The sequence below is a fragment of the Desmodus rotundus genome, chromosome 3 (genome assembly GCF_022682495.2).
Source record: "Desmodus rotundus isolate HL8 chromosome 3, HLdesRot8A.1, whole genome shotgun sequence".
In the NCBI taxonomy this organism is placed as follows: domain Eukaryota; kingdom Metazoa; phylum Chordata; class Mammalia; order Chiroptera; family Phyllostomidae; genus Desmodus; species Desmodus rotundus.
The window spans coordinates 23,144,184-23,248,863 of record NC_071389.1 but is presented as its reverse complement, the minus strand read 5'-3'; the positions used below and the strand labels follow the sequence as shown (position 1 = coordinate 23,248,863).

The following is a 104,680-nucleotide window of genomic DNA, read 5'->3' as shown; positions in this document are numbered from 1 at the left end:
CAGGGAACCGAAAGCTGACAGACAAGGTTGGGATGGCCACAATAATGATGACAGTGAACTTACTGAGCACCTCCTTGACGTCGAGTGTTTTCCACACGTGTTCTTAGTTGTTCTCCCCACGTTACAGATGTGGAAACTGAGGTCCAGAGAGGTCAAGTAACTTGTCCGAGGTTACCCAGCAATAAGGGTAAAACCTCATGGAAATTCAAGTGGCCTTAATCATTACCCTTTACTGTGCTGCGCCCAGGCCTGGCTCAGCCCGGCGGCCCGTGGGACGGCTGCTCACACCTGCTGCTGCCACTGCTGCAAGCGCAAACTCTCCCCACAAAGCCGCATTACGGAAATCCAGAAGGGCAGACCACGGGTCGCCCAAGGAGGGACGCCCCCTCTGCAGCCTGGTACAGAGGAGACCCCATGAAGAGGCTGGGCCATCATGCCAAGCAGGCCCAGCGCAAGGGTGGCAACACAGGGGCAGACACTGGGTGCCACCCCTGGTGAACCCACAGCACATCACTGAGCTGACGTGATGACACCAGAGGGGGGGCCGAGAGGGCGGGCTCTGCAGGCCACCAGACCCAGACCCCCCACTCTGCTCTGCTTTCCACCCGCGGTGCGCCCGCAAGCCAGTCACTTCAGGTCTCTGAGACGGCTTCCTTACTCGTAAATTGGAAGTGGCCATAGTGCCTTTCTATAAGGTTAGCTGGGGCCAGAGCAAGTGATATAACAGATGCAAAGAGTTCCTAACCGTGGCTGGCAGGTGGACAATGCCCTCACTGTGATAGCAACTTTGAGGTCACGGTCACTGGTCACTGGTTAACATTTCAGGAAAAATAAAGAAGCCACCGGGAGCCAACAACGGTTCACTGTAAAAAGTTACGCCCACCTGACCTGCACATCGAGCAGCGTTTCTGAGAGAAGGAGCTAAAGGGCACTCAAGATATTTCAGGTACACATTCAATGCTCTCCTGAGAGGGCCGCATGGACGCCTGCAAAGTGCGGGCTGGGTGACACCCCGTCACGTGGTGACTGAGGTCGTGCTGGGGGTTCAGGAAGCACCTTCGGGCCACGTCGTTGGAGAGGGTCATCGCAAATACATCTGAAGATGACAAGGTGTCATAAAGCTGGAAGGGCCAACAGAAGAATGTCAAATGACCCCTAATCTCCAAAACAGTGCATTCGGGCCAAGAAGACGAAGCATAACAAGAGAGGGTAAAAGATCTTTTCTCTGAAAGCTGATAGGAAAAGAATTCCACTGTGTGCTGTTTAGCAGTAAATAAAATGGTGGGTGGGAAGAAGAAAGTATGTGTTGTATGTGTAGCCTTATATATCTTTCTATTTTAAAGATTTTATTTATTTATTTTAGAGAGAGAGGAAGGGTGGGAGAAAGAGAGGGAGAGAAGCATCAATGTGTGGTTGCCTCTCAAACTCCCCCTACTGAGGGCCTAGCCCACAACCCAGGCATGTGCCCTGACTTGGAATTGAACCAGCGACCCTTTGGTTCACAGGCCAGCACTCAATCCACTGAGCCACACCAGCCAGGGATCCTTATACACCCTAAAATATCCTTTAAAATCCTTTAAAACATCCATAAAAGATCTTAAAATCTTAAAATATCTCTGGAACAAGACATAAGAAATTAATAATTTTTTCTTAGTCTGTGGGGAGGAAAAGTAACAATAGAGGACAGGGTGTAGGAGGGAAATTTTTCCCTGAATAATACCCTTTCATAATTTTTAATTTTGAACCCTGTGAATGTATTGCCTATTCAAAAATTAAATTAAAGTATGTTAACACTGGTTATGTCTGGTTGCTGGGGTGATGGGTGGTTTTACTTTCTTCTTCATATTTTCCTATACTGTCTGAGTTTTTTAATGGCCATGTATTACATTTTTAAATCAAGAAAAATAATAGAGCCATTAACATTCTCTTTAGAAGTCTGCCTCACTTGGATAGGCTGAGGACCTAGCTGGGCCATAATTCATGTGACAAAAGAGATATTGGGGGCTTACAGTTCAAGAGAAACTATTTAGAAATGGGAGCAGGCTTGCCGTGTGGCCACAGAGGGCAGAAGGAGGAGGTGCGGGCAGAACGACATGCTGATACTCGAGGCAGCAGCCAGAAAGAACTTTCTATCAAGGTTGCTCCAAGAGGAAATGAGCTCCCCATCACTGGAGGTATGCAAACGAAACCTGAAATGTTTTCCAGGGGGTTACAGAGAAAATTCCTGCTCAGCAAAGGAGTTGGATAGTCTAGGGGCTACGAGGTCAAGGTCATCTCCTTGGGGACAGATGGAGGTGCAGTCTTCTGAGTCGATCAGTTCTAGGCAGGAAGCCCAGGTCAGAGGTTTGGGACTCGCTCACGGTCCTGGCTGCCCGGACCTACCATTCACTACAGGCACAGCATCACTCGTAGTGGAGCAAATGTAAAACAACAATATGTAACAGTAAGTGATCATAAAAACACCTGGTGCTTCTTGGACACTTGCTGTGGGCCAGGCGCCACCCTGAGCTCTTCCATAGGTTAACTGATTGGTTTTCAGAACAACTCGATGAGGGAGGCGCACTTATTACCCCCACTTCACCGGTGAGGAAAGCGAAGCAGGGCTGGGCCACAGAGAACCCAGTGTCATGGGCTGCACCGTGTCCCCCAACATTTGTATGTTGGAGTCCTAACCCCCACCCAGTACTTAAGAATGAGGCTATATTTGGAGACAGAGTCTTTAAACAGGTGCACAGAATAAAATGAAGTCATACGGGCGGGCCACAGTCCAACATGACCGGTGTCCTTACAACAAGAGGGGACTAGGACACAGATATAAACAGAGGGAAGACCAGGTGAGGACGCAGGGAGAAGACGGCCAGCTGCAAGCCAAGGAGAGAGGCCTCGGAAGGAACCAGCCCTGCCGACACCTGGATCTCAGACCTGCAGCCTCCAGAGCTGTGAGAAAATAAGTTTGTGATGAAGGCCAGCAGCCCTAGCAGATGAATATGCTGGTTACTGGTAAAGGGGGATCAGGGGGCTACATGTTGCTTGGCCTCTGTCAGCTGTAGGGGTGCTCGTGGGCAGTTGTGAGTGAGGCTGTGGATGGAAAAGGGCCAGTGCCAGAACATGTGTGAGTGTGTGCATCCATCTTTGTGGGGTACCTAGGTGAGCATGCACTGACTCGGGGCGCAAGTGTGAGTGCACGTGTGAAACCACAGGTGTGGCCATGTGGGTGAGTGTGCATGTACGCCCCGCTGGGTAGAACTGTTTGAACGCAGGTGTGTGTTCCTTCAGCCCAGCCTGGAAACGGATCCGGAGAGAAACACTGTGCTGTGCACACAGTCATGGGTGTGCATCCCAGCACCCTCCGCTCCCGAGGGCCCAGGCCATTTGGTCGGTGAAACACTTCTGCACGGCCCTTGGTGCCCACCCTGTGGGGTAGTCAGGGCCGCACTCACTCTCCCGGCACACGGCGAGCACTCGCTGAGCGTTGCTATGGTCTGTACCGTCGTTTGTCTCACACACTTACAGGTGAGGAAACAGGGCAGACAGCCCGCTCCACGTCATCACGATAAGGACACTGTGGACATAGAAACCAAACCCGCAGAACCCAGTTCCAAGCCACGTGTTTTCTTCTCACATTCTGCTCTTGCATGCACAGACGTCAACATGCACAGGTGTCACGCACACACACCCATGCACAGGTGCCCACCACACATGCACATACCACATGGGTGGGCATAGCATGTACACACCCACACACAGGTGCCCATTGCACGTGCACACCCACACACATGTGCCCACCACACATGCACACCCACGCACGTGTTCCCATCGCATACACATGCATGCATATGTGTCCATCACGACACACACGTGCGTGCATGTGGGTGTCCATTACACACAGGCATGCAGATAACCGAATGTGATATAATAATAACTAACATTCTGCTCCACAACAGACTAGGACCCTGTCTGCGAAGTCCCCTTTCATACTCCCAGAAACCCTGTAAACTGCCCCCCTCGTCTCACAGACAAGGAAACCAAGGCAGAGAGGGCTAACTGACTCACCCGAGGTCTCCCCGCTGTTAAGCAGAAGAACCAAACCCTGCACTTTTGACCCCTCTGCACCACGCCTCCCTGCAACACCTCCCCCTTTCATTCGCTCTGTCAAGGTATGTAACTATTCATCAAACAACGGCCTGATATTAAATGCAATTCGCAGCGACCTAGGCATGGGCAGACCCTTTCCAGCTTGGCTCCCTCCCTTGTTCTCTTCCAGGAGAGGAGTGGCTTTAAATGATCACACACCTACCTAGTGGCTTCCTTTCGTTCTTTTTTTCTCCCGACTGAACTGGTCGGAATACACACCTCTGTTACTCCTAGAGGCTTCCGGACTGAGGTCTGGCCGTGGCCACCTGTGCACAGGCGTCCGGGTGAAAGGTGAGAAGGCCCGTTTCCCTCGTGTCTGGTACACAGCCTCGAACTCGGGAATGTGGAAGTTTGGCTGAGGGCCCCGAGGAGGGCGACTCACAGCCTATTTAGAAGATTTCAAGCTGGGCTAAGAGTCTCCAGGACGAAGAACAAGAGTCACACCCACAAATGGTCTCTCCTGTGGAGGCCAGGGTGTCAAATTGGATGGAATGAAATTGGTAGGAGATATGGAAGTTACTGTCCCTTTAAGGCTTATAAAACCTCTGCGAATACCTTTCTCTCTGAGTCAAGCCAGACCCAAGACTTCGGTTTATCCTGTGGAACAGGCCACCTGTTGGTAAAACCTCCAGAACATTCTGACAGCCAACCAATCTCCATCTTAATCTTTTCCATGCCGTTCACAATCGTGAAAGCTACAGCTGTGGGGGGATGGATGTTAGTATCAAAAAACAATTCTGAAACAAATATTTATTGAGCAGCTACTATGTGCCAGGAGCTGAGGATGTCACAGTGAAGAAACCATGGCCCCCAGCCTCATAGGATTCCTGGTCCTGCGGGCTCTGAACAGGGGGTACCCCACTGCCCAGGGGGCAGGCTCTGACCTGCTTAGGGGCAGAGGTGGGCTCTGTGCCAGGCCACAGGCCTCCTAGGACTTGATGTGGGAGAGGCAGGGCAGGTGGCAAGAGCTTTCCCTGTGAGTGTGGCCTCAACACACAGCCTGGAATCCCTTGTGCAGATAGAGATGCAGGAACATTCCCAGAAAGGGCAAGAGACACCCCAAATATGCCCCCAACAGAGGACGAGAGGAACAGCTTAAGGGAAAAGGAAGTCACCCTGTCGTGCCCCCTCCTTCCCTGCCCCTGCTCCTTCAGCATCGCTCCCTCTTCTTCTGTCTCCCTCTTGCTCGCTCTCTCCCTCTCTCTCACACGCACACACACAACCCCTGCCTCTAATGACAGGTGGCCACCCCCAAAATAAATAGGTGAGACAGAGAAACCAAAGGGTCCCCCACACAGCTCTCAGACCCCTAGATGGCCCTGAGCCTCATTGCCAACCAAGAGACAGACGACCTCACCAGAGAGGGGTCCGGCCCCGGTGGTGCCCACCAGGGGCCAGGAACCGGGCAGTGCCTCCCACAGCCTGTGTCAGTTGTCCTCACCACGCCCTCGAGGCAAGCGCACTGCAGCCTGTGCTCCTGTCTGGGGTGAGCTTTAAGAGGCATCCCCTGGGCCCATGGATTGGAGGTGCTGCCCAAGGAGGCACATGGCCTAGTGAGCAGAAGGCGAAGGCATGGGCGGGGCGGGGGGGCGGCGGGGTGAGATCTCCTCCAGCCCTTCGGCTGGAGCCTGAGGCAGCACGCTGGCTCTGTGGAAGCTGTTACTCTCGCCACTCTTTCCCTGAGGGATGACGTGGAAGGGGAACCTCACCAGGTCACAGCCAGTGAATCACAGCAGATGTGGGATTTCACGCACACTTGAGTCTTCAGCTTCTGAAAGTGTCCGCATGTACCACCAGGTACGCATTCACACCTTGTGAGCTGTAGCGTGCCTGGGGCGTGCCTGAGGACCCTGACGCTCCCTTGAGGTGTCTCCCAGCCTCAGAGAAACATCTCACCCTCCGGGCGAAGGAGCCCAGACAGGGAGACCCTCCCTGTCTGCAGGGAGCCCAGTCTGAGAGCATGACAGGGGGGACCGGACACAGCCCTCTCCTGGGGTTCTCGGTTCTGAGAAGAGCTTCTGAGAAGAGCGACCAGACAAACATGAGGGGAAGGAGCCCTGGCAGGTCAGTGCTGCCCTTCACCCCTCCGAGAGGCCGTGGAAAGGGAGTTCCCGATCCTGCCCACCTGTGGGCCTGGACGAGCAGCGTCTGCCCCAGGGCCTCGCAGAGGGAGAGCTAGGCGGGCAGGCAGGAGTGGGGCACAGGCTGTCACTCAGCCGCCGCGGCTCCCCAGGGAACATTTTACAACTTCACCTATTCTGCATCGCCTGCTTGACGGAGCATCCAAAGCAATTCCAGGACTATATTTCATTGTCACATTTATTTGCAAGGGGTGTCAGTCAGGCCTCGGAAGTCTGCTGCCCCGCCACTCCTTGCCCTTTGTCACACACACACACACACACACACACACACACACACACACACAGGTGCAGCTTGCTGAAACCTGCATTCAGGGGCACCTTGAGACACACGGAGGACATTCAGAAACACACAACCACTCACGTGTCGTGGGCACGTGAACTCGGGGTCCACGAATCAGGGCCGCCGTGTTGCACAACCCCAGGGAGCACCATTCATATTGCTGTTATTCCCGTGTACGGCCATTCCGTGCACACGGCAAGCCACACAGAAGCACACCCTCAGTCACACACAAAGACACCCAGAGAGCCACAGTCCTCAGGCCGAGGACTTCCAGAGCCCCTAAGATCACCAGATATGGGGGGAGGGAGAGCGGGGAGCTTTCTGGAGCCCCCTTCTCCTTAGTCTATGAGTTTCTCAAGCTGAGAAGATCCCGCTACACCAACCCCCACAACACACACACACACACACAGCAGGAACCCCTTCAGCCAGAAGAGCTGAAGCCCAGCCATCGGCAGTAATTAGCGTGCTATTTGGGAAAGGGTTTAATTAGCTCTCCATTGGGGCTCAAGGGGAGCCAGGACCCAGGGCAAGCTCACTGAGCCTGGGTCTTTCTCTCCTTGGTCACGTGGCCTTTTCAGTGTTGGGGCAGAGTCTCCAGTGAGGAGTTCACATGTTGGGGCCCCTAGACATGTACTGACAGCTATTTGACACATTCAGATGTATGCACGTGTGCGCACAGACACATATGGAAGCATCCCCACAAACATGTGGTCCCAGACTTTAGAAGAGATGGATGGATAGATAATAGGTGGATGGGAAGATAGCTACTGGATGGATAAATAATAGACGGATGATGGATGGATGGATGGATGGGTAGACAGCTGAAGAGATAATAAATGGATGGGTGGACGTGGAGATAATCATTGGATAAACAGAACACAGATGGATGGTGGAGAGAGAGGCGTGAGTAGGTAGGTGAATGGTAGACAGATGGGCAGATGAACACATACAGTCACACAGAGTCGCGTACACAAGGAACCCACACAGCTATGCACTCCACACCACGTATACGTGGGCATACATCGCCACCACTTACACACTCACGTGCACCTTCTCTCCCACCCCACCCTTCTCCCCTTTCTTTTCCCAAGAACGGAGGATTGAGAGCTCAGTGGTTGAGAAGTGAGCTCTGGAGTTGAGTACACAGATTTGAACACTCCTGCCAGTTTCTAGCTACGTGGACTGGGGCAAGTTCCGTAAGCTGTGCGTGCCCACGTTTCCTCATCCGCAGGGTGGAGACGATGATACCCAACAAACGGGGCTGGTGTGGGAAACAAAAAAGACGAGCCCTTAGAACACATGGAAAGTGCTTGGGAGAGTGCCGGGTGTGCAGTGAAGGCTCAGTGCCCCCGACCGTTGTTGCTGAGGCGGGTATTTCTCTACAGGGAACAACCTGGAGGTCTCGGAAATATCCAGGACAGGCCCACGTCCCAAGGAAGGAAGGTGAGGGCCTCTGGCTCCTCCTCTGCTCCAGCCCCTTAACAGGCACACCCTGGAGAGACCAGGTCCTAGGCAGAGGCCCAGGGGCGTGAGGGAGGCCCCTGGGGACCCCATGGGGCAGAGAAGCCACGTGCGCACAGTTGGGCTAAGCCAGGCCCCAAGCAATCAGCCAGGAAGAACCAGCCTCCAGGGCTCCCCAAGCCCCTGGTCCCAAACAATGATATATATTTTCAATTTCCTCAAAAATTATAAATTTTTTCCAGACATTCACCTTGTGCTTTTTGACCAGGATAAACTGAAAAATAACAGAATCCAGATGGGAAAGAGAGAGTCGTTTGTTCTGCATAGACTACAATGTTGGCACAAGCCCCACTCCAACTCATGGGGTGGGGGGAGTTGCTGGGAGCGAGTGGCCAGGCCTGAGCAGGATGGGGAACTCACAGCCCCTGCTGGCCTCCTCACAGCCTGGTGGCGGGAAAAGAGCTGGAGTTTGGAGCTGGGACACTCGGGTCTTGTCTCGTTGTGTGACCTTAATTAACTCTCCTCTGATGCAGACTCACTTTCCTCACCTGCAAAATGGGGGTAATAATTCCTCAGTTGTCTGCCCAAAGAGACGGTGGGAGATTTAAGTGAGCAGTTTGAGGGAGGGCTTTGTGAGATGTGAGCCCCGCCCACAGAGGCAGCATCTGTACCCTGAAAGGCCCTGGCTTCCCGCACCCTCGCTCCGGGCTCTGGGCCTCAGGGGTGAGCCTAACAAGTGGGCCTCCTCATGTCCTCTGCAATCTACCCCATCCAGTCTCCCTGACTCTGGCATACCCTAGCCTGAGACCCTCAAACTCTATTGGATGGCTTTCCGTAGTGTCGGCACCTTGTCTGTCTAGCCTAGAAACACTGCCAAAATGGTCCCTTTCATTCTGAAAGATCATCAAAAAAGGCAATTCATCTGTGTTAGTGCCCATGTCTTTGGGAAGTCCTTCCCAGCATCTAACTCCAATCTACTAAGCAATGAACTCGCTTACTCTTATTGTGGTCCCAGGAGAATCAAAGCCTGGTTCACCGAGGTCTGTCCTTTTCTACCAAAAAAAAAATCTTTCTTCTCCAATGCTCCTTTCATGAAGACAGGGCTGACTAATGAATAAAAAAAAGACAACAAGCCCTGGCTGGTGTGGCTCAGTAGATTGAGCACAGGCCTGCAAACCAAAGGGTCACTGGTTCAATTCCTAGTCAGGGCACATGCCTGGATCGCAGGCTAGGTCCCCAGTAGAGGGTACATGAGAAGCAACCACACATTGATGTTTCTCTCCCTCTCTTTCTCCCTCCCTTCCCTCTGTCTAAAACTAAATAAATACAATCTAAAAGAAAAAAGAAAAAGAATTGGTGCAAGACTCGCCACTTCTAAAAATTTTTCATTAAAAAAAAGACATCAAAGTTTGGAGTTCAAGTACTAGCTCCACCACTTATGCCTGTGTGACCTTGGACAAGTTTCCTAACTTCTCTGAGCCCCAATCTCCATAGGGCTCCATAGGGCTCAGAATCATACCTTGCCTGCCTCCAAGGCTGCTGGAAGGACTGAGTAAACTGAGATGATCCCTGCAGATTTGAAGGGTGCTGGCTCCCTGGTTCAGGGAGCTGGCCCGCCTCTTATATGCACCCTCCCAGCTCCAGCCTCCCTGCCAAGGGCGAGACTTTATCTCCCCAGAGCAGAAGGCAAGTGATTCGAAGGGGAGGAGAGGAGCTGCTCACTCTCTGCCCGGAGTAATTGGTGGTAATCCCACAGCAGAGTCTATCGCCTCACTCCCAGCTGTGGCAAAGCTGTGGCCTCATCATCCGTCATTAACGGGGCTCATCTCTCGGCTCAACTGTAGAACATGATTTTAATAACCCTGGCAGGAGGGGATCATTTTTCTTTTGTCACTTAACTCCGAGTCTGTTGGAGAGAGACAGAGACGCAAAAAGAGAGAAAGACAAGCTGACAGAGTGGAAGGGAGAACAAGGGATGGAGAGCTAGGAAGGAGAGACAATCTAGGTAACTGAGAACAGGAAATGCGGTTGGAAAGAGGGAGAGGGCGGAGCAGGATGGAACAGAGTCTTTTCTGCCCTGTGGTTCCCACTGTGGCTCCCCCATCGTGGCCCCCACCCCTTGCACTGGTCAGGATAAGACACCCCCCCGCCCCGCACCAGGCAGGCCCAGGCTGTTCTCTGGGCCGTCCCTCCTGCTCAGCTTAGGGCCTTGTGTCAAAGTGCTCCAGGACTGGGGTAGAGGAGGACAGACGAAAGGAGGGTCCAGGATGTGGGGCCCTTTGCCTAAGAGCAGTCGTTTCTCCAGGACACGGCTACAGTCCAGTGCTGAGGGTAATAACACAGGTATGAGTCAGTCAGATGCCAGGCTGCAGGCCCGACTCTGCCACATGCTAAATGAGCGGCCCCTGCTGGCCTTTCTGGCCTCGGTGTTCTCATCTGTACAGCGGGTACCTACGTCACATCGGTGTGTGATGAATACATGAGCTGATGTGTGTGCCACATGTAATGCAACGCATGGCAGATAGAAGAAGTGGAAAATGAAACACCCAGGCCCCAGAAAATAGCTGGGGGAAGCAGAGAGGGCTCCTAGGATGGCAAGGAGCTGGGGCAAGGGGCATGCCACGAATTTATGTTCAGACTTCCCAAGGCCTGGCTCTGCCAGCCCTAGGAAACATCCTACCCCACCAGAAACCACCAGCAGTGCAATAAAAAAAGCCACAATGGAGCCTTGATAGGGTTCCTGGGACCCTCGGCGGTGGCAGCCCCCAGCAAGGGCAGAGCCACAGTGCACAGCCCTATCTGCGGTGGGCAAAGCTGGGGACATGGCGCCACCTGCTGGCCATTTGGGGAAACATACGGGAGATCTGCTGAAGAGAGGAGGCGGGAAGAGTGGCGGTGTTTCTCAGCCCCCAGAAGGACCAGCTTTGGGGGCCTGGCCCAGGAAAGAAGCAGACTGGGTTCCTGGGTCCTTCTCCCTGCCTCAGAGCCCACTCATACATCCTCGGAAGACACAGGGGAAGGTGGTCATCAGGATGATGGGCAGCTCCATCTTCTAAACCATGTTTCCTTCCAAGCCCCAGGGTCTGCTCCTCCCCCTGAAAAGAAAATCTTCAACTCAAGTCTGCAAGACTTTGCTGTGGGCTGGGGGAGAAGAGGAGATCCACTTCCTGACCTGGGGGAGCCACAGTCTGGTTGGGATGAGGGGCTGAAAGCAGACCCAGCAGTGCAGGGGGTGGGGGTCAGCTGCGAGCCAGCCAGAGATGCACACGCAGTGGTCTGCCCACGAGAAAGAGCCTGAGCTCTGGGGGAGCACAGCTGCAGCCGGGGGTTCTGGGAGTAAGAGGAACCCAATTGTGACCGCCACTAACTGAGTAAGACTCAGTTTTTCCACGGGTCAGGCCCGTGGAGGAGGTTTTTCCCAGCTGTGTCCAGTGACGGTAAATCTCGTTCCCTCTCTGGGCCTCTTGTGTTTCCCCATCTGTGAAATGGGCCTTGGAAGAGGGACCCAGGTCTGTGTCCTGGGCCCAGCCTTGCAGCCAACAGTGCCCCCTCTGATTTTTGCTTTCTCATGTCCAGGAGGAAGCCCTACTGCTCTGAGACCTGCTAGTAATTCCTCTTTCCCAGGAATGGCCCCAAGCTCGGCGGTGAGCTCAGAACCTGAGCAGGAAGAGGGGGCACCGATAGGTCAGAGTTAGAGCAGGGGCAGGAGGAGCTGACCAGCACGTCCTCCAGCCAGGAAGCAAAAGCGCTGGGCTCTGGGCTCTGTGACCAAGGAGCACAGGTCAGGGTGTCCAGGACCCTGGAGAGTTTTTAGGATCAACCTGAAAGACAAGCTTGCGGCCAGCTGAGGCCTTTGTCCTCGGGCTCAGACTCGAGGGGAGGCCTTGCCCTTCGCAGAGCACCAAGAACACCCGGCAGCAGGGCTCCTCTGGGCACCCTACCTGCCCCCGACTGCAGGGTCCTGGCAGCCTGGGCGAGGGCAGGAGGCAGTCTCCACAGCCCCCAGAGAGCCAGCTCACTTGTTGCCTCTCCCGGAAGCCTCCTCTGAACCGGTGTGGACAGTAATGCAGGGACTTGCCCTCATTAAGCCCCCATAATACTTGGCCACCCACATAACACCTGGGATTATCATTATTTCCTCCTCCCGTTGAAGAGAAAATGTGTCTTGTGTCTTGTGCCCCTGGTCCTATCTAATCGGTATCCAAGTTCTCTTTTTTATTTTTACATTTTTACTTATTTATTTTTAAAGAGAGGGGAAGGGAAGGAGGAAGAGAGAAAGAGAAACATCGATGTGTGGTTGCCTCTTGCACACCCCCTAACTGGGGATCTGACCTACAACCCAGGCATGTGCCCTGACTGGGAATCAAACCAACAACTCTTTGGTTCTCAAGCCGGCACTCAATCCACTGAGCCACACCAGCCAGGGCTGAATCCTCTTGATTGTCCCTCTTTGAAATATTTCAAGTACATGCTTTTCTTTTACCCACTCCCCCACCCCCGGCCCACCCAGCCTGGCCTCCTGTAATAGCCTCTGCCTGGTGTCCCTTGCCTTGTCCACACGCCTACAGCAAGTGGCAGCTCTAACGCATGTGCCCCTCTCCAACCACAAAGGACAGCTCCAGGAGCTGCTGTACCCCTGGAGCCAGGCCAACCTGGAGGACACAGGAGTAGCAGGGTGATCATCCCCTTACCTGGGAGTGCAGCACCCAACAAGGAACCCCAGACGCGGTGCTGAGGTCAGTTCTAAGGTCTCAGGCATTGGCAGGACACCCCAGCGGCCCCAGAGCAACGCACTGCCACCAAACCACAGCCAGGAGTCGGGTAGGGTCCCAGTCCCAGGACCCAGCCCCGGACCCACTTTCCCCACCCACTTCTCCTCCAGCTCCTCCCTGTGTCAGTCCCACACCTGTTGGCCCTCAGAGCCCTTCCTGGCTCCTTGCACCCGGGGGCTGGCCCCTGTAGGCTGGGAGTCCCAGACCCCTGGGACAGTAAGAGGCATTGGCAGGAGACTAGAGAGTGGGCAGAAGGTTCATTCCTAAACCTGTTTTGATGTGTTTGAAAGCCCAGAAGTTACTGGGCTCAGAATTGACCCCGGTCTCAGGCTGCCCATCACATGAGTGGACCCATCACTGTTCCGTGTTTTGAGACCTCACCCACCTGCCATTCTAGCTCTCACCTGAGTAGAATCCCTTCATTTGTCACATCCCTACTTCTTAGCTATTTGACCTCACTAGAGGACACCCCCTGTGGTCCTCCCTCACACGCATAACCCTAAGAGTATCAGTAGCCACTTGGCAGGGTGGTTATAGGGGAGATTCCCTGGGATCCCAGACTTGGGCTATTAGCACACCTGAGCCAGGTGAGAAGCTGGATTCCTCTGTTACCTGGACCCACAGAAACTACCGTAAACATGCAATCTTGCCTCGACCCCTTTTCCTGTCCGTTAGCACCCCCAGCAGAGACCAGGCACAGCTCTCCCACCCGCCCCCGCAGCCCCTGCAGGCTGGCAGACTGGGGCAGAGGGCAGAGCCGGCCCTCTTCATGCCCCGTTGGTGGCAGGGAATCAACTGGATAGGATCAGTGCAGGGAAAGGTAGAGACGGCTCAAAACCTCAACTAGAACCAGGGGAGCCGAGCAGTTTGCGACCTGGGGCTCCATGTGAGATGTGCCGTGCCATCGGCCCACCCAGGAGCCTGTTTCGTGGGAAGCCATGAAAAGTGAACTACAAGCTCTCCCTGGCAATGCAGTGCCCTTGAAAGGGGGACCTCATTTCTGCCTGATAGAGAGGGTGTTGCCAGATTAATTCAGAGTCGGCCCAATGGGGGGACCCCAGCACGGAGACCCACCCTCCGACGCATTCCTCCTACTTTCCCTTCTGATGCTGAGACCGTGGGGGGAAGTTGAGCTGACTTTCTTTTTTCCCCTTTAAATCTCAGTCTGCCGCTTACCTTTAACTTTGTTTGTGGTGTCACTTGTCTTATAGGAGATCCTTATTCTTACCAGATCAAACCTGCCAGTGTTTTTCTTTATAGCTGCTGAGTCGTGTGCCTTACTTGGAAAGGCTTTTGCCACCCCAAGGAGATGTTTTTTAAGACTTGTCACTCCAGGTGCAAAGGAGGCACTTGAACACCATTTGAGGAAGACAGGTGACATAGTATAAGATACATATGTACTGCAGGGGGGCTGCCCCGGGGACCTGAGGGGAGGTCTCGGGGGCCCGCAGCCATGATGCTGTAGTGATTGTAGCAAAGTATATGTGTACTTCTTTTCAAAAAGCGTTTTCTCATGGAAAATTCCAAAAAGAAGGGTAGCAGAGGGCTCTGAGCCCTTATGCCTGCTCCCACATTTCTCTGGGCGTTTGCTGGAGCTGAAGACCCCCCTCTGCTACAATCACACCCTTCCCCACGCCTTCCCCCCAGCCACCTTCATGCCCTTTCTGCGGCGTGGCGGTTCATACTGGCCCTCCTGCTGCGACCCTGGTCCACTCTGACACCCAGCCCTCTTTCTTCTCCCCTTGTGTCTGGCGCTGGAGTGCCCAATCTCCCACCCATCACGGACCTCTGTGATTGCTTTGTTCCCCACATGTCACCTGTCGGAAAATCTGCCTCTGGAGCACCAGGGTCGGGCCCAGAGGGACTCCTGACCTTGTGCTGGGTCCCTCAAAGCCCCGGCGGAGCTGCTGCGCTGGTGCTGGTTTTCCTGGACCCCATCTAGCCCTCAGACCATGAAGAGCTTTGCAGCAAGGGAGAGCCACTGACGGTTTGAGGCGTGCCAGTAGACACCCGCTGTCCCTGTGCCGCTGGGACATTGGCAACACCTTAGGACTGGGGTCTGTCAAAACAGGGGCAGAGGCCCGACCCTCTCCAACAGCCCTCAAGTCTCCCTCCCAAGTGCCAATAATCCTTCCAAATAAGCCAGTTCCTGGGGTTCCCCACCCTTCATCGCAGCACTCAGCCACGTTTGCAGGGAACTACTGTGGTCCACACACATAGGGGAGGGCAGGCTGTGATGGGGCCACACCCCACACTGCCCTGGAAACAAGTCAGCCGTGACAGTGCCCACAGCTTCCCCGTTGCCCCGCCCCCGGGCCTGGCCCAGACCACTCCCAGACCAGCTCTGTCCTTTCTCACCTCCAAAGTCACCTCCACCAGAAGTCTCCCTCGAGAAAGGCAGCTCTGCCCAGCTCTGCACCTCACCTAAGGCTGTTTCTCAGTCCTGATCCTCCCAGCTTCTCTTCAGGATTCTGTGCACTTACTTTGCAACTAACTGTAGTAACTGAGCCCATCCGGTCCCATGTCCCCTGGTTCATTAATGGAAGGGCTGGGGCTCCACGGGACATCTGCCCAGCCGAAGCCAAGGGCTTCATCCGCCAGATGGGATGACGTGACCACTGTCCTGCTCCTCCAAGTTCTCTCCTCCCTTGCTCCGCATACCATCGGGTGCCCCCTACCTCCCCGGCTGCTCCCCCTCTGTCTTTTTCACTTCTTCTCTTCCCTTCTCTGATTAAGCGTCTCACCAAGGATCATGGATTCACCATCCACTCTTCTCTCTCTCAAAGATTTCATCCACTTTCTCCCCTTCAGCCCCCACCTCTGGGCAAAGCATCCCCAAAGCCCGCCTCCAGCCCTTTTCTCTCCCTGACCTTGGGTCCTTCCCAAGGTCAGCTCTTCCAGACCCTGCGATTGTTAGTAGTAACCAACTCCAGCTTGAGCTCAGTCCTTCCCTGGGGCTCAGACCCATCTGAGGGTACCTGAGTGGGGACGGCAGGCAGGCAGCCACCATGAGAGACTTGCCCGGAGCAGGAGAATCTGTGCTGCCAGAGAGAGGAGCCCTGGGAGGGCCGTGCTGAGGCCGCCAGTCCCCGGGTCCACCCTGGGGACCCCCAGCAGAGCTGAGAGGGGCTGCAAGGGTTACTATCAGAGCGACTTGCACTGGGACTTCTACAACACAACACACTGGGACGGAAACAGTCCAGCTTCAGTGCCCGTGCGACAAAACGCATCGCAGACCGGAAGGAAGGCCCAGACTCCCCGCTTCTCCGGGTAACTCGGTACTACTTTGAGGCCCTGAAGTCTGCAGGAACCCTGATGCCACTCTGGCTCTTGGGAGTGTCCAGAGGAAGTAACAATGGCGCGATGGACCCAGGGGCCACGTGGCCCTGGCAGCTGTGATGTGGTGAGGTGGCCTCAGGCAACCTCACAGACAGTGGACGTCAGGGGGGCTGGAGCCAGAGAGCAGAGTGGGTGCCGCGAGGTAACCCAAGCTGGTTGGCTCTTTATCATAAACACCATGCAAAACTCCCTGGAGGCTTCCAGAAATAACTGGACGAGACCTGCGTGCTTCTGGAAATCCTGGTGAACAGATGGGGATAGAGGCCAGCCAAGGACAGGTCGTGACTGTCAGTGTGACCTCATTGGCACTTTCCCAGACTGCTGGGGCCTTGGTGCCCAGCCACTGCCAACATCACAATTCCCTTAGAACCTCATCCTGCCTTCAAACGGGCTCCGTCGTGGGGTCCAGCCACCCAGGCTCAGGCTCAGGGCATCTTCAAAACAGTATGCCTGCATTGGACACTTACTCTGTGCAGACCCTGTGCAAAGTGGTTTACAGGGATTTCGTTCCTTAGCCCTCATAATGACCTTTTAAAGTAGATACAGTGAAGACCCCTATTTACAGCTGAGGAAACTCAGAAAAGTTAGGTTATTTGCACAAGAGCCCTGGGCAAGTGATAGTCGGAGCTAGGACTTGCAGAGAGGCAGTCTGACCCCCAAGCCCCTGCTCTCCCCAAGCATTCTACGTGGCTCAATTGACTATTAATTCTTCTCTTGTTCCCCCTATGTCCTCTTGCTGCCGCCGCTGCTGCTACTGTCATAATTTTAAAACCCCTGTGTGCTTCATCTTTTTCCCAAAAGGACAGGAGAAGGCTTTACAACAGGAAAGATGAATTCATTCAACAGATTCATACTGCTTAAGATAAAAATAGCCATTTTTAAAAGTTGCCATAGTTGCTATGATTGGCCCTAAAATTTGGCATGGAGCTTCCTGGCAGCCAGAGCAGAAAAATGAAATACTAAATTCCGACACTCTTACTATCAGAAAGGAGGAAGCAGGTAATTTCCTCCACAGGGACACATATTTCCAGGAACTAATTTTGAAATAGGTTTCTCATACAGGGCCTTATGTCCCAGACATGGTGCGACGTAATAAAAAAGCAATCTTCTGCATGATTTGATGGTAAGAGCAGATAAAGGACTTTCAGAAAAAAGGGGTGGGGCACCATGCAGTCTTGGACACAACAGCCTCAGGGGGCCACCCCGCATGTGGATTGCCTGTATAGGTCAGAGCTTAGGAAAGCTGGAATTTTCCCCACTAGTCTCAGCTTTTACTGGGTTTTCTGACAGGTCCCAAAGTGCTGTACAGTGGGGGTAGGGTGGGGCAGAGCCCCAGGCTATGGAAACTAGAGATGCCCCAAGAAGAGTCGTTCTGTTCTAAAAGTTGAGATCACATACACCTTCATTTATCAGATATTTATTGTCTCTTTTTGTGCCAAGTTTTGCCCTAAGTGGAGTGGAAACCAATGAAACAAATAATGCAGGGTCCCTAACCTCAAGGAATTCAATCATGAAAAGAAAAAAACAGCTTACCTTTTTTGAGCACCTACTATGTGTCAACCACTAGCAGGGGCTTTGCATGTAGCATCCCTTAGGGTTTCTAATACATCTATGCAATAAGTACCATTATCGCTAACCACAGCACAGGACTAGGGAGAAACTGAACCCCACAATGGCACACACTCAACAAGAAGGCCAGAGGCCCATCAGCCTCTGTGTGCCAATGGACTTACCTGGTTGGAGAAGCTTTCGTGTCCAGAGTCCTGGTGGGAACCCCACATCAACAACGTCAAATGACGTCCTTGTATATTAAAAAGCTCCTAATCAACAAATAATTTCAGACGAGAGAAATTTCAAGATGGGAAAAGGGACCTCTGTTCAATTCAACAAATGCCTGTGGAGCGATTTCTCCATGCCAGGGCTTGTGCCAGGGAACGTGGACGCCCACACAGTGAGACCCCACCCCTGACCTCAAAAAGGCCCCACTCTGTGGAAAAGAAAATTCGTAAGTGGTAACTTTCAACATGATTTGATGACTGCAGAGTGAGATAAGCCCAGGGGACTTCGGAAGACAGAGGAATCTTCCCTGGAGGCCAGAGGAGTTCTCCAATCTGGAGGAGGCTCAGAGATTTCCTGGAGAAGGTGGCACAAAAAAAAATGAGTCCAATAAGATGAATAAGATTTATCCAGGTGAGCCCTGACCAGGGTGGCCCAGTTGGTTGGGCATCATCCCACAAAGCAAAATCTCACCAGTTCGAGTCCCAGTCAGGGCACATGCCTAGGCTGTAGGTTTATTCTCCATTCAAAGTGTATACGAGAGGCAACCGATGGATGTGTCTCTCACATCAATGTTTCTCTCCCTCTCTTTCTCCCTCCCTTCCCCTCTCTCTATAAATAAATAAAATCTTTTTAAAAAAAGGTTTATCCAGGTGAGAAAAATGGGGTTGGAGGAGACAGTTGAAAAGGAATTTCAGGCAGCAGAAAGAGCGTGGGCAAAGGCAAGGAAATAAACAAATAGCATGGAATGAGACTCGGCAGAGAGAGAGTAGGAGCCGCAGAGCAGTTAGAAATTACTGGAGCACACAGTTTGAGGCTGGGAACCAGCGGAAGGAGACTAGAAAGACTAGCAAGAGCCAGACCTTGAGGAGCATGGTGAGTAATTCCCATTACTCACCATGAGAGTAATGGGAATTGCTGGAAGGTTTTAACCAGGGCAGTGACTTGATCATATCTATGCTTTGGGAACATCTGTCTGGCATCAGTGTGGAGGACGGTTTAGTAGTTTGGAGACAGGAAGAACACACAAGTCACAGAGAGAGCACAGGGCCGTTGCAAGGAAAGGGGGAATTCTCCTCTAGCAACATCGTCGTTATTGGGCCCTCACACTACAAATCAACCAGATCCTTGAAAGAAACTACCTTTTAAAGCATCAATAGGCACAAAGAAATCAATGGACGGTTGCAAGTCCACCAGCACCATCAACAGACAGAAAAAAACTAAGAGTTGACATGTGAATGAGAAGGGAGCTGTGAGAAAACAAGGGAGTATTGTCTGCGAGCAAATTCTACTGTCAGGAGACCGAGGATGAGCTAGAAGCAAGGCAAGGGCTGTCCCCTTAGCATTCACCCAGCACCCTCAACAGAGGCTAAAGTGATCCCAGGTTACTGGTGTCCTCTCTGGAGGACAGGATCCCCAAACTAGGCATTCAGGATTCCCAAAGGATACACATATAAACCCACATTTTTTAAATCACATATACAAAGAAGCAAGAGTGAGCAGAAACCAACAGTAGATTTAGAACCCTAAGAATGTCAGAAATTAAGATTGCTATAGTATATAAAATAACTAATTGAATTTCTTTTAAAGATAAAATTATAAGAGTGATCAAGTAACATGAAACAATTAAAAAAGAAAAACTGAGGCCCTGGCTGGTATGGCTCAGTGGATTGAGCACCAGCCTGTGAACCACAGGGTCACCAGTTCAAATCCTAGTCACGGCACATGCCTGGGTTGTAGGCCAGGTCCCTGGTGGGGGGCGCTTGAGGGGAACCACACACTGATGTTTCTCTCCCTCTCTTTCTCCCTCCCTTCCCCTCTGTCTAAAAATAAGTAAATAAAATCTTTTTTTAAAAGTTGGATTTGGAATAGGACAAAATAGAACTTTCAGAAATGAAAATGAGAACTGTTGAACTGAAACTGAACAAATGGGTTAAACCGCATAGTAGACACAAAGAGACACAGAGTGAGTTAGAACACAGAGGCGGAGAAGGTACACAGACTGCTGCACAGAGAGAAGCACGTGGAAAATCTGGGAGCGAAGCGAAAAGCTATTATGGGCGGAATGAAAGTCTCAGAAAGAGAATAGAGAGGGAATAGAAAAGAGGCAATCTCTGAAGAGATAATGGCTGAGAATTTTCCAGAACTGATGAAAGGCATGACTCTGCAGATACTGGGGACATAATATGTACATATATCTGACAAGATAAATAAAAAGAAATCCACAGCTGTTACAGTGTGATGAAACTGAGCTAACACCAAAGACAAAGATCTTCAAAGTAGCTGAATAAAAAAGACAAAGAAAAGATAATTGGACATCAACATGTCTCTCGAAAGCATCTATGAAAGCCAGAATACAGAGATTACCTTCAAAGGCCTAAGAGAAAATAACTCTCAACCTAGAACTGTGAACTTAGAAAAACTATCTTTCAAGGTTGAAGGTAAAATGAAGATTTTTATGCAGAAGAACAAAAAGAGTTTGCCTTTGTGAGATAATAAAATATACAAGTCTGACAGCTAGGGAGGACGTTAGGGGGTGGAGGGATTGAGCAAAAAGGAAAAAGGACTCATGGACATGGACAACAGTGTGGTGATTGCTGGGGGTCGGAGGGTATAAGGGGACTAAATGGTAATGGGAAAATATACAATAAAGATTAAATTTTAAAACATAGAATATGTGTGTGTGCCATAAATTCCTAAATAATAAAAGCACCAGGAGCACCCTTTGGTCCAGAGAGGGACTCTGGGTGAGCTCCTGGACACAGGCTGGTCACCAGAAAAACCATGACTAGAAGCTGGGGATTTTCAGCCAAGTCTCCATTTTCCTGAGAAGGAAACAGGCTGAAAATTGAGTCAATGATCGATCGTGCCTCCATGGAATCCCAAAAGTCCAGTATTCGGAGAGCTTCCAGGTCTGCGACACATCCATGTAGCAGAGGGTGACATGCCCCAATCCCATGGGGACAGAAGCCCCTGCACTCGAGACTGCCCCAGACCTAACCCTATGTACCTCTTCATCAGGCTGTTCATCTGCATCAGTTACCACGTCCTTTCACAGACTCGTAAAGGTTAAGTGTGGGTTTTCCTGAGTTCTGTGAGCTGCTCTAGCAAATTAATCAAACCCAAGGAGAGGGGTCATAGGAACCTCCAATTTGTAGCCAAGTCGGACAGAAGTTGTGGGTTAACCTGGGCACCTATTACCTGTGATTGGCATCTGAAGTGGCGGGGGCAGACCTGTAGAACTGAGGCCATAAGTTGTGGGATCTGACACTATGTCCAAATAGATAGTGTCAGAATTGAATTAAATTGTAGCTGGTGTTGTGGAGAATTGCTACGTGGGGAAACCTGTACACACTTGGTCACCGGAAGTGTCAGAGTGAAGCATTTTGTGTGAGTAGGAAAGAAAGACACAGGAGTAGGACAGACTTGGGTTTTTCCTTACGTAGGAGGGAAAACTGGGTAGTTTTTCCTGCAGCCACCAACAAGTCTTCACTAAAGAAACGGCTGAAGGATGTGCTGTAAGAAAAAATGAAATGGGATATGCCAGAATGAAGGTCTGGTACGCAAGAAAGAATGGGGAGCTCAGGAACTGGTAAACAAGTAGATAAATCTTCACGAACATTGCATGATGTAATTACAACATGTCAGAACAGAAAGAACTAAAGTACTGCACAAAAATAGTATGCAAATCTGTAGAAGATCAAATTTAAAGCCTTCAAAGGTTGGTGAATAATTTGGGAAGGGGTTTTAACATACTTATAGCCTTAGACTTTGTTAGGTATGCAGGATAGAATTTGAAAAGCAGCCACTAGAAATATAAAAGTAAAGTACATAAATTCCTAACAATAAAAGGATAGGAGAGGAATGAATAAGAAAAAAAACAGACTCAATAAATCCAAAGTGGGGAGAAGCAAGAAAGGAAGGGGAGAAGGCATAGGGGGGGAAATACGTAAGAAAATAAAATAAAAGTCAAAAATATCAATTATCACAATAAACTTAAAAGAACTAAATGTGCCACTTAAAAGACAGTGTCAAATCAGGTTTTTTAAGTCCAGCTCTTTACTTAAGTGGCAAATCTAAAACATAAGGAGATGGGTGGAAAGACCATGCAAACACTAATAGAACGCTGGGCAGCTACACTAAAATCAAAAGGGAAAAAGACAAAAAGCATGATTCGGTATAAGAAAGGTCAATACGTAAAGATCAAAAGTTCACTTTTACTAGAAGACACAATAATTTTAAATCTGCATGTACCTAATAAAATAGCTTTAAAAAATTAGAAAGCACAAATTGATAGAACTGCATGTGAAAACAGAAAAACCAGCACTCATGGGAATGGATCTGAATACTCACCTCCCCATGAGGTCAAGTAGACAGAAATTAGCCAAAGAGGGTTTAAACAAGATAACAAGCTAGGTTTAATGGAAGTTTACGGAACTCTGCATCCAACTACAGAGACCAAACTTCTCAAGCATACATTTTATTAAATTATTTTAACTAGCCGTGGACCAGTTAAGCAAGTCTTAATTACCAAGAATCATTGTCACGAAAATTGTGTTCTCTAACTACAGTGCATTTAAATTAGAACTTGGTAAGAGACAGATACATTTTAAATTCCCATACTTTTAGAAATTTCAAAGTTTTCTTCTGAGTGATTTGTAAGTCAAAGCAGCAATCATAATAGAAATGTAAAAGTACTTAGAACAGAATAATGAAGACAGTGCCTGTCAAAACTAAGGGACAGAGCCAAAGTAGTACTTTCAGTAAAATATAGAGCCTTGAAAGTTTCTGTTAGAAAAGATTTTTAAAAACCAAAAAGCTAATGAACCAAGCACCCAACTTAAGGAGTTATAAAAAGAACCATAGAATATACCCAATGAAAACCCCAAAAAGTAATAATAAAGCTAAGAAGAGAAATTCATTAAATCGAAACAGACAGTAAAAAAAAAAGTCAACACAGCCAAAAATTGGTTTCTCAAGAAGACTAATAAAAAGATAAATCTAGTAAGATTGACCAAGAGAACAAAAAGACAAGTCATCAAAATGTTGCATTAAGAGAGTTTTAAAGGAGCATATTTATGGGTCCAGAAAAGATTAGAAAGACAGGAAGTGAACACTACGGCCAACTCTGCGTTAACGCGACAGGTCGTTCCAACTTACGCAAACCCTTACAGAGGACAGAAACGGCCACGCGCTCCGCAGCCTGCCCCGCAAGGACCTAAAACCTGATTCCAATACCTTACAAAGAGAGTATGAGAAAGGAAAACTATACGCCAATTTTACTCAAGAGCATAGATGCAAAAAATCCTAAACAAAGTAGTACTAGCCTGAGGCCAGTAGTGCATAAAAATAATCATATACTATGACCAAGTTGGGTTTATCCTAGAATTGTAAGGATGTTTTAATATTATGAATCTATAAATGTTATTCATTACATTAAAAAAGTTATTGAGAAAAAACACATTATCTTCTCAATAAATGCAGAAGAATTTGATACGATGTAACACTTGATTTTTTTTAACTGTTGGCAAACTAGAAATAGAAGGAAAATTTCTTAAATAGTAAAGGTTATCTACCCAAAACCTTTAGAAAACTTTATTCTTAATGGGAAACTTTAGTATTTCCTTCAAAATAACGAATAAGACGAAGACCCTTACCACCACTGCTCCTCTTCGGAGCCACAGCAGCAGTCCCAGCCAACGCGTAAGACAAGAAAATGAAATAAAACGCGTTAAGCTTAGAAGGCAAGAAATGTGCATCATTCACAGATTATATGCTTATTTACACAGAAATCCCTAAAATCTACAAATAAAGTGGTAGAACAAGAGATTTAACAAAGTTGCTAGATTTTTAAAACAATATATAAGAGGGAAGGAGAAAGATATAAAGGAAAACGAAATTATATTTAGGAGATTAATTTTAATATATATATATCCTTTAAACTTGCAACAAAAGTATAAGGTAACCAGGACTAAAACACTTTGTTGAATAGGAAAACTCAGTAATTAAAGATGTCAATTCCTTCTATAAAATCAATACAACTCGAATCAAAATCACAATAGGATTTTTGTGCATCTAGACAAGCTAATTCTAAAATTTATTAGAAGAGCAAAAGCCCAAGAATAGAAACTGCTGGCAAATGATAATAATAATATTAATAATAATAAAGTGAGAGGACTTGCTCTACGAAATACCAAGACTTGCAAAGGTAAAGTAATTGAGACAGGGCGGCATTGACACAGGGGTAGTCAAATGGACCAGTGACGAAAAAGGAAAGCCTCAAAACAAACCACAAATATATATGGAAATTTTACATATGACACAGACAGAAGCGGCATTGCAGACCCCTGGGGAAAGGAAGAGTTACTCAATAAGTGAGACATTGCATATTCACTTAGAAAAAACTGAAATAGGATCCTTTCCCCAAATCATAAATGATATCAGTCCCAGATGGATAAAAGCCTTAAATATGAAAGGCAAATCTTTTAAACTCATGGATGAAAATATGAGAGAATATCTTTAAGACCTCAAAACAGGAAAGTCTTTCTTCAACAAGATAAAAGGCATCAAGCATAAAAGAAAATATTCATAAATTCAATTACATTAAGACTAAACTTTTCTCCATAAAGGCTTCACAAAGAGAATGAAAAGACAGACCACCAACTGGGGGAAGTTATTTGCAACATACACCACTGACAGTCAGCTGAAAACATGAGGTAAAGACCTGAACAGCCATTTCTCAGAAGTAGAACATGAAAGACCAATCAACGTACGAAAAGAAGATCGAACTCATTAATAATCGGTAAAATGCAAATTAGGACAACATGAGCTACAATTTTACACCATGTTGGCAAAAATGAAGTCGGACACACTTAGAGGTGGTGAGGATCTGGATCAAGAGGAATGTTTACACTTAGCTGGTGGGATGTAAATTAGCGCAAGCATTTTGGAAAACAAGACGCTGCCGCTTATAAGGCTGAACACTCACAAAATCATGCTTGCCTAGCATTTTTTCTAAAGAAACTCATGAATTTATGCATCGAGAAAGATGTACAAGATCCCTCGCCACGTGGCTCAGTTGGTTGGAGCATCGTTCCTGCAACGAAAAAGTTGCCGGTTCGATTTCCAGTCAGGGCACACAGGGAGGTTGCAGGTTCAATCCCACTGGGAGACTGAGGAGTATTAACCATGTGGGGAAGCCAGTGCACATTACATGAACAAAGGGTAGTGCGGGACATACATTTAGAAAACTAAAGGTAAATTTTCTTTGTTCCCTTTCCCTCTCCCTCTCTCTATCTTTGCCCTTTCCTCTTTCCCTAATATTAATAAGCATATCCTCAGATTTAAAAAAGAAAGAAAAATGTACAAGAATGTTCCTAGTAACAAAAAAAGTGGAACTCTCTCAGCATCCATTAATAAGAAATGAATAAAACTAATTTTTGGTATAACTCCATAATGAAAGATACAAAGAAAAAAATGAATAAGTTTCAATCACCCGTGGCAACATGGCAGAAATATAATGTTGAACAGAAAAGAAAAGTTGCAAGACTGCATTCAGCACAATAGCATTTTAATGAAGTTGAAGAACAAGCAAAGCAAACAATATACTGTTTACAGAAACATACATATGCAATAACTATGTTTTTAAATAGAAAGGAAATAATAAATGTAAAACTCAAACTGAGGGCTGAGCAGACGGGGCGGTAGAGTTCACGAGGGGGTGAAAAGATGCGGGTGATGTTTTAGATCGGTGCTTTCCAGTATGGTGACCATTAGCCACATGTGGCTACTTGGGTTGATATTTAAATTAATTAAATTTAAATCAAATTTAAAATTCAGTTCCTCATTCACCCTAGCCAAATTTCATGTGCTGAATAGCCACATGTGGCCAGTGAGTACTCTACTAGACAACACAGATTTACAGTACATTTTCTTTTTTTATTCATTGTTGGTCAATTACAGTTGTCCCCATTTTTCCCCTATTACTCTCCCTTGTCCTACCCACCCCCCACCTCCCACATTCAACCCTACTCCCCCCGCCCATTGGCTTTGTCCATGGATCCTTTATACAGATTCCTTGATGACCCTTCCCCTTCTTTCCCCCGTTATCCTCCTCCTCCCTCCCCTCTGGTCACTGTCAGTTTGGTCTTTATTTCCAGGTCTCTGGTTCTGTTTTGCTTGCTTGCTTGTTTTGTTCATTAGGTTCCACTTATAGGAGAGATCATATGGTATTTATCTTTCACCGCCTGGCTTACTTCACTTAGCATAATGCTCTCCAGTTCCATCCACACTGTTGCAAAGGGTAGGAGTTCCTTCTTTCTTTCTACTGCGAAGTATTTCATTGTGTAAATGTACCACAGTTTTTGGATCCACTCATTTGTTGATGGGCATTTAGGCTGTTTCCAGCACTTGGCTATTGTAAATTGTGCTGCTATGAACAGTGGGGTGCATAGGCTCTTTTGAATTGGTTTTTCATGATTCTTACAGTATAACCCCAGCAATAGAATTGTTGGGTCAAAAGGCAGTTCCATTTTTAGTTTTTTGAAGAAATTCCATACTGTTTTCCACAGTGGCTGCACCAGTCTGCATTCCCACCAACAGTGGACTAGGGTTCCCTTTTCTCCACATCCTCGCCAGCACTTGTTTGTTGATTTGTTTATGATGGCCATTCTGACCAGTGTGAGGTGGTATCTCATTGTAGTTTTAATTTGCATCCCTCTGATGGCTAGTGATGTTGAGCATCCTTTTATATGTCTATGGGCCCTCTGTATGTCCTCCTTGGAGATGTGTCTGTTCAGGTTCTTTACCCATTTTTTAATTGGATTGTTTGTCTTCCTGGTGTGGAATCATGTGAGTTCTTTATATGTTTTAGAGATCAAACCCTTATCCAAGGTATCATTGGCAAATATATTTTTCCTATACACTTGGTTCCTTTTTCATTTTGCCAATGTTTTCTTTAGCAGTACAGAAGCTTTTTAATTTAATGTAGTCTCATTTGTTTATTCTTTCCTTTATATCCCTTATTTTAGGGAACATATTAGTGAAAATATTGCTGCGTGGAATATCTGAAATTTTCCTGCCTCTGTTCTCCTGTAGGACTTTTATGGTGTCACAACTTATATTTAAGTCTTTTATCCATCTTGAGTTTATTTTTGTTTATGGTATAAGTTTGTGGTTGAGTTTCATTTTTTTGCATGCAGCTGTCCACATCTCCCAACACCACTTGTTGAAGAGGCTATTTTTACTCCATTTTATGTTTTTGCCCCCTTTGTCAAACATTAATTGACCATAGAGACCTGGGGTTATTTCTGGGCTCTCTATTCTGTTCCATTGATCTGTATCTGTTCTCATGCCAGCACCATACTGTTTTGATTATAATGGCCTTGTAATATAGTTTGATATCAGATATTGTGAAACCTCCTACTTTGTTCCTTCTCAAAATTGCTGATACTATTTGGGGTCATTTATGGTTCCATATCAATTTTTGAAATATTTGTTCTATATCTGTGAAATATGTCATTGGTATTTTAACAGGACTTGCGTTGAATCTATAGATTGCTTTGGGGAGTATGGACATTTTGATGATGTTAATTCTTTCAATCTATGAACACGGTGTTTGCTTACATTTATTTGTGTCTTCATTTCTTTCTTCAGTGTTCTGTAGTTGTCTGAGTACAGGTTTTTTACCTCCTTGGTTAGGTTTATCCTAGGTACTTTATTTTTCCTGTTGCTATAGCAAATGGATTTTTTTCCCCTAATTTCTGTTTCTGATATTTCATTGTTAGTGTACAAAAATGCTGTCGATTTCTGAATATTGACTTTGTATCCCACTCTTTTGACAAATTCACTTATTAGCTTAAGTAGTTTTTTGGTGGAGTCTGTAGGGTTTTCTATGTACACTATCAGGTCATCTGCAAACAATGACAGTTTTACTTCCTTCTTCCCAATTTGGATGCCTTTTATTTCTTTTTCTTGTCTGATGGCTGTGACTAGAAATTCCAATACTGTGTTGAATAGAACTGGTGAAAGTGGACATCCTTGTCTTGTTCCTGATCTTAGTGGGAAAGCTTTTACTTTTTGTCCGTTGAGTATAATGTTGGCTGTAGGTCTCTCATACATGGCCTTTATTATATTGAGGTATGCTCCCTCTACTTCTACTCTGCTGAGTGTTTTTATCATAAATGGGTGCTGTACTTACCAAATGCTTTTCAGCATCTATTGATATGATCATGTGATTTTTGTCTTTCCTTTAGTTTATGTGATGTATTACGTTTGTTGATTTGTGAATATTGAACCATCCTTACATCCCTGGGATGAATCCCACTGCTTCATGGTGTATGATCTTTCCAATGTATTGCTAGATGCAATTTGCCAATATTTTGTTGAGGATTTTAGTATCTATGTTCATCAGCAATATTGCCCTGTAGTTTTCTTTCTTTGTTGTGTTTATCTGCTTTTGGAATTAGGATGATGCTGGTCTCATAAAAAGAGTTTGGGAGTCTTCCCTCTTCCTAAATTTTTTGGAATAGTTTGAGAAGGATAAGGGTTAGCTCTTCCTTAAATATTTTGTAAAATTCTCCTGTGAAAATGTTCGGTCCAGGGCTTTTGTGTGCCTGGAGTTTTTTGATTACTGCTTCAATTTCACCAGCTGTTACTGGTCTGTTCAGGCTTTTTGCTTCTTCTTGATTCAGTTTTGGAAGATTATATATTTCTAGAAATCTGTCTATTTCACACAGGTTTTCAAATTTCATGGTTTACGGTTCATAGTAATTTCTTACAATCCTTTGTATTTCTCTAGTATCAGTTGTGATTTCCCCTCTTTCATTTCTGATTTTATTTATTTGGGTCCTCTCTTTTTTTCTTGATGAGTCTGGTTAAAGGCTCATCATGGTTTTGTTTATCTTTTCAAAGAATCAGTTCCTGGATTTATTGATCCTTTGAATTGTTCTTGTAGTCTCTAAGTCATTTAATTCTGCTCTGATCCTGATTATTTCCTTCCTTCTACTCACTCTAGGCTTTGTTTATTTTTCTTCCTCCAGTTCTTGTAAATGTAGGGTTAAGTTGTTTATTTGAAATATGTCTTTTTTAGGTAGGCCTGTATTGCTATGAACTTCCCTCTCAGGACTGCCTTTGCTGTATCCCATAGGTTATGGGTGTTAATTTTCATTTGTTTCCAGAAACTTTTTGATTTCTTCCTCGTTATTAACTTATTCATTGTTTAACAGCATGCTATTCAGTCTCCATGAATTTGAATGTTTTGAGTTTTTTCCTTGAGGTTGGTTTCTAGTTTCAAGCCTTTGTGGTGCAAGTAAATGTTTGATTTCAATTTTCTTGAATTTGTTGAGCCTTGTTTTGTGTCCTATCATGTGGTCTATCTTTGAAAATGTTCCATGTGCATTTGAAAAGAATGTGTATTTTGCTTCTTTGGGATGAAAGGGTCTGAATATATCAGTTAAGCCCATCTGACCTAGAGTGTCAGTTAGTGCCACAATATCCGTGTTGATATTTTGTTTGGAAGATCTATCCATTGTTGACAATAGAGTGTTAAAATCCCCTACTATAAGTATGTTGCTGTCTATATCTTTCTTGAAGTCCTCCAAGATTTCCCTTATATATTTGGGTGCCCATGTGTTGGGTGCATATATGTTTACAATGTTTATGTCTTCTTGATGGAGTCTTCCCTTGAGGATTATGAAGTGTCCTTCTGTGTCTCTTTTAATGGCCTTTCTTTTGAAGTCTATTTTGTCTGATATAAGTATTGCTACCCTTGCTTTTTATTCCTGTCCATTTGCTTGGAATATTTTTTCCAACCCTTAACTTTCAGTCTGTGTAGGTCTTTTGTTCTGAGGTGGGTCTCTTGTAGGCAGCATATGTACAAATCACATTTTCTTATCCAGCCAGCTACCCTATGTCCTTTGATTGGAGCACTTAATCCATTTACATTTAAGGTTATTATGCATAGGTACTTATTCATTGCCATGTTTCCCCTTTGTACCTGTGTTCCTCTCTCTCTCACTCTTTTTCTTCATCTTCTTAAAGCAGTCCATTTAGCATCTCTTGCAGAGCTGGTTTGGAGGAGGTGTATTCTTTTAGCCTTCTTTCAACTGGGAAACTCCTTATTTCATTGTCCATTTTAAATGAGAGCCTTGATGGGTAGAGTAGTCTTGGTTGCAGGCCTTTGGTTTTCATTACCTGGAGTATTCCTTGCCAATCCCTTTTGGCTTGGAGCGTTTCCATTGAGAAGTCAGCTGCTGGCTTTATCAGGGCTCCCCTGTATTTTACTTCCTGTTTCTCTCTTGCTGCCTTCAAGATTCTCTCTGAGTCTTTAAATTTTGCCATTTTAAGTATTGCAGTGAGCCTCTTTGGATTCATCTTGATTGGGACCCTCTTTGCTTCCTGGACTTTGTGACTTTTTCTCTCATCAAATTAGGGAAGTTTTCCATCATTACTTTTTCAAACAGGTTTTCTATCCTGTGTTCTTCTTCTCCTTCTGGTATCCCTATTATATGGATATTATTACGTTTCATGTTGTCCTGCATTTCCCTTAACACCTTTTCATTCTTTCTGAGTCTTTTTTCCTTTTCTTGCTCTTTCTGGGAATTTTTTTCTACCTCGTCCTCCAACTTGCTGATTTGACCTCTGCTTCATCCAGCTTGCTTTTGATTCCTTCTAGTGTGTTCTTTAATTCAGAAATTGTATTCTTCATTTCCTCCTGGCTCTTACTGATAGTTTCTATGTCCTTTTTCATGCTGATATAGTTCACAGTAAGTTCCTTGCAGCTTCCCTGCAGTTTTTTGCAATTCTCACTGAGCTTATTGAGCTTCCTTATAACCATTGTTTTGAACTTAATATCTGATAGTTTACTTGCTTCAATTTCATTTAGCAGTCTTTCTGGGGATTCCTCCTTTCCTTTCAATTGGGGGTTGTTTCTTTATCTCTCCATTTTAAAGGAGACTCTTCTTGTTTGCCTCTGCTTCTTAAATTGATCTGCTTTGACTCTCTGTCTTTGTGGTGTGAACTTCTATGGTAGGAGACCTGTGTGACTTAGTGGTACAGTCTCCTTGATCTTCTGAACTTGATGCTCTTGGGATGCCCTTTATACCATTTATGTTGGTTCTCTGGATGTAATTGGGTTTTGATTGTTGTTGGGTCATTCTTTGGTGGGTCCTTCACTCCAGCTGGTTGACTGAGGGTCACTCCACCCACCACGTCTTGTATGCTGTTGTGCAGGTGCTTCCAGAACAAAACTACAAAGCCCAGAAAACAAGCCCACACCCGCAAAAATAATTCCCACCTGCTATTCCACTATCAACAGCAAATGAACTAGTGTTAATAGGGTGTAAAGATATTAAGACTATTATAAGAAAGGAGAGCCAATAGGAAATGACATACTGAAAGAAAAATGATTTTAAGAGGATAGAAGGAGGAGCACTAATAAGAGTAGGGAATCAGAGCAATATGAAGAGAGAAAGTAAAATTTACATTATAAATAAAAAAAGAAAGAAGAAGGTGGAGTGGAGTAAGAGAAGGGAAGCTTATAGTATTAGTTTTAAACAGAAATTTTAAAAAATAAAACAAAATAAAGTGAGAGAGAGAAATAAAAAGGGAAAAAAGTAAATAAATAATGAAACCAAAATAGGGAGCAAATTGGAGAAAAAGATCCACCACAACACTATCAACAACCAACGAGCTAAAATTAATACAGGTGGGATGGGAATAAGGGGGGAAAAGAAAGAAAAGCTTAAGAGATGTCTAGAGGAAAGGGAAGTGATTTTGAGATGATAGAAGAGGTAATACTAAGAGTGAGGAATGAAAACTAGGCTAAGACAGGGAAAAGTTAAAATTTGAGTTGAAAAGAAAAAGAAAAAAGGAAAGAAAGAGGGCAGGATAAAAGATAAAAAAAGAGAAAAAAGCTAAATCAGGGAAAAATTAAAATTTGAGATGAAAAAAAGAGTAGGAGAGGAGAACAGTAAAATTTTAGATTTGAAATACTAAAATAGTGAAGATCTAGAGATAAAATTGAAAAAACGCAACAACTACCCTATCCACAACCAGTGAGCAAAGATTGCTAAAGGTGGAGAGAGAACGCAGGTATTTTAAGAGGGGGAAAGGAATGTGAGATGACCATTGACAAGAAAATTGGTTTTGACAGGGTGAAAGGGGGAGAAATAGTAAGAGTGCAGAATGGAAACAAGTTGTAGTGAGAGAGAAAACAAAATTTAAAATGAAAATAATAACATGAAAGAAGAAGGTAAAACGGGATAAGGGAAGGGAGGACAAAATATGTGAATTGAAATAAACCATAATGTAAAATCTAGGGACTTAATATGCACAAACTTGAAGGACAAGAATGGGTGTTAAAACACTATGCAAGAAAGAAAATATCGCAAATCACAGGGAAGACCATGGTGGATTTTGTCTTGGTAGCAACTAGCATTTACCACTATTGTTTCTTTCTGGATCCACCTTGGTGATCAGATGGTGACCCTGTCTGGCTTTAGACAGCTTGTTCAAGACTTCCAGGGACCTACCGTCTGTGGCTGACTCCTTCAGTTAATCTAGCCACCCTGCTGCACTCAGCAGTCAGGGTTAAGCACCACAGGGCTGGGCAGAATCCCTCCTGGGGATGAGGCTATTGTTTCCTCTCAGTCTGATGCCAATGGGAGGGGAGTGGTCTGCCTGAGCAAGAAGACCACTGCAGTATGGGGGATGACTCAGCACCAGGATCCCTGCGGCCACTCTCTCAATTCTCTCCCCAAAGCCTCCATCCCTAGTCTTTCCTCAAGCATCTCTAGTCCACTATGCCCCACCCCTTTGCCAGAGCCCAGGGTAAGTAGCTGCGAATGAAAATTTATGCATTGGCCCTTTAAACGGCTCTTTGCATCTCCAGCTGTCCATTCCTGGCAGAGAGAAACTCTGCCACTTTTCACAGCTGGATGTTATCTGTGTACTTTGGGGGCTCTGGTGCTCTAGGCTGGGGATCCCAGCTTAGGATTTCATCCCCACACTTCTAAGGGGGATCCAATCAGCCACTTAAATATCCCTCCAGCACTTCAGCTGCCACCCATGGGCGCCCAGCCAGCCCTCTCACATCTCCACTGTGTTCCCTACCAGTCATGTGCTGAAGCTGAGTCCTGTCTGTCTTTGGTCATAAGGTTTCTTATATAAGGTTTCTCTCTCACTATTGTTCAGTTGTTTGTTCCAGGTGATTTCTCCACAATTTAGTTGTAATTCCATATTGGTCCTGGGAGGATGTTAGTGTAACTTCCACTCATTCCTCCACCATCTTGGACCTCTTTACAGGGCATTTTCATACCACACGAACTTCTATTGGACTTCGCTCTGTTCTAAAACAGAGGCTGGCAAACTTTTTGATAAATTGCCAGAGAGTAAACTCTTTGGCTTTGTGGAACATAAGGTCTCTGTCATGACCATTCCATTCTGTTGCTGTACCTTAAAAGCAGCCACAGATAAGATGTAGATGAATGGATGTGACTCTGTTCCAATATATTCTTATTTACCAAACAGTCAGTGGGCCAGATTCAGCCTATAAGCCATAGTTTGTTGACCACTGTTCTGAAACTCAAGTTGGGTGATTGGTTAACAGATAACATTTCATTATTATGCTATATATATTATTATATGTATTTTTTATATATATATATATATATATATATATATAAATGTATGTATATGTACACACATAAGCATACACATGCACATATTAGTCTGCTAGGGCTGCCATAACACATTATCATGGATTGGGTGGCTTGAACAACAGAAATTCATTTTCTCATAGTTCTGGAGGCTGAGTCTAGGTTCAAGGTGTCGGCAGGATTGGTTTCTTCTGAGGCCTCTCTCCTTGGCTTGCAGACGGCCACCTTCTCCCTGTTTCCTCGCACGGTGTATCCCTGGTGTCTCTTCCTCTCTTTATAAGAACACCGGTCATATTGGATTAGGGCCATTAAATGGTTTCAAATTAACTTAATCACCTCTTTAAAGATCTTATCTCCAAATAGAGTCACATTCTGCTCTATTTGTTGAGTTGGGACTTCAACGTATGCAGTTGGGAGGGACACCATTTAGCCCATAACAGATAGATAGGTAGGTGGTAGGTAGATTTTATATATATATATAAAAGCAAATTTGGTAAAATGTTAAGGATGTGGATGAAGTATAGACAGAAGTTTTCTGAACTATTCTTGTAACTTTTCTATAAACCAGACCTCAAAATTAAGAGCTTAAAAACACATACATATATATATATAGGTACACATACTTATGTAAGGGCTAAAAATTACAATTACAATTTTCTAACGACATACTTCCATAAAAAGTTTACCTTTTAAAATCCGTTAAGTCAAAGGGAATAGGAGGTTGACACTGGCAAATGCAGCATCCAGCTGAGTAAGAGGAGGAATGTGGTCATCAGGAGCTTGTGGATGATCTGGAGAGAAACATGCCTGTGGAGTGATGTGAGGGAAGCCAGATTAGCTGGGGTGGTAACACAGTGGAAATGGCAAAGGCTGACAATTACTTACAGTAATGTGGCTGGGACTGGGAGGGAAAAGAGGGTAGTACCAAAAAGGAAATTACGTTGAAGGAATGGAAAGAACTGGATCATGGCGAAATGCTGCTGGCGGAACCATGAAGCAGGTGACCCGGAAGCAACATGGCATAGACTGAGTGGTTATGCATACAGAGTGGGTGTCAAGCTGCCAGGGCTCAGAACCAGACCTTGGCTCTGCTGCTTTGCAACTCTCTTGGTTTTCCCATCGTTGATATGGGGTAATGGTGACAACAGACCCTACCCCATAGCAGCCGTGAACATTAAGCTAATGAATGCAAAGTACTTAAAGCAGTGCCTACCACCCAGGAAGCACTCAGTAGAGGAAGTTATGATAGTTATCATTAGTACAAAAGCAGAGGAAGAAATGATGGTAAAGATTGCTAAGGAAACAGGAGGCGATGGTGAGGTTCATGTTGTTGCTATGGTATCGGTAGCCGAAGTGGAGAAACCCCTGGAGATGACTGGACAACCGGAGTGTGGGTGCCTTACCCATGTAGCTGGTAAGGCCCCCAGATGGTGTCAGGATGGTAGTGGAGAGGAGGACTATGGGGCAGGCATCCAAGTCAAGAAAATGAGACCAAGTGACTAGAGGCTAGTTGAAGAGAGTGACGGGGAAATAGAGGATGATAACAGCTTTGCAGGCAATTCGTCTGAGGACACAGGAGCCATGTCTGGAGGCAGGCCTGGAATGGATTAAGAGGAAATCCAACCACGCCCTTGGCTCTTGTTTACCTGAAAATTGGAAGAAGGGGCTATCTCCAGTCATAAGGGCTGTTGAAAAATGGTGTGGTATCCTTAGGGATGAGGCAACAGAGGTGCTGTGAAGAGATTGAGGGTATGAAAAGTTTGCTTGTCAAAGACTATAACAACCTGGCTTTTTATTCACATGCTGTCCTCGTACCCAAGTGCAGGGTCTGGCTGATAGTAGGTGCTCAAAATTATTTGCTGGGTTAATGAGTCGGTGGGTGGATGGATGAGTGCGTGGGTGGCAGGTGGATGAATGAATGGGTGTGATGAACAGATAGATGGGTGCGTGGATGATGGATGACTAGGTGGCTAGACGAGTGAGTGGGTAGATAGATGGATGGGTGGATGAATGGGTGAGTGAGATGATGAATGGAAAGAAGAGTGAGAAAGTGGGCCATGAGGGTGAGTGAATAAATAAATGAATAAATTTGATAAACTGGACATTCCAGGAAATATAGGAGAACAGCCTGGGAAGTCAGAGAGGTGATAGAGATAATATATCAGGCCCGCCCCAGAAGTCCAAATCACTCATAAAACAGCTATATCCACAAGGAGACTGCAAAAGCCACCATCCCTCTGCTCCCTGGTGCCCCTGAGCCCAAAGGCTTCTCTGTGGGCAGAAGCCCCCCATCTGTGGTTCCTGGGCCTAGACTGGAGGGCAGAGGACATGGGACTAAGGGAGCACTGGCTACCTCTGGGGACCCCCTTCCCTTTCAGGATCCAGGCCAGGCACCTCAGGAAGCAAGGGAGAATGCAAACCCCAGTCATCACAGAAGTTATAGGCCTGCTTTCACCTCTCTCTTGCTTTAAACAGGTCATTTGACTTCCGGCCACTTTTCCTTGCACGATTTTTAGGGAAAATTGCCCCTATCTTCTCCCTCCCACCTGCCCACCTCAGTGCTGTGGGGACCTGAACCAGCTGCCTGGATCCAGCTCCCTCACCAAAGGAAGCCCATGAGCAGGGCAGCGGCTGGCCTGGCCTGGGGACTTGCACTTTATCGGCTGCCCCCAACCCATCTGCCGCAGGGTTGCAGAGGAGAGAGGCTTCCTCTAAGCCAAGATAAGCATCTGAGCTTTATCTCACCTCAGCCTCTGATCCCACCCCGGGGGACCATACCCCCTCCCCAGCCACACCAGGGCAGGTCAGGCCCTGAGGGTAGAGATAAGGTCCCCTTGGCTAGCTGACCACAAGCGTGGGGTGGGAGGTCTTCCCTTTCACCCAGAGAAGCTAGAACTCTGCTTCCTTCCCTAGAGGTAAAGGCCCCAAGAGAGCATCTGGGCAACCATCCCAGCCTTTTGGCAGCTTGGGGCCTGCCTTTCACCCTTCAGCACTCAGCATTGATTACATCCTAATTGATTCATCTCTCATCAGGGGGCACCAATCAAAGAAAGAAAACCCTGCCGGTGTGTGCACCAGGGAAGCAGGAGAGTGCAGTGCTGCCTGCCACTGGCTGGAAGAAACTCCTCCAGACCTCCAGACAGGTAACCTGATGGCCACTGGGGACCCCTCAAGCCGGAAGGCCCAAGTCCAACACCCCAATTGTTCAGCACCCTTTCACAGATATCTCTTCCATGCCAGGCCCCATCTCAGGTACTTGGACCACAGATCCAGTCCCTGCCTTCACAGAAAACCTGGGAGCACCAAAGCGAGCCGCACCCAACCCACCCTGGGAAATCCAGGGGAGCTTCACAGTGGAGGTGACATGCAGCTGGCTTTTAAAGGGTGAAAGGGATTTTCTCAGACACAGAAATAAGGAGAAGGGCACTCCAAGCCGCGGGAACAGTGTGGGACAAGCCTAGAGCCATATGAAGAAAGAGCACATACGTGATGGGACAGTGATGGTACATGGAATGGCTGGAACGAAGGGGAAGATGAGGTTGGGAAAGGCAGCAGGGAGAGATGAGGCCCCAGCGGAGGACTAGGGGCTGTTCTGAAGGCCTCAAGGCCATGAGGAAGACTTGGACCTCTATCCCATGGGCGGCAAGGAAGCAGTGCAGGGTTTTCAGCTGCACAGTGACACACTAGGGCTTGCATGTTAGAAGGAGCTCTTCAGCTGAGTTTAGCAAGGGTGGTGTCCCAAGGACAAGGTCAGGGCACCAGGAGGAGGGCCCTGGGGTCATCCCAAGGAGCACCAGTGGTGGCCTGACCCCTGAGATGGCAGTGAGGTAGGAGAAAAGGGGCAAAACCCACAGGGAGGGTTGACAGGCAGGATATGGGGCATAGGGGGGCATAGAGATGTCCAGGTCAAGTCCAGGTTTCCAGATGCCACTTACCAAGACAGAAAATCGGGTTTTCAGGAGAAAATGTGGAGTTCAGTTGGGGGCCTGTTTAGTTTGGGACATCCGTGGAGTACGAAGGGGTAGGTGAGGATCTGACAGGCAGAGCTGGGAGGTGCTACCCAAGGTCATGCAGGGTCAATATCATCTCTGGGTCTAGAATGCAGGCCCATCCCTACCTACCCCCATCCCGCATTTCCAGGCCTGGGCTTCCTCCTTCTACCTCTTTTATGACCTCCATACACACTCTTCCCCTTCCAGCCTCCATGTCTTTGCTCTTGCTGTTCCTCTGCCCAGAATACTCTTCTTTCCTTCCTCTGTACAAATCCTATCCATCCCTGTACAAATCCTCTGTACAAATCCTATCCATCCCTCAAGTTCCAGGTGGGGTCCCACCTCAACCCAGGGGCTGTAATAAAGATCCAGGCTCAGAGTCTGGGGAGGGGGACGGTACAAAAGAGAGGCAGTGATTGTGACAGCAAGTGCAGAGGCCTGATTTAGAGCCCAGCTCTGCTGCAAGCTCTATGGCTGTGTGACATGGGGTAGGTCACTTTCCCTCTCTGGGCCTCAGTTTCCTACCCCTTCAAAGGAGAATTAGGAATGGCCCTTGGCCCCAGGGAGCTCACTGTCTAGAAAGGGCCATAAGGCAAAATAGGACCAGTGACTTTAGAGGTATATCCAATGCCTGAATGATGCACATGGGAAGAAGGTTCTGGAGAAAGACTTAGTGGTATTTTCTCTGAACCTTGAAGAATGGATGAAATTTCAACAAGTAGAGATGGAGGCAGAGGAGAGCCCCGCAGGCAGAGAGGACAACCTGTGCTGGCAGGCAGAGAGTTCAGGGCGTGTTCAAGGAAGAATGAGTATTGAGATTCTGGTTTCTTTCTGAGTCAACAGCTCAAGCCAGGCAGCCTCCAGTAAACACCTGTTTGCACAATCGAGGTCACACACAGGAGCGTGTTTGCACAATGACCTGTTTGCACAATCTCAGCCGACTGCTGTATTCCAGCTAAGCCAACCCCTGGTGGATGAGCACAGCCACCGCTTCCGGGTACTCACCCTGGCGGGCCCACCTGCTGCTGGCCTGGTCCCCTCTAGAACAGGCGGCCCCTTGACCCACCCAGCAGCCCCACACGTCACCTGCGATAACAGAAACTGAAACCCTCCGACCCTCCTCAGGGCTCCCTGACCCGGGTTTTCCAGCACCAAGGACACGCTGTCTAACTGAGGAGGGGGCGGGGCCAGAAGGGCTGGAGGAGGAAGTATCCACAAAGCAGGCACTGGGGGTGTGTGGAAGGGATGACTCCACAGCTGTCTCCTGCTTTTCATCTCACCAGAGTAAACATTTATTGAGCAGTTACTATGTGCCCGGCTCTGTACGCACCTGGCTGTTCCACAAGCCTCACATGAATTATTTCACTGATTTCTCCCAAGAATCCCATGAAGCAGAATCCATTATTATCCTCCTTTTAAAGACGATGAAACCAAGACTCAGAGAGGTTAAACAACGTGCCCAGGGTTATACAGCTTGTATGTGCTAAACCCAAGACGTCTGACTCTTCAGCCCTGCTCTTAGCCTCGCTACACTCTCAGGACTCGGCCTGGAGTCTAACTTTCATCTCAGCAGCCGCACCTCTGTTTCCTGGGGCAGGTCCAAAGTGGAGAGTGCAGCGCAGAGGAGATCAGTAAAGCCTTGTTCTGAAATGCCGAACTATACAGGGGGTAACAAAGAACGGAATTTTGTTGAACACCTATTACATGCCGGTTATTGTGCAAGGCTCCCATAGCTCATTTAATCCTCACAAAACCCTTGGGAGGAATCGTTATCCCTGAGGCAGATAAGAAAATGGTGCTTGAAGAGGGTAAACAACTTCTCCAAGATTCCACAGCCCAGGAAGGTGCTCTGAGAATCCTCTGCGTGGCCTGCAGCTGTGCTGAACCTGGAGGCAGAGACAGTTTCCACCCTCAAGGAGTTCACAGGAGGCAGACAGCTCATAGGCCACTGCAGTATTCCAGAATCACCAGGAAGGCGCTCAGAGCAGGCTGCTTGTCTGCGCTGCACCGTAGGCAGGACCGCCTGGCCTCGCTGGAGGTAAGGGGATCAGCAAGAACATACAGGGGTGTTCCGGAGACTGAGGCAGGCAGGAAAACATAAGCAAAGACTGCCTGTGGTGTGTGACTAGAGTGTGAAGGGGTCTCCTGGGGAAATGGAGACAGATAGGCAGGAGAGGTAGGGGGGGCCAAATCACAGGGGATCTTGATTGTCCAGTTAAGGAGTTAGGATGGGATGAAGGTACCCGGAAGAAGGGGGACCAGCGTGGTCAGATGTGTGTGTAGGAAACTCACTCTGCAGGGCCCTGGCAGAGAACGGAGGAGCCCAGCCGGCAGGGTGGTGCGTCCCTGTGAAGGATGTGGAGACCTGACAAAGACGAGGAGAGGAGGTGGAGTCAGTGCCTTGGACAGGACGGGGCCCCATAGAGGCAAGAACTGGAGCTGTGTTTGCACACCACTGTACCCTGGCTCCTGCTCTAGGGCCATGTTTTCTGAATGGTGAACGCAGGCCCATTCTCCTTCATTCTCAACTGTTTGGTGTGGGAATGCAGAGAGGGGGTGTGCGAGAGGACTCCTGGGTCCCTGGTCCGGTGACTTGGGGGCATGGGGATGGTGACTGATTTACCAATAAGAGGCACGTGGGGGTTGGCAATAGGTCTGGTGAAGTGGAGGAAGATTGATCCACTCAATCCATTCCTTCAGCAAACGTGTCTTGCGGGCTCACTATGGGACAGGTAGTGTTGTACACACTCCAGATAATGTTTTAAATAAAACAGACTAAATCCTTGCCTTCGTGGAGCTTCTATTCTACTAGGATGGGAGGAGCAGGGGCAGCCAATGTCAGATGGGGAAAAGGGATGGGGTAGGGGAGGAGTAGGAGGCTGCAATTTTTTTTTTAAACGGTGGTCAGAGAAGGCCTTGACGAGAAGATGATATTTCAGCAAAGACCTGAAGAAGTGGAGGGAGTGACCCATAGCACTATTTGGGCGGGGAAAGAGAACAGGCAGAGAAAGAGAAAGTGCAAAGACCTGAGGCAGGAGGAAGCCTAACAAGTTCAAGCAACAAGGAAAACAGAGACTGGAGCAGCGCAGGAAGGGAGAGAATTACAGGAGAGGGATCAGGGAGCGCATGGAGATGCCCTGGGGTGAAGAGGGCCCTGTGGATCCCTGAGACGGGTTTGACTTTGAGGCTGAGTGAGGTGGAAGCCACTGGGGGTCTGAGCAACAGATGGCATGAACTGACTTCTGCTTGGTCAGCACCGCACTGGCTGCAGGAGGCACAGCAGACAGGTGGAGAGATGAGGGTGAGCGGACATAGGAGACCAGGGAGGAGGCCATCGCAACGACCTAAGTTTAAGTGATATTGATATTTTCCAACTTTTTATCATAAAAATATTCGAACATAGAGGCCGATTGAACTTTAAAGTGAACATCTATCTACCCAGGACTTGGGTTACTCTGGTGAAAGAGTCCCTGGGACTTGCTGAGCTTGCGAGGCCTATGGGACAGCCTGAGGGAGTTGCCACAGACAGTCGGGTATCTCAGCCTGGGACCGAAACCGCAGCCCAGGTCTACCCCCTCACACCAGACTCAGCAAGCCCAGTGTCTCTAAAAGGATCATATGTCATGGACACTCTGCTAGTCGGCTGGGACCTAACCTTTATTAAAACATCATAAATCCAATAAACTATGAATAGTCTGACACTTCTTCAGAAAAATGCAAAGGAAACTATAAACAATTGCAAGGGAATCATAGGTGTAGACAATGAAAGCTATAAAATGTAGTCTAGCTCACTCAGTTAAAAAACGGTCACGCCCCAGCTGGTGTGGCTCAGTTGGTTGGGTGTCATCCCGCAAACCAAAAGGTCACTGGTTTGATTCCCAGTCCGGGCTCGTGCCTGGGTTGTGGGTTCAGGCCCAGGTCGGAGCACGTACAGAGGGCAACCAATAGATGTTTCTCTCTCACTTCGATATTTCTCTCCCTCTCTTTCTCCTTTCCTTGGCTCTAACATCAAAAATAAAATAAAAATTATTTTTAAATGTTCAGATTAGCTGGCAGAATCCTTGTGGGTAAACATTACTAATTTCCAGCGAGCGGATAAAGACCTGAGCCTCATGGGTCTTCCCTCTGTGGTCCCAGAGTCCCCATTTCTCCATCTGCTCGGCCTACAGGCAATGGTAGAGAATACCCAGTGAAGAGCGGGGCAGTGAGGAAGGTACTTTGTCTCACAAAATTCCCTGCAACCTGGAGGCTGACCCCTGATGTTGTGATCAGGGCCCCGAGGCTGGTGCCAAAAAGAGGCTCAGAGCTGAGCAAAGCTTCCAGCCAGGGCCTGTCTCTGAGCCATGCTCCCCAAGGCAAGGGGCATGGGAATGGCCCCCAGCTGGGTTGGAGCCTGAGCCCAACTGGGCCTCAAAGCTCTGAGGTCAGGAAATCCGGAGACAGAGGAGCAGAGGAGGGGAACATCGTTGCCACATCCCCTAGCCCCTTTAAGACCCCCGAGGCAGGAAGGCTGCCCAGGCCTCACCAGCTTCCCTCCCAGGCTCCTTCCTGGGAGGAAGGGGCTGCCTGTGCCGCAGCAACAGGGCAAGGGAGGGAAGGAGGCTGGCAGGTGTTGCAATCCACAGTCCCCGGGCCTGTCAGAGGCCAAGCCATTAACGACAGGGCTGGGGAGAGAAGCCAGACTGCAGCTGTTTTCAGGAACTTGTCTAAAGAGAGCAGAGACCAGGGAGGCCAGGCGGCTGCGGGGCTGCAGGCTCCAGCGTGAGTAGGGGAGCCCCAGGGAGAGCTGAGCCTTGATGAGGGCTTGGAGTCCTGTGGCCACTCCCCACCCCCTAGCTCTGCCAAGTGCCAGTATGCAGGGGGCCCAGGCCTGGGACCAGAGCTCCTGCCTCTAGAGCTTGTCCCTTGGATCCAGGAGCCCTGGACACTGAGTCTCTTTTCCTAGAGATGTCCCCACTTAGGGGGGAGGGGGACATTGCATCAGGTAAGTCAGGATCTGCGGTGTCTGAGGACACCGAGGTGGGCCCAGGGCCGGGCCTAATTGTTTTCCCTCTCGGCGCCTCTGTCTCTCTGACCGCTGTGTCTCCACCCCTCCCTGTCTCTATCTCCCGTCTAATTTACGCTCCATTTCTCTTTCTTTTTCAGCCCCTCTCCGGCTTGCCTGCGCTCTGAGTTTCTGTCTGTCTCAGAGTCTCCGTGTGCCTCTCTCTGTCTCTCACGTCTCCCTCCGCCTTTTGAATCTTAAACTCTCTTGGGTGTCAGACTGTTTATCAGCCTCCAAGTGCCTCAGTCCCTCTGCTGTCAGCATCCTTGTCCCTTGGGCTCTTTCCTCTCCCTGTCTGACTCCGCGCCTCTCCTGCCTGTCTGTGTCTCCACGGGTCTCCCTCTGTCACTTCGTTCGGTGTGAGGGACTTCGCTTTCTTACTCTTTCTGCCTCCTGTCTCTCTGTCTCTCTGAACCGCATCTGGGAAGGTCTCTCCCCCTGTTCATTACCAGCCCCCTCCTCCCTCCCTCCCCCCTCCCGTAGCAACAATGTCCAGGTGAACTAGAGGAGAAAGAACAGGGAGAGAGGGGTGTGAACTGGAGAAAGGAGGGCAGGCGCAGAGGCTGAGTGGAGGGAAAGAAGAGGGAAGCAGAAAGAGGGGGTGTGCTGCAGGACTCCAGGGGCAGTGCGGGGTGCTGGGACCCAGAAAGAGTCAAAAGTGCCCAGAGGAGATGGCTGGAGCCCACGGAAAACTGGAGGGTCAAGGAGCTCCAAGTAGGGGGCCTAGAAATGGGGGTCTTGCAGCCACACAGCATGGCATAGACAAAAGCGAGGGGCAGTGACCACGCAGCCCTTAGGCGGGGGAGAGGGCACTCAGCCATGCTGGGTTCCATGAGGTGGTGCCCGGCTTCACAGCACATGAAAATAACAGAGTTATTGAGCACTGTCTCCCTGCGGGCTCCGCGCTGAGTGCTTTTGTCACGGATCATCTGGTTTCATCCTCACCACAGCCCTGAGAGCGGGCGCTATTATTATCCCTCTTTCACAGATGGGGAAACTGAAGCTCAGAAAGTAACTTGTCCAAGGTCACAAAGCTGGTAAGTGGCAGTGCTGTGATTCAGACCAGCTGGTCTGACTCACAGCGAGCAGGGCTCCCACCCCCGCTGCCCCAAGAGAGGAGACCATGCTCCAACAGGCCCCAGACCTCATTCAGCTGAGCTGGGGGGCACCCCGGGCAGCCACGGGGGACCAGGGACTGATGCCAAGGGTGCCAACATTCAGCAACCCAGGGGAAGGAATGCCTGGCCTCTTGGGGTTTGGTGGCCTACTCAGGATGGGAGCCAGAGGCAAATGGTCCCCCACTGCGCGTGGCTGGGCCTGAAGCTGACCCGTGCTAATGCAGAAAGGCTGGGGAGGCTCAAAAGCACATGGAGGTGGAAACCATCATCCCAAAATCGGGACCAAAGAGGCTAAATCTTCCCCAGGGGAGGGGGGCGCAGGGGGAGGTAATCAAATGGGCATGCTATAGTAAGAAGGCCGCCGACCACTGACTGGCAGACTGGGACGCTGTGAACAATGGGGCAGGTTTCTCACTACACAAAGTTCCCCGCCGAGCAGCAAGTGGAGGCTGAAATCCAGCTTCTTCTCCAGTGGCCAGGCCCTGGTGTGGGGCTGCATCGGGCCAGAGGGAGGGGCACTTTTTTCCTGATTAGCAAAAAAAGTGACTTATGGGCTAGCCACCTGGCATCCTGATCCTGCAATATGCACGGACAGACTAGACAGGGGTATCAGTCAGTTTCCTGGGGGCCACATCAGCCTCGTGGCTGCCTTCAAAGGGCAGAATGTAATTTTAGGACTGTACAAATGTAACTACTCCTTAAGTAGGGGCAAGGAGCTCGGCGCTGCCACTAGACAGAAACAAGGTGTTGGGCTGGATAAAACAAGGTGGAGGTCCTGATTCGGCCCTCGGGCCTTGTGTTTGCCACCTGTTTGGTTAAGGCCCCCACAAGTGGAAACAGCCTTGGGTATCTGGCCAGTTCTTGTTCACACCTTTGTTTGGGAGGGAGAGAAAAGGGAGAGAAGCTTTCTCCCTCGTGAGCACAGGGGATCCGCTGGGACACCGCCTGGGTTTTCATGGATGTACATGCTGGCTGGTTAGCGACTCCCACTGACCTGCCACCAAGAATGTCAATTAGCACTGGAGGATCCGGTGTCTGGCCCCAAACCCCAACGGGATCAGAGCAGATGGTTAAGCTGGAAGCCCACCCCCAGCACACTTCCTGAGCTTGGAACTAATGCTCCCTCCACCCGGCTCTGTCACCATGACTACAGGACACCCGGCCCCAGAAGGCCTCCAGAGGTCTGTGCCCAGAATGGGGGGTGTATTAGACCCCTTGTGTGTCCCACCTCATATCCTCCCCACCACCCCTTCCCCTTCAGCCATTGCCGAGGCTTCCCACAGGTGTAAGCTGACAGCCTCTTGCTTCAGCTTCTCCGTGGAGTTGTCCCTTTTTGCCAGGGAGCATGTCTGACGCTTCTGGCATGGCTCACCTCGGAGAACCTGCCTCATACCCACGTGTGACCAACCGGATGTGCCGGGCGTTTAATACCCCAAGGGACATCCCTAGACCAATGGGGACAGGCGTCGGTGGATAAATGTTTCCATCTTCCCTCCCGTTCAAGGGATAAACTGTCCCTTGGGGGGACACTTCTGAAGCATGTACACAGCTCCTTGGAGAATTCCAGCAGGATTGAGTCCCAATTGTCCATAGAGGTGACCAGCTCAGTGGATGACATGCCCTTGCACTGGCTTTCCCTTCTTACCTGTTTCATTCTCCCTACTCCTTCACTCTGTTCCTGGGATCTTCCTAAAATAAACTACCTACATGCAAGCCCTCATCTCAGCTCCTCTTTCAGGCCAGCTGATCCAGAAGGGAAGGGGAGCCAGTGCTGTTCCTCGCTGCTCCTTTCCCTGCTCTCTCCTGGAAGGCAAGGATAATAACAGTGGCTGTCACTTATAGCCATTTCCTGTGTGCCGGGCCTTCTTCCCAAAGCCCTATGTAGTAAAGGCTGTTACCCCCATTTTGCAGACAAAGAAACTGAGGCTCACAGAGGTCAAGAAACCTGGCCAGAGCCACACTGTAGCAGAACAAGGATTAAGCTCGACTCTGACTCCAAAGTCCAAGGCCTTAACCATCCCCCCACCCCACCCCACCCACCTGCATGTGAGCACCAAGCAGGCACCATGGTGGGGCTGGGAGCCTGGAGCCTGCCCACAGCTGCTCTGATCCTCCTGCTGCTCCCCAGAAGTGAGTATGGCTGGGGCTGGGGTGCTGGGGTGAGAGGGGAGTTGCAGGGAGAGATATCGGGGGTGGAGGACAGATTCGAGTCCCTGCACTGACACACTGCCCCTGGGGCCCCTAGAGAATCAAGACTGGGCCATAGATACGGGATAGCCAAGGCTCCCGTCCACAGACTTCAAGAAAGGTGAGAGACTGAGCGGGTCAGCCTGGAAAAGGTCAGGTGCCCCAGATCCTGTCTGCAAATCTCTGCCAGGCTGTCAGAAGGAACCTCTGACTTCTGTGCAGTCTTCATAGGCAGCAAAGGGATCAGGGCAGGAGCCATAAAGAGGTAGGTTTCATCCTGAAATAGGAAGCCCAGGCAGAGTTCTCCTACTATCGAAACTCTGTCTCAAGAGGTGGAGACCCTCCCGTCACTGGGGGTGTGCAAGTTGAGGCTAGGATTGACAGGGATCTTGCATGACAGGGGTCAGCAAACTTTGTCTGATAGTAATATTCAGGCTTTGCAGGAACAGGCAGTCTCTGTTGCATGTTCTTATTGGTTTGGTTTTATCCCTTTAAAAATGTAAAAGACTGCCCTGGCTGGTGTGGCTCAGTGGATTGAGCACTGGCCTGTGAACCAAAGGGTCACCAGTTTGATTACCAGTCAGGGCACATGCCTGGTTTGTGAGTCAGGTCCCCAGTAGGGGGCGCATGAGAAGCAACCGCACGTGGATGTTTCTCTCTCCTCTCTCTCCTTCTCCCTCCCTTCCCCTCTGTCTCCCTCCCTTCTCTTCTCTAACCTTCCCCTCTCTTTCTCCCTCCCTTCTCTCTAAAAATAAATAAACATTTTTTTTAATGTAAAAGACCTTCTTAGGTGGCAGGCCATATACAAATAGGCACTCCTTGCCCTGTTGTAGAGGACATAATATCAGGTGGAGTTTTGAAGTAAACAGTTTTGCAAGTCTGCTTCCAGTCTGAAAGTCTGAGTCTGAGAAGTAGCGAGACCCCATGAATTTGCTTTGTGACCCCAGACGAATTGTTCCTCCTCTTAGGGCCTCAGCATCCCCAACAGGAAAATGGTCCAAAGGACACGTGAGAGAGGAGAGAAGGCATGGTGGGCAGAGGGCAGTGCTTTATTCGGTACATATGCACCTCGGGCTACTCTGTGCTAGGCACTGGGAACACAGAAGTGAGAGAAACAGGCAGCGTCTCTGGCCTCAGGGAACCTACGTCTAGCTGGGGAGACAGACAAGCAAGTAATCCCACGACTCCGTAAGTATGAAGGACAGTGAGAGCTTTGGGAAAGTTCAGCGGACTTGGCCTGGTCTGGGTGGTCACTGCCTGGTCTGGTTCCCCTCAAGATGCCTAAATGTTAACCAGGGGAAAGAGGGGCGGGAGGAGAAGAGCCCCTCAAAAAGCAACAGCAGATGCAAAGACTCAGAGACTGAAGAGAGCATGGTGTTTTCAAGGAAGAGCAAGAAGCCAGGGTGACTGGAGCCGAGACAGGAAGGTCCGAGCTGGAAGTGGGAAGGTCAGGCAGCAGCAGCCAGGCCACGAGAGCCGTGAGAAGGCGCTGGGTCTTTATCCTAATCATGGCAGCAAATACCCACCTGTCAGATACTGTTCCAAGTGCCTTACACATGTTATCGCATGGAGAGCTTCCAGCAACACTAAGGTGGAGACTATTTGTATCCCCACTTTACAGATGAGAAACCGGAAGCACAGAAAGTCTCAGTAACATACCAGGGTCACAGAGTTAATAAGCAATAGACCTAGGCAGTCTAGGTCCCACACCCTTGCTCTTATCCATCCCACGATGCTGCCTTTTGGAGCAGAAACGCGCCACTGAAGTGCTATGGTCGAGGTTTGGAAACACAATCAGATCTGAGTTCTGAAAAGATTGCTGTGGCTTCAGGGTTCTTATCATTGTAATCACTGCTTTCACCATCCTCTGAGAGGGCTCCAGGGAGAGGCCTAGACTCTATCTAGTGGTGTGCTGGAGCAGGCTTGCAAGAGCTAATTGTGCACACCTCTTCCCAAGTTCACATTCAGTGAGGTCATGCTGGTAGCTTGCAATCCACTGTGGTGGGAACACTTCACCAGGGAAAGCAGCCCATACTACAAATCAGGATCGCTTTGCCTCTGCATAGCCAGCTGGAGAACTTTTACCTCCACATCACTACCTCTGTCTCCTTCCCAAGAGCCTCTCACAGTCCCAAACACAGCTCCCCATTCCACATTTGGGGGGGTGAGGGCCCTAAGTATCAAAGGCCGAGCTTCCAGCCCAGCTCTGCCAGGCAGAGGAGTCACGTGTGGCCCATTGTCTTCCATCCTAGGCCTGGAGGAGTGCGGGCACATCAGCCTCCCGACCCCCATCGTCCAGCTGGGAGATGCTGTCACGGCCTCCTGCGTCATCAGCCAGAACTGCAGCCTCCTGGGCCCAGAGTCAAAGATCGTGTGGAAATTGGGAACAGAGCTCCAACCCGGGGGGAGGCAGCAGCGCTTGCCGGATGGGACCCAGGAATCCACCATCACCTTGCCCCACCTCAACGACCCTTGGGCCCTTCTGTCCTGCTATCTGCGCTGGGGCCACAGCCTGCAGATCCTGGACCAGGCTGAGCTGCAGGCAGGCTGTAAGTCCCTGCGGCCATCCACCAGCTCCGCCTCCAGTGCCCGCCTGCCAATGCTAATAAGAGCCATTCTTCCTTGAGCTCTTCTCAATAAGCACTTTATAGGCTCGATATTAGTTCACCTTCCTTACTAGTGGATAGTGCTGTTCAGCCCCATTTCTCAGATAAGGAAACTAAGTTCAGACAGGGTAAGTGATGTGCTGAATGGAGGTCACAAACTAATAAGGATGGAGTGAAGATTAGTAACAGGCAGTGTGGCTTTCAAGAGCCAGTGTGGTGACTGCTACTCTACGTGGCTGCCGAGTCCGCCCGACCCCCAGCCACAGCATGGTGTGTTCAGGGAGGACGTTCTCTACCAGCCGGCTTGCTCCCAGCTTCTCCCACACCCCAGCCTTCTGCGCAAACTGCAAGGAATGGAGTTTGCGCCAAACCAACGCATAAGAAAAAACAAAGACAGACAAGGCTCTTATATAAGAGTCGGTAATAGTAGAGCTGATGCTTACATAGCACTTACTATGTGCCAGGCTCTGCTCTGCACACTTTATGCTAGTAAGTCGTTCATCCCTTACAAGAACCATAGGGAGTAGGTATGTTACCATTTACCCCCATTTTACAGAGCAGCAAACCGAGCAGTTACGTGACTTCAAGATCACACAGCTGATGAATGACAGAACCAGAATGAAAACCCAGACTCTACCCTCTCACTGTCGAAGGGGGTGGAGTGGAGGGGGCTGAGGTTCCCTGGTGCTCGTTCCTGTGCGTGCCTGTAACTGGTTTCCCCCAGGGCTGCACAGACACAGACGAATAAATGGAGCGACCCCAGAGCAAACAACCCAGAGCAGGGAGACAAAGCCAGCTGGTCCCAGTGGCGGCTTTCTGAGTGGTCCCACCCAGACCCTCACACTCCCCATCCTGTGCGCAGACCCTCCCGCCACACCCCACAACCTGTCCTGCATCATGAACCTCACCACCGACAGCCTCACCTGCCAGTGGGAGCCAGGACCTGACACCCACCTGTCTACCAACTTCACCCTAAAAAGCTTCAAGTGAGTAGGGGTCTCCACTCCAGCTCCATTCCTTGGGGTGCTGGGGTGGGGCACAGGGAGGACTGTGGGGATAGAAGAGACAGGGGCAAAGATGGCAGGGAGAAGGGAGCCTTGGCTTTCCCTCTGCTTGACACCCACACCTGGCCTATTGGCAGGAGCCGGGGCAACTGCCAGGTCCAAGAGGAAGCCATCCCTGACTGCGTGCCTGAGAACGGGCAGAGCCACTGCTCCATCCCCCGCAAACACCTGCAGCTGTACCAGAGTATGGGCGTCTGGGTGCAGGCAGAGAACGTGCTAGGGACCCAGGTGTCCCCGCAGCTGTGCCTGGATCCCATGGACGTTGGTGAGTGATGCGCTGGGTGGAGGGGAGGGAAGAGGCCCCCACAAAGGACAGGCCCAGAGAGGCACAAAGTGGGAAACAGAGACCCAACAATGAACAGACACTGGAGGACCCAGACATAGAAAAGAGAGACAGACACAAACTGGGGTGCCGCTGCAGACAGAGGCACTGAGGAAACACAAGAGCCGGGACACACATTAATTCTTCTGGCAAATTTCTTGAAGCGCCTACTATGCGCTAGGCGCTGTTCTGGGTGCGAGGGATACAGCAATGAGCAAAAGGGCAAAAATCCTGTCCTTGGAACGTTACATTCTAGGGGGCAAAATATGTAAACTAGAATGTCAGCTGATGGTAAGTGTGATGGGGAAATTAAAGCAGGGAAGGGGTGGGCAGAGCTGGGTGGGGAGCAGTTGCTATTTCAGTAGGTGGTCAGGGAAGGCCTCACCGAGAAGGTGACATTTGACAAGATCCTTGAAGGAAATGAGGGAGCAAGACACTGGAAGTGTGGAGGGAAAGCATTGCAGGGAACGACCAGGGCAAAGGCCCTGGGGCAAGACAACGAAACACACCTAGAGAGAAAGACACATATTCGGAGGCAGACCACAGAAACAAGATGACATAGAGAGTAAGAGACACAGAGAGAGGGCAAGGAAGAAGGACACGGGGACCACATGGATGGAGAGCCAGGGAGAAGAAGGGAGCCACAGGCAGGGCGAAGTGGGAACTAAAGCAGGGCCCCATAGGATGGGGCAGAGAAAGGGTCTGACAAGCCCTCTCCTTGCAGTAAAACTGGAGCCCCCGACACTATGGGCCCTGGACCCCAGCCCTGAGCTGGCCCCACCCCAGCCAGGCTGCCTGCAGTTGCGCTGGGAGTCACGGAAGGCAAGCCTGTACATAGAACAGAAGTGTGAGCTGCGCTACCAGCCACAGCTTAGAAGAGCCGGCTGGACCCTGGTGAGGTGGAGGGCCACCTCAAGAGCCTGGGGTGGGTTCGCTGAGGGGACAGTCAGTTGAGCTGGCCCTGAAGGGCACAGAAATCCAGGCTCAGAGCCACGTCCTGCCCCACCAGGTGGGTCCCCTGCCCTCTAGCAGCCTCCAGCACAAGCTCTGCGGACTCCATCCGTCCACAGTCTACACCCTGCAGATGCGCTGCATCCGCTGGCCCCTGCCTGGCCACTGGAGCGACTGGAGCCCCAGCCTGCAGCTGACCAGTGCAACACAGGGTAAGTGGATGGGGTAGGGCTGGGAGCAGCCGTCAGGACCTAGGCCCACCTCCAGGGCCCTCCCTGACCAGCACCCCCTCCTCTCACTCCATCCACAGCCCCCAGCATCAGACTGGACACGTGGTGGTGGCAGAAGAAGCTGGACCCCAGGACCATGGATGTGCAGCTGTTCTGGAAGGTGCACCCCTCTGAAAGCCACCCCTGAGACCTCCCTCAACCCACACAGACCCCTGTGGGCTGGGGCTCAGGACTCCGCAGGGTCTGGGAGGCTTGGAGGCATTTGTACGTGATTTGCATGCACTTTGCATGTGCCTAGGAAACGGGGTAGTGCCCTTCTGGACTCGCCTATGGCAAAGGGTTGGCTCAGTGAATAGTTGAGTGCCTGCTGCACACACCAACTTGCTTCTTCCCTCCCTCCCTCCCTCCCTCCTAGGACCTGGCATAGAGCAACAGAGGGAAGAAGGGAGGGAGGGAGGCTGGCTCCCAGGCTGGAAGGCTCAGCTCCTGTTGTCCATCTACCCCATCTAGAAGCTCTCCCCCACTCAGGGCAAGATGGGCATCCCCCTTATCTTTTTCCTCCTATGCCCACCACAGCCAATGCACCCAGAGGAAGGCACCGAGCAGATCCAAGGGTACCTGGTCTCCTGGAGACCCTCGGGCCAGGCTGGAGCAGTCCTACCCCTCTGCAACACCACGGAGCTAAACTGCACCTTCCACTTGCCTTCAGAAGTTCAGGAGGTGGCCCTTGTAGCCTATAACACTGCTGGGACCTCTCGCCCCACCCCAGTGGTCTTCTTGAGGAAAGGTGAGAGGGGCAGGCAGCTAGGAGAGTATGGTGCTTAAGCATGTACATTTGAAGGCTCGACTGCCTGGGTTCAAATCTAGTCCTGTTGCTTGGTAACAGTGTGACCTGGGCAAGTTACTTAACCTCCCTGGCCTCTGTTTACTCATCTAGCAAATGGGGATGATGATAACAGCACCCACCGCAAAGGGTTGGTGTGAAGATTATGAGCTAAGACATGTGCCTGGCACCAAGCAGCTGCTCGATACACGTGAGCTATGACTATCATAAGCCAGACTCAGGTTAAGCTGGTGGTGGCGCCTACACACTGTCCATTCTGCCAAGGAAGGTGGGAGGGAAAGCCCATCTGCGATCTGTGCTTTTCCAGATGCAGCACAGTCCCTTAGCTAACTGCTCGTTCTCCAGAGATCAGCCGCCGCCACCCCCAGGTTCCCCTGAACGGGAGTCCTCACAAGGTGGGACTAACAACGACAAACGCTAATATCTCACTGACCAGCTGCACGACCTTAGATGTTACTGGACCTCTCTGTGTGTCTTCTCACTGATAAAACGGGAACAGCAGTAGCGCCCCCCACCATGGGACTGTTAGCATAGGCCAAGGATTATACGTGGCACATACTGAGAACTACACAGTGACAGTTAGCTTTTGTGGTCGCCGAGCAGCGCTCTACCCCAGGCGCCACATACTAGGCTTGTCCCACACATCATCTCATCTAATCTGCACCAAGACCCTGTGAGGGAAGAATTTTTATCATCATTTCCATTCCACAGATGAGGAAACTGAGGCTCAGGTGTTGACTTGCTCAAGGTCACCCGGTTTGCAAGTAGCAAAGCCAGGATTTGAACCCAGGTTTCTGGCTCCAGGGCCTGCTTTCTTTTCACCTCCATTCCAGCTTCTTCTAATGTCTACAGGCCCAGCTCTGGGTGGACTGCATACCGTGGCCCGAGACCCTCACAGCCTCTGGGTGGGCTGGGAGCCCTCCAGCCCTCAGCCTCGGGGCTATGTGATTGAGTGGGGCCCGGGGCCCCCCAGCCCCAGCGACAGCCATAAGACCTGGAAAGTGGAGCATAACGGAAGCATTGCAGGGACCCTGCTGCAGGGTGAGGCAGCCCTGGGTGGGGGCAGGTGGGCAGGGCTGGGAGGTAGGAAGGCAGAGGGCCAGGGGGAACCTGAACCACCCCAGACAAGCAGATTCCCGAGTCTTTCATGATCCTTCACTGGTCTCCCCTCATATACATAGAATCAGGAAGTTCTTCTTACAGTCTAACTGGATCCTCTCTTGCTACAGCCCTGACTCTGCCACCTTTCTAGCTCTCTTTCCCAATTTTTCCCCCTCACCCCTACCAAACGACCTGCAGAAGAGACTGAGGAGAATACCCCTGCAGCAAGAGGCCCAGGTTATCCCTCACGAGAGGTCTGAGGTCAGCCTCTGATGGTCAGCAGAGCCTATCCCCTAATCAGAGTGCCTACCCCGTTTTCTCTCTGCAGAGAACATCAGGCCCTTTCAGCTCTACGAGATCACTGTGACTCCCTTGAACCAAGACACCATGGGATCCCCCCAGCACATCTATGCCTACTCCCAAGAGACAGGTTTGTCAGCCACCAGGCCCCTTCTCAGAATCCTCTCCTCTCTCTCTAGCCCAGCCTAGGCACTGACAATCGGGACTATGAGGGAACATCTCCTTCCTCCCCTCTGTCTGGCCCAGAGAGGGTGCCTCCCAATCCTAAGATTGCCCCAGGCTTACACTGGACCCCGGTGTAAGCAGCTAGAAAGAAGTCAGGTGGTGGGGTGATAGAAATTAGGCAGTGAGTTTGGCAGAATTCAGGGAGCAAGTCTGGCAAAAATCAATCAGTTGTCCTGACAGAAATAAGGTGTCATATGGGATAGAAATAGAGAGAGGGCCTGGCATAAATTCAGAGTCAGTGGCAGAAATTGAATAGTGAATCAGACAAAAAGGCCTGGTAGTAATCAAGGAGTGGTGCTTTGGAGTCAAAGAGAACAGGTTCAAATCCTAGCTCAGCTGCTTTTTAGGTGATGGGATTCAAAGTTCCTGAGAAAATGAGGCTTGGACACCAGTCCCCTCAGACTCTCTTATGTCACACACCCAGCACTATGTCCCAGTTCCAGGGCCTGGGGAGCCACAGGAAGTCCAGCTGGGCCCTCCACCCTGCCCCCGTGAATCCTGCACCTCTCTCCCCTTTGGCAGCCCCCTCCCACGCCCCAGAGCTACATCTGAAACACATTGGCAAGACGTGGGCCCAGCTGGAGTGGGTGCCCCAGCCCCCTGAGCTGGGGAAAAGCCCCCTCACCCACTACACCATCTTCTGGACCAATGCTCAGCGCCAGTCCTTCTGTGAGTCTATCCTCAGCCCCAGAATACCCAGGAGGGGGTGCTCAGCAGCCATGGAGGGAGCCTCCAGCATCCAGGCCCAGGCTAACATTTCTCTTCTACTCCCAGCCACCATCCTTAACGCTTCCTCCCATGACTTTGTCCTCCCTGACCTGGAGCCCGCCACCTTGTACCACGTCCACCTCATGGCTGCCAGCCAGGCAGGGGCCACCAACAGTACAAGCCTCACCCTGATGACCTTAGCCACAGGTAAGGGAGAGGAGGGCTGGCCAGACAAGGTCAACAGGGAGGGTGTCTCACGGAAAGTATCTCCATTTTGGAGTAGACTAGGCTTGTCTATATCTCCCGGTCCCAGGAGGAGACCCAGCCCTTCCCTCAGATCCTAGTCTGAGGGAGGAGACATAGCCCTGTCCTTGGATCCTAGTCTGAGTCTGAGGGAGGAGACATAGCCCTGTCCTTGGATCCTAGTCTGAGGGAGGAGGTCCAGCCTTACTAGTATGCACACTCACCTCTTCTGGCTTTCTGCTCATCCCAGGGGAGTCCAAGCTGCACGTGATCCTGAGCCTGTTCGGCCTCCTGCTCTTGCTCGTCTGCCTCTGTGGGGCTGCCCGGCTCTGCTGCAGACCCAGGTGAATCAAGAGATCAGACACCCTGATACCCCTCCCCACCAGGAAGTACAGGCCCGAGTGAGCCAGTCTAAGTCTGTCCCAGCCTTCCCAGGCCTCACAGCCCATATCTGGGAGTCAGGCCCTCCACCTTCTCCTCTCTGCCCTTAGCAGCTATCCCTTCTGCTGCTAGGAATGGGTGGGAGAAAGGATGGAAAGATGCGAGGGCACGCCTGACCCTGCCTTCACCTGTCCCCTTCTGCAGCAGGAAGAATGCCCTCTGGCCAAGTGTCCCAGACCCAGCCCACAGCAGCCTGGGCTCCTGGGTGCCTACCATCACAGCAGAGGTGAGAACTCTAGAGGGAGAGGGAAATGGGGTTGGGGGTGCTGGCCCAGGCTCAAAGCAAAGGGATGCCCCTCTGAGTATAAATACTCAGGTCTTCACTTCACTTCCTAGCAAGATGACCTCCCTTTGAAGTAAAGCAGACCTGAGTTTGCACCTAGTTCTACCCATTTCAAAGGCCCAGACATCTCACTGTGAAATGGGACTAATCTCACACAAATCATTGGGGAGATGAACCAAGCTAAGTCTGAACAGCACCTAACACATACCATGAACACATGAGGTACTTTGCAGGTGCAACTCTTTGAGTTCCAGCAGAGGGCAGCCAGAAGGTCCCCACACTGCCCCAATTCAGGAAGGGGCAGTGGCTGGGGCAGACATCTGAAATGAATCATGCCCTCACCACCTGTCCTTGTGTCCAGGAGATCTTCCAGCTGCCCAGCCTTTGGGACCCCAGCTTGCCACCCATCACCAAGGTCACGGTTCTGGAGGAGGAAGAGAAGCAGCCAGGGCCCTGGGAGTCCAATGACAGCTCAGCAACCTGTAGTCTTCCCACCCTGGTCCAAGCCTATGTGCTCCAGGGAGACCCAAGAGCACCTTCTATGCAGCCCCAGTTGCAATCTGGCAACGGTGACCAAGTCCTTTACGGACGGGTGCTAGGCAGCCCCACCAGCCCAGGACAAGGGCACTACATCCGTTGCGACTCCACTCAGCCTCTCTTGGGGGGCCTCACCCCAAGCCCCAAGTCCTATGAGAACCTCTGGTTCCAGACCAGCCCACTAAGGACCCCAGAGCCTCTAGTCCCAAACCAGGAGGATGACTGTGTCTTTGGGCCACTGCTTGACTTCCCCCTTCTGCAGGGACTCCAGGTCCATGGGGTGGAAGGGCTGGGGGGCTTCTAGGGCTTCCTGGAATGTCCCAGCTCCCTCTGCCTCAGGAAAAGCAAAAACACTCCTAGTTTCCCTAAGGCCCCCAGCATGCCTCTCCCATGCTCCCAATGCCCATGGGCTGGGCCTCCCATTTTTTTTAATTTTTTAGAGAGAAGGGAAAGGAGGGATAAATAGAGGGAAACATTAATGTGTCGTTGCTTCTCATGCACCCCCTACTGGGGACCTGGCCTGCAACCTAGGCATGTCCCTGACTGGGAATCGAACCAGTGACCCTTTGGATCACAGGTGGCACTCAATCCAATGAGCCACATGAGCCAGGGCCCTCCCACTTTAAAGGTCAGAGACTGTTTCATCCAGCCTGCCTACTAGCCTTTTCTGCTTATTTCCTGGAATTTCAGTCTCTTAAACTGCTTTATGGTTCAGTTTAGTTTGGTATTATTTTGAGGAACACTGTGTGTGTGCCTGAGTCTCTCTTCTTTTTCTTTTCAGAGGGGCGGGGCGGGGGGGATGTACCTTTCAAAATTGCTGGTTGGTTTATTTTTCCTTCATTCATTCAGTCAACCAGAACCCCATCTGGTAGCAGGGACTCAAAAATGGCATAGCTCAGTCCATCCTCACAGAGCTCCCACTCTAGCGGTGGAGACTTGAAAACAAATGCCTGGGACACAGTGGCCAGGGTACCTGGTAGTAGTCACAGAGCAGGATACAGACCTCAGAAAATAGTAACCCCCGTTGGGGAAGTATAATTAAAAACAAAATCTCCCACCAACCTAAAAAACCTCTCTAGAAGGACGGAAAAGGAAGAAAACAGTTTTATTATTGAATGAGCATTAAACCAAAATGTGATGCATATCACAGGCAATTAGTTAAAGGGCTTGCAGAGACAGGAAGAAATGGTACTTTCACATGGCCAAGTGGACACGACTTCTGGCATACATTTTCCCAAAGTAAGCAACAACTAGTTCCCAAGCAGGAGGACTTGACAGAACCATTTGTCACACAGGAATCATCCCCAATTCACCGGGTAGATGGGGTACTCACCTGTGTTTGCTAATTGTATTTATCCAAAAGAAAAATAAATCTCTCACATCTTTATGACAGCAGGTAGTGTGCAAGTTGGAACCAGGCGCCAGGTGAAGTTAGGCTCCTACCCTCCCGCAGAAGACGGGAGATGGGGCACTATCTTCCTCAATGACTGCATTTCAAAGAAATGGCTCTAAGGTCCTTGAGAAAGACACTCCTGGGTTGTAAAACTGGCAAGAGGCTTACTTAGCTATTAAAAAGATTTACATTCATGTCAAAAGGGCAAAAAGCATTCACAATTACAAGTATTCTTTCTCCCTTTTTTGCACCAAGAATTAAAATTTATTTTTCTTACTTTCAATTTGTATTTGTTCTTACACTCCACATTTCACAAATATTATCACAGCTAATACTGAATACTCACTATATAAGGGGTGCTTTGCATACAAGTTCCTCAGTCCATCCTCTAACAACCTGAAAAGGACATACTGTTATTACCACCCTCATTTGATGGATGAGTGGATGAGTACACTGTGAACCAGAAAGGCTGAGTGACTTGCCCACGGAATCACACAGTGAGTAAATGGCGGTGTTAGGATTCCAACCCAGAGCTGTCAGATTCCACGGTCACGACCTTAACCATCAGGCTACAAGGCTGCCAGAGAGGAGGCTGAAATCCAGTCGTTCTTACTGGGTCTCATCCTGGGCTTGGGGGGTGGGGGTAGAAGTGATGTTGAAACACTAGATTCGGGGGAGAAGGCTAGGACAGACCCCCAAGGAGGCCCCCCCAAAAAAATCGGGGCCGAGATCAGGAACGTAGAGTGGGATTAAGAGTGGGATGTTACGTCCAAGAAAAAGTGGCATCTTAAAATGTATACAGCACCGCACCCCACTAACGCGGCCAGGCAACCACCACGTCCCCCACCTCCAGCCACCGCTAACCAGACCAGACTTCTCCACTCAACCCATTTCCATTTCCAATCCACCCTCTCGGTCCTCCTCTGCTCTGGTCTCGCTGCTGCACTCGATTGGTCGAGCCTGAGCCAGTATGGCTGCGCCCGTGTAACCCGGTCTGTACCGCGAAGGCGACGGCGGCGCCGCCCGCGGGGGTCGGAAGTCATCATGCTGAGGACTGCGTGGAGGGTGCTGAGTTCCATTCGCACCCAAGCTCCACTCCTAGGGCCGCCGGGTGGAGGGTGCGCCCGAATTCCATCCGACCGCTGGGGCCTTCCCTCACCTCCTCGCGGTGAGGAGCTGAAAAACGGGATAGCAGGAGTAGGGAAAGGGTTCGGCGGAGATGAAGGACAAGGGAGGACGAGGTTAGGGGAGAACTGCCGCGGCAGGTTAAGAGAGAAAGGGTGGTGGGTGGGGAAGAAGTGAGGCGAGGTGGGCGAGACATGGGGCAGCGTGGTGCAGAAGAAATGGGACGGCGGTTAGGCGCAGAGGGTCAAAGACCGTGGAAGGAGGGCCATAGGAAGGAAGCGAGGCTGGACTATTTAAGGGCATGGCTTCAGTCCTCTCTATTATGCATAGGTCTCCTCCTCCGGGGCGCCCGCAGATCTGCCATCCAGAAACCAGGTAGGAGCTCCTGGGTGGGACTTGGGCGGAACTTGGGGCGGAAGAGACTGCCTATAGAAGACTTGGTGGGGCCGAGAGGACCGAGGCGGCTAGTTTAGCCACTACATGGGGTGGGCCAGAGGTCCAAAGCAGAAGGCCCCCCAACGTCCACCTTGTCACAAAGCAATACTCTAAAACCTCCCTGCGGGGCAAGGGAGGCGGAGCACGGGAGCAGGAGAACCTTCCGACTGGGTATGAGAGAAAATGAGCTAGCCAGAGGGACCCTACCCACGCCTACCTAGTATATAGCACTTTGTGCCTGTCCTCCTTTGGTGGAGGGTGTGGTTTCCCCTTCCAAGGCAGTCTGCATATTGGTAAAGATGCTAGCCAAGTTAATTCTGCTGACTCTAATTCTAAAACCAGTGTAAGAGTATCTGAGAGGATCCTCGATAGTATTCAATGATAACACACGAAAAGCAGCCTTAGCACTGTGTGCAGTAAACTATAGCACGTATTAGTATTTATTACTATTACTTGCTCAGCGGCAGAGTAGGGTCCGCCTGGAGAGGACAAGTTGTTCTCCCCCATCTCTCTCCCTCACCTTGAAGGGAGGATTGGGATGCACATTCCAGGGCTGAGAGTTTCCTGTGGTCTGTGTCTTGTGCTTACATTTCAAGTGTCCTAAAGCTAGGGGTTCCTCCTCGGCCCCCTTATTTCACTCATTGAGTCAGTTGGCAAGTGTTTGTTGAGTGCCTGTTCTGTGCTGGGCTATGGATCAGACTGGGGAGGAGAATTCGAAGGAAGTCAAATTCAGTACACCCACAGGAGGACCCATCCTGCTGGGGATCTGGTAATGGTAGAGCCAGACAGGTGTGAGAGGTGAAGGCACAGTACAGGATCTTAGTAAAGGCCATCTACGCCTAGCATAAAATATCAAGACAGGTGCCTGGGGAGTTGCAGAGGAAAACCGAGCCCAGAGATATCCAGTGCCTTGCTTGAGAACTTCTTCGTCTCTGATAGAGTTGGTAAGAAGAGTCAGTTAAGTCTGGAAGGATGGGCAGTGAGAGTTGACTCTGAATGTTTTCCATCCCTCCATTTGACAGTCCAGCCCAGCCAAGATGACGACCCACCCCCTTCCACACTGCTCAAAGATTACCAGAACATCCCTGGAATTGAGAAGTAAGCAGGAAGAAATCTCTTTGATGAGGCAGGGGTCCCTGGGAGGATCGCCAGGGAAGGGGAAGACAGTGGCCTCGAGGCCTGGCCTGCTATGGAGCTTGATTTAGAAGGGGGCAGAGAACTATGGAAGCCCAGGCTTGGTGAGAGTAAGAGGGCAGCAGGGACAGATGGAGCTTATGGGGCTCAACTGCTTAGTTTTCATGTGCTCTGAATGGAGACCCTATACCATTAGATACCAAGGAGGCAACATGTCTCATGGGTCTTTGTAGAGATTTCTCATCCGAGGTCCCCTCAAAAGCTCTGTGAGGAAAGAAATATTATCCCCATTTTATGGGTTATCAACCTGCCCAAATGTCATACAGCTCCTAAGGGACAACCTGGGGTTTGAATTCTGGGCCAAATGACACCAAAACCAGGATCCTTCTGCTCAGCCCTGTCCTGAACGGGGGTAGCTGGGCAGCCCCTCTTGTCCCTCCCACTGTGTAGTGTGACTTGAGAAAGAAACAATGATTACAGAATTGAAGTGTCTCAAGACAGATTGAACCTTATTCTAGCTAAAATGGAAACCCTCCCTTTGTGCTCCCTGGGATGAGCCTGGAACACTCGGGCTGACGGCCATGATTTTCTGTAGTTACCACGTCGTTCCACATTCTCAACTCAGCAAATCAGATTCATGCTGACTTTTAATCCGTGGGAAGTGGCCAATGTCCAGAGAGACTCATTTGTTGTAAGAGAAATGTTGAATCATCCCTGCTTTTCAAACTAAAATGAAAACAGCATTGCTTCCCCTTCCCCCTGTGCCCCCACATCTTTCTCTCATTTCTGTGATTTTTCCATAGGGTTGATGATGTCGTGAAAAGACTCTTATCTTTGGAAATGGCGAACCAGGTAAGTGGACTGTGCCAAACCTTAGCCTTAACCTCCCTCTGTCCTCTCCTCTGGTGACACCTCCCGTCCCGTGCGTCTCAACTCACAGCACTTACACCAGTATCATTGTCTGTCTACTTGTTAATACCTCAAGACCGAGCAGCTCAAGGGCAGGGATAGTCTTGTTCCCCCCTTATGCCCCTAGCACCTGACAAGCAGTAAGTACTCAATAAAGATCTGATGCCTGAATGAATGAGCAAGCTTTAGGGACATTCATCCAACAAGCCATTTCTCCTATCAGTAGCACTGGCCTTGGGCTCACCTAGATGTGAAAAGCCATGTGGTTGGCCAGAGGCCAGGCCCTGAGCCTTATGGCCTCGTGGCTGTAGCCATGACTTTGGAAGTATGAGGGCTAGTTCTTAATGGGGTGGCAGACTTCACAGATTCTCTGTCTCTGTCTTCAACAGAAGGAAAAGCTAAAAATCAAGCAAGCGCAATTGATGAACAAGGTTGTGGCAAACCCTGAGGACACCCGTTCCCTGGAGGCTCGAAGTTGGTCGGGGGCCCTTGGGGAGTCGGGGTACAGGGGAATCTGCTAACTGGTACTTGATCCAAGGCTCTCACCTACAAGTACAGTAGGAATTAGATGTGGCATATTAAAGGGAGGGACAGGAAGAACCAAGGGTGATGAAAATTGTGTATCCTAAGCGGTGTGACGCTAGAGTCAGCACCCAGGTCCTGCCTTGTACCTCTGTGAGCTCAGCGGGGTTCCTCAGGGACCCAAATTCGTCTGTCTCCCTCCACTCTGCAGCTGGGGCGGTGTGAAGGAGCCATATGGTCAAAGCCAAGGTTCCCACTGCCCTGAGTGCTCCCAGAACTCTTTGTGTACAGAAAGGGCCTGCCATAGTTACAGTCTCTCCATGGGGCCACCTTCTGCTCTTGCCTTTGACCCCATTTTTGCAATATTGGTAGGAATCGAACGAGAATACCTGAAGGAAGGATGTTCTGGGCTTTAGGAGATGAGTGGGCATTGATAATTCTGAAAACTCATTAGTAAAATCACAGAGATAAGGGTGGCAGCTGGAAGGGGAAAGGCAAGGAGCAGACCCTTGGCAGTTTGGGAATTTGATCTTATTGCATTGGCTAGGACCTCTAGTGCAGTGTTGAATCGTTAATAGGAATACTCTAACTTATTGTACTGTTAAGAATGCTATTTGCTATGGTTTGGGGATGATACTTTTATAATATTAAGGCACTTCCCTTCCTTAGGCTTTGCTTTCTAAAGGAAAGATAATCCAAAGTCTTTTGGGATCTTGAAATTCAGAGTGCGTCGGGAATTACAGAGAGCTGTACAAGAGCCTTGGTGATTTGTTGTTCCTTGAGGTCTTAATACATAACCCAGATCCGGGCCCTTCCTTCCTCTGTGCCTGGCTCTCATCCTCTGTGGTTTGTGGTTTCAGTTGTTGCCTTGACGGTCAAGATCCGCAATTATGAAGAACACATGCAGAAACATCGAAAGGTAAGCCTTGAGCATTGCTCACAGCTGAACACCGGCAGTGGGGGCAGAAGAATCTGCAGGTGAAGGGCTCTGGGTCCAACGAGGCAGCTTGAGATTCGAGGAAGCTACAACACCATGGTGCCCACCCCTCAGCTGCAGTGGGAAAAACATTTCCCTCCCACCTCCAGTAGAGAAATGGAAGCCTTCCGGTGCTGTACTGAGCATCACCAATGGTCAAAAACACAAACTTTAGAGCATGGTCACAGTGTCTGACACATAGTAGATGCTCAGTAAATATTTGTTGAATGCATGAATGGGGTCAGGCTACTCTGGGTTCAAATCATAGCTCACCATTTCCACTTAACTAGTTACGTGATTCTGGGAAAGTTACTTTACATGTCTGAGCCTCAGTTCTGTCTGTAAAATGGGGGTCATAATAGTACCTACTGACAGGATTGCAAGGACTATATGAAATAATACAAGCAGCCAACATGATGCAAATAAAGTATCTAGGCCTCTTCCTAAATACTTTACACACACTAGTTCATTTAACCTTGGTGCCCATCTTTCCATCCCATTTTACGGAGGAATCATCTAGGCATGTAGTGGTTAAATTATTCCTCAAGGCACAGCCTGGGAAATGATGGGCCAGGACTTGAAACTAGGTCATCTCACTCCAGGGCCTGTATTCTTAACCATTATGCCATATCTCAACACAGTGTTGGGCCCACAGCTGCTAGTATTTTTAATAAACACACAGTTGTGAATACAGACCAGTCCAGCTCCAGGCTGACATCTCAGTGTCCCATGGCACGGGTTGAGCCTGCTCCTTGAAGGTCAGAGTTCTGTTCTGGAGTGTGGATCACTAGCCACTAGCCTCACTGCAGAATTTTCTCGTGGAGCAGCACCTAGCTGTGGGTGGGGGTTTCCCGGGAAAGCGAATGTTCTTCCCTCTGCTCCACTCCAGCTCACAGTTTGCTGAGCTGTGAGGGGCTGAGTGGATAGTGTAGGGAAAGAGCATGAATTTGGAGTGAGACCAGTAGGCCCATATTCAAGACCTGGTATCATTATTGAGCCTTTATTTTCTCATCTGTAAAATGGGAATAACAATACCTACCTCAGAGTTGCACTAATATTTGCATGAGACTGTTGGGACGTTTCAGGGAGATGATAAAGTGACTATCCTTAGTTACTATGAAGTGGCACGCCACTGACGTGCATAATAAGGAAAGGAATACCAACTCTTACAGGACAAAGCCCACAAGCGCTATCTGCTGATGAGCATTGACCAGAGGAAAAAGATGCTCACAAACCTCCGCAAGACCAACTACAAAGTCTTTGAGAAGACGTGCAAGGAGCTGGGGATTGAGTACACCATCCCCCCTCTGTACCGCCAAAGAGTCCACCGCCGCTGGGTGACCAAGAAGGCTCTGTGCATTCGGGTATGAGTCCAAACCGCTGTTCCGGTTGGCCCCATTCTGGGACTGTGGCAGAGAGAGAAGGGAGGGGCATCTCTTTCTGATCAAGGCATAGAACTAACTGGCCCCAAGGTCTTGCGGTGGCTCACAGGCCACCGGCCCCATGGAGAAAGGCTGGGGTTACAAGCTGGGGGTGTCAGCTGCTCCCAGTCAGAGGTCTTACATGGGATTACAAAGTCTTTTCCTGCTCCTTTCCATCTCCAGGTTTACCAGGAGGCTCAAAAGCTGAAGAAGCAAAAAAGGGCCTTAAAAGCCGCAGCCGCAGCCCGGAAACAAGGCCAGATAAACCCGGAAAGCTCTTCCAAAGTTGGACCAGAGGCAATCAAGGAAAACCAATAAATTCTGTTAAAGTTACATCTTTCTGCCTTGAAGAATAATGGGAGAGAAGGCGGGGCTCTTTGTGACCTGAGGAGGATTTCGCTCGTTCTTTCATTCAGCTCCAGGATCCCAGAGTTGTCTGAGGCAGGGTCGCTGTCCTCACCCATCAGAGGACACAGCGTCATAGCACACCTCACACCCACACACCAGGTGTCATCCAGGTGGCGTGTCAGGGGAGGTGAAACGGCACAGCGGCACAGAGGTAGTGTAGCTGGCTGGCTGCTGGGTGAGAGGGCCAGGGGAGTAGAGGCAGCTGGAGACAGAGTGGAGTGCCCTGAATGCCATGCCAAGGCTATCTGCCCATCAGTAGGCAGCCAGTGCAAGTGGAGGAGAGGAAAGAGCCAGGTGGCATGGACGAACATAGTAATGCAGACAAAAAAATGAAGAGAAAAATAGGAGAAAGATTTTGGCAGAAAAAGCAGAGTTTGGTGACTGAAAATAGGATCCAGGGCAATAGAGCTGGAAACCACGGCTCAGGTTTCAAGTCTGAGTGGCTGGAAGGAAAGGTGATCAGTAGGTTTTACAATTTGAAATGTACAGAAATGGTTGGTTGTCAATATAAAAACGTACAGCAGACGGCTGGAAGGTGATCCTGGACTCAAGATGGCAGTGGAGGATGGGTTCCCTGCCCTCAAGGCAGAGAAGTGGATGGGAGGCCTGCGTAACAGCTGGAAGGAGGGGGCTGCAGAGCCTCCAGCACATGTCCTCCAGGAGCGGGACAGACAGCGGCCTGGTTTGCTTCAGGGAATAGGGGACCTGGTGGGGCTTAACTCCAAGTAGCTTTTTGGGAGGGAATGCAAATAATTCAAGGACTTCTGTTCCTTCCCCCATCTAAAAGGAAAGTCAGTTACCACTTTATTGGTGATTTCATGGCACTTTGCATGATCTCATTGATTCCTCAGCAACCCTGTGAGATGGGTGTGCCCTCCAATTCACTTAGGAAGAAGCTCAGCCTCCAAACAGCTGCGCAGTCACTGCTGGGAAATAACAGCGCAGACAACAAGCCCAGGTCCCTCTGCTCAGAGGCTGCTCTAAACTGCAAGAGACGAGGCTGTAGTAGGTCTGCTGCGCTGGGTGACACCCTACCCAGGGGTGTCCAACCTTTTAGCACCTCTGGGCCACATATTAAATACACTGCAACACAGAATCACAAAAAATTCGTAGTTTTAAGTAAATTTGTGATTTTTTGTTGGGCTGCGCTCATAGCCATCCTGGGTCGCATGCGGCCCACAGACCACAGGTTAGACACCCCTGCCAAGTTTAACTTGGGTGTTTCTCGTTCTGGGGCACCTGTGCACACGGAGGGGTGAGGGGTCGTGAACAGAGCTGGGCCCGGTGCCTGCTGCACCCTCAGCGCCAGCCCCTGCCGCCCACCACCCTCGCCGGCCTTCCCCTTCCACACAGCCTTGGAAAGTCAAAACCAGCGCTCCACCCTGGAACCCGCACGACCTGCCTCTGCCTCAGACTCATCCACCTAGTAGGTCTCGGGCACCCGGCCCAATAAGCATCCTTCCCTGAGCGCCTCGCAACAAAGGGCATGCTCATTGGTTCCTTTTGCTGTCCGCTGTGTTGCCCTAGCAACCAGGCTACGGAGACGCGGTGGTAGGGCCTCCAAGTCTCTGGCTCCCCAGCCTCCGGTCACTTCGACAGCCTTGCTATCTTTCTTCGTCATGTCGATGCGGACGCTACCGCTGCTCTTCTTGAACTTAGGTGGGGAGATGCTTTACATCCTGGACCAGCGGCTGCGGGCCCAGAACATCCCGGGAGACAAGGCCCGCAGAGGTGAGAGACGCCTGGCCTTCACAGCCAGCCCCGGGCCCCACAGTCTGCCCGGTACAGACTGACCTTACAACACCCCTGCGCACTGCGCTCTCTATAGCCAGAGATCTTTCTCACAACCATTCAGAGCCCCTCGGGAGTCAGATTCCCCAAAAGATCTTTTCACAGCAGAGGGATTTAATACCCTCATCGAATATTATTACAGTACCTCAGGTCCTCTCCCCCAATTTCCTCATCCCCCATAAATTGGCGAGGTGATTTCCAAATCTCTCTTGACAACCGGTTCCTCCCAAATGTAGGGAGCTCAGCTGCCCACCACCTGGCGACACGCTCTGCTAGTCCAAGCGTGCTCTTCCGCTCCCCCACCCCATGGACCAGGTTCTGATTCTCCAACCCTCTGTGCTGGATCCTCCTTCATACACTGGCAGCCAGTCTTACTAATTTCAGAAGCTGTTTCTAGAAAGGTGAGGTCCTGAGATAACACAGATAAATAAGAAAGCATAAGAAAATTATAAGTCCCTTCACAACTGTTAGAAGAGAGTACAATTGTAGAAATAAAATTATATGAGAGTTCCTAAAATGTGAAATCTGTCCTCCTACACACCCCATCTAATCTCCAGAGGAATGACCACCCAGAACTCTCTGTCACCCTCTTTTTCTTGTGCTTTTATTCCCTTCTCAAACAACGACTGCTTTCACCAGCTTTCCTGGGATTAAGTATTGTACTTCAGGGTAGAGGAAGAAAGGTGATACAAACGTAACTGGCCACTGATTAAAACATGGATTCTCTCCAGCAGTCTTTGTATACTCAGTTGACGTGAAGCATATACATTCAGATATTCACCATTGTGTCTGTGTAACTGAGTCCCAGTCCATTCATAAAAAGATAAAAAGAACTCCCCGTAGCATACACCCTCCCCTCCGTTCATTCTGTGCCCTGCTACCAGTGAGCGCTCTAAAATGCAAATCTGCCCATACCCTCTGCTACTTAAGACCCTTTTTCAGCTTTCCACTACTGTCTGCATGGAGGCCAAGTCCCTGGCAGGACATTTCAGGGCCTTCTGATCTGATTTGTGTCCACCTCTGCAGTCCTGCCTTCCACCACTGCCTGCCTCCTACTTTGCATCTTAGTACCAAACTGCTTGTGGGTCTCCATTTAAAGAATGTTCATTCCTGTTTCCATACCCATTCTACCCCAAACCTCCCATTTCCATGCTAGTAACTCCCCTTTCATCCTGCATAATTCAGCTTAAGATTCCTTTCCTTCAGGAAACCTCCCACGTGGGGAAAGGGCCGGCACATACTCTCACAGCACCCATGCACGCCTCTACCTTATCACTAACCGCATTATCCTGTAATGGTCTGTGTATGTCTCTCCCATGGGACTGTCTTATTCATCTTTGTAGTCCAGCACCTGGCGTAATACCTAGACCAGAACAGACTGGCGCTCAGTACATGTTGACCTGAAGATCTAAATTCGCTGTTTTATATGACGTTGCCATTTCTTCTTCAACAGGATTCTGTTTTCCTTGGGGCCTCTGTTGTGTGATTGCATTTGGGCTAATGGCGTTAGAGAGCTGACAGGTAGTTCTTGGATGGGTAGTCTGCATCTTGGAAGGCACTGCAAATCAGCAATTAATAGCACGCTCTCCAGATTCATACAAATATGAGTCCCGGTTTCAGCTTTACCACTTAATAGAGTATAAGCTCTATAAGCCTGTTTCTTTTTCCATAAAATGGGAATAATACTGTATAGCAAAGCTGTAAGGACTGAATGAGATAATGTGTGTATTTCACACATTTAGCACAATAAGTAGTAGATGTTGTCTCTCAAGAGGAGGTCTGGGCAAGACCCGATGAGTAATACTAAGGGACTGGCTTCCTTTGCCTCCTGGGGCCGTAGTCCTTCAGGGTTGGCTAGATCCAACCATCTTTGGTAATCCACATTCACACACTCATTCCTCCCACAGTTGGGACGAGTGGCAGAAGACGTACGAGATGCTGGGTGGAACATCATCCAGCCCTTCTGCACATTCCCTGGAAGCAGGGCTTTTGGTCAGTGGTCCAGCAACTGATTCTGAAATTGGAGGACATGTCTCTTTTCTAATGACGACAACAACGACAAACATTTATTAAGCACTTACCAGGAGCCAAGGACTTCCCTGAACACCTTAACCCCACAACTGTCCTATCACGTAGGTGATACTACCATCCACGTTTCACAGATGGGGAAACTAAGGCCGATTTTCCCAGGATTACATATTTGAACCAAGGTCACTGGGCTCCAGAGCTCATGCTCTTCGGCAATATGCCCTTAACCATGGCACTGCCATACCCGGGGGTTGCTGCACCAGAATCTGTGTGGCAGTTGGAAGGTTGGGAGGAGAGGGAGAGGTTTGAGAAAAATATCCAGTGTACCCAATGAGTTTCTGTAAAGAAATGACAGAAAGTGTTGTGTTCGGCTGATGGGGACTTAGAGAAGATAGAGTGAAAAGGCAGGGTTGAGAGGGCGGGATTCAAAGTGGAGAAACGCTGGGCTCCATTTGGAGTCGGGGCAGCTGCAGGAAGCAGGGGCCACTCTGACAAATGCCTAGGCACAGAGCGCTGGAAAACACCAGAGTGAACTAGTCTCCGTTGAAGCTTTGAATGAAAACCGCATTTCTTCAGGTGTTTGCATAATCCTACACAGCTCCTTGCTCCCCTGGAGGCCATCCTGCTCCCACAAGGCCAGGGCCGATGGCACAGTTTCCCTGCAGCGCAGCCCAGTCTGGCCTTCGACAGGAAGGCAGCGCCCTTTCTCTGGGGCGCCTCTGGGTGCTGCACATTGAACGCTGTCCCGCGTTTTAAGCAATAGTGAGAATAATAAAGCCTGCCTTTGCCTCACTCCTGTCCTCCTAACAATACTCATAAATAAGACTCTATTACATTTTGTTTGCATGCCTCATTTTACAGGAAGGAAACAGGCATAGAGTCATTCAGTGTTTTTTTCCAATACGGAAGATCACAGTGTAGTTCTGAACCACCAAATGGTGGTGAGGTTCTGTTTTTAGTTTTCTAATTTCAATGGAACAGGCAGCTCTGGGTAGCCTTGGGCATGCCTCCCGTGCAAAATGTAACAAAAGTGCAATTGTCACAAACAAGTCACCTGGAGAAATAACAGGAAAACTGCGCATCATTTACCTTCCCCTGACTCCTCGAGTAGAAAGGGCCCAGGAGCACATAGCACGCAGAGACCTCTGCTTCACTGCCTGCTGAGCGGCCTCCTACCCCTCGGCATGTGTTTGCCAGCTCTATTTCCTCAGCAGTCGGTAGTCACTGGCCCTTAGAGTAGGTTGGACCCCTGCTTGCAGCTCCACTGTTCCCAAACGTGCCTTCGAGCGGGGGGAAACTGCACCTTTCTGAATTCCCACAAGCCTCCTAGGCAAGCCCGCCTATAAATAAACGCCACAACAAGACAGAAGATGTGGACATTATGCTACAGAAACCGGTATCTGCTTTAAGAAAGCCTGACTCTTGGTGCTGCTTCCTGTTTTCTCTCCCAATGCCTGTGACTCTCGAGGGAGAAACACAGTGAATTTTCCCAGAGGAGTCTGACCTTGCAATGGGAACCCCTTCCAGCCAGCTGGGGCTCAGCACTAGCTATACTTCCAGATTGGTCTCTTAGGAGCCCTTGGTATTGTGCTTGGAGACATATATGTTTTGATTATAACTGCAGAAATCACCTTTGAAACAATCTAGTGGCAAACTTCCCAAGGGACACCATTAATGACGAAATGTTTTTTTAAATTTGGATGTGTGTAGAACCATGTTTATCTGAGAATGGTTTTTCTAGACTGAAGCCTCCCGAAAAAATAAGGAAAGAAAAAAAAGTCATCTTTCATCCTGTGTGGGTGGTATCCAGTGTCCTTCAGTAGAGGAAGCAGAACTAGGAGAGAAGCCAGCTGAGTGCCAATGTTTCACACTCCATCCCCACAACAACCCTCCAAGTTCGGTTCGACGATGAACCCCGTTTTACAGATGAAGAGACTGAGGGCAAACAAGTTGCTTGCAGTTGTATAGCTAGTCAGTGGTGGAGCCAGGTCTCAGCCCATTAAGGGTCTTAATTCCTACAGATGTCTCTGGCCGAGTCCATTGCTCCTTCCCTGGTTTCCGCGTGAAGTCCCCCGACTCCTCTTGTCCTCGCGAGTTTTCTTCACAGTGGCTCCGTCTTGAGTCTCCTCTTTCACCTGCAAGCCGCACGTCAGCGTCTAGAAGGGAAATCGGAAGTGAACAGGCACCTTGCCTCTTCATTCATGTTTGAAGTTTTCTAATTTGAGCGGTTCCATCTGTACTCTGGAGGGGGAAACTTACATTAATTTTTTAAGAAATCAGGTTACACACAAAGAAACTCCCTTGTCTGCCTTTCTTGAAATTATTGTTCCCCATAGAAATTAGCGTTTTTTAAAAGCCTTGTTTTGAAAAATATATATTCTCGTAGCATTAGACAGGAGGACTTTTGGAACCTTCCAAGGTAAACCCCAGGGCAGCTGGTCGTCTGGGTTTCCTCTCCTCCTAGGCCACTCCTGCTGTGGGCTTTGGGGCTTTTTTGGAACTTGTTTATCCACCATCCTTTTAAAAGCTTCACGTGGAAAGCAGAATATTCACATTAGACGTTAATGCAGAAATGAAAAACAAAGTTTCATAGACCAGGTCATTGGAATGGGTATTTTTAAAGCCTCCCTGAAAATGACGTTTCTGCTTCATGAACTGGTATTTTCTCTTTATATGCTTCATGTAGATGAATGGACAGAGGTGGACAGAGAACGAGGTACGCTGTCTCCGGGCTGCATGTGTTCAGTCTGCATCCACAGGTTCACTTAGGCCTTTACCACGGGGGCGTGAAGTGGGGCCACGCTAAATATTTTACAGCAAAAAATATATATAGGCATGAGTTTCTCTTTAGCCAAGACATTGGTTGTATATTTGAATCTTTTATGTAAACAGCATGTGACATGAAAACCAAGCAAACTTAGGCACAATGACCATATTGCACCTGAGGTACCTTTTCCCCTCTCTTCATCAGTTCTAAGCTTTGTGGGGACGGCTGGGGCAGAAGCTACACTTCTGGGTAGGTCGTCCTATTTTGTAGTCCCTAAAGCAATTCTGTGAGAGCACCATGTGACCCAAGAATTGTGGCTCCACGTGAGGGACCTTCCTTGAACCGTTTTCCTTAGCACGCAGAGATGGCTGTTGAGCAGCTGAGACAAACGGAAGCATGTGGCTGCATGGCTGCCAGGGTGGAGGGCAGGAGGCATGAGGTCGTGCATGTACGTCGTGCGGCCCCATCATGCCCGATCTTCAGCTTCCCCTTCACCTACCGCCAGCAGCAAACCTGGAAAAGCTGCCAGTTCCTCAAGAGTAACACCTCGGCCTTTCTCATCTTCAAGTGTCACCAGTACCTTCCATCATGTGACATTCGGGTGCAGTGTATGCATGTCATCAGCCGTCGTGCTCAGCACTTGAAATGTCCCACCACACCACACGTGCTGAGGGGGGAACATATGTAATATTGAGCACAGGCCATAGAATCAAACGGCCCCCTTCTAATTTCAGTGCTACCCCTAGCTGTGTGGCCTTGGACCTGAACCTCTCAAAACGTCCGTTTTCCTCCTTAATAGAATAAGGACAATAATTCAGAATTATCTAGGGGGAGGGGGTGCTAAATGGGATAACGCATGGAAGGCTCTAAGCCCGGTGCCTGGGACACAGCAAGGATTGGAAACTTGGTAACCATCCAGAAGTAGTAGCTTCTCTCTTTTACCCTTAGTTCCAATTGCATGTTCCCTAACCAAATTTACAACGGTGGATTAGTGAATACTCCATTGCTGTCATCGAGAGCATCGTTTCATCAGGCCAGGCTCAAAGCAAAGCCCAGCTGAAGTGCTTGATCCCTTTTATACTTCACAACCACCTTTGGCCACTTCTCTTAAGCAATTTTGGGCCCACCTCTGGACGTGTGGCAGAATTTCAGGTGAGAAGTGTGGATTTTGAAAGCTTTTTGTATACCTCATTGACTCACTTGAATTTATCTTAACTTAAGCACTCAAAAATAATGAACAGAAACTAACTTCGTAATCTGAACTCAGAATGCACCTGTGGAAAATCACTCCCCGCCCTTTGTCTCCTCCTGGTGAAACCTGGCTCCTAGTACATTCCTGCCTCGTGCAGTTACACAAAGCTCACCTGAGTGCCGACAACTCACTGAGGTAGACTGACAGGCGGGGCTAAACCTCTTTCTCAGGCTTAACTTAAGTATGACCTGGGCTGCTTCTCCAGGGTAAGGGCATGTCCTTCCTCTTTGTGCCCAGGTGTTTATCTCAGTGCCGGGTGCATAGGGGGCCCGCCGCATCCAAGTGCAAGGTGAAACATGCTATGAGGTGCAGGCATGTTCATTTGTGCCCCAGATTCCTTCCCAAGGATTATGTGAGAGGAGGGACCCTGGGTACTGGGGCCCAACCGTAGAACTGCCACTTTCTCCTGGGGGGCATTTGTGGTCACTAGTTGGCCCACAGGGTCAGGGCCTGCTCTACACTATGTCCGCCCAGAGAATTTTCTGGGTGTTCGCATGTGAAGAGCCATGGAGACACGGAGCTTGTTCACTCCCCAGAGGGAAAGGTTCCATTTTACTTTTTCCTTTGCCAGAGTGGCTAACAATCTCCTTGTGACTTTTCTTTTTAGAACGGATTTGTTGGGGTCTAAGCTACTTTCCTTCATTCTGCCAAGGGCTGAAAGACCCGAGAAAAAGCACTTAGCACCTGGGTGAACGGCAGATATTTGTGAGCATTCATGTAATCAGAGCTGATGTGATTCTTTAACCTGAATTCCTCCTCCCTGGCCTACATAATAAACCTGTGGAAAATTCAAATTCCCTTTTGAAGCCTTACATGCGGCTTTTCAGGTGTGCCTATTTCCTTGCAAATTCTGCATTTCATATTGGATGCAGTAAGAAAAACACTAAAGAACCCAGTTTACTGCAGGTCCTTGATGGTTTAGATCGAAGGCAAAAGGCCACGTGTGAGGCCAGCCCGAGGAGGTGTGTCTCCAGGCTGTGCACAGTGGGGACATGTTAGTGCACACTAAGGGCAAGCTGCGATGAGCTGAGGGCGGATGTGAGGGACCATGCGTTGGTGATGGAATTGGTTCTTCCTCACTAATAGGAAAGAGTCTAGAATGAAATCCAAAGGTCAAGTGTGAGTTCATCACTTCTGTAAGGGGTGTCCGTTAGTTCTTTAGTGTCAAGTTGGGGGGGGGGGTTCTTACCCCCTCTCCACTCTCTCTCTCTGCAGCCCTTCCATTTAAGATTTAAGTGCTTATAGAATTGTACACCTGAAACCTATATGGTTTTATTAACCAGTATCACCCCAATAAATTCAAAAACAAAAAATAAAGATTTAAATATAACCAGCCCTGAGCTCCCCTGCCGCCTCCCCCCAAAATGCCCTTCGAGCTGCTTTAAAATGCTGACCTGGGCCTTCAGGGCACTTCTATCGATTGTTTAAATGTGGAGAGAGCTCCTGAAATCATGGCCTCGGTGTCCCGCCTTGCCTTCCCTCTCTAAGATGTGTCACCACAGCCAAGCCTGCTGTGTCCTTTATGTGGCAAAAGAACGAGGCATTTGTATCTTTCAGTAATAATCACTCATGTTTAATAACTGATTGTGTGTAACGTAAGTAACCAGCTTCTTTCAAATTTTAATTACTATGAATGTATATTCTCAGTAGCCATAAGCTCTCACCTTTAGGCAAGAACAGATATGGTTTAATTGAGAATAGTCTGTGTTCAGCCATACTTGTTTCTGTTTCTTGTGCCAGAGGGATTTTCTAGCCCTCAACTAATGATATTTGAGTAGCAAAAAATACCTAAATGAATGAGTGGATGAAGAACTAGAATTACAGACACACCTGTTTGCACACACCTTAGGACAGGGGTGACAAACTCATTTTCACCAGGGGCCACATCAGCCTTGCGGTTGCTCTCAAAGGGCTGAATGTAGTTTTAGGACTGTATAAAGGTAACTAGTCCCTAACTGGGGCAAGGAGCTCGGCGCTGCCGCTGGGTAGAAACCAGGTGCCGGGCCGGATAAAACAAGGTGGAGGGCCGGATTCGGCTCTCGGGCCTCGTGTTTGCCACCTGTGCCTTAGGACCTTTTATTCTCACTGGATGAAAGTTTTCCATTTGAACAACAATATACGACATAGCAGTACAGTGAAATATCAATATTATAAGTCAAATATAAAAATTAAGTCATCCTAAAACGGTACTCACCTGAAGTACACGTCATGTAGCAACGTTAGAAATGTTTTCGTCTCTAACCATTGAGTAGACCTGTCTATTTTCATAAAATGTTTTGCCAAAAAAAGTCAATTACCATTACTGGTCCCATCTTTATACAATGTAATTTTAAGTAAAAACATTACAGATTTGCTAAACAAACAAGAGTGATGTTCTTCCTCATGTTAAGGAAGCAATGTAATCTAAAATGTTTCTAGGAATATTTTTTTAAAGGAAGAAAAAACAGCTCCCCTATCATCGAGTGAGATAATGCACGTGAAGGTGGTTTGTAGCCTCTGAAGCACAACACTTGTGCACTGTCACATCTGCGTTTGCTCTGAAGTGGCCTCATAAAGCACTCTGGACCCCACCTTCCCCGGAGCACTATGTGGCTTCTCCCCAGGGAGCAGCGATCACCAAGCACATCAGCACCCCCTCTGCCTAGGCCTCGCTCCTCCACCCCATTCATACACAGAGAGCGTTTCCTGAGTAAAGCTTCCGCCAGTGCCTTGCTTAGCTGCATTCTCTCTTGTCTCTACAGTTCTTCATGACATCATCTCAACCATGTTCAATAAAAACTTCATAGAGGAATTGTTCAAACCCCAAGAGCTCTACTCCAAGAAGGCCCTAAGGACTATCTACGACCGCCTGGCTCATGCCTCCATTATGAGACTGAACCAGGCCAGCATGGATAAGGTGAGCCAACAGTTGCCTCTCCCCCCTTGATTGCATTTCTTGTGTCTTTTGGGGAGGGTAATGGCAGACTGGCATCAGATGAGAGGGCGTATGTAAAGCTGCCTTGCAAAGCAAATAGCCTCGTAAATATTAGGTGTCAAGTTTCAGAGTTGGAAAGGACCTTAGTGGTCACCCGCACCAATCCCTGTTGTTTAAGTCAGCCCACGCACCCGAAGACAGTGCTGGTCTTCATGCCCACGTTCAGGAATGCCTTAATCCAACCCTAGAAACTTTAATGCTTCATTCTTGACAGATCTCAGACCTGACAACCAGGCGTTTTTTAAAGCAAGTTCAAAACTTCTCAGTCTTTACTTCTAACAAGAACATAGCTATCTCTTTGGGAAACAAATTATTAGGGCACTCTGATTTTTAAAATAGTAATTCCAAATAAATAAATTGCAAAGAATAGACAGATCTCTTATTCAGAAAAATTCCAAATAATTTATATAGGATAGCACGCCCTAACAGGTGTGGCCCAGTTAGTTGGAGCGCCGTCCTGTACACCTAAAGGTTGTGGGTTCGATCCCCGTTTGCAGAGCCTACGGAAGGCAGCCAGTTGATGCTTCTCTCTCACATCAATGTACCTCTCTCTCCCCGCCCCCACCTCTCTCACCCCTTCCTCTCTAAAAGCAATGAAAAAATGTTCTTGGATGAGGATAATAAGTAAATAGATAGATAAATACATAAAATAATGAGGACTGACAGTGGATGCTAGCCATGCAAAATCAACATTCACTTATTGCTGGTACCTGGAAACCTGGGGGAGACAAGACTGTCTTAAACTGTGCCCTCTTGTCCCCTGCCACTTACCTCTGGAAAGTTATTTTCTCTCCCCAAGCCTCTGTTTTCTCACCTATAAAGTGGAGATAACAAGAGTTAGTTCATCAGTGCTGGGAGGATTGAGTGAGAAACATAGGCAACAGCAAACCTAGGCTTGGCACATAGTAAATGTTCAATAAAATGTTAATCACCTTTTCTGCTCTGCTTGCTCTGCTTGCTCTGCTCCCTCTGCCTTTAAGAAGGTTTAGGTTTCCATAGAGAAGGTACATAGAATTTAGAATTAAAAAAAAAACCTGGACCCAAGTCTTACCTCTACCAATTACTAGCTGTGAGACTCCATTTACTGAACAACTCTGAACTTTTACTTCTTCATCTTATACCTGTGTTTACCCTTTCTTCCTGGCATGGTGTCCTATATGCAACAGGGACTTTGTGTTTGACAATGATGGCAGAGGGTCTCAAGCGACACCTCTAGTATTACCCACACACACACCAGGCAGTTCCTGTCGTATGCCACTTAGTAGGTGAAATGTTTAGCTGCATGTTGGAGGAACGGGATTATACAGAAAGGTCTAGCAAATGCCTTAGCATCTGATCATCCTGAGTTCAAATCTCAACCTGCCGCTTACGACCAGCTATGTGAAATCAGGCATTTTGTTTTTACACTTGGGACAGTAACTACCTTGCAGAGTTCTTGTGAAGGTTAAACGGGAGCAATGAGGCATAAATATGCTCCGCACAGCACTCAGGTGGGGGCGGCTTATGTTTTCTGTCCTGCCACAGATGAGCCCATAACATCTCTCCCAGTCTGGCCCTCTGACCCCGTCCCCCTGCCTCCAGCAGTAGCATCGTCCTTCTCCCAGGCACTAAGCCAAAAATGCTGTAGTCACTTTGGACAGCCCCCGCTTCACCCCCCGAGTGTGGTCAGGCAGTCACCACATGCGGACAGCTTTTCCTTCTCAGCACCACATCTGTTCTCTTCTCTGCCTTTTCCATTCCCACCGTCCTCATTCCAGGCCCTCAGCCTGAATTGCTGCAACAAAATTTCTTGCATTCACACAGTCAGTAGATATTACTGCAGACCTACTAGGAGCCAGGTCCCAGCTAAGCTCCCTAACCCCAGTGTCTCCCTTCTCTCACAGTTCATCGTTACCAGACTAATCTTGCTTAATCACCGCTTTTATCATGTCGGCTCAGAAAACCAGTAGCCTCCCACTCCCACATCTAGTCTAAATTCTTTTGCCTGTATTTTTAAAACCTTTACTATTCTAACTTAGCCATACTTATTCAACTTTCTTTCCCACCATCCCCAACACGAACCGTCCTCTCCAGTTAAGCTGTTCTCCTCGTTCTCCCAGGAAAAGAGCATACTCGTGGCTGCCTGCAAGCCCTCACACCTGCTGTTCCCCTCGGCTGGAAGGCCTTTCCTCTCCCTCAGCCAGTTGGAAGCCTATGACTGCCTTCTTCTCTCATACAGTCTATCTTGACCACTTCGGTCCCCACCGACTCTAGCCCCGGGTCATTCATGGACGGTCAGACCGTACACGGGCTTGTTGATATCCTACTAAGTATTTTTATCATTTTCTAAAGATTTTATTTATTTATTTTGAGAGAGAGGGAAAGAGAGGGAGAGAAACATCAACTGATCGACTCTCACACACCCCCAACCGGGGATCTGGTCCGCAAGCCAGGCACGTGCCCTGACCAGGAATCGAACCTGCTACCTTTCGGTTTGTAGGATGACACCCGACCCACTGAGCCACGCCGGCCAGGACGTATTTTTATCATTTAAAATTGTTCTTACACAGTTTGTAGAACTTTATACTTGCCACTCTCACACCTATCTCATTTACTCCTCTCAGCAGCTCTGTAATGATAGGAAATTCGGAACTAATACTTTTTCTCCTTTAAAAAAATCCCTTTATTCTTTAATGTCTTTTCCACAGCTAGTTTTATAATATCCTTTTGCAATTTTTAAATTAAGATATAACTCCCATAACAGAAATTCCACCATTTTATAGGGTACAAGCCGGTGGTTTTTCGTGTACTCACTATGCACACAGCCATCACCACTATATATATAACTAGAGAACATTTCCGTCAGTCAGTAGTACTGTCGTCTGTTTTATTTCTGATGTTAGTCATCTTATTTTTCTCTCTTATTTGCTTGGTCAGTCTAAGTAAATAATGGCCAGTGATCTAGCTAAAGGCTTGTTGATCTTTTCAAAGAACCAGCTTTTAGTTTCACTGATTTTTATCTATTTTTCAACTCTCTAGTTCATTGATTTCTGCTCCAAGCTTTATTTTCTTCTCCTTGGTTTGACTTTAGTTTGACCTTCTTTTCCTAGTTTCTTAAGGTGAAAGGTTAGGTTACTGGTTGGAGAAATGCGGGCATCCACCACTGTAACGTTCGTTCCCTCCGAGCGCTTCTTCAGCTGCATTCGAGACTGTTTGTTACAGATGAGAAACTCGGGCTCAGAGAGCTGAGCGAGGACTCGGCCAGGGCCATTCAACTAGTCAGCAGCAGTGGAGGGCTCAGTTATGGGTTTTGGCTCCTCAATTCCAGCACCCGACCCAGGGCCCCACAGCTGCCGATATTGTTTCACACATGTTCCATCGGCAAAAAGCTGCCCAGAAACCCTGGTCTGCCCAGGAACGTCCCAGTCTCACCACGTAGCCCTGGCTTAATTATTAGTATCACCTCCCCCACTTCACTCTCAAAAGTATCTTGGTCTGAGAGAGGACTGGTATGGTCACCCGAGGTATATGATACACGCAGTACCGATTTTCAGTAAATGCTTGACTGCTTCACTGTTTGGAGGTCCTGACATCTGCTTCTGTGATCCCATTCATGTGTTTTGTTCGTGTACGGGTCGGCAGCTCTATGACCTGATGACTATGGCTTTGAAATATCAAGTATTGCTGTGTCCCCGTCCCAAGGATGTGTTGCTGGTCACTTTCAATCATTTAGATGCCATCAAGGGATTCATCCGAGACAACCCAGCCCTCGTGCACCTAGTGGATGAGACTTCCCGGCAGCTGATTGAAGTAAGATACCACCAGTTTATCACGTCTCAGCCCCAGTACTTGTTCTCCTTCCTCTGTAAAGAACAGGAAGATTCTGTGAGAGAGAGAACAGGATGAGGAATGGCAAAGTCTGCCAGTCTCCCAGAAATCCTAAAGATCTCCAAGTATCCATTTGGTATTACAAGAGGCATCGTCATCTTATGACCTCTTCTTGTTGCCTTTAAAGCTGGGAAACAATGATACAGAACCTGGCCATTTTCCCCTAACTTTCTGGAAAGGGGGTTGCTGTGGAGATTCTGCTAAATCTTGGGGGAAGAGCCTCTGTAGGTCTGTGGGGGACAGGAGAGGTGGTGCACCCCTTCTCTGTGTGGCATAATGGGGTTTGTGAGAGCGCAGCACTGGCTGTCCCTCTTGCCCCAGCAGCTGAGTCTTCACCTTGCTTATGGTTCCCATTCCTGAGCACCCACCTGCCCCTACCTGTCTGCACTTCTGTCTCACTTCTGAAAGTGAAATGCTTCTTGCTGCTTTGCCTCTGGCAGGTGTACGGCAGTCTCTCTGCGGGGGAGTTCCAGCTGATCCGGCAGACACTCCTCACCTTCTTCCAGGACCTGCACATCCGGGTGAGTGAGTGGGCAGCTGCAGGAGCACCCTGCAGTGGCTGCTCAAGTAGTCAGGCAGACACAGCTGAGATTGCCCAGTGAGTGATGTCCTCAGTGTTTGGCTCCATGATGATAAACTTTCTGACAACCACCCTGGCTGGTGTAGCTCAGTGGATTGAGCACACGCCTGGGAATCAAAGGGTGGTCGGTTCGATTCCCAGTCAGGGCACATGCCTGGGTTGCAGGCCAGGTCCCCAGTGGGGGGCACATGAGAGGCAACCACACATTGATATTTCTCTCCCTCTCTTTCTCTCTCCCTTACCCTCTCTCTAAAAATATATAAATAAAATCCTTTTAAAAAGAGAGAAAAAACCTTTCTGATAACAAATCCCCACAGTTTTTAAATGGAGCAAGGAAGACAATGATACTGTCACTCCTTCTCAGATATCTTACACGTTTCTTTAAAATATGGTTTCTTCCCTTCTCCAGAGGAAATGTGCTCTCGAGGCTACCAGCCTGATCTCATTTGCAAAGCCTTTTTCCAGACCTTTAGTACCATTGACCCCTCCAGTATCTACACTGTTAGGAAGCTGCCCTCCGGCTCCATGAAGCTCTCGCCTTCCCTGGACTTCCAGGCACCGTGTGTCCTGGCCTGCCCTTACCTCGTCCATCCCCATGCCTCTCACTCCTTCCTCTCCCTCTGCCTGTCCCCAAACCTCCTTCTGCCTCCACCGACCCACTTCCCTCAGGAATCACTTCCCTCCCACTCTCCAGCTCTTTCAGCTGACCCTCCCGAGTCTAACCTCTACCATCCCCCTGCCTCAGCCCTGCCATCTAGACCAACATCCCCACCTGAAACTCGGTGCCTACAATGTGATGTCTACCTAAACTAATCTCCAAAATTCAAGTTCTGCCTCAACTTCCTGATTTCTTTCAAGGGCACCTTCATTCACTTGGCTCAGACCAGAGCATCGCCTAGGATTCCCCTTCTCTCATCTTCATCCCATTGCTTCTAAGGCCCCCAGAGTCTGCCTTTGCAATGTCCATGCCCTCTTCCCATTCCCACCGCCACCAGCCCAGCTCAGGCACTCATACCTCCTGTTGGCTGTCGCCTCCCAACTGACCTTTCCTCCTCCACTGCAGACAATTCTGCCCCCTAACTTTTAAAAACACATTTCTCAGCTTCTGAATGTGGGGCCTATCTCTTTTGGATGGGACTTTGTTCTTTCCCATAATTCAACACAATGGTGGGGGAAAGATGGGTGATACGGCAAAAGGAGCCCAGGCTCTGGAGTCAGACACACTCGTGTTTGAGTCAGCACAGCTCCGTGGCCTTGGGCACGTTACTTCTCTTGAGCTGTAGTGTCTTCACACTGATGATCACAAGCACTTGGAGTTTGTTGGGAGGATAAACTGATGTAGCACAGGTGATATGTATGTACTAGCCAGTATATGTAAAGTATGGGGTACTTCCGGAAGCACAGACAAGAAACTGGCCACAGTGGTCGCCCTTAGGAGCAGGAGCAGGTACAGAGAGGACCATGGCACAGAAGAGACTTACGTTCCATTGTATACCCTTTGAGCCCTTTGAATTTTGTATCTATCACAAAATAAAATTCAAAAAAAAAGAAGAAATAGAATGTGTCTAGCCCCTGGTTGTTATTAGTTTCCATGGACTGGGGAAGATAAATAGATTTCAACTCTGAGGCCAATTTAATTTTAATCCTCATGAATAATTATATTTGCTACAGATGGAGCAATAATAACATCAATAAAAATTAAGGTCTGTAATAGTCATTGATTAAAATAAAAAATATGAAAGTATAAATAAGATTAAGTTTTGCATTGCTTTAAAATATTGAAAACTCGACATCATGTTATCAAGACTGCACATTTGGACATTATTTTATGAGTTGTAGTAACATAAGTAACCAAACTGATTTCTCAAGTCTGACAAGATAAAATTGATTATAATGAAAAAACACTCCTAATAATGAGTCTATAACAAAACCATTAAAATGTATTAAACTACAAAATCTGTTAAGCTTTAATTGCTAAATGGGCAAGCAGTGAAGCATCAGAATGTTCTTCAAGAGAAATAGGATTCCCACATCCTGGCAGTGTTCAGCCCCTGAACTGTAACATTTGGCTGGTTGTCCAAGTCCGGTCTTTAATGGTGTTTCTGCCCGGCTGCAGTCTGTGACTGTCTATACAGATTTTCTCTGTTTTCAACACAGTGTTGATAGTTTTCAGATTTGTTAGCAAAACCCACTAACTAAATGAATAAAAGCTCTGCTCTAACATTGTCTTGCTCGTTGTTTAACCAAAACTCCTCCTCTGATGTCCACAACTTGCTGCGAAGTCACGAAACACCCCAAGTGCCCTAATGTGGCCGAGGCCCTGGCCTGCTCTCCAGGCCCAGCCGGAGACTGCCCAAGGCCAATTCCACTTGGAATCCTGGGCAGATACTTAAAATCTTCTCTGTTTCCAACCCCTTTCAGCCCTCCAGAGCTCCTCCAGAGTCTCCTCCTAAAGGCTCCGTCGTGGCATTTCTTTCCTATCATATGCTTCTGTCCTGTGTCCAATTGGATTATAATACTAAGAGTATTCGCTATAATTTATTGAACACTTACTATGTGTCAGACTCTGTGATAAATACTTTTTGTTCATTATCCGATTTAGTTGGCACATTAACCCATTGAATAGGTACTATTATTACCCCCAGTTTACCAGAAAGAAAACTGATGCACAGAAAGGTTGTATAACTTACCAAAGCCCAGAGCTGAGATGTACCCAAGACAGTCCACTGTCAGAATGCTAAACTGGGGAGACTTCCGGCCAAGATGGAGGCATAGGTAGACATACTGTGTGCCTCCTTGCACAACCAAAAGAAGGACAACAACACATTTAAAAACAAAAAACAACCAGAACTGACAGAAAACGGAACTGTATGGAAGTCTGACAACCAAGGAGATAAAAAAGAAACACTCACCCAGACCGGTAGGAGGGGCGGAGACGGGCAGCGGGGCGGAGAGGACTCGCGGCAAGGCTGCAGCTGGCAAACCTGGAGAGGTAGCCACTGGCGGACTGGGCAGTCCCACATTCACATGCAGATAAACTGGGAGGAACAACTGGGCAGCGAGACAGACCTCGAAACCCAGGGCTCCAGCGCAGGGAAATAAAGCCTCAAACCTCTGACTGAAAACACCAGTGGGGGTTGAGGCAGCAGGAGAAACTCCAGCCTCACAGGAGAGTTCGTTGGAGAGACCCACAGGGGCCTAGAATATACACAAACCCACCCACCTGGGAATTAGCACCAGAAGGATCCAACTTGCTTGTGGGTAGCGGGGGAAGTGACCGAAAACTGGCAGAGCGTGGAGCAAGCGCCATTGCTCCCTCTCGGACCCCTCCCCCACGTACAGCGTCACAGCGCAGCAACGTGGGTTGCCCCGCCCTGGTGAACATCTAAGGCTCCGCCCCTTATAAATAACAGGAGTGCGAGAGAAAAAAATGGCCCAAATGAAAGAACAGATCAAAGCTCCAGATGAAATACAACTAAGCAATGAAGAGATAGCCAACCTATCAGATGCACAGTTCAAAACACTGGTAATCAGGAAGCTCACAGAAATGGTTGAGCTCAGTTGCAAAATGAAGGAACAAATGAAGGCTACCCAAAGTGAAATAAAGCAAAATATACAGGGAACCAACAGTGACGGGAAGGAAGTCAGGACTCAAATCAACAGTTTGGAGCAGAAGGAAGAAAGAAACATTCGACCAGAACAGAATGAAGGAACAAGAACTCGGAAAAATGAGGAGAGGCTTAGGAACCTCCAGAACATCTTTAAACGTCCCAACATCCGAATCATAGGGGTGCCAGAAGGAGAAGAGGAAGAGCAAGAAACTGAAAACTTATTTGAAAAAATAGTGAAGGAGAATCCCTTCCCCAATCTGGCAAAGGAAATAGACTTTCAGGAAGTCCAGGAAGCTCAGAGAGTCCCAGAGAAGTTGGACCCAAGGAGGAACACACCAAGGCACATCACAATTACATTAGCCAAGATTAAAGATAAGGAGAGAATCTTAAAAGCAGCAAGAGAAAAGGAGACAGTTACCTACAAAGGAGTTCCCATAAGACTGTCAGCTGATTTCTCAAAAGAGACCTTACAGGCAAGAAGGGGCTAGAAAAAAGTATTCAAAGTCATGAAAGGTAATAACCCATATCCAAGATTGCTCTATCCAGCAAAGCTATCATTTAGAATGGAAAGGCAGATAAAGTGCTTCCCAGATAAGGTCAAGTTAAAGGAGCTCATCATTACCAAGCCCTTATTATATGAAATGTTAAAGGGACTTACCTAAGAAAAAGAAGATCAAACATATGAACAGTAAAATGACAACAAACTCAGTTATTAACAACCAAACCTAAAAAACAAAACAAAAGCAAACTAAGCAAACAAGTAGAACAGGAACAGGATCAGAGAAATGGAGATCACATGAAGGGTTATCAACAGGGGGAGATAACAGGGGAGTGGGAGGGGGAGAGAGGAGGAAAAGGTATAGAGAATAAGTAGCATAAATGATAGGTAGAAAATAGACAGGGGGAGGTTAAGAATAGTATAGGAAATGTAGAAGCCAAAGAACTTATATGTATGACCCATGGACATGAACTGAAAGGGAGGAATATGGGTGGGAGGGGGTGGGCAGGGAAGCAGGGAACAAAGGGGGGAAAATGGGACAACTATAATAGCATAATCAATAAAATATATATATTTTTTAAAAGAATGCTAACCTGGCAGCTTGCAAATTCTTATTACTTTGCATTTTCACTGCCTGGCACACAATATCCTTGATGATATTACAAATATACTCTTGTAGAATATTAGAGCTTGAAAGGGACTTTCAACTGAATCTCATTTGACAGGTGAGGAAGCTAAGACCCAACAGAACTAGCTAACTGCTACAGTAGTTACAGGATTTAATCTGACCAAGACCTCAACACAGAGCGCACAAACCCAGCAACAGAAAGAAGCCTGTACGGTGTCCTCAGCCACGTAACAGACCTTCAAACAATCGCCAGCCCCGTTTGCCTACTCCAGCCCCTTCTCACCAGTCCAGCGTGCAGCTCAGAGTTTGTGCTCCAGACTCAGAAACACAGGGGTCGCTTTCAACCCTTGGCTCTGCCCTTCATGAGCTGGCTGGCCTTGAGGAAGCGTCAATCTCCCCGCTGCCAATTCCTCATCTGTAAAAATGGAGATGACGAGGTTCTCAGAAAGTTAGCAGGGAGCCGCAGAGTGGGTGTGAAATTTGGGGTCAGCCTGGGTGTTGAATCCTGGCCCTTGTCTCTTACTGTTCTCTTTGGGCAAGTCACTTTACTCTGTGACCCTCGGCTTTCTCACCTTTCAAACGGGGGCATTACACCTCACCTAGATTTGCTCTAAGGCTCAGAAGGAGTTCTATTTGTAAAAACACTATACCTCTGCAGGTGTTTGCTGTAGTGCGTTTTTCTTATTGTTATAAGCTCACTAGGTAACATTCCCAGCCCATGACACACTTCCCATCCTCACAATGCTTATGTCTATGAAAATACACCAAGAAAAATCATAATAAGTGTGGTTTTTTTCCCAGGTGTCCATATTTCTAAAGGACAAGGTTCAGAATTCTAACGGTCGCTTTGTGCTGCCAGTGTCTGGGCCTGTTCCCTGGGAAACTGAAGTCCCCGGGCTCATCAGGTGGGTTCTCAGCAATAATTGTCAGACCCGTGTGTGGGGTTCTGGGAAACCAGCATGTGGGCCACCACACAGAATGCCGCCCAGTGGGCCTTCCTTTCCTCGGTAAGCTCAGCCGTAGAAGGTCAGGTTCTAATCCCAGCCGCTGCTTAGTAGACACTCACAGCAGACCCCCCGGTTCTCCAGAATGCATTTCCTCATCTACTAAAGGGGCTCATCATGTGTTTCCCCAAACCTGAGGATGAATAAGAATGCTCTCAAGTACTTACATAGCACCTGGCACATAACATGTACTCGATACATATCATGGTGTCGTTACTATTAGCACAACTGGCGTCTTTATCTTGAGAGAGCACATGAATTCCTTTTTGCCCATGGTACAAAGAGTAAAGATGCCTCCAGGACTGCCCAAGCTTGGAGAGCATTCCTTCCTGTCATATTTCGTGTTGCAGAATGTTCAACCACAAAGGCGAAGAAGTGAAGAGGGCAGAATTCCGGCACGGGGGAAACTACGTCGCCGCGCTGAAGGAAGGCTCTTTTGAACTGTATGGAGACCGAGTGCTGAAACTGGGAACTAACATGTAAGCAAATTCTCCCTCCCTGATCCAGGTGAATTCCAGGCCGAGGGAGGTCGCTTCATTTGACACCACCAGCTGGACTTCTGCTGTGAAAGTCCTGCTGAGAATTGGAGTGACTTCCCTCAGGGGCGATGCATGCAGCGCCCTGCCATTTCCCAAAGGCGCCTAAGATTTCCAGACATAAGGAACTCAACAGGTTTAAAAGGTAAATCGTTTGAAGTGGCCCTGGAGATTCAAAAAGGCCAGGCGCTTTCACACAGCTTCCCAGGTATTTTTCTTTGGGCAGAAGTGAAATTTGAGCGGCTGACAAGCACTTCATTGTATTCTGTATTCCTAGCTCCTTTCTAGATGCTCTTAAACTCTCCAAATAAAAGCTGTGGGCTATAGTAGTGCTTACAGCTCTTCTTGAATTTGTCTAGTAGGTCTTCCTGTCTTTACTGGAAGACCCACACACACACAAAAAAAAGCTGAGAGCTATGTTTAGGGTTAGAATGGAGTCAGTGTAAAGGGCCGGACAATGTTTTCACAGCTTTCTGTTGACAACCAGGTACAGTGTGAACCGGCCTGTGGAAACCCACACATCTGGAGCATCAAAGAACTTAGCTTCACAGACACAGGTGAGCTGCTGCCTCCCTTATTTATCGTCTGAGCTTATTTCCAGATATAAAAACCTGGATGAGAAGGGTGGGAACTCTAGATTTCAAAGCTAGCCAACATTTCCCTCACTGTCTGCAATCTTCTCAATTCAGCCTTATAAAGTACACAGGTTTTTAATTGTAGTTTCCCATGGAGACCTCCAGTGATCTGACTAATTAGGTAATTTTAGGCTTGGCTCAATCACCATAATTAAATGGGAACCACACACCAGGACATGTGAAATAAGCACTCTACCAGTGCCATTAGGTCCCTGGTTGCTGACTCCACGCCTGTGTGTATCCCGATCGTTAAAACATCCCTTTTCAGTGCTTCCCTATACAATGCCTAAGTTGAAAGGGGGGTTGAGGTTCTCTGAATCCCATCTTCACGAATGTTCACTGAACTGGCTACCAGCTAGCTACGGGACAAATCATGGAATATTCAGTTACTCAGCAAACATTCGTAGAACTACTTCCATGGGCTGGGTGCCCAGGGACGCAAAGCTGGCTTAGACGTGATCTCATCCTGAAGGGACGTATAGACAGAACTCTGGGAAATACAGCGATAGAAGCAAAGCACTTCAACAGGGTGGACGCAGCGCTCACTGGGCATTCTGAACCAGGTGCTGCGCCAGAAGAACACACGTTCTGTCCAGTGGGGCGGGGACATGGCACAGAGATCCAGAAGGCTTTTCAGAGGAGGTGACATTCAGGTGGAGTTCTAAAGTGGACAAGAGACAGCCGAGAAGGAGAAATGGGCCTGCAGGCTGAGGTGACAGTTTGGGCACAGGCACATTGGGCAGGAGAGCACAGTGTTTGGGGGAAGCGGGAAGCCAGCGTCTCTTCCACGTGACTCCATTATAGCCCAACTGAGGCGGGTGGCCAGAGAGCACAATGTCCAGAGACCCTGGGGGCCTAATCGGGAAGGGGCTTAAACAGTTTGGACTTTGTCCTTTAAGCAGAAGGTGGAGGGGGTTATTTCAAGCAAAGGAGAAGTGGGATGGGAACTGTATTTTAGGCAACTCTGGCGGCAGAGTGAGGGAAGAGGCAGAGCAGGGGAAGGCTGGGTGAGAGCGCGGGTTTGAAGAGGAGAAGGTTGGCGAGAGGAGGGAATGGAGTCAGAGGGTGTGTTCACGATGGTCACCACCGGAGGGCAGTGTGGTAGCTCCTATGGACAGAGTGCCCTTGGACCTGGAGCCTTCAGTTTTAGGGAAGCAATCTGAAGGAAGAGGAAGCAGTGTTCTTCTCCTTCAAGGAGGAAGGTAGTTTGAGGACAGTGGGCACCCTTGGGGCCTGCCACTCATCTTGAGAGTGTGAAAATCTCTGGTTTGCCCCCTTGCTAGAGTCCCTCTGCTTTTGACGCAGATCGTGTCTGTTTTGATTAAGCCTGTTTTCTATGCTTTATTTGGACCTAGTTCTTCCCAGAAATAATTTAATGTTATTATTTTGCCTTGTTTTATAATACCACCCAGGGTCTCAGCAGGAAATATGATCACCTTCATGTGGCTAAAAATCACGAAATTTTTTTCCACAGCAAAGCCTTGCTCCAAACCCTCTTGCTAAAGAAGAGCTGAATTTCTTGGCCAAGCTGATGGGAGGAATGGAGATTAAGAAACCCAGTGGCCCTGAGCCAGGATTCCGGTTGAATCTCTTTACCACCGATGAAGAGGAGGAGTATGTTTTAAATTTGTGTCTTTAAAAACATATATAAAAATCCTAAGTGTGTTAAACCAACAAACTGACCATTATAAACCAGTGACACCTATAAATACAGATGTAAAGACCACAAATGACATACCTGCAAATTCAATAACCTGATTAAAGAAGAGCCCACCAGTATTAAATAATCTGAACTCTCTGGGTTCATCCAAAAAACAGATCTAACGTTTTACTTAGCACAGCTGCACAAGAAGTACTGGAAGTCAAGATAGTCAAATTAAGAAGTCTGTTAAGAAACCAGAGAGAGGTCACATATATCTTTGAGATTCGACAGCCTCCCCCAACCAACAGCGGTAGCGACTCACTGAGATTTACACCATCCAGTACTTTACAGCTCACAGAGCACATTTGCATTCCTTGTCTTATGTGGTCCTCCTCACAACCAAATATTTGGGGGCGCGGGGTTGCCTTCTATTTCCCTACCCATTGAACTAACTACTTCTCGCCATTCTGTGGTGAGTGTTGGGGACACCAAGATGGAGCATGTGACCTGCCGCCTGTTCTCAGGAGCTCCCTGCGTAGTAGGGCAGTGAGCATGCTCATAAGTGCTGTCATAAACGCGCTAGTGGAGGACACGGTGATTACTTGCACTGGCAGGTTGAAAGATTTGGCATCTGAGCTGGGTCTTGGAGTTTGCCAAGCAGAGGAAGGGGGAAAGCATTCTTGGCAGTGTTTAGTATGTGCAAAGGCACAGAGACATAAAAGGACGTGACTTTCTGGAGTGTAGGGGATATTGGTTGGAAATATGGAATACAGACCTGAAGGGAAAGGGCGGAAGATGAGGCAGAAAAAAACAGGTTGCCAAATTATCGAGCGCCAGTTTGCCACACTGGCAGGGAGAAACCTCTAACCCGTGACCCATTTCTCTACCCTCCCATGCAGACAGGCAGCGCACACCAGGCCAGAAGAGTTACCCCACGAAGTTGTCAACATACAAGCTACTCAGGTGTGTGCAGGGGATTCCACAGTCAAATTGTTTCCCCTCCGCATCTTGTAATAACTTCGAACTTCAAAGGCCCTACCTTCTCCTCCCTAATCAGTATGTATGTAGTCCCCATTCTGACAAACAGGTGAGGAACGGAAATGCATCACACTGGTGGGATGAAAATCAAGTGCCACTCGGTTGGAGCATTGTCCCGTACACCAAAACGCTGTGGGTTCAATCCCCGGGAGGAGGCCAATCCGTTTCTCTTTCACATGGAGGGGTCGAGGGGTCTCTCTCTGTCTCTCTCTCTCTCTCAAAAAAAAATCAATAAAACTTAATATCCCAGGTAAGGATTTTTTTTAAAAAAATCAAATATCAACCGCATCTCTCATTTCTCTAACAGGACCAACAAAGGAACCAAGAGCTGGCCCAGATCATGGGGGAGTTTGAGGTCACAGACCAGCCAAGGTGGAGCGCCAGCAAGGGAGATGATTTGCTGGCCATGATGGATGAGTTATAGCTGTGCTGACCAGGCACACCCCTCCCGCTTTGGGAGAGGCTGCCTGATGAGGACCCCGGGGGATGCCCAGGGAGCAAAAGGATGCTGCTAGTTTTCCACTGAGTGAAGCCATTACCTCTGGTTCCTGTTTACGTTGGAATGAACTGAGCAAGTCTCTCTCAGGGAGCACACTCTGGAGGCACACACATACACACATTTTCAGCAAAATATATTCGAGCTTTTCAATTGGACCTTTCCCGTTTCCTCCTGACTTTATGAGAACCAGCCAAAGCATCCTGGGCCACAGGTTCAAGCCTCGGAGTTAGTAAGGGGCACTCCCATTGCCACTTTCAAGGACAGCCAGCTGTGAGGGCCTATAGCTCCCAGGTGCCTGAGAATGGTCACGAAACTTCAGAGCTTTCTGGGGTGTGTTCTGCCTTGTGAGTTTGATGTAAGTGGAAAGGGCAATTGCCTCCAACAGTGGGGGCCCAGTTTAGACAGCCCTCCTGTCCCTGGCACACTGGGGACTGTGGCCTCAGAGGCAGAGGAAGCAAGGCTGTGTGACAGGAACACTCAGCCGGGTCCCGCGCAGAACACGTGGGTATCTGGAGTTCTCTGCACATCCCTCTGTCCACATGTGATGTGGGCTTCTCCCATACGGTGGTCTGCACCAAGGAAATGCTTTGCTTTTCAGCACGATGCGTGCTCCTCCGCCCCAGAGTCTTCCTCTGCCACTTCGTGTTCTTGCATTCTTCTACAGACACCCAGCACCGTGCGCCAGGACATCTGTCCCCTCTGCTTCACCAGTGGTGGCCAAGCAGAGCCTTAAGTTGGATACATGGGAGGTGCACATAGTGAATCATTTTCCCTTCCGTGTACCAGATGAGCTACTTCTCTGGGCACGGTGCCAAGTCTAATTGGGATCCCTGTAAATGTAAAATGTCAGGCTGGGGCTGCCTTAATTGTTTCAGGAAGGCCTGGGACTGAGAAAACTGGTGGGCTCAGGGCCAGCCAGTTTCCAGGGGTCAAAGTCCATTCAGCCCTGTGGAAGGAATATCCAGAATGGCAGAGGGTGGGAGAGAAACTGAGCTGAGCTGGTCCAACCACAGGGAACACGCTGGCCCCTCACACCCGGCGAGAGCGGAGGCCAACACAGTTCCTCAGTGTGAGGGCCAGGGAAGCTGTCCTTCGGCTTGCCAAGGCACAGTGTTTGGTCACAGAAAGGTAAACCCCCAGACACACTTAATGTGCTCCCTGCCCACGGAAGTCACGCTTCCTTGCCATAAAGACGCCCAGAAGTCCCATTGGTGGGGAGAGTCATGTCTTGCTGTAAAACGCCTGTGACAGGCTTGCAAAGTGCCTTCTGTTTTAGTCTCTTTTAAGCAATCTGGCCACCACTTGGGGTGGCCTGACAACCAGGTGACAGATGAAGGTGAAAGTTCTGCCCTGTTCTGAGTCTGGTCCCTACCACACTGCCACAAACCTGAACTCCACTGTCTGCTCTGAGCATGTCCTGGGACCTTGGATGTTGGCCACAAGCCGCTGAGAAGTAGCAGCCTCCTCCCTCCACCTACTCCGAGCGACGCCGAGGATTCCCAGTGTATCTGTCCTCTCGATAAATAAACAAGATACAGATCTCTGCTAAGGCAGCCTTGTGATGAGGCAATCTTTGAGTTTCATGTCTCTAGACTGGCACAAATATTGTGAAAAACAAGTTTATTTGCATAGTGGTTCGCGGCATCCAGAGAAAACAGGGGAGTCGGGAGGAGGCAAAGAGAAGATAGGAGTTACTCTGGCAGGTGTGTGGACTGAGGACTAGCAACACAGCGGTGTCCGTTTAAAAGCAGGCTTCAGAGTACAAGCGGGTTCCACACCGTGCCCTGTGTGCTTCAAGGGGAGGCAAGCCATGGGCAGAGTCGAGACACTGGGTTCTGGTCCCATTCCTGCCCCAAGTTCACCGTGTGTCTTAGGTACCCTGGCCAAGCCTGGGCTCCCTCATCTGCAAGAATGAGAAAGAACTAGTTCACTGGCTTAAGGTGGCTTACCCACACAAGGTGTTGAATTTACAGTTCCCTAGACCCTGCCCCAGGTGGGACCTGAGAATTGGAAGTTTTACCCATGCTGGCCCCAGCTTTATGCTCTGGGGGTTTAGCTGCTCTCTTTTAGCTCTTCTGTGACTAATTTTCTTCTCGACTGAGTCTCGAACTGCCCCACTCTTGTTCTTACCAGGGGTGGAGTGCCCTACAGATTATGCAGGGCAAAGCTCCAGAAAAGTCTTCTGAATGCAAGTTCTTTAATGACTCCCAGAAGAAAGATGCGGTAAAACTCCGAGAGTGAAGAGAGAAGGCAAAGTGGGGGAGAGGTTCTGTTTAGCCCTCAGTTCTAAGAGGCAAGTCACCCCATGAAGTCCACATAGGTATCTAACAATTTTTAAAGTAAACTCACTTTTTGCCTTTGATCCAGATCTTAGGAGACAAGAAAGAAACTTCAGCACAGTAACCAGATCCTGGAGCCCCCAAGTTCAAAAAAGATCAGGTTCCCTCATCCTCTTCATCTGCTTTATCACTCTGGTTTGCAGCCAATATAGAGACCAACTCAAACCACAGGAAACCAGAGAGGGAGAAATGCAAATTTTAGGGGGAGGCGGAAATATATATATATATATATATATATATATATATATATATATATATCACAATAACTAATCATAATGACCCAAATTAAAATTCAAAAACTAACCCTAACATTCATCCACCCTAACTCCCTTTATTTTCTTTAAAGACTTCATTTATTTATTTTTTTAGAGAGGGGAAGGGAGGGAGAGAAGGAGAGTGTGTGATTGCTTCTCATGCACCTCCTACTGGGGACCCAGCCCACAACCCAGGCATGTCCCCTGACTGGGAATCAGACCAGCAACCCTTTGGTTCTCAGGCCAGCACTCAATCCACTGAGCCACACCAGCCAGGGCCACCCCTAACTCCCTGTAGAAAATGCCCTGGACAGCTCCTCTTCCGCTGCTCGATTCCTGGACAGCTGGTCATAGACAGAGTTTGCAGGGATCGGGCCAGGAAACCCCTTCACAACTGCATCTGCCCTGCACGGTTTGGTGATTTGATGAGAAGTAAATTCTCAAGTCATAACTCACTCCTTTTCAAAAGAGAAGGTCAAAATGCATTCCAAGGGCCAATGGTAATCATTGTGGATTATTTGATTACCTTAACTGCCCCCCACACACACACACTCTACATTCTCTTTGTTCCTGGCCAGTGGTGCCTCTACTGACAAAAATAACATTACCTTCTCTGTTAGTTCCCAGAACTATGTGAAACCCCAATCACATTAGCCTTGTGAGGCTACACCACCAGCACAGCCCAAGAAGTGGGGGCAGGACCTAGGACCCCTAAATCCTAGATGTGCATATTTGCGTCAGATCGCCCTGCCCTCCCTACTCTTTATAAAATTCCCTAACTTCCTTTTGAAACATTGGGGCCAATGTTTTTTCAGGTTTTCCAGGGGAAGTCATGGTGTCAGCCAAGAACATTTGACTCGTGTGTCCTGGATATCCTAAAGACCTCTCAGGTTCACCTACAGTTGAGAAACCTACACTTGCTTTGTGTACTCTCCCTCACCTCTCTGCTTCAGCGTCTCTTTCACCTGTGCTCTTCCTCCCCTCAGTCGCGCCCTGCCTTCTTTCTGCATATCCGAACCGCTGCTGAGGCTATCCTGTCCTCTCCAGAATGCTCTCGCCCACGTCTTCAACCCCCACTTCTCCAGGGGCTCCTTTCTCTCCATCTTAATCCCTCGTGCTGTCCAATGTCCTCTCCACTCACTCACCAGCGCCCCAGGCCTCCTTGCTGCCTCACCCACAGACCCTCGTTCCCACGCCCCTATAGCTCCTATGACTACACAGGTCCCAAATCTCGTCCCCAGGTCCTGACCTTACTAGATCCGACCGCCTTTTCTCCTTCCATTCTTCCTGGCTTTTTGCAGACCCTCGACTCTGCCAAACACCCTTGTCCTCCTGAAACTCTCTCACCCACACCCTTTGGCCCTGGAAGCTCTAATCATATTACTTTCTGACTGCACTTCCTCTCCCTTCTTCAGTGGCCTCTGATTGAGGATTGCCCTGTATGATACGGATGTGAATGCAGCTATTTGGAAAAGCCTGTCACAAAGGCCAGGTCATTTGCCAGATGAACTTTATGTCATCCCTGGCTTTTCCCTGTTCCTCAGCCTGATCTCATCTCTCGCTCTCACCCCATTCCTCACCCTCGCCCTCGCCCTCGCCCTCGCCCCTGCTCTGACCCCAGTGCTCAGTTTGCATTTTTCTGCAAACTGTTTTGCATTGTGTTTTTTTTTCTTTTTTCCAGAAAGGCTATTGCTTTCAACCATTATTATTGACTCAGGAACCTCTGTATCCTCCCTCACCTGGGCCACAGGCTCACTTTCCCTGAGATGCTCCACATCACCTCATACATCAGTGTCATTTTTATTTGCTTACTACCTTCACTTCACTTTCAAAAGGCATGAAAAAACTTAAATATGATACAAAATCAGACAGTTTTTCATTGAAAAGAGCTGGAAGTGAGGGATACCAAAAATTTCCTAACAATGCAGTCAATCAATCACCCAGTAAAGAAATGGGTTGCTGGTCCCTGGAGTTGACCAGGCAGTGGTACCTGTGGGTGCTTTGGGGGCCTGGGCCAGCCAGTCAGAGCAGGTGACCCGGGAATCTCCCTCCCTCTCAGGATTCTGGCAGTTGGAAACAGGAACACAACTGAGCTCATCTAAAGGGAGCAGAGAAATTCAACCTCCTGAAGTGAACTTAATTCAGGTAGGCCTTGGACTGGCCTGGGTTGTCAGCGACAAGAATCTGAAACCAATTCTGGCTACTTAACTGGAGAAGGAATTTACTGCAAGGAAATCAGGCAACCCAAGAGTTGCTGGGAAGACCGGAGAACCGTGAGAAAATGGCCGGGAACCAGGGACAGGCGGGCAGCACAGGAAGGGACTCCAGCACCAGCAGCGCCCCTGGGAGGAGGCAATGGATGACGCAGACATGAGGACAGAGCCTAAACAGTCCCTGCTGGTTCCTGTCGCTTGCTCCAGATTTAAAGTCTGATAAAGCCTGAGTTTAGGTCACACTGCATAGTTCACAGCCATCAGAGGCAATATCTAACCTTTAAGTTATCTGTAGTGGGAAGCAGATTCTCACCTGCCACCCAAATTCATGGAATGTCAGATTCCCCCAAACATGGGGAAAGGAGTTCAGTGGCTGAGTGGCCAAAAAATGAGATAACCTCCACAGACAAAACCCCCAATGACCCCCAGCCCTCTTATTCCTATCAATGGGCCACCATCTCCTTGGATACCCAGTGTTAAGATTGAAATCACTGATTCTTCTTCCTACCGCCCACAGTGCAAATTTAAACAGCCTCCAAGATTCCGATTCGCTGTTTTCAGGGTCTTTAACACTCATCCTTTCTTCCCCATTCCCACTGCCATCTTCATCCAGACCCCTATCCTCATCCACATCCATGAAACCAGTGTTCCTCATGCAGCTGTGGTTTGCAGGGTCAAGCACGTGGGCCTCCTAAGGCTTCTCTCTGTCCCAACACCCAGGACACTGGTAGGGGAGGCAAGATCTCTGTAAATAATTATCGAGAATCTGCATGAGACAAGCAAACATGTACCAAGCAATATGCTCTAAGGGTTACAGGGGAGACACCACTTCCAACTGGAGTAACCACTGAAGACTTCAGAAAGGTACAGCGATTGAGCAGGGCGGGCTTTGAAGGAGGGATTGAACTTAACATCCAAAGATAGCTGAGAGAGGCATGTGGAGGAGGCAGGATTGCAAAGGCAGAGACCAGAGTGTAGGGTTTGTCTAGGGGCTTGCTGAGAAGCTGAGTCTGACTAGAGAGTAGGACAGCGGGTGTCGAATTTTAGTGTTGCCTTGTAAGGTATGCAGATGCCCTGGGCTCCACTTCTGATTCCATAGGTCTGGGGTTGGCTTTAACCAGCTTTTCAGATAATGATGAGGCAAGTGGTTCCCATACCACATGCCAAGAAACACTGCTTGGAGAGTTTGGGTAGAGAACCTGAAGGAGATCCAGCTGCAAGGTAGGCTGGAATCAGTCACGGAGAGCCATAAATGTCAGTATTGCAACCTTTATCCCAGCGGCTAATTGAAAGTTTTATCAGCAGGTAAGTGATCTGATCACACTTATGTATGTAGAATCTGTTGGCAAAGGATCATGAGACACAAATACTAGTAAGACACTTTTTATAATGATCAAGTGAGGAAAAAAAGGGTCTCAGCTAGGACGATGGCAGTCAGAATAAAAAGGCAAGTGAAGGGTGGGAGACACACTTCGAAGAATCTGCAGGGCTCAGGTGACTACAACAGGTGTCGGGAAGGGATAAAAGTTGTCAAGTTTATTCAAGGTGCCCAACTTAGGTAGTTCCGAATGGTGGTAGTACCCTGGCTGGTGTGGCTCAGTGGACTGACTGCCAGCCTGCAAACCAAAGGGTTGCTGGTTCAATTCCCAGTCAGGGCACATGCCTGGGTTGTGGGTCAGGTCTCCAGTAAGGGGGCACGTGAGACACAACCACACACTGATGTTTCTCTCCCTCTCTTCCTCCCTTCCCTTCTCTCTAAAAATAAATTAAAATATTTTTTATAAAAAGATTCTCTTTTTTAAAAAATGGTAGTAGCAACCACAGAAACAAAACAATTCAGAGCAGCAACTGATTAAGGAAGGACTTGGTGAATTTCCCCTGTAGACATGCTGAGTTTCAAGTACCAGTAAGACTTATGGGAATACAAAACAGAGATGGAAAATGGAGCTCTGTGGAGCAGCCTGGGCTAGAGACCTAAACAAGGGATTCAGCAGGTAGTAGTAAATGGCATGGATATAGAGGTAACCGAGTAGATCCCTGAGCTGGGAACACAGCCCCAGAGAAAGCACATACATTTAGGGAGCAGGAGAGCAGGAGAATGAAGTGGGGTTTGAGGGAGAGAAAGAGGGAGAGAAGTAAAGAAGAAATCATCTAGCCCTAGCTGGTGTAGCTCAGTGAATTGAGCGCAGGCCTGAAAACCAAAGGGTCGCCAGTTTGATTCCCAGTCAGGGCACATGCCTGGGTTGCAGGCCAGGTCCCCAGTTGGGGGCACATGAGAGGCAACCACACACTGATGTTTCTCTCCCTCTCTTCCTTCCCTTTCCCTCTCTCTAAAAAATAAATAAATAAAATCTTTTTTTTCAGAAGAAAGAAATCATCAGAGAAATGAGTGAAACCAAATGATACAATGGCCCAGAAAAAAATTAAAATAAATGTTAATGAGGAGGATGGGCAATATGGCCAAGCAATGGGGAGGATCATGGAAATAAGGTCTAAGAAAGGAGCTGAAAGTTTTATGAACAAGAAGATCATTAGTAATCTTTGCCAGGGAAGTTAGGGGGATCTTGGGAGGAGAACCAGGTTACAGGGAGTTGAGCAGGTACATGAAAGTCCTCAGACTAGAGCAGCAGTTCTTAAACTTTTTGGTCTCAGAACCCCTTCTTACTCTTAAATTATTAGAAGCCGCAAAAAGTTTAATTCCTTTTAATGTAACAATAAGAAACTCATTGGCACATTTTATATTAAAAGTATATTCTCCAAAAGAAAAAAATTGAGTGCCATTGTTTCATGCAGGGTCTGCTAAGAAGATAATCTACCTTGTCTTCAGTTTCTCTTCGACTCCTTACCATCTAAGTACGTGGAGCATAAAGGTAATGGAAGACTACTCATTCCCAGTGCAGAATCAATAAAGAACAAAATGGAAAAACGGGTCCCTCACTACGTTTCAGTAACCCTTTACCTATAAAAATGAGAAGAAATGTAGGGAAAACTATACTTCCACCTCAAATGATTTAAAGACAATCTTTTAAACCAATAGTTTAATTATATAGTTTAAACCAACCTTAGTTTAAACCAATCTTTTAACTAGAATGGTGACATTCCACTCTGAAAGAACAGCCTAAGAAGGGAGAGAGCAAGCAGCTATTTTAAGCTCCATATATATTAAATCTTTTATAAATGTAATAACCCCCATTTATCTTTTAAGTACACAAACACTTCCTCTTTATTCATCCAAACCCCCATGCAAAAAGATGAAATCTAACCCATGGCATAAATGTAGAAACAAAAGCAGGAGAAAGAGTGAACGACATATAGGTTATGCCATTACAAACTAGGGACGGAGTCTAACTTCATTAAATGTGTTACAGACACACTAATACACATCAATGAAAGGATGAAATACTAAACTTGGTCTCATCATCCACATAAATTTGGGTGGAAGGGGAGGCACTAAAGTACTTAAAATAAAACTTAATTCTTTTTCTAGAGATTCCTTAAATTCTACTTTCAACTTTCTGCACTAATTTACACAGGACACAGTACCATTTACTATATGACATTAAAGTTTCCAGTTAAGAAATGGGTCACCAATGAGATGAGAAGCACCAGGAAGAAAAGCCAGCCTACTGAGGAGGATAACTGAGGGAAAAGACAGAAGGAGGGTGGGCCCTTTATGATACAGTTTAGCCACTATACTGATTCTGGAACCATCTACCTTCTACCTTCTGCCATGAGAAATAACTACACATTTTGGGTTTGTTTTTTAAGATTTTATTTATTTATTTTTAGAAAGAGGTGAAGGGAAGGAGAAAGAGAGGGAGAGAAACATCAGTGTGTGGTTGCCTCTCATGTGCCCCCAACCAGCGACCAGGCCTGCAACCCAGGCATGTGCCCTGCCTGGGAATTGAACTGGCAACCTTTCAGTTCGCAGGCCAGCACTCAACCCACTGAGCCACACCAGCCAGGGCTTGTTTGTTGTTTTTGTTTTGTTTTGTTTTGTTTATCAAAAAAGAAAAGAAAGACGAAAAGGAAAGAAACTTGTCAAACTTTTATACAGGGTCCATCAAGAAACTTTTTTCTTGGAACGAAAGTGGTTAAAAACATGGATTTTCTAAAGAGACTTATATGAATACGGAGCTGTAAAGATACTCAAAGCTGAAGTATCTGGAATCATTTTGCTACCTGTCATCATCAGCAAGATCACAAAGTGCTCAAAAATTCTTTGACCTTTTCAGCTAGACTGCCGTATTTGTCTTTGAAGTCTTCATTAACGTCCAGTGTTAACACAGGCACTGCTTGTAGGTCCAAGCTGGTTTTCAGTGTTCTCTGCAGTAGCCACCCTCCATATTTACAGTGAAGTTTCTCTAAATATTCAAGAGGAATACCTTATTCTTCAGTTCTTCCCCATAAATCAAGCATTTCTCTGCAGTGACTCAAAGATAAATGATTCCACCTAGTTCAAGGCTTTGGCCAAACTGGTTATTCATCCGGTCATGCCAATCTTGATAACTTGTCCACTCTGTTTCATTCATGCAGTCAGATTAATACAAATTTGATGCAAAAATATACTTGACACGCACTATACACAAGCATTCAAAAAGTAAACATTTCTCTGCATCTTTGAGCTTGCCATTGAGAGGCAAGCTGAGCTCCTATTCGACTGAGGCAGGCATATGACTGGAAGGTAAAAGACCATCCTTCAGGTTTCTCAATGTCCATCATCTGAAGAACATTCCTATCACTTTTCTGTGATGTTGTCAGTTCCTGAAATGCATCTTGAATACTTTCAACATTGCACCATCTGGCAACAGGTACTGGAACCACTTCCCAACCCTGGCAGACTTGTTTAAGGAGATTCACAAATGTTGACTTCCCTGCAGTGATGTTCCCTTGAAGGGGGATTTTCTTGAGGCGGGTTCCGTTGGAGCTGGTCTCAGGAGATGGGCAGCCCCTCTTGGGTGGGGTGGCCATTCCTCATCTTGTGGCACCTGGAGCGCATCTGGCGGGCAGAGCTGGAAGTGGCCACAGGTGCTTGCACCTGCAGCAGCCACAGAAAATGGCCTGACTTGCAGGCTGGACTCCAGGCCTTTGTAGGATCCCCCACCCGCCGGTCACCAGATTGATTTTGGCAGATGGAAGCAGCTGGCAAGGGAAATGCACCTGTGGTTGGGGTGCACCTGTGGCGAGGCCACACGCAGCCCCAGCAAAAGCTCCTCTGGCTGCTGCGTGCCCTCCCAGCAAGTCCATTCACGGCTGCTTTGGCATTAATCTGTTGTTTTGGGTGAAATACGTAAAGAAAATCATCTCACACGGATAAGAGGGTGGAAAAGAGATTACACTTGGAGAACCACTGGTACAGAGGACGCTCTTGAGAAGTTTGACTATGGAGGGTAGTAGGAGAACAAGAGTAACGAGTATGGAGAAGCAAGTTTTTATTCTAAGGATAAGAAAAGATGAACTGTGATCACTGGTAAAAAGAGAAGGCTCCTGGGGGTGATGGAAGTAAATGAATGAGAGAGTGAAGGAATCAAACGAGCCTAACTCTTACTGAGTTTCTCATATGTGCCAGGCACGTCACACATTGATGAAGGTCACTCAAACCTTACAAGTCTCTAAGTTTGACATTGTCTTTTTTTTTTTTTAATGAGGAAATTGGAGCTGAGAGAAGATAAGCAGCTTTTCCAAGGCCATACAGAGTTACCTTTAAAAATATAAATGAGATCATGCCACTCCCCTTTGATAGCCTATCATTGCACTTCTAGGAGCAGATGAGAAAACCGAGCCACGGAGAGGATAACTAGCTTGTCTGAAGTCATACAGTCTGCAAAGAGCAGACTTGAACCCAGGCACTGCCTCCAGAACCTACATGCCTAACCAAGAAATCCAAACTCCTTACCTTGGCTTACAGAGCCCTAAATGCTCTGGCTCTTGCCTTCCTCTATTGATCTCTCGTCACACCACTCTCCCCAGTCTTACTGGCCTCTCCGTTTGTCCAAATTGGCAAGCCCTTTTCCACCCCTTCACACAGACTGCAATGCTTCCTAGTTTTCACAAGGTTAACTTTATGTCATTCATCTCACCTCAGATGTCACATTAGGACATCCCTGACCAATAAAAGTCCACCTAGTCTCTATCACAGTACCCTATATTAATGCTCTGAAGAACTTGTATCATAATTTTCTTGTTTCTTCTCTCATAGATATGCCCCCCCTCCCCCCGAGTAGATATAAAGGTTTTCAGATCAGTGAGCTTGTCTCTTCGGTCGCCACTATGTCCGGAGCTTTGTAAGGAGCCTGACACACGGTGAAGACTCAATGAATATTTGTTGAATAAATGAATGACTCTTCAAAGAAGGAGGCAATCCAAAGACGTAGGCCTGCGGTTGCAAGAAAGCGAGTCGAGGCGCTCGCGAGGCATTCTGGGGATTGTAGTTCGGACTCCACCCAAGGTGGCGCGGGCCTGCGCACTGAGCGCTATCTATGCTCCGGGCGGACTGAGCGGTGCTGCTGTTGCTATGGCTTCTGAGTCCCGCCGCAGGAGGAAGGCCGCGCAGCTAGGCGCCCGCTAGCTTCCGCAGCGGCACGGACCCGGCAGCGGAAAGAATCCAGCGTGGTGCGTCTGGGGAACCCGGAACCCCAGAAGCCGGTGGGAAGCCACGAAAGTGTTTTCTTTCCGATTTGTTGAGTGTAGTCCACTCCCACGGCTCTGTGAGTAAAGGCTCTTCACCATCCCCATTTTATCCATGGGCTAACTGAATTAAGTTAAGTGGATTGCTCGAGGTCTCCCTCCCAGAAAGTGGCAGAGCCAGCCTTGGAGCGCAGACCTGCCTCTTTCAGTCACTGCGCAGCCCCAGCAGTTTGTGCTTGGGCTCAAACTCCTGGGGAAGCCTCCCTCATCAGTGGCGTGGACTGGCTTGCCGCACTTAATGCTACCCTGTTCAGTCCCGTCGAGATTCTGAGTGAGGTCTTCAAGTTCCACCCCTCCCACCCAGAATCTGAAAATACGGATAGATAAGACAAAGTCACATTAATAAAGTATCAGGGCATGTTGAAAGCAAAGTACATTCAGTGTAGTGAGATTCTGTTAGCCTCATTTAGCCTGTGGTTTAATAGACGTGGAAACAGGTTCAGAGACATTAAGTAACTGTCCTTGGTTTACAGAGTTTGTGGGTGGAGTGGAGATTCCAACCTAGTTTTTTCTGCTTTTTTGTGTTTCATATGCTGCCTTTTTTTTTTTTTTTTAATTAACTGCCTAAATTTCCACTTATATGGCGGCTGCATTGTGCAGACTAGTTATTCTCAGTGGGCCCCAGACCAGCAATTTCAGCAACTAAGAACCCGTTAGAAATGCACAGTCTTGGGCCCCACCGCAGGCCCACTGAGTTAGAAATTGAGAGTGGGGCCTAGCAATGCGTTTTAACAAGCCCTCCAGGTTAGTCTGATGTGCACTAATGTTTGAGAACTACCAATGATTCACCTAGGGATCAGGTTAAAATGCAGATTCTTTCAGGTCTTGGGAGAAACCAGAGATTCTGCCTTACCAACAAATGCCTGGGTAATGCTGAAACTGCTGATCCATAGACCATACTTTGAGTAGTGGTTCTCAAACTTGGATGCACATTAGAATGACATAGGGAGCTTTTAAAAAAATAGGATACCTGGGCCCCCCACCCCTGACTAAATGAATCAGAACCTCTGGGGTGTGGCAGCCAGCAAAAACCCACTGGGTGATTCTAACATACAGTGAGGGTTCAGAATCCCTGGTGTGGGGTTTGGAGTAGGGGAGCCCTGGATTTGAATCCCTGCACCTCTAGTGTCAACTATTTGACCTTGGTCAATTGACTTAACCTCTTCTGGCCATAATTTTCCTGTTTACAAAATAAGATAAGTAATACTTGACTCGCAAGGTGGTGAGAGGATGCTATGAAGTGTGTACCCGAAGCACCTGGCTCATAAGGGTGCTCCAGACTCAAACACTGGGGAGGTGGGCAAACCTGGGGAAGTCTGTGCTGGGGATTGTGCACTATAACCTGGTGGAGGTGAGTTGTGAACTGCACCCCCTAGCCTGCTATAGCTGCCATCTGTGTGCTCTTCCTGCAAGCAGCCAGCAGTGTGGGAACATGGCGGTGAGCCACTCAAGGAAGGAACGGACCATCGCTGAGAACAGCCTGATCATTCTACTACAGGGCCTCCAGGGCCAGGTAACCACTGTGGACCTGCGGGATGAGAGCGTGGCCCACGGACGCATAGACAACGTCGATGCTTTCATGAACATCCGCCTGGCCAAGGTCACCTACACAGACCGTTGGGGGCATCAGGCTGAGCTGGATGACCTCTTTGTAACGGGCCGTAACGTCCGTTACGTCCACATCCCAGATGACGTGAACATCACCCAGACCATTGAGCAGCAGCTACAGATGATCCATCGTGTGCGCAACTTTCGCAGCCTGGGGCAAGGCCGACGGGAATTTCCCACCAAAAAGTATAAATGAGCCTGTCCCTTCAGCAAGCCCTAGTCACCACTCAGGTTCCTCCAGGATTCTACTGAGCCAACTGCCCGCTATCCCTCCCTGCCAAGAGCCTGGGAAGGGAGCAGGGCCAGCCCAGAAACTGGGATCTGACGGACAACACCTATCACAGCTGCCTTTCACAGGGTTCTACCTCCCAGACTCACCCTGGGGCCCAGAGTCCTATGTTACCTGTGGCCTTGGGGGAGGTGACAACCCCCTCTCTTTTGATCATTTGTATTTGAATCTCTGATTTACTGATTCAGGAAATCTGTGAAATAGTTTTTCAACCCTCTCCCAGTGAGGACTATTCAATGTGCTCAGCCTCAGCCATCCCTAAGTGTCCCCATTTGTCTTGCAGTTGTGTTTGTTTTCTCATAAAAGTAAACTTGGACACAAACAAGTGCGTGCTTCATGCTTTCCCTGATGAGTGCAGTCCCCTCTTGGTCCATTGTCCTAAGGTGCTGGGTCTCAAACTTGGCTGCACATTGGAATCACCTGTCCCATCCTCACCTATTTCGGATTTAATTGGTATGGGGTATGGCCCGGGCGTTGGATTTTTATAAGTTTTTCACGTGGTACTAATATGCAGCGAAGTTTGGGAATTATAATAGGAGAGTTGTTCAGTCAGTCTGGTTAGGTAGAAGGTGGCTTTTCTGTTCAGACTCCCTGTTGAGGGAGCTGTTGGTCGCATTGCTATTTCTGGAGGAGGAGAGGTTGGAGAAATCCTGGGCTCACCTCCCTGAAGTGCGGGAACTCATCCAACAGCAAGAAATCAGGCTCCCATTGTGAGTCATTGGGTCCTCAAGGGACAGGGGGTTCTGGAAGTTGGAACCCAAGTCTTTGTTATCGCTGCCTTGCAGCCTTACCAGCCCGCCCACAGGCAAACAGCCATCTCAGTAAACGCAGCTCCATGCTGTGGGACTAGAGGGATAGTCTTCATCAAACAAACATCCACAGAGCAGCTGCGGTGCCAGGCCTTCTACTGAGCACACATGGACAGTAAGATTTGGTCCTTTTAGGAGGGGGGCTTTTAATCCAGCGGGGAGGTGATCAGGAACCACGGAAACGAAATCCAGCCTGAGAACTGCTTCACCAGAGTTTTGAATAAGGCAGGTCCTCCACCTTAAGCTGCTGTCATGTCTTGAGGGAGATTTGAGAGGAGTGTTCATTTGGGCACTAGCAGCTCAAGGTCATTGTGTTCACATTCCAGCACAGTCTTTGGCAAAGTGTTGTCCTTGGACTGCCTGATCAGAAGCAACTGGGATGTGTCTAGAGGAGCCATCTTCCGGCTCCTACATTCCCTAGACATGAACCAGAATCGAACCTGGGACTCTGCATTATTAATTTAAGTTTAAACTGAGACAGAGCCTGCCATTTAAAGAACCAGGTACCCCTGACAGGTGTGGCTCAGTGGGTTGGGTGTTGTCCCGTGAAGTGAAAGATCGGGATTCAATTCCCTGTCAGGGCACATGCCTGGGTTGTGGGTCTGGTCCCCAGCTGGGGGTGTGCGAGAAGCAACCCTTCGATGTTTCTCTTGCGCATCCCTTCCCCTCTCTCCTTCGCTTCTGCTCTCTCTAAAAATAAATAAAAGTCATTTAAAAAAATATAAATAAGTGAGAGCCAAGTATACTCACCATGAGGTTTCTGATACCGTACTTCATTGTAGCCCAGAGGTCCTGGAAGCTGCTTAGACTCTGCCTTTAGCCTTCAGGAGAAGACAGTGGATTCCAGCAGGGAGAAAACCACTTCTCTGAGTTTCCGGGCACCTCTGACAGAGTTAAGGGAAGCAGCACCACAAGGTGACTGCTGGTAAGAGAAAGTAGAGGGCAGGCACAGAAGAGAGGTCCTCACTGAAAATGTTCACACACAGCCAGCAGGGAGAGAGCCACCCGGTTTGGAGTGAAGAGCTGGCAGGAGCCCCCACAGCAGCCTCCCT

General features: G+C 48.7%; 4 protein-coding genes, 1 non-coding gene and 1 pseudogene across 12 annotated transcripts; 5 read left to right on the top strand and 1 right to left on the bottom strand.

The window, feature by feature from the left end:
* The first annotated feature begins 42,187 nt into the window (after positions 1-42,187).
* CSF3R (colony stimulating factor 3 receptor) lies at positions 42,188-57,431 on the top strand. Of its 5 annotated transcripts, none has more exons than XM_045190981.2 (17): positions 42,188-42,312; positions 43,584-43,632; positions 45,625-45,843; positions 48,153-48,449; positions 49,369-49,492; positions 49,648-49,835; positions 50,617-50,786; positions 50,902-51,055; positions 51,154-51,233; positions 51,650-51,860; positions 52,770-52,958; positions 53,347-53,448; positions 54,066-54,212; positions 54,318-54,458; positions 54,745-54,838; positions 55,080-55,161; positions 55,580-57,431. In XM_045190981.2, the coding sequence occupies exons 3-17, from the start codon at positions 45,780-45,782 to the stop codon at positions 56,057-56,059; spliced, it is 2,523 nt and encodes an 840-aa protein (XP_045046916.2). In that variant the 5' UTR covers positions 42,188-42,312; positions 43,584-43,632; positions 45,625-45,779; the 3' UTR covers positions 56,060-57,431. The 5 variants fall into 5 exon arrangements, with proteins under 5 accessions (XP_045046916.2, XP_045046918.2, XP_045046915.2 ...); XM_045190982.2 differs by having other exon boundaries at positions 42,257-42,535; XM_045190983.2 differs by lacking the exon at positions 43,584-43,632 and having other exon boundaries at positions 42,219-42,312.
* A 657-nt stretch (positions 57,432-58,088) lies between these two features.
* Positions 58,089-64,003, top strand: MRPS15 (mitochondrial ribosomal protein S15). The gene is made up of 8 exons (XM_024554800.4): positions 58,089-58,316; positions 58,604-58,648; positions 59,731-59,806; positions 60,646-60,694; positions 61,141-61,225; positions 62,134-62,192; positions 63,422-63,613; positions 63,854-64,003. The coding sequence occupies exons 1-8, from the start codon at positions 58,193-58,195 to the stop codon at positions 63,986-63,988; spliced, it is 765 nt and encodes a 254-aa protein (XP_024410568.2). The 5' UTR covers positions 58,089-58,192; the 3' UTR covers positions 63,989-64,003.
* Positions 64,004-65,595: 1,592 nt separating this feature from the next.
* Positions 65,596-89,579, top strand: OSCP1 (organic solute carrier partner 1). Of its 3 annotated transcripts, none has more exons than XM_045190840.3 (11): positions 65,596-65,809; positions 70,584-70,613; positions 74,658-74,812; positions 78,512-78,679; positions 79,198-79,278; positions 84,877-84,980; positions 85,430-85,558; positions 86,103-86,172; positions 87,725-87,864; positions 88,792-88,855; positions 89,238-89,579. In XM_045190840.3, the coding sequence occupies exons 1-11, from the start codon at positions 65,698-65,700 to the stop codon at positions 89,352-89,354; spliced, it is 1,170 nt and encodes a 389-aa protein (XP_045046775.2). In that variant the 5' UTR covers positions 65,596-65,697; the 3' UTR covers positions 89,355-89,579. The 3 variants fall into 3 exon arrangements, with proteins under 3 accessions (XP_045046775.2, XP_024410565.2, XP_045046776.2); XM_045190841.2 differs by lacking the exon at positions 70,584-70,613 and adding an exon at positions 71,613-71,816 and having other exon boundaries at positions 65,727-65,809; XM_024554797.4 differs by lacking the exon at positions 70,584-70,613.
* On the top strand, positions 85,943-86,005 carry LOC112299704 (U7 small nuclear RNA). The gene has a single exon (XR_002974294.1). It is a non-coding gene; the product is annotated as a U7 small nuclear RNA (small nuclear RNA).
* An 8,856-nt stretch (positions 89,580-98,435) lies between the features above and the next one.
* LOC112298977 (deoxycytidine kinase pseudogene) lies at positions 98,436-99,206 on the bottom strand (annotated as a pseudogene).
* A 1,500-nt stretch (positions 99,207-100,706) lies between these two features.
* Positions 100,707-103,154, top strand: LSM10 (LSM10, U7 small nuclear RNA associated). 2 transcript variants are annotated; one of them, XM_045190842.3, is made up of 2 exons: positions 100,707-100,942; positions 102,336-103,154. In XM_045190842.3, exon 2 carries the CDS (start codon positions 102,355-102,357, stop codon positions 102,724-102,726), a length of 372 nt encoding a protein of 123 aa, XP_045046777.1. In that variant the 5' UTR covers positions 100,707-100,942; positions 102,336-102,354; the 3' UTR covers positions 102,727-103,154. The 2 variants fall into 2 exon arrangements, with proteins under 2 accessions (XP_045046777.1, XP_024410596.1); XM_024554828.4 differs by having other exon boundaries at positions 100,709-100,942; positions 102,339-103,153.
* The last annotated feature ends 1,526 nt before the right edge of the window (positions 103,155-104,680 follow it).

Excerpts from the sequence above, each read along its gene's own strand:
- LSM10 (XM_045190842.3), top strand. The coding sequence starts at position 102,355 with ATGGCGGTGAGCCACTCAAGGAAGGAACGGACCATCGCTGAGAACAGC.
- MRPS15 (XM_024554800.4), top strand. The coding sequence starts at position 58,193 with ATGCTGAGGACTGCGTGGAGGGTGCTGAGTTCCATTCGCACCCAAGCT. Across the intron at positions 58,317-58,603 it reads CCTTCCCTCACCTCCTCGCG|GTCTCCTCCTCCGGGGCGCC; the intron begins GTGAGGAGCTGA and ends TATTATGCATAG. Across the intron at positions 60,695-61,140 it reads CTTTGGAAATGGCGAACCAG|AAGGAAAAGCTAAAAATCAA; the intron begins GTAAGTGGACTG and ends TGTCTTCAACAG.
- OSCP1 (XM_045190840.3), top strand. The coding sequence starts at position 65,698 with ATGTCGATGCGGACGCTACCGCTGCTCTTCTTGAACTTAGGTGGGGAG. Across the intron at positions 70,614-74,657 it reads AGAGGTGGACAGAGAACGAG|TTCTTCATGACATCATCTCA; the intron begins GTACGCTGTCTC and ends TTGTCTCTACAG. Across the intron at positions 87,865-88,791 it reads ACCACCGATGAAGAGGAGGA|ACAGGCAGCGCACACCAGGC; the intron begins GTATGTTTTAAA and ends CCTCCCATGCAG.
- CSF3R (XM_045190979.2), top strand. The coding sequence starts at position 42,499 with ATGTCCCCACTTAGGGGGGAGGGGGACATTGCATCAG. Across the intron at positions 45,844-48,152 it reads CCTCCTGCTGCTCCCCAGAA|GCCTGGAGGAGTGCGGGCAC; the intron begins GTGAGTATGGCT and ends CTTCCATCCTAG. Across the intron at positions 54,839-55,079 it reads CGGCTCTGCTGCAGACCCAG|CAGGAAGAATGCCCTCTGGC; the intron begins GTGAATCAAGAG and ends CCCCTTCTGCAG.